Source organism: Phocoena phocoena, chromosome X (assembly GCF_963924675.1).
Source record: "Phocoena phocoena chromosome X, mPhoPho1.1, whole genome shotgun sequence".
Lineage (NCBI taxonomy): Eukaryota > Metazoa > Chordata > Mammalia > Artiodactyla > Phocoenidae > Phocoena > Phocoena phocoena.
The window spans coordinates 90,463,668-90,607,846 of NC_089240.1; the positions used below are offsets into that span (position 1 = coordinate 90,463,668).

Here is a 144,179-nt window from a genome sequence, read left to right on the forward strand (position 1 = left end):
TCTGAAAAGTCCAGCTTAGAAGTATGCTCCTGGGTAACATGTGCAAGAGGTTATACCAGTATAACTTACTTCTTGTCCTTTAAACTATATTTAAAATTGGAGTTAATCCTAAGTGAGCAGTATATCAAAGGAATAGATGTTTGTCCTGAGTATAGTTAGATGATATCCTCAGAGCAGGCCTGACAAATATTCTGGAAGCCAAGTCACTGGTAGAATATTAAAATTTTCTTTATTTAAAAAAATACTGAAAAAAGTAAAAATCAGCCCAAATCACACTTGAAAAATTTTATAAAGCAAGTCCCCTTTCAGCCTATCCAATCCCACCTCTAAAAGGTTTACAGTTTGGTATGTGTACTTCCCAGCTTTTTCCTAAGTTTATTCAGAAATATCTATATATACATATACCATATATACACAAATGCTTTTGTTTATAAAAAAGTATTATATATATATACATATATATATGTGTGTGTGTGTGTACATATATGTATACACACACACATATATATATAACTTTTTAACTTATTACAAAATCCTGGACATCATACAGGTCAGAATGCATTAATAGATATATCCCATTATTTTAATGCCTGTATAGTATTCCACTAAATGGATGTGCCATAATTTATCCATTCTCATACTGATGGACATTTAGGTTATAACCAGTATTTGTATGTGTGTGTGACTTTATTAAAATATAATTCAGGTAAGATAAAATTCACCCATTTAAAGTGTACAATTCATGATTTGTAGTATATTCAGAGTTGTACAATCATCACAATTTTAGAACATTTTCATCAAGTTCTAAAGAAACTCCATACACTTCAGCTATTACCTGAAGCCCTAAGCAACCACTAATCTACTTTCTGTCTCTGTATATTTAGAATCATATAATATATAGCCTTTTGGAGTGGCTTCTTTCATTTAGCATGCTTTCAAGGTTCTTCCATGTTGTAGCATATATCAGAAGTGTTCCCTCCTCTTCTACTTTTTGGAAGAGTTTGTGAAGAACTTGTATTAATTCTTCTTTAATGTTTGTGAGAATTAATCTAAGAATCCATTTGAGCCTATGCTTTTCTTTATGGGTATTTTAAAAAATTACTAATTAACCACTTTACTTGTTACAGGTTATCTTCAGATTTTCTTTGTCCCCCCCCCCCCAACAATTGGTTTCAGTAGTTCATGTATTTTTAGGAATTTTTGTATTTCAAGTAAGTTACCTAATTTATCGGCATAAAATTGTTCATGGTGTTCCTTCATAATTTTTGTTTTAAATTTTTATAAGGTTGGTAGCAATGTTCCCACCTTCATTTCTGATCCTAGTAATTTGAGTCTCCTTTATTTCCTGGTCAACCTACTGAAAGGTTTATCACTTTTGTTGGTCTTTATACAGAACCAACTTTTGGTTTTGTTGACTTTTTATTCTCTCTATATTTATCTATCTCTTATTTCCTTCCTTCTGCTTTTTCTAGTTAGTTTCCTTCTCTTTTTCCAGTGTCTTAAGGTGTAAAGTGAGGTTATTGATATGTTATCTTTCTTCTTTTAAATTACAGGCATTTGTACTTACACATTTCTCTCTAAGCACTGCTTTAGGTGTATCCCAGAAGTTTTGGCATTTTGTGTGTTCATTTTCACTCATCTCAAATTAATCTTGTAATTCCTTCTTTAACCCACTGGTCATTTAGAAGTGTGTCTAATTCATATTTGTGTTTCCCAACTTTCTGTTACTGATTTCTAACTTCATTCCATGTGGTCAGAGAACATACTTTGCATGGTTTTAATCCACTTTAATTTATTGCGGTTTGTTTTATGGTATGTGATATGGTCTATCCTGGAGATGTTTCATGTGCACTTGAAAAGAATGTGTATTCTGCTCTTGTTAGGTGAAGTGTTCCATAAGTCTCTTTAAGGTCTAGTTGATTTATAGCATTGTTCAAGTCTTCTATTCCCTTGTTCATCTTCTGTATAGATCTTATTGAAAATGGGGTACTTAATTCCCCAACTCTTATTGTATACTTTTTTTTTTTTTTTTTTTTTTGTGGTAAGCCGGCCTCTCACTGTTGTGGCCTCTCCCGTTGCGGAGCACAGGCTCCGGACGCGCAGGCTCAGCGGCCATGGCTCACGGGCCCAGCCGCTCCGCGGCATGTGGGATCTTCCCGGACAAGGGCACGAACCCGCGTTCCCTGCATCAGCAGGCGGACTCTCAACCACTGCGCCACCAGGGAAGCCCTGTATACTTTTATATTTCTCCATTCATTTCAGTTTTTTTTTTTTTTTGCGGTACGTGGGCCCCTCACTGCTGTGGCCTCTCCCGTTTTGGAGCACAGGCTCTGGATGCGCAGGCTCAGCGGCCATGGCTCATGGGCCCAGCTGCTCTGTGGCATGTGGGATCCTTCTGGACCAGGGCACGAACCCGTGTCCCCTGCATTGGCAGGCGGACTCTCAACCACTGCGCCACCAGGGAAGCCACATTTCAGTTTTTGATTCATGTATTTTGGTACTCTGTTGTTAGGTTAATATGTGTTTCTAATTGTTATATCTTTCTGATGGATTGACTTTTATCAATATAAGATGTCACTCTTTATCTATAGTGACATTTTTTGTTTTAAAGTCCATTTTAAATAGACTTTAGATAATAGTATAGCCACTCCAGCTTTCTTATAGTTGCCATTTGCCTGATATTTCTCTCTATCCTCTAACCTTCAGTCTGTATCCTTGAATCTAAAGTGTGAATCCAATAAAAAGCATAGAGGTAAGTCTTGTTTTTTTTTCCAGTTTGATGATCTCTGCCTTTTGATTGGATTGTTTAATCCATTCATATTTATTATTAACATAGGTGGACTTACAACTGCCATTTTACTGTTTCTTTTCTATATGTCTCAAGCTTCTGTTTCTCCATTCTTTTTTGTTTGTTTGTTTTTTGTGGTACGTGGGCCTCTCACTGTTGTGGCCTCTCCTGCTGTGGAGCACAGGCTCCAGATGCGCAGGCTCAGCGGCCATGGCTCATGGGCCCAGCCGCTCCGTGGCATGTGGGACCTTCTCAGACCGGGGCACGAACCCGTGTCCCCTGCATCGGCAGGCAGACTCTCAACCACTGCACCACCAGGGAAGCCCTCCATTCCTCTTTTTGCTTTCTTTTGCTTTGAATGTTTTCTAATAAAACATTTAAACGTCTTTAATATTTTCACTATATATTTTTAGTTATTTCTTTAGTGGTTGCTCTAGGGTTTACCATACACATCTTAACTTAATTGGCTTCAGCTATATACTAACTAAATTCCAATGAGATATAAAAACCTTATTGCTATATAAACCTATTCCTTTTCTCACTTTTTGTGGTATTATTGTTATTATTTCTATATTACAAACCCAACAATACATCATTATAATTATTACTTAATATAATTTTATGTCTTTTAAAGAAGCTGAGAAAAGAAAGAACAAGTATATATTTACAACTTTTTAATATTAACCTTATTTCCCATTTCTTATTTTCTTCATTTGTTCCTATGGATTTGAGTTACCATTTTAGAGTCATTTCTTTAATCCAATACAGCTTTGTTTCCACCCACTTCCTTTGTCTTGTTATTGGTAAATATATTACAGTTTTATATGTTATAGATCCAACAATGCAACTATATACATACTGTCTTATAAAATAGCTTTTTAAATCAATTAAGAAAGGAAAAATGTATTTTGACTGTCTTTTATAATTACATAATTACCTTTACCCATGCTAATTTTTTGGATGTGCAGATTCAAATTACCGTCTGAGGTCACTTGCTTTCCACCTGAAGAACTTCCTTTAATATTTCCTGTAAGTCAGGCCTGACAGCAACATAGTCTCTCAGTTTTTGACTATGTGGGAATGTCTTTATTTCATCTTCATTTTTGAAAAACAGCTTTATTGAATATAGGATTCTATATTGACAGTCTTTTTCTTTCAGCACTTTGAATATGTTTTCCCACTGCCACCTCCATTGCTTCTGATGAGAAGTCATCTATTACTCTTATTGAGGTTCCCTTGTAAGTGGCTTCAGTTGTCTCATGTTGCTTTCAAAAGTTTCTCTTTGTCTTTGGGTTTTAGCATTCTTATTATGGTATGTTTGTTGATTTCTTCTTATTTATCCTAATTGGGGTTCATTGAGATTTCTCAGATGTGTAGATAATGTTTCTCATCAAATTTGGGATTTTACAGCCATTATTTATTGGAATATTTTTTCTGCTCCTTTCTTTCTCTGATATTCCCATTACAAGTATGTTGGAGTGCTTAATGGTTCTTTACCCCATTAAATTTTCATTATTTTTTCTTTCTGATCTTCAACCTGGATACAGTTATCCCATTAAACATCACAACCCAATGAGGTAAGTAGTATTATTATCGTCATTTTTATAGATGAGAAAACTGAGGCTCAGATTAAGTGACTTGCCAAGGTCACAGAGTGGTAAGTATGGCTGTGAAGTTCAAACAGGTCTGACTCCAAAGTTTGTACTACTTCCTCTATATCATATCATCTTTCTATTCTCCAGCAACTACAAACAAACAACTGGGGGATGTGGGGTAGGCTGCCTCTCTTCTAGAGAGCTCTTTATTTCTACCCCTCTTTAGTATTCTTTGCTAGTATGTTCCTCTTCTAAAATTAATATATCTAATCCCTAACATGTAATAGATAATGATTCAATGTTTATTGCTTTTAATTCAATCATTACTCAATGGTAGCTAGCTTAAATGACTATGAGAACATTGTTTTGATCTAAATTCTTTCATTAGAAAAAATATAAAGCTATTTGAAGACAGTGATAACTTAATAGGGAAATGTCCATTAAATATGTTGACTAACTTATGAAAACTACCTACTGTTACTGCTGATAGGTCTCATTCAAGAGCATTTGCTGATGTTTAGGCCTGGAGTCTTGGTCATTTATTTACTAGGAAAATAAATTTAGGGACAAATGGGCTCTAGAAATAAATATTTCAACACTTAATTAGTTTTTTAGTTTTGTATATATAGAAGCCAGTCTTGAAAGAATGTTATCTCTAGGGACAAATATTTAAGACCTCATATAAATTATAATGATTAAAAAAAAAACCCTTGGAAGTAATCCACTGTAATTTATCCTGAGAAAATGATACTCTTTATTCCCTATCCTCCATACTCATTATATTGTCTATCCCAGAGAGTGTTTGATTATAGAAAATGTTTTCTACCAATTCTTTCCAAAAGCTGAAAGGGATTTTAATTCAGTTTTCTCTCCCTCAGTTAGCTTCTCTTCTTCAATTCCAAATAAATTGCTATCTATATACAAATCCTAGATCTTAGATTCTGATGCAAGAAAGACCTCCTGGGACTCACAATCTTTATGTCTTCTAGCTGCCACTGATTTCTGTAGTATTATCTGTAGTAGATGATATTAGAGAAGCAGCCTGGAGATCTGACTGCTGCTTTTTGTTCTTTCCAAATTCTATCACCAATATTTTCCCACGTAGTTTATATCCATTTACTAGACGCAATGCTTGCCATGCTATTTCTGTATCTAAAAGAGAAAGAAAAAACATCAGTTTATATGTGGCTTAATCGATTTTATTCCAAGTCTAGTTTATGTTGTTTTGCCTTGGAGTTCAGTGTAGGCTATAAGGCCACGTAATTATTTGATTTTATTGGGTTTTCTACAATCTCAAATTTGTAATAACTCAGCAAGATTAAACTAATGGCTAAGAATAACAACAATAAAATCTTAAAATGGATGTTTGAGAGCTTCTCCTAATTCAATGATATAGGTAAAGAAACAAGGATACAGACAGTGTGTTAAAGAGGGTTAAGCTATAACTAATAATACACAAACCTCTATCTTAGATAACAGATTATAGGTACTGTAAGAATGAAATCATTTTCAAAATGGGGAAGACAAATAAAAGAAGTTACCATGGTATTGAGGACATTTTGCTACTTTTTCCTTTTGATCAGAGAGTGGTTGTAGGAGCCCTCATTAGGATAAGTAAGTTTAAGAATGCTTGCAGGCATATGGAAGCTTGAGGTGTAAGAGTATATAGCATACAGCAGGAGGATTTGATTTATGGGTCTCACAGCCTGGATGTGGGAAATTAGGAAGGAATGGAATTACTGCCTAGAGTCTGTGAAATCGTAAGTGGACAAGCAATGTTTTTAGATTGAACCAATTTATGTCTCATATATGTATGCACTACAAATTTTCAAATGCATGTATAATTACTAAAATGGCTATTTATTTAGAAGTACTTAGTGTATAAAGCCTTTTTATTACATATCTTTTCAATTAATAGATCATATTAGGTGGGGGTGCATGAAGTAATTTTATAAGTTTAAAAAGGGTTCTCACACTTGAAAAGACTAAAAATCACTAGCGCTGAGGATCCACAAACCTTCAGTGAGATAGGAAAGATGGTACAATGCTGTATGAAAAGAATGCAGGGGAGTTTGGCACTGCTCATGTGTAAAAGCACTTCCCTTTAAATAGATTACTAGGCTGTATATAAATGATGATACTTTAGGGATAATAAAAGGCACAGCTCCTACCCAGCCTCCACCAAAAAAAGAAAGTCTGGTCTGTCATAGGAACTGAAATTCCTATACAGGTATAACTTTTTAACTGCACTTTGCTTTATTATGCTTTGCAGATATTGCAGTTTTTTCCCTCAAATTTAAGGTTTCTAGCAACCTTGCACTGTCAGATGATGGCTAGCATTTTTTACCAAGAAAGTATTTTTAAGTTAAGGTATGTACATTGTTTTTTTAGATAAAATGCTACTGCACACTTAATAGACTACAGTATAGTACAAACATAACTTTTACATGTGCTAGGAAACCAAAATATTCATGTGACTTGCTTCACTGGGATATTCACTTTATTGCAGTGGTCTGGAACCGAATCTGTAATATCTCTGAGATATGCCTGTATTATTTCTCCCTTTGGCTTAGGATACTGAAATCATGTATTAAGATGCAAACAACAGTTAAAAGAATATATCACCTACTAGTTAATTATGAATTACTAATGAATTAACATAATATAGCATATCATCTTGCAGTCTCTTAGTCCTAAAGGAATAGGACATAATGCAAGTACGAGTGTTCTGATCAGAATACCAATATATTAATAATTAACATAATTATAACTTGGACTAGAAATACTATTTTCAGCAAAGGGAAAGTAAATTTTGATGGCGTGAGTAGGAAGTGCCAAAACTGAGGAAAAGTGAGGACAAAGGTGTAAAGTGGTCGTGCACTGTCAAAGGAGGAGAGGAAGCACAGAAGGGAAAGTAGAGAAAAATTAAAAACATGTTTTCCTTAGTTCTCTTCCCTTCCTCCCATGTGCTTGGCCAAGCACATACTTCTCATGTGCTGTAGAGATATCAAAGCGCTATATCTAAACAAGAGAGGGGATAAGTAGTCACTAATGAACTTATGCTACAACTGAGCAATTATCCAGATGAAGCTACTTACTGGGAAAAGTGATAAAAGCCTGCCCCCTCATTCGTCCAGTCATCATTCGGAATTGAATTGGAGGTCCTTTCTTCTCCTGGAACCGAGCGAATAATGAGACAAGATCTCTTTCGGTCACCCGAGGGCTAAGGTTCTTCAGGTATAACACCTAATATAAACCAAGGATCACCAGAAATAACACATTAGGGAGGTAAGGCAACTATTTAATTGTGGTAGGAATTAGTTAGTTTCAGATAAAGATGGTGGATTGAACACATGCATCTAATTTCAATCCCTCCAGAAAACTCTCCAAAAACTATAGAGACTTTTTTTTAATACAAACTGACAAGGTAAGGAAGAACAAGGAAAGGAGGCAATAGCAACAATATTCTGGAAGCTGGAAAATAACTGAACGAGTGTACTCAAGAAAGCTGAATCTTAAACCAGCAGTGGGGAAAGCCAGGAACTAATCCAATCTATACCTAAGAATCCTCAAACATTTTAGGAACTGATATATTCAGGTGTCTCTGGAAATGGATGTAAAGAGCTGGGGTTAAGATAAGGTGGGTAGGTTGAAAACTCTTTAAAAATAGGTTAGATCTTTAAACACCTCCCCTATAATATGCTACTGGGTAAGGACCACTCCCAATCTTGGTGAATACTGGAGGTTCATTCTCTGAACACAGGGAGAGCTAGATACAGTTGAGGATGAGAATACTGTTCCTAAAAACTAGGAGATTAAGAGAAATAATGCATTCTGAATGATGAAGATACCCCAAACACTTCCTCCCATTAGGCTCCCACAATGCTGGTGGTACCCTCCTATGCAAGAGTTCTGAAGTCTTCTCTGGAGAATCTGATTACCCCAAGAAGAAAGATCTAAAAATGCTGATTTTGGATGTGGAATTTCTCCAAGCAATGGATGAGCCAGATGACTTTAAGTGAAGCTCAAAGTCAATAAGGATCACTCATTTGCTCAGAGCTTCCAATCTGTTTTTGGCCCCTACTCATAAATATGAGCACAGATTATCAGGCATCTGAGAAAAACCTCTAATGTGAAAGAGAACAGAGCAAACAAAGAAATGAAAGCAAATGGGAGAAAACAGAAACTATGCAAGGACAAAAAAAAAAAACACTTCAAAAAGCCATCACTAATACCCTCAGAGAAATAAGAGAAAATATTCCATCTATTACGAATGGGATGCTATAAAAAAAAGAAATATTCAAGAAAACAAAAAAGAGCTCTTAAGTGTGATTGAACTTAGTTCTTATTGGCTTAAAATAGATCGTTATAAGATGTTTTGGGTAAGTTCCATTGTAATTATAAAGAAAATACCTATAGAGGATACACAAAAGAAAATGAGAAAGGAAAAAAGCACTTCACTACCAAAAATTCACTGAAATACAAAGGAGGACCTCAAGAAAGAAAAAGAGCAACAAAAGAGCTACAATACAGAAAACAACTAATAAATGGCAATAGTAAGTCCTCCCTATCAATAATTACTTTGCCTATAAATGGATTAAACTCCCTAATCAAAGACATAGAGTGGCTGAACAAATAAAAACCAAGATCTGACTATGTGCTGTCTGCAAGAAACTCACTTTAGATTTAAGGCCATACATAGGCTGAAAATGAAAGGATAGAAAAATAAATTCCATGCAAGTTGTAACCAAAAAAGAGCAGGGTTGGCCATGCTTATATAAGATAAAATAGACTTTAAGTCAAAAACTTTCAAAGGAAACAAAAAAGGATATTATATAACGATAAAAAGGTCAATTTCACCAGGAAGATATAACTACTACAAATATATATACATCCAACATCAGAGCACCTAAATATATGAAGCAAACATTGAGAAAACTGAAGGAAGAAACAGAAAGCAACACAATATTACTAGGAGATTTCAATACCTCACTTTCAATAGCAGAAGAAAAACTAGAAAATTCACAAATTTGTGGAAACTAAACAAAAATACTCTAGAACAACTAATGGGTCAAAGAAGAAATCAAAAGGGAAATTAGAAAATACCTTGAGACAAATGAATATGAAACCATAATATACCAAAATTTATTGGATGCAGCAAGATCAATGCTAAGAGGAAATGTTATAGCATTAAGTGCCTAAATTAAAAGAGGAGAAAGCTCTCAAATAACTTAACTCTATACTTCAAGGAACCAGAAAAAACAGAATAAACTAAGCTCAAAGTTATCAGAGGGAAATAATAAAGATTAGAACAGAAATAAATGAAATAGAGATTAGAAAAATCATAGAAAAAAATCAACCAAACTAAGAGCTGTTTTTTAAAAAGATCAACAAAATTGACTACTTTTAGTTGGGCTAAGAGAAAAAAGAAGACTCAAATAAAATTAGCTGTGAAAGAGGAGTCATTACAATGGATGCCACAGAAATAAAAAAGAATTATGAGAGACTACTCTGATAATTATATGCCAACAAATTGGATAACCTAAAAAAAAGGATAAATTCCTAGAAACATAAAACCTACCAAGACAAAATCATGAAGAAATAGAAAATCTGAATAGATATATAACTAGTAATAAAATTGATTCAGTAATCAACAAAGAAAAGCTCAGGACCAGATGGCTTCACAGGTGAATTCTACCTAATATTTAAAGAAGAATTAATACCAATCCTCCTCAGACACTTTCAAAAAACTGAAGAGGAGGAAACACTCCCAAACTAATTTTATGAGGCTATCATTACCCTGACCAAAAGCAGAAAAAGACATTACAAGAAAAGAAAACTACAGGCCAATATCCCTGATGAATACAGATGCAAAAATCCTTAACAGAAAACTAGTAAACTGAATTCAAAAGCACATTTAAAGGATCACACGTCATGACCAAATGGGATTTATCCCTGTGATGCAAGGATGGTTCAACATATGAAAATCAGTCAATAAGATACAACACATTAACAGAATGAAGGATAAAAATCACAAATCATCTCAAAGGACATCAATGGACAGATATTCCAGACAGAAAATCAATAAGGCAACAAAATGACACAACAGAACAGACTTAATTGATATTTTCAGGACATTGCATCCAAAAGAAACAAAAACAAAAACCACCAAATCAAACAAAACAACAACAACAACCAGAATACACATTCTTTTCAAGTGCACACTGGAACATTCTCTAGGACAGACCACATACTAGGACACAAAACAAGCCTCAACAAATTTAAGAGGCCAGGGATTATTTCAAGCATCTTTTCTGACCACAACAGCATGAAACTAGAAATCAACCACAGAAAGAGAAACGAGAAAAAAAATGATTACATGGAGATGAAACATGCTACTAAAAAAGCAATAGGTCAAAAACAATGAAATCGAAGAGGAAGTTAAAAAATACCTTGAGACAAATGACAATGAAAACACAACCATACAAAATCTATGGAATGCAGCAAAAGCAGTCCAAAGAGGGAACTTCGTAGTGATAAATCCCTTCCTCAAAAACAAGAAAAATCTTAAATAAACAACCTAACCTACCACCTGAAAGAATTAGAAAAAGAAGAACAAACAAAACCTAAAGTCAGCAGAAGGAAGGAAATAATAAAGATCAGGGAGGAAATAAATAAAATAGATATCAAAAAACAAGAGAAAAAATCAATAAGCCAAGAGCTGTTTTTTTGAAAATGTAAACAAAACTGACAAACCTCTGGTCAGGCTCAATGAGAAAAGAGAGAGAACCCAAATAAATGAGGAGAAATCACAACTGATACTGCAGAAATACAAAAAAACCATAAGAGAATACTATAAACAATTATATGCCAACAGACTGGACAACCTAGAAGAAACGGACAAGTTTCTAGAAACATACAGTCCACCAAACCTGAATCAAAAATAAATAGATAGTTTGAACAGACCAATCACTAGAAGTGAAATAGAATCTGTAATTTAAAAAAACTCCCTGCAAAAAGAAGTCCAGGACTGGTTGTCTTCACTGGGGAATTCTACCAAACACACAAAGAAGAACTTATATCAATCCTTCTCAAACTCTTCCAAAAGACTGAAGAGTAGGGAACACTACCAAAGTCATTCTATGAAGAAACCATCATCCTGATACCAAATCCAGACAAAGATACTACCATAAAAGAAAATTACAGGCCAATATCTTTGATGAATATAGATGCAAAAAATTCTCAACAAAATATTAGCAAACCAAATCCAACAACACATAAAAAGGATCATACACCATGATCAAGTTGGATTCATCTCAGGGTCACAAGGATGGTTCAACATATGCAAATTAATCAATGTGATACACCACATCAACAAAAGAAAAGACAAAAAACACACGATCATCTCAACAGATGCAGAAAAAGCATTTGATAAAATTCAACATCCATTCATGATAAAAACTCTTATCAAAGTGGGTACAGAGCGAACATATCTCAACATAAGAAAAGCTATTTATGACAAACCCACAGTCAACATAATACTTAACAGTGAAAAGCCTTCCTACTAAAATCTGGAACAAGACAATGATGACCACTTTCACCACTTCTATTCAACATAGGACTGGAAGTCCTAGCCACAGAAATCAGACAGTAAAAAGAAATAAAAGGTATCAAAATTGGAAGGGAAGAGGTAAAACTGTCATTATATGCAGATGACATTATACTATATATAGAAAACCCTAAAGACTCCATACAAAAACTACTAGAACTGATAAGCAAATTCAGCAAGGTAGCAGGATACAAGATTAACATATAGAAATCTGTTGAATTTCTTTATACTAACAATGAAATATCAGAAAGGGAAAGTTTAAAAAAACCCTTTAAAAATTACATCATCAACATCACTAATCATTAGAGAAATGCAAATCAAAACTACAATGACTTATCAACTCACACCAGTCAGAATGGCCATCATCAAAAAATCTACAAACAATAAATGCTGGAGAGGGTGTGGAGAAAAGGGAACACTCTTGCACTGTTGGTGGGAATGTAAACTGATACAGCCACTAGGGAGAACAGTATGGAGGTTCCTTAAAAAACTAAAAACAGAACTGCTGTATGACCCAGCAATCCCATTATTGAGCATATATCCTGAGAAAACCATAATTCAAAAAGAGTCATGTACTACAATGTTCACTGCAGCACTATTTACAATAGCCAGGACATGGAAGCAACCTAAGTGTCCATCAACAGATGAATGGATAAAGAAGATGTGGCACATATACACAATGGAATATTAGCCATAAAAAGAAACTAAATTGAGCTATTTGTAGTGAGGTGGATGGACCTAGAGTCTGTCATACAGAGTGAAGTAAGTCAGAAAGAGAAAAACAAATACCGTATGCTAACACATATATATGGAATCTAAAAAAAAAAGGTTCTGATGAATCTAGGGGCAGGACAGGAATAAAGACACAGATGTAGAGAATGGACTTGAGGACACAGGGAGGGGGAAGGGTAAGCTGGGATGAAGTGAAACAGTGGCATGGACATATATACACTACCAAATGTAAAACAGATAGCTAGTGGGAAGCAGCTGCATAGCACAGGGAGATCAGCTCAGTGCTTTGTGACCACCAGAGGGGTGGGATAGGGAGGGTGGGAGGGAGATGCAAGAGGGAGGGGATATGGGGATATATGTATACACATAGCTGATTCACTTTGTTATAAAGCAGAAACTAACACAACATTGTAAAGCAATTATACTCCAATAAAGATGTTTTAAAGAAAAAAAAAAGACGAGCCAGCAGTTTCTTCTTATGGATCTCATTAAAGGGGACACAGTGGCCTTAACAACATCCTGACAGTGGTTATGACCATGAGACATAGAAAGTTAGTAGAATTACATGTTAGTTAATAAACAGTTCCTTTGTAAAAAGAAAAAAAAAAGGATAAAGCTACAGATAAACAAGGTCCTACTGTATAGCAAATATCCTATCCCACTGTATTTGATATCCTGTGATAAACCATAATGGAAAAAAGTATGAAAAAGGATGTGTGTGTGTGTGTGTGTGTGTGTATATATATATATATATATATATATATATATGTCACTTTGCTGTACAGCAGTATTTAACACAACATTGTAACTCAACTTTACTTCAATAATAAATAAATAAATAAAAATAAATAAAAATTGCATCAAAAAAATCAAATACTTAGGAATAAACCTGACCTCAGATATTTCAAACTATGCTGAGATCTATAAAACACTGATAAAGGAAACAGAAGATGATTTCAAGGAATGTAAAGATATACCACGCTCTTGGATTGGAAGAATTAATATTGTTAAAATGGCCATACTACCTCAAGCAATCTACAGATTTAATGTGATCCCTATCAAATTACCCATGCCATTTTCCACAGACTAGAACAAATAATTCTAAAATTTATAAGAAACTATAAAAGACCCAGAATTGACAAAGCAATCCTGAGGAAAAAGAACAAAGCAGGAGGCATAACCCTCCCGGCCTTCAGACAATTACAAAGCTACAGTAATCAAAACTGCGTGGTGGGCTTCCCTGGTGGCGCAGTGGTTGAGAGTCCGCCTGCCGATGCAGGGGACACGGGTTCGTGCCCCGGTCCGGGAAGATCCCACATGCCGTGGAGCGGCTGGGCCCGTGAGCCATGGCCGCTGAGCCTGCGCGTCCGGAGCCTGTGCTCCGCAACGGGAGAGGCCACAACAGTGAGAGGCCTGCATACCGCAAAAAAAAAAAAAAAAAACAAAAACCTGTGTGGTACTGGCACAAAAACAGACATATAGATTAATATAACAGAACAGAGAGCCCAGAAATAAACACACACATCTACAATCAATTAATCTTTGACAAAGGAGGCAAGAATATACCATGGAGAAAAGACAGTCTCTTCAGCAAGTGGTGTTGGGAAAGCTGGATAACTGCATGTAAATCAATAAAGTTAGAAAACTGCCTCATGCCATACACAAAAATAAACTCAAAATGGCTTAAAGACATGTAAGGCAGGATACCATAAAACACCTAAAAGAGAACACAGGCAAAACATTCTCTGACATAAATCATACCAATGTTTTCTTAGGTCAGTCTCCCAAGGCAATAGCAATAAAAGCAAAAATAAACAAATGGGACCTAATCAAACTTATCAGCTTTCACACAGCAAAGGAAACCATGAACAAAACTAAAAGACAACCTATGTACTGGGAGAAAATATTTGCAAATGATGCAATTGACAAGGGCTTCTTTTCAAAATATACACACAGCTCATAAAACTCAGTAACAAAGAAACAAACAACCTAATCAAAAATAGGCAGAAGACCTAAATAGACATTTCACCAAAGAAGACATACAGATGACCAATAAGCACATGAAAAGATGCTCAACATCGCTAATTATTGGAGAAATGCAAATCAAAACTAAAATGATGTATCACTTCACACCAGTTGGGATGGCCATCATCAAAAAGTCTACAAATAATAAATGCTGCAGAGGGTGTGGAGAAAAGGAAACCCTCTTACTCTGTTGGTGGGAATGTATGTTGGTGTAACCACTATGGAGAACAGTATGGAGGTTCCTTAAAAAACTAAAAACAGAGTTGCCATATGATCCAGCAATCCCATTCCAGGGCATATATCTGGAGAAAACTCTAATTTAAAAAGATATATGCACCTCAGTGTTCATAACAGCACTATTTACAATAGCCAAGAAATGGAAGCAACCTAAATATACATCAACAGATTAATGGAAAAAGATGTGGTATATATATACAATGGAATACTACCTAGCCACAAAACAGAATGAAATAATGACATTTGCTGCAACATGGACGGACCTAGAGATTGTTATACTAAGTGAAGAAAGTCAAAGACAAATATCATATGACATCACTTATATGTGGAATCTAAAATATGATAAAAATGAACTTATTTACAGAACAGAAATAGACTCACAGACATAGAAAACAAACTTATGGTTACCAAAGAGGAAAGGCAGGGAGGAGGGATAAACTAGGAGTTTGGGATTAGCAGATAGAAACTACTATATATAAAATAGATAAACAGCAAGATCCTACTGTATAGCACAGGGAACTATATTCAATAACTTGTAATAAACTATAATGAAAATAATCTGAAAAATTATATACAGTAAGTCCCCTACATATGAATGAGTTCCATTTCAAGAGTGTGTTCTAAGTCCAACAAAGTTAGCCTAGGTACCCAACTAACACAATTGGCTATTTAGTACTGTACTGTAATAGGTTTATAATACTTTTCACACAAATAATACATAAAAAACAAGCACAAAAAATTAAGAAAACATTGTATACCTTACAGTACAGTACCTTGAAAAGTACAGTAGTACAGTACAACAGCTGGTATACAGAGGCTGGCATCGAGTGAACAGGCAAGAAGAGTTACTGACTGGAGGAGGGAGGGGAGGTGGGAGATGGTAGAGCTGAAGGATCATCAGCAACAGGAGATGGAGGGCGAGCTGCAATTTCACTCACGCCTGACGTTGATGGCACAGGTTCTGGTTCCTTGCTGGATTCAATTCTATCTACCCTCTTAAAAAAAATGATCTAGTGATGTCTGGGTAGTAGCTCTTTTCTTCTCATCATAGATGACACGGTAGCACTGGATTGCATTCTGAACGGCTGCTGCAACCTTTGTGTACCTTTCTACGTTTGGGTCCTATGCCTCAAAAACTAACAGTGCCTCCTTAAATAAAGAAAATCCCCTTACCATTTCCTGCATCGTGAATCTTTTCGGTTCTTCAGTTACCTCTTCCTCTTGTCTCTCTTCATCCTTTCTCTGGGCCTCCAATTCCACCAGGTCTTCATTAGTAAGCTCCTCATGCTGCACAGCAAGGAGTTCAGTGAAGTCGTCCTCTGGCAGATCTAGCTCCAGCTGCTCGTTGAGGGTCACTACATTGCTGAAGGCCTCTTTGGACTCCTCATCCACCTTCTCAAATCCACGAAAACCGTGAACAAACTGTGGGCCAAGGTTCTTCCAAACCCCATTCATGGTGATGGCCATAACCTCACGCCAAGCAGAGTTAATGTTTTTTATGGCCTTGTAGATGTCACAGTCCTTCCAAAATTGTCGCCAAGTTGTTCCGATTCGTCACTCACCTTTACTGCCTGATGAAAAGTGTGATGTAAATAATATTTCTTGTAGGTTGCTATAACTCCCTGGTTCATAGGTTCGATGAGCGATGTAGTATTCAGTGGCATATGCACTACTGTACTTTGATGTTGGGATGAAAGTCGTCCATGAATGGGGGTTGGCTTGGAGCATTGTTGAGCAGCAAAAGAATGTTGAATGGAACATCCTCCTCCAAGCAATATTTCTCTACCTCCGGGACAAATTGGTGGAAAAACCAGTCCTGGAAAATGGCTGTGTAACCCAGGCTTTGGGGTTACTCTTCCACACAATAGGAAGAGAGCCCTTGGCTATGTTTTAAGGGCTCTTGGGTTCTCTGAATGATAAACTAAGCGAGGCTTCGGCTTCATATTGCTGGAAGCACTGCCACCAAACAACAGAGATAGCCTATCCTTTGCTGCTTTATAGCCTGGCATCAACTTTTCTTCCTTACTGATGTAACTTCGGTCTGGCTTCCTCTTCCAGTACAGTCCTGACTCACCCACATTAAAAACCTGCTCGGGTAAATACGTAGCTTTATCGATAATTTCTCAAAACATTTCAGGAGATTCCCAGGCAGCTACTGTTATCTGCACTCATTGCCTCGCTACTTACTTTTATGTTGTGAAGGTTGGCTCTAGCCTTGAACTGATGAAACCAGCCATGGCTGGCATTAAAAGATGCGCCCTTGGATTCTTCGCCGTGTTTCTTCTTCAAGTCTTCATAAAGGCTTTTAGCTTTCTCTTAAATCAGCATTAAGTTGAGTGGGACTCGACACAGATGCTGATCCTGCATCCACACACTGAGAAGTTTCTCCATCTCCTCCATCACTTTTCCACACTTCTTTGATACTATTTTTGACATCATTGGCACAGGAGACTTCACATGTTACATGATCTTGTCCTTGTTCTCCAAAATCATGCTGATGGTTGAAAGATTCATGTTATAAGAACGAGTGACATCTACCATTGTTTTGCCTCACTCCACTCTCTCAGTTATTTTCACTTTTGTTTCCATTGTTATCACCTGGCACTTCTTAGCAGTACCAGCTACATCACCACTGCTTTTATGCTTGCTTCCAGACATCCTGGGCTTAAAATAAAGATACTGTACTACTGTACTCTATACACTACTGTAAAGTACACAAAAGCACAATCACTTGTAGAGGATGCATGCATGTGACAATGTACGCCAGACATGTGAACTAACTTACGTGACTGGACATGTGAACACAGGTTCGCATCTCTGAAAGTTCACAACTTGAAGGTTTGTATGTAGGGGACTAACTGTATACGTGTGTGTGTGTGTGTGTGTGTGTGTATAAAAAACTGAATCACTTTGCTGTACACCAGAAACTAACACAACATTGTAAATTATACTTCAATAAAAAAAAAAAAAACAGAAACATTTAAAAAAAATTGAAAGACACAAATAAATGGAAAGACATTGCATATTCATGGATTAGAAATATTAATATTGTTGAAATGTACATACTACTCATAGTGATCTACAGATTCAATGCAATTGTTATCAAAATCCCAGTGACAGGGACTTCTCTGGTGGTGCAGTGGCTAAGAATCCGCCCGCCAATGCAAGGGACATGGGTTCGATCACTGGTCTGGGACGATCCCACATGTTGCGGAGCGACAAGCCTGTGTGCCTCAACTACTGAGCCTGCACTCTAGAGCCCTTGCACCACAACTACTGAAGCCCGAGCACCTAGAGCCCACGCTCTGCAACAAGAGAAGCCACCACAATGAGAAGCCTGCACACCGCAACAAAGAGTAGCCCCTGCTCGCCACGACTAGAGAAAGCCCGTGCACAGCAAAGAAGACCCAACACAGCCCAAAAAAAAAAAAAAACCAATTACAAATTTTATGGAAATAAAAGAAGTCCTAAAATTCATATGGAACCACAAGAGACCCCAAATCAACAGAGCAATCTTGAGGAAGAAGAACAAAGTAGGATGTGTCACATATCCTGATTTCAAACCACAGTAATCAAAACAGTAAGGTACTAGCATAAAAATAAACAGACATATTGACCAATGGAATAGAATAGAGGGCCTAGAAATAAACCACACATTTATCATAAACTGATCTTAGACAAGGAGGGCAAGAATACACAATGGGGAAAAGATAGTCTTTTTAATAAATGGTGTTTGGAAAACTGGATATCCAGTACAAAAGAATGAAATTAGATGCTTCTCTTATACCCTATACAAAACCCAACTCAAAAGGAAGTAAAGACTTAAAAATAAGACATGAAACTCTAAAACTCCTAGAAGAAAACATAGAAAAATCTTGACCCTGGCCTTGGCAATAATTTCTTAGATATGCTGTGAAAAGCACAAGCAACAAAAGCAAAAACAGACAAGTGTCATTACATCAATTCAAACCAATAAGCACAGCAAAAGAAACAATCAGCAAAGTTAAAAAGCAACCTACAGAATGGGAGAAAGTATTTTCAAATCATGTATCTAATGAAGGGTTAATATCTAAAATATATAAGGGATTCCTGAAACTCAAAAGCAAAAAAAAAAAAAAAAAAAGATGTGTTGGTAAGGATGTGGAAAAATTTTAACCCTTGTACACTGTTGGTGGAAATGTAAATTTGTACAACCACAATGGAAAACAGTTGGAAGATCATTAAAAAATTAAAAATAGAACCCACATAATCCAGCAATCCCAATTCTGGCTATATATCTAAAAGAACTGGAATCAGAATCTGGAAGAAGTATCTGCATTCCCATGTTCACTGCACCATTGTTCACAATAGCAAAGACATGGAAACAACCTAAATGTCTATTGACAGATGAATGGATAAAAAGAAAATGTGGTGTATAAATACAACAAGGTATTACCCAGCCTTAAAAACGAATAAAATCTTGTCATTTGCTACAACGTAGGTGAACTTGGAAGACATGCTAAATGAAATAAACCAGAAATAGAAGAACAAATACTACATGACCCACATATATCATGAATCTAAAATAGTCAAACTCATAGAAGCAGAGAATAGAATCGTGTTTACCAGGGGCTAGGAGGAAGGGTAATTGAGGAGGTGTTCATCAAAGGGTATATAGTTTCACTTATACAAGATGAGTAAGTCCTACAGATCTACTGTACAGCAGAGTATATATAGTTAACAATACTGTATTGGATACTTAAAAATTTGTTAAAAGGATAGATCTTATGTTAAATATTCTTATCAAAAGAAAAAATGGAGGGAGGAAATTCCTGGAGGTGATGGTTAAGTTTAGGGCATTGTACTGGTGATGGTTTCATGTTGTATATTTATCTTCAAACCCACCAAGATGCATACATTAAATATGTACAGCTTTTTTTGTATGTCAAACATACTTCAATTGAAGAAAAACTTAACCAAGGAAGTGAAGGACTTGTACATTGAAAATCACAAAACACTGCTCAAAGAAATTAAAGACAACACAAATAAACTCAAAGATGTCCCATGTTCATGCACTAGAAGACAATATTATTAAAATGTTCACACTATCCAAAGTGGTCTACAGATTTAATGCAATTCGTATCAAAACCCCAATGTTATTTTTTGTAGAAATAGAAAAACAATCCTAAAATTCATAAGGAACCAGAAGAGACCCCCAAATAGCCAGAGCAATCTTGAGAAGTAAGAACAAAACTGGGGAGGCCTCACACTTCTCAATTTCAAAATATATTACAAATCTACAATAATCAAAACAGTATGATACTGGCATAAAGACAGACATGTAGACTAATGGAACAGAATAGAGAGCCCAGAAATAAACCCACACATATACAGTCAACTGATTAATAAGGGGGGCAAGAATACACAATGGGGAAAGGATAGTCCCTTCAACCAATGGTGTTGGGAAAAGTTGATATCCACATGCAAAAGTATAAAATTGGCCTCTTATTTATATCATACACGAAAATCAACTCAAAGTGGATTAAAGATTTAAACATAAGACCTGAAACTCTAAAATTCCAGAAGACAATATAGGGGAAAATCCTCATGACACTGGCCTTGGCAATGATTTCTTAGGTATTACAGCAGAAACACAGGCAACAAAAGCAAAAATAAAGTGGGACTACATCACTAAAACACTTCTGCACAGCAACGGAAACAGTCAGTAAAGTGAAAAGGCAACCTACGGAATGGGAGAAATATTTGGAAACCATATATCTGATTAGAGGTTAATATCTAAAATATATAAGGAATTACCACAACTCACAGCAGAAGACAACTTGAAAAAAATGGGCAAAAGACCTAAACAGGCATTTCTTCAAAGAACACATACAGAAAATAAATGTTGATGAGAATGTGGATAAACTGGAACCCTTGTGCACTTTTGGTACGAATGGAAAATGGTGCAGTTCCTACAGAGAACAGTATGGAGGTTCCTCAAAAAATTAAAAATAGAACTACCATATGATCCAAGAATCCCAGTTCTGGTTACTTATTCAAATAATTAAAATCAGAATCTTGAAGAGATATCAGAACTCACATGTTTACTGTAGCACTATTCACAACAGCCAAGAGGTGGAAGCAACCTAAATGTCCACCACAGATGAATGAATAAAAAAGTGTGGTATATACATACAGTGGAATATGATTTAGCTAGAAAAAAGGAAGGAAATCTTGTCATATGCTACAACATGGATGAACTTTGAGGGCACTATGCTAAGTGAAATAAGCCAGTCACAGAAGAACAAATACTACAAAATTTCACTTATATATGGTATCTACAGTAGTCAAAGTCATTGAAGCAGAAAGTAGAATGGTAGTTTCCAGGGCCTCGGAGGATGAGGAAATAGGGAGTTGCTGTTCAGTGGGTATAAATTTCAGTCATGCAAGATGAAAAGTTCTAGAGATCTGCTGTACAACACTATGCCTACAGTTTACAATACTGTAATGTACACTTGAAATTTTGTTAAAGGTAGATCTCAGGTTATGTGCATTTTATTGCACTGGAGGAGGAAAAAAGAGACACATTGGCTAGCATAAGTTATATGCTTTATAGCTTAAAAAAAACTTGAGAAAAATTCGGACAGGAGCAGCAAAAGCAAAGAGCTAGAAAACAGAGCCTGCTTAAATGACTTACCATTGAAACATGAGTAAATATATTAGACATTGCAATAAGCAGTAGACTCTTTATGTCTCAAAGCCTTTGAAGCTGGATGTTCACATATTTAGCATTTAACCACACTCATATCTTAAAGGCAAGGGCATAGAATAACTGACTTGTGATTCACTTAAGTAATTTCAGGTGATGCAGAGTTTTGGCTCTGAAATACTCATTATGAAAGCATCACCAAATTAAATAACCAGAGAAAGGGAGAGGTATGTGAAACATACTGCAAGTTTCTCACCAAGTAGGAAAGATCCATACTAAGATTATTCCCTTTGATATGAACATTTTTTAAAAAATCAAGAGGACTTCTGTTCAAGGTGGCTCGGTCTCTTCTTGCTTGGATGCATCTTCTCTGTTCCAAAAATATACACACATACATGCATACATACATACATACACATGGGTATGTATGTATGTATATGTCCACAACATATATATATATATATATATATATTCATATATACAAAGATACACACAAAGATACAGCTAGGCCCAAAAACAAGATAAATATTTCTGTGAAAGAGAAAAACAGAAACTCCAAGTGATAACAGAGGATGAAGCTCTTCCTGGTATCCCTCTGCAACAAACAGTGTTGTCTTGTATTTTTTGAACTTTATATATATGGTATTATACTGTATGCATTTTCTGCAGCTACCTGTTTAAATTTTTAAAAAATACTTCATTTTTTAGAACAGTTTTAGAATTATAGAAAAACTGAGTAGTACAAAGAGTTCCCATACACCCCACACCCAATATCTCCTATAATTAACATCTTACATTACTATGGTACGTTTCTTTAAATAAATTAATTAATATTGATACATTATTATTAACTAAAGTCCATAGTTTATTTAGATTTCCTTAGTTTTTCCCTAATGTCCTTTTTCTGTTCCAGGATCCCATCCAGGATATCACAGTACATTTAGTTTTCATATGTCTTTAGTCTCCTCTTGGCTGTGGCAGTTTCTCAGGCTTTTCTTGTTTTTAAAGATCTTGACATTTTTGAGGAGTACTGGTTGGGTATTTTGTAGGATGCTCCACTACTAGAATTTTTTTTTAATTTATTTTTTGGCTGTGCTGTGTCTTCATTGCTGCACGTGGGCTTTCTCTAGTTGTGGTGAGGGGGAGGCTATTCTTCGTTGTGGTGCATGGGCTTCTCATTGTGGCAGCTTCTCTCATTGCAAAGCAGAGGCTCTAGGCATGCGGGCTTCAGTAGTTGCAGCACTTGGGCTCAGTAGTTGTGGCACGCAGGCCCTAGAGCATGCAGGCTTCAGTAGTTGCAGCGCATGGGCTCAGGAGTTGTGGCGCATGAGCTCTACAGAGCGTGGGCTTCAGCAGTTGTGGCATGTGGGCTCAGTGATTGCAGCTTGTGGGCTCTAGAGCGCGGGCTCAGTAGTTGTGGCGCACGGGCTTAGTTGCTCCGTGGTACGTGGGATCTTCCTGGACCAGGGATCAAACCAGTGTTCCCTGTATTGGCAGGTGGATTCTTAACTGCTGGACCACCAGGGAAGTCCCCACTACTAGAATTTTTCTGATGTTTTCCTATGGTTATATTGTGGTTATGGATTACTAGGAGGAAGACTACAGAGAAAAAGTACAATTTTGATCACATCATATCAAACACACATACTATCAACATGATTTATGATTGATCTTCGCTTCAATCACCTGAGGCAGTGTTTGCTGGGTTTCTACACTGCAACATTACTTTTTTTTTTTTTCTGTATTTCCATACTGTACTCTTTGGAAAGAAGTCGCTAAGAGTAGCTCAAAACTAAGAAGTCAGGAGTTATGCTTCCCTTCCTTGAGGTGGAGCATCTACACAAACTATTTAGAATTCTTCTTCATGGGATAATTGTCTCCTCTCCCCCATTTATTGATTCATTCAGTCACTTTATTATTAGTATTGACTCATAGATATTCTATACTTTGGGTTATAATCCAATACTAATTTAGTGTGTTGTACATTCCCTGTTTTTGTTTGTTTGATAAACTATTTTTCTTCCAATTTTAAATAATTGTTCTTCCTGGATACAGAATTCTAGGTGGGTGTTTCTTTCATCACTTTAAATATTTTACTCTACTCTCTTCTTGCTTGCATAGTTTCTGATGAGAAATCCAGTATAATTATTATCTTTGTTCTTCTATAGGTAGAGAGTTTTTCTCTGGTCATTTTCAAGGTTTTTTCTTGGTCTTCAGAGTTTTCTGTGTTTGAACATGATATGCTTAGGTGTGTTTGTTTGGTATTTATCCTACTTTGTGTTCTTTGCTTGGATTCTGAATCTGTGGTCTGGTGTCTGTCATTAATTTTGGGAAATTCTCAGCCATTCTTACTTCAAATATTTCTTCTGCTCCTTTCTTTTTCTTCTGCTCCTTTCTTCTTCTGCTATTCCAATAATGTGTATGTTACACCTTTTGAAATTGTCCTTGGATATTCTGTTACTTTTTTTGTGTGTGTGTGGTACGCGGGCCTCTCACTGTTGTGGCCTCTCCCATTGCAGAGCACAGGCTCCGGACGCGCAGGCTCAGTGGCCATGGCTCACGGGCCCAGCCGCTCCACGGCATGTGGGATCTTCCCAGACCGGGGCACGAACCCGTGTCCCCTGCATTGGCAGGCGGACTCTCAACCACTGTGCCAGCAGGGTAGCCCCTGTTACATTTTTAAAGTCTTTTTTTAATCTCTTCATTTCAGTTTGGGAGGATTCTATTGACGTAACTTGAAGCTTACTAATTCTTTCCTTGGCTGTATGCAGTCTGCTCATGAGCCTATCAAAGGCATTATTTCTTTTTCTTTTTTTTGGCCATGCCGCATGGCTTGCAGGAATCTCAGTTCACTGACCAGGGATTGAACCTGGGCCATGGCAATGAAAGCCCAGAATCCCAACCACTAGGCCACCAGGGAACTCCCAAAGGCATCATTTCTGTTATAGTGTTTTTGATTTCTTGCATCTTTCTAGAGTTTCTATCTCTCTGCTTACATTATCCATTTGTTCTTACATGTTGTATACTATTTCTAACAGACTCTTTATCATATTAATTATAGTTATTTTAAATTCCATATATATGATCATTCAAAAACCTATGTTGTATCTCAGTTTGGTTCTGATGCTTGTTTTGTCTCTTGAGACTGTGGTTTTTCTTTTAGCATGCCTTATCATTTCTTTTTTGCTGAAAACCAGACACAATGCATAACATAATAGAAACTGAGATAAACAAGTCATTAATGTGAAGTTTTATGTTAATCTGGCTAGAAGCTGGGCTGTGTTTAATGTTTACTCTAGCTGTAGGTGTCAGAGGTTTTTCAATTTCCTCTAACGTCCTTGTTTTTGTCTCCCTTGTTTTCTTTGGGTTTCCCTAAAAACGTCTTAAGAGTCTGGGTCTTTCGACTGTAATCCACAGTCAACGTACTGAAGCCCTGCTGATGTGGTAGTAAGGTGTGGGGTATGGGAAAACATTCTGCAATCCTATAATTAAGTTTCAGTCTTTTATTGTGCCCACGTACCCAGCCTGTAACCTTCACAAGTATTTCACAGCTTTTATTCTCTTTCTCGTAGATGAGACAGTAAGGCTAGAGGAGCCTGGAGTTGGATAATTTCCCTTCTCCCACACTAGAGAAGGCTTTGGTAAAGTTGTTTTACTTGCTGGATAGCTCTTTGTTAAATAGAAGATCTGGATGTATTTCAAGTTGATTACTTTTCCTGTCACCATGCCAGGAGCAGGAGATTTTTCTTGGCTCTTCACACTGAGAACCCAGTGGAGTTCCTGAAGGTAAAAGTCATGAAAATGTGGGGAACCCCACAGACTGTGGCCCCCAGGTGTTTGTTACTCAAACACTAATCTACACTCTGCTTCCTGCAATTTGTCAAAGTTACCACTTAAGTGTTCCTACCAGTTTATGGCTCTAGTGCTTTCTGCTCCTGATAAGCAGATCTGGGCTGTCACTCTTTGTAATTGCCTGTCTCTCCAGATTTCAGGGTTGCAGTTTGCTCTCTGATGTCAAATCCCCGATGGGTCCAAGAAAAGTCATTGATTTTTAGTTTGTTCAGCTGTTCTTCCTGTTCTACGAGAGCAGTGATGACTTCTAAGCACTTTACATGTTGGCACTGAAACCCAAAGTCTGCAACAAACTTTTTTCATTCAATATTGTTTGAGTTTTGTCCATGTTGATACCTGTAGTTCTATTTCATTCATTTTTTCTTCTGTATAGTATTCTATTTTATGAATATACCATGCTTTATCTATTCTCCTGCTTATGAACATGTATGTTGTTCATAAACAATGCTACTATGAGCATCCTCATAACATCTAATGTGCGTGTCTAAGAGTTCCCCTAGGATAGATACCAAGAAGTGGGATTACTGACTTACAGTGTATGAGCATCTTTCATTTTACTAGATATTGCCACAATGTTCTTGAAAGTGGCTGTACTCATTTATATTCACCCAGCGGTATATTAAGAGTTCTTACTGTTCCATACATTCACCAATACTTGGCACAGTCAGGCCTTTAAATGTATGCCAACATCCTGGGTGTTAAATGGTATCTCATTGTAGTTTATTTTGCATTTCTTTGATTACTAGTGAGACTTTATAAGTTAATTGTCCATTCATGTTTTCTCCCCTGTGAGTTGCCTGTTCATATCTTCTGGCCATTTTTATTGGGTTGTTTCTCTTTTTCTTATTGATTTGTAGGGAAAGATTTCCTTAAAATGTCTCAAAAAGCACAAACCATCAAGTAAAATACTGATGATTTAATTACGTTACAATGAAAGACTTCTGCTTAACAAAAGAAATCAGAAACAATGTTAAAAATATAAGCTACTCACCAGGTGCAGCAAGGGTTTGTATCCAGAATTTTAAAATAAAATCTATAAATAATATCGAAAACTAAATAATCAAAGTCTATAAATAACATTAAAAACTAAATAATCAAATAATGGGCAAAGAAACAGAACAGGCAATTCATAGAAGGTTCCTGAAAGACTAATGAATGTATAAATACATGCATAACTTCATTGGAAATCAGGAACATGCAAATTAAAACCATGAGATACCTTTCAAACACATTAGACTGGCAAAAATAAAAAGTCAAAAACTTTAAAGTCTTAGCAAAGACGTAAAAGAGATTTCTTAAACCCTGCTCATGGAGGTGAAGATACACATACCCTATATCACAGGAATTCCACTCCTAGATATGTAATATAGAACAGTGATTCTTAAAATGTTGCTCTCAGACCAGCAACATCATCAGTATCTCCTGGGAAACTGGAAATGCAAATTCTCAGGCCCTACTCCAGATGTATAGAACAAAAAATTCTGAGGGCGGAACCCAGCAATCTGTGTTTTAACAAGTCTTCCAGGTGATTCCGCTGCACACTAACACTTGAGAATCACTGCAATAGAGCAATATTCTTCTGGCCTTTTTGACTGAGATCTATAGGAAGAAATGCATTTTATATTCTGGCCCACATACATATCACACACACACATATTAAACAAAAGCTTCAAGAAACAATAATCATCCTTACTACTCTATGGAATGCACTTTGATATTTTCTATTCTATTTCATTTCTTTAAAAAAATTGCTGGTTGTGACCCACTAATAGTAAATTAAAATTTGAAAACCTGTCCTAGAGAAACTCCTGTACATATGCAACAGGAGATATGTACAATAATGTTTGCTGCAGAACTGTCTATAACAGAAAAAAATGAAAAGAAAAAATCTTCAGGAGAATGGATAAATGAATTATAGTATCTTTCTACAACGGAACACTACATAGTTCCTTATACCTTTAGAAATAAATTTCAAAAACATGTATATTGAGTCAAAAAAGCAAGTTGTAGAAGGGTATGTAGAGTATGATATCACCTATATTTTTAAAAAATATGTAAAACTATGTGTTGTTTATGAATATATAGATATATAGTAAAAATATAAAAACACGGATGGGAACAATAAATAGCAAATACAGGATCGTGGTTACCACTGGAAAGGAGAGAGAGGAATGGGATTGGGGAGGGATACATGAAAGTCTTCAGGCGTCTCCATAAGGCCTTATTTTTTTTTAATTAGGCATATATGGAAACTGTTAAGAATTGATAGAGAATTCCCTGGCGATCCAGTGGTTAGGACTCTGCGCTCTCACTGCCAAGGGCCTGGGTTCAAGCCCTGGTCAGGGAACTAAAATCCCACAAGCTGCATGGCATGGCCAAGAAAAAAAAAGGCAAGAATTGATAAAGATGGCTGGCTTGGTACAAAGGTTTTTGCTATATTATTCTCTGTAACTTTTTATAATGAGTAATATTTCATAATAAAAAATCAATAAAAATCAAGCTACCCTTGAACATCAAGAATATATTAGAAATGCAATCATTCAAAGGAAACTGCTTTAATATTCCTTACCTACGATGCCTTTGTAAAAATTCAGGAACAGCCAGAAGCTAACATTATTTTTTTAGTTTTGTTTTTTAAATTAGACACAATCAAGTATATACTCCAGGGGCTTGTGTTGCTTCGTTGAGTGACATGATAATGAAATTTTCAATTCTGTATGTAACACATACCATGAATGTGAAATAATGATATGATCAACAAGACGAGGATTATTTACAACTTTTCTTAGATATTTGCCAATTCCTCAAGGCTTAGAGGCCCTGTGCTTTCGCTTTGCTGCTTAGCTATCAGCAACTTAAGTCATATGTCATATAAAAGCCAGGTGGAGCATTCTGAAGAGAAAACTCATGAGGTAATAGTAAACCCTACTCACAACCAGGCACCATGGCTACCAGATATGGTGGTACTATGAATACTACTTGATTTATTAGTAGCCTAGGAAATTAGAGGTCACTTTTTTTCAGTTGAGGGTTTCTAGTGGGTATGGACTAGAGTCTGATCAAGATTTCTTTAAAATTCTAAGAGTAGCTTAAGACCTTAGAAAACCACAAAGAACATCATAAGGAAATATGTTACTTATATAGTCAGAGCTACTTATATAGCAGAGAATGAATAGTCAAGGTCAAGGAAAAACACAATCACTGTGCCTATGTCATGATTCTTTGGTATAATCAAAGCTAATATAAAAGTATTACTTTAGGTAGAAGTAAATAAAAAAACCCATTTTGTTTTCTTGGTTTGGCCTATACCTTGTTTGGCTCCCCTGGATTATATGAAGAAAACATAGGAATTTTTCGGATCTCTTCCTCTGACAAACGATTTCTCTGGATCTCATCTTCTGGGACAAATTCTATTGGCTGCGTCAGCTTCTTAGGCCCCGTCCAACACTGCTCAGGTGAATTATCAATAACTTTTGCCACATGGAGACTGGGACCTTTACCCTGTGCTGCCTGTTTTCCCTTGTCCTGGAGTAATGACGGGTTCTCAGCTGTGCCACTATCTCCCACTGATGTAGCTGAGACCAGTGAGTGGGAAGCAAAGGGTTCACCTCTCATTAGTTGGAACTCTTCAAGACGTTTTTTCATTATCATCTCTTGGTAAAAATTTTCCAGGTTGTTCATGGGATCACCTTTGTTCTTCTTTTGGGATTCATCTGGATCAAGACAAAGAGATAGGGAAGTTCTACAAAGCCTACCAATACAACCTTTGACAAATTAATAAAAATTAAAATTTGAATCTCAGATAATGAAACTCTACTGGGGCAGGTGTTTACAACCTGTGAAAAATGACAATAATATATAGCTATGTTATTACAGTGCATCTTGGGCAAGGCCGGGCTTATGGTAAGGCAAGTGAGGCACCTGGGGTACAAAATTTGAGGTGCTCACTCTCAGGGTCATGCAAGTACATGCATCTAACTGATAAAGACATTTGAAAAATGTTAGTATGGCATTATCACACTTCACAAAATTAATACTAACTCCTTAGCATTATCTACTACTGAGTTCATATTCAAATGGCCCTGATTTTCTCAAAGATATCTTTTTACACTTGGTTTAGGATCTAAACCAGCCATTGGCTGTTATATCTTTTAAGCCTCATTAAAAAAACAAACAAACAGTGCCCCTTCTTTCCCACCCCTCCAACCTGTCTCTTCCCCCATCCCATTGATTTATTAGAGAAACCACATCATTTGTTCACAGAACAAATGAATTTGACTGGCTGCTCCTCATATTATTTAACTTGTTCCTCAATCCCCTCTATTTCTTACAAACTGGCAGTTAAAACTAGAGCTATGCTTTCAATGTGGCCACTAGCCACGAGTCTATTTAAATTAATTTTTAAAATGTCAGTTCCTCTGTTAAATTAGGAATATCAAATGCTCAACAAGCACATGTGGCTAGTGGATACCATACTGGGCAGAATAAAGACCATTTACATCATTGTAGAAAGGTGCATTGGATAGTGCTGATTTAGATTTGGGTTCAATATTTTTAGGCAAGAATCCTCCATATATTATATAGATGTGTATTTCCTATTACATCATGTCATAAGGCACATAATGTTTAGTGGTCCCCTTTCTAGTGATGCTAAAATTGATCAGTGGATTCAGGTGGTATTAGTCTGATCTTTCCATTATGAAGTTTTCCCATTCACATTTCACCTAAGGGGTTTTGCATCTATTGATGACCATTGCCTAAATCCATTAATTTATTAAGAGTTGTAAAATGGGGCTCCCCTAATTCTATTATTTATTTTGTACTTATTATTTCTATTATTTCTTCTGTATTTATTATCTGGAATTCTATAATGGACTTACCGTCATCAACTATGTGGTTTCCCTACGTACAGTTCATATAGCAAAAGCAGGATAAATGCTTGATTTGCTTCCCATTATTTACCAACTATAAAAGTAATGGGTTGGTACTTTTTTTTTTTTGGCTGTATGTGGGCCTCTCATTGCTGTGGCCTCTCTCGCCGCAGAGCACAGGCTTCGGACGCGCAGGCCCAGCGGCCACGGCTCACGGGCCCAGCCGCTCCGCAGCACCCGGGATCCTCCCGGACCAGGGCACGAACCCGCGCGTGCCCCCTGCATTGGCAGGCGGACTCCCAACCACTGTGCCACCAGGGAAGCCCAAGTTGGTACTTTAAAAGTGTTAAAAATGATTCTTTTTAGTATAATTGTGAGACCTGTATTTTCATATATTTGATGTGTTTCAATTAAATGTAGTCATTCTTTTTAGTGGTCAAATTATCCCACTCAGGACTAGTGAAAGTCCCTTAAAATTGGCTCCTGTATTGCTTTCCAGTTTTCTGGCACAGCAAGATGTCTTAAGCTCATCTTGCATATTTCCTGACTCAAAGCTGGAATATTTCTCTAAGGACCGCTGGCTCCTGTTAGTGGGAAATAAATGTTTAGAAACCACAATACGTTGCTAGTTCTGTTCATAAATGTTGAGTTGTTGTTGCTTCTAGGCCTTTTCAGTGAACAAAGGTAGGAAAATTTTTACAAAAAATAAATCATAAATTCATACTGGTATTTCCACTTCAAATTTAAGATTACAAGGTTTTAACTCAAACTCCTTGATTTTTGACTTGTATCTCTTTTCACATGTGCTTAAGATATTGGCTCCTAATGATATTAACAAAATTATTTATTAGCTTTTTCCTACGATATATAGAACTTTTAAATGTCGGTAACAATACTAATATGGTTATCAACAATACTAATATGACTATCAACAACAAAACTACTTAATACAGTTTTATAATTCTTTGCAGTTACTTTTGACCTTAAAATATATCCCATTCGGAATATACAAATACTGTTTTGAAGTCATTTTAAATAATTATTTTCTCTATATGGTTATGCTACCAACTTTATTCATAGTTAGGCTCATTTGCTTCAGGCTGTTTACAAATGTTAAGGATTGATCTTTTTTCCCTTTTGATTAAATTTTTAAACTATGCAAAACATTTACATGGGTCTAAAGTGAAAACTGTGTTATACAGTACCTTCACAGAAGTCTCACTTCCACCTCTGTCCCCTTCATCCCACTCCTTTCCTTCTCCATAAGTAATAATTTTATTAGGTTTTATATTTATGGTTCCATTGTTTATTTTTTGAAATACAAGCAAATAGGCACAAACACACCACACATATTTATGTGTGTGTGTGTGTGTATATATATATATATATATATATATATATATATATATATATATAAAAAATTCATTACACCCCCTGTCCGACATAAAAGGTAACTTACTTCCCTGTCCTACAATTTACTTTTTTGCACTTAGCAATATATCCTGGTGATAATTCCATATTAATGTATAGAGCTCTTCCCTTTCCTTCTTATAGCTGCATAGTACTTCATTGTGTGGATGTACAACAGTTTATTCAACTACTCCCTTACTGATGCACCTTGGTGTTGTTTCCAGTCTTTTCTGCTATTGTGAATAATGCCCTGACAAACAGCCTTCTGCATACAGGATTTTGTATTTTCTCAGTATATCTTTGAAATAGATTCCAAGAAGTGGCACTGCTGAGATAAAAGGCAAATGTGTATGTAATTTTTCTATACATTGCTAAATTCCACTCTGTAGGAATTGTACTATTCTGCATTTCCACCAGCAAGGTATAAGAATATTTATGGAAGTATTTCTTAAGACTCAAAAAGCATTAACCATTAAGGAATATATCGACAAATTCAACTACATTAAAATTAAAAGCTTCTGTTCATCAAAATATCCTAAACACAAAACTCACGGAATGGAAAAAGATATTTGCTATACAAATAACTGATAAAGAACACAATCATTAGGAAAATGGGCAAAAGACAGAAAAAGGTGCCTCACAAAAGAGGAAATACACTGGCTAATAAATATATGCAAAAGTGCTCAATATTAGAATTCAGGGAAATACTAATTAAGCAGGGAATACCATACTGGCAAACAATAAAAAAGAATACCAATACCACATGTCAGTGAGGCTGTAGAGCAAATGGAGCCCCCATACATTGCTGGTAGGAATGTGCAGCCACAGTGCAAATCACCATGACATTACCTACTAATGCTGAATATATGCTCATAATATGACCCATCAATTCCACTCTTACATATATACCCTAGAATAATTTGGGCATAGTGCACCAGAATACAATAATAAGAATATTTAGATCAGTACTATTTATAAGAGGCCTGAAACTAGCAAAAATATAAGTATCCACCTAAGAAGAATCAATTATAAAATTGTAGTAAGTTTATATAATGAAATCCTATATTACAACAAAAGTGAACAAATTTTGGTTACATATGACCAAGTGGATGAATATACTAATGTATATACTCAAAAATATTTATTCGGTGACTATTATGATCCAGGTAGTATTCTAGGTTCTTGGGACACATTAATAAAACAAAGATCCCTATCTTCAAAGAACTAAGTAAATTATATGGTATGCTAGAAGGTTATGAGTGCTATGAAAAAGTACAGCAGCATAAGGGATAACTGGAAGGGCTAGAAGGTGGTGGTAGTGTTGGTTGCAATTTTACTGTTGGTCTGAGTAGGTCTCATTGAGAAGGTGACATTTGAGAGAAGCCTTACAGAAAGTGAAGTAATCTATCATATATTGGAGTGAGGGTTCCAAGGTGGGAGTATGCTTCAAAAAAATTTTAAAGTCTGAAATCAAAGTATTTCTCTGACCATAATGGAATCACATTAGAGATATACTGCTAGAAGAAATCTGGGAAAATATAAATATCTGGAAATTAAACAACACACTTCTAAATAATCCATAGGTCAAAGAACTTCCATAGGAAATTTTAAAATACTCTGAACTAAATGAAAATGAAAACACAACATAATATTTATGGATACAGATTAAACAATGTACAGAGGAGTTTCCGGGAAGATGGCAGCAGAGTAAGACGCGGAGATCACTTTCCTCCCCACAGATACACCAGAAATACATCTACACGTGGAACAACTCCTACAGAACACCTACTGAACGCTGGCAGAAGACCTCACACCTCCCAAAAGGCAAGAAACCCCCCACATACCTGGGTAGGGTAAAAGAGAAAAGAAAAAAGACAAAAGGATAGGGACGGGACCTGCACCAGTGGGAGGGAGCCATGAAGGAGGAAAGGTTCCCACACACTAGGAAGCCCCTTCGCAGGTGGAGACTGCAGGTGGCGGAGCGGTGAAGCTTCGGAGCCGCGGAGGAGAGCGCAGCAACAGGGGTGCGGAGGGCAAAGCGGGGAGATTCCCGCACAGAGGATCAGGGCCGACCGGCACTCACCAGCCCGAGAGGCTTGTCTACTCACCCGCCGGGGCAGGCGGGGCTGGGAGCTGAGGCTCGGGAGAGGACTGGGGTTGGCGGAATGAACACAGCCTGAAGGGGTTGGTGCACCACGGCTAGCCGGGAGGGAGTCCAGGGAAAGGTCTGGACCTGCCGAAGAGGCAAGAGACTTTTTCTTCCCTCTTTGTTTCCTGGTGCGCAAGGAGAGGCGATTAAGAGTGCTGCTTAAAGGAGCTCCAGAGACGGGCATGAGCCGTGGCTAAAAGCGCGGACCCCAGAGACGGGCATGAGACGCTAAGGCTGCTGGTGCCGCCACCAAGAAGCCTGTGTGCGAGCACAGGTCACTATCCACACCCCACTTCTGGGGAGCCTGTGCAGCCCGCCACTGCCAGGGTCCCGGGATCCCGGGACAACCTCCCCGGGAGAACACACGGCGGGCCTCAGGCAGGTGCAACATCACGCCAGCCTCTGCAGCCGCAGGCTCGCCCCGCATCTGTGCCCCTCCCTCCCCCCCGGCCTGAGTGAGCCACAGCCCCTGAATCAGCGGCTCCTTTAACCCCGTCCTGTCTGAGCGAAGAACAGTCGCCCTCCGGCGACCTACACGCAGAGGCGGGGCCAAATCCAAAGCTGAGCCCCTCGGAGCTGTGAGAACAAAGAAGAGAAAGGGAAATCTCTCCCAGCAGCCTCAGAAGCAGAGGATTAAAGCTCCACAATCAACTTGATGTACCCTGCATCTGTGGAATACATGAATAGACAACAAATCATCCCAAATTGAGGAGGTGGACGTTCAGAGCAAGATTTATGATTTTTTCCCCTTTTCCTCTTTTTGTGAGTGTGTATGTGTATGCTTCTGTGTGAGATTTTGTCTTGTATAGCTTTGCTTCCACCATTTGTCCTAGGGTTCTATCCGTCCGTTTTTTTTCTTACTAATTATTTTTTTATTTTAATGACTTTATTATATTTTATCTTACTTTATTTTATTTTACTTTATCTTCTTTCTTTCTTCTTTTCCTTCCTTCCCTTCCTTCCTTCCTTCCTCCCTCCCTTCTTTTTCTTTCTTTCTTTCTTTTTTCTTCTTCTTCTTCTACTGATGCTTTCTTTCTACTTTTTCTCCCTTTTATTCTGAGCCGTGTGGATGAAAGGCTCTTGGTGCTGCAGCCAGGAGTCAGTGCTGTGCCTCTGAGGTGGGAGAGCCAAATTCAGGACCCTGGTCCACAAGAGACCTCCCAGCTCCACATAATATCAAACGGCGAAAACCTCCCAGAGATCTCCAACTCAACACCAGCACCCAGCTTCACTCAGTGACCAGCAAGCTACAGTGCTGGACATCCTATCCCAAACAACTAGCAAGACAGGAACACAACCTCACCCGTTATCAGAGAGGCTGCCTAAAATCATAATAAGTCCACAGACACCCCAAAACACACACCCAGGCGTGGACCTGCCCACCAGAAAGACAAGATCCAGCCTCATCCACCAGAACACAGGCACTAGTCCCCTCCACCAGGAAGCCTACACAACCCACTGAACCAACCTTAGCCACTGGGGACAGACACCAAAAACAACGGGAACTACGAACCTGTAGCCTGCAAAAAGCAGACCCCAAACACAGTAAGATAGGCAAAATGAGAAGACAGAAAAACACGCAGCAGATGAAGGAGCAAGATAAAAACCCACCAGACCTAACAAATGAAGAGGAAATAGGCAGTCTACCTGAAAAAGAATTCAGAATAATGATAGTAAAGATGATCCAAAATCTTGGAAACAGAAGAGACAAAATGCAAGAAACATTTAACAAGGACCTAGAAGAACTAAAGATGAAACAAACAACGATGAACAACACAATAAATGAAATTAAAAATATTCTAGATGGGATCAATAGCAGAATAACTGAGGCAGAAGAACGGATAAGTGACCTGGAAGATAAAATAGTGGAAATAACTACTGCAGAGCAGAATAAAGAAAAAAGAATGAAAAGAACTGAGGACAGTCTCAGAGACCTTTGGGACAACATTAAACGCATCAACATTTGAATTATAGGGGTTCCAGAAGAAGAAGAGAAAAAGAAAGGGACTGAGAAAATATTAGAAGAGATTATAGTTGAAAACTTCCCTAATATGGGAAAGGAAATAGTTAATCAAGTCCAGGAAGCACAGAGAGTCCCATACAGGATAAATCCAAGGAGAAATACGCCAAGACACGTATTAATCAAACTGTCAAAAATTAAATACAAAGAAAACATATTAAAAGCAGCAAGAGAAAAATAACACACAAGGGAACCCCCATAAGGTTAACAGCTGATCTTTCAGCAGAAACTCTGCAAGCCAGAAGGGACTGGCGGGACATATTTAAAGTGACGAAAGAGAAAAACCTGCAACCAAGATTACTCTACCCAGCAAGGATCTCATTCAGATTTGATGGAGAAATTAAAACCTTTACAGACAAGCAAAAGCTGAGAGAGTTCAGCACCACCAAACCAGCTTTACAACAACTGCTAAAGGAACTTCTCTAGGCAAGAAACACAAGAGAAGGAAAAGACCTACAATAACGAACCCAAAACAATTAAGAAAATGGGAATAGGAACATACATATCAATAATTACCTTAAATGTAAATGGACTAAATGCTCTCACCAAAAGACACAGATTGGCTGAATGGATACAAAAACAAGACCCATATATATGCTGTCTACAAGAGACCCACTTCAGACCTAGAGACACATACAGACTGAAAGTAAGGGGATGGAAAAAGATATTTCATGCAAATGGAAACCAAAAGAAAGCTGGAGTAGCAATTCTCATATCAGACAAAATAGACTTTAAAATAAAGAATCTTAGAAGAGACAAAGAAGGACACTACATAATGATCAAGGGATCGATCCAAGAAGAAGACATAAAAATTGTAAACATTTATGCACCCAACATAGGAGCACCTCAATACATAAGGCAAATACTAACAGCCATAAAAGGGGAAATCGACAGTAACACATTTATAGTAGGGGACTTTAACACCCCACTTTCACCAATGGACAGATCATCCAAAATGAAAATAAATAAGGAAACACAAGCGTTAAATGATACATTAAACGAGACGGACTTAATTGATATTTATAGGACTTTCCATCCAAAAACAACAGAATACACATTTATCTCAAGTGCTCATGGAACATTCCCCAGGATAGATCGTATCTTGGGTCACAAATCAAGCCTTGGTAAATTTAAGAAAATTGAAATTGTATCAAGTATCTTTTCCAACCACAACACTATGAGACTAGGTATCAATTACAGGAACTGATCTGTAAAAAATACAAACACATGGAGGCTAAACAATACACTACTTAATAACGAAGTGATCACTGAAGAAATCAAAGAGGAAATCAAAAAATACCTAGAAACAAATGACAATGGAGACATGACGACTCAAAAATCTATGGGATGCAGCAAAAGCAGTTGTAAGAAGGAAGTTTATAGCAATACCATCCTACCTTAAGAAACAGGAAACATCTCGAATAAACAACCTAACCTTGCACCTAAAGCAATTAGAGAGAGAAGGACAAAAAAACCCCTAAATTAGCAGAAGGAAAGAAATCATAAAAATCAGATCAGAAATAAGTGAAAAAGAAATGAAGGAAACAATAGCAAAGATCAATAAAACTAAAAGCTGGTTCTTTGAGAAGATAAACAAAATTGACAAACAATTAGCCAGACTCATCAAGAAAAAAAGGGAGAACACTGAAATCAATAGAATTAGAAATGAAAAAGGAGAAGTAACAAGTGACACTGCAGAAATACAAAAGATCATGAGAGATTAAAACAAGCAACTCTATGCCAATAAAATGGACAACCTGGAAGAAATGGACAAATTCTTAGAAATGCACAACCTGCCAAGACTGAATCAGGAAGAAACAGAAAATATGAACAGATCAATCACAAGCACTGAAATTGAAACTGTGATTAAAAATCTTCCAACAAACAAAAGCCCAGGACCAGATGGCTTCACAGGCGAATTCTGTCAAACATTTAGAGAAGAGCTAACACCTATCCTTCTCAAACTCTTCCAAAATATAGCAGAGGGAGGAACACTCCCAAACTCATTCTACGAGGCCACCATCATGTTTGATACCAAAACCAGACAATGATGTCACAAAGAAAGAAAACTACAGGCCAATATCACTGATGAACATAGATGAAAAAATCCTCAACAAAATACTAGCAAACAGAATCCAACAGCACATTAAAAAGATCACACACCATGATCAAGTGGGGTTTATTCCAGGAATGCAAGGATTCTTTAACATACGCAAATCAATCAATGTAATAAATCATATTAACAAATTGAAGGAGAAAAACCATATGATCATCTCAATAGATGCAGAGAAAGCTTTCAACAAAATTCAACACCCATTTATGATAAAAACCCTGCAGAAAGTAGGCATAGAGGGAACTTTCCTCAACATAATAAAGGCCATATATGAGACACCCACAGCCAACATCGTCCTCAATGGTGAAAATCTGAAAGCATTTCCACTAAGATCAGGAACAAGACAAGGTTGCCCACTCTCACCACTCTTATTCAACATAATTTTGGAAGTTTCAGCCACAGCAATCAGAGAAGAAAAGGAAATAAAGGGAATCCAAAATGGAAAAGAAGAAGTAAAGCTGTCACTGTTTGCAGATGACATGATACTATATACATAGAGGATCCTAAAGATGCTACCAGAAAACTACTAGAGCTAATCAATGAATTTGGTAAAGTTCAGGATACAAAATTGATGCACAGAAATCTCTGGCATTCCTATACACTAATGATGAAATACCTGAAAGTGAAATCAAGAAAACACTCCCATTTACCACTACAACAAAAAGAATAAAATATCTAGGGATAAACCTACCTAAGGAGACTAAAGACCTGTATGCAGAAAATTATAAGACACTGATGAAAGAAATTTAAGATGATACAAACAGATGGAGAGATATACCATGTTCTTGGATTGGAAGAATCAACATTCTGAAAATGACTCTCCTACCCAAAGCAATCTACACATTCAATGCAATCCCTATCCAACTACCACTGGCATTTTTCACAGAACTAGAACAAAAATTTCACAATTTGTATGGAAACACAAAAGACCCCGAATAGCCAAAGCAATCTTGAGAACAAAAAACAGAGCTGGAGGAATCAGGCTCCCTGACTTCAGACTATACTACAAAGCTACAGTAATCAAGACAGTATGGTACTGGCACAAAAACAGAAAGATAGCTCAATGGAACAGGATAGAAAGCCCAGAGATAAACCCACGCACATATGGTCACCTTATCTTTGATAAAGGAGGCAGGAATGTACAGTGGAAAAGGACAGCCTCTTCATTAAATGGTGCTGGGAAAACTGGACAGATACATGTAAAAGCATGAGATCAGATCACTCCCTAACACCATACACAAAAATAAGCTCAAAATGGATTAAAGACCTAAATGTAAGGCCAGAAACTATCAAACTCTTAGAGGAAAACATAGGCAGAACACTCTATGACATGAATCACAGCAAGATCCTTTTTGACCCACCTCCTAGAGAAATGGAAATAAAAACAAACAAATGGGACCTAATGAAACCTTCAAAGCTTTTGCACAGCAAAGGTAACCATAAACAAGACCAAAAGACAACCCTCAGAATGGGAGAAAATATTTGCAAATGAAGCAACTGACAAAGGATTAATCTCCAAAATTTATAAACAGCTCATGCAGCTCAATAACAAAAAAAAAAACAGCCCAATCCAAAAGTGGGCAGAAGACCTAAACAGACATTTCTCCAAAGAAGATACACAGACTGCCAACAAACACATGAAAGAATGCTCAACATCATTAATCATTAGAGAAATGCAAATCAAAACTACAATGAGATATCATCTCACACCAGTCAGAATGGCCATCACCAAAAAATCTAGAAACAATAAATGCTGGAGAGGGTGTGGAGGAAAGGGAACCCTCTTGCACTGTTGGTGGGAATGTAAATTGATACAGCCACTATGGAGAACAGTATGGAGGTTCCTTAAAAAACTACACATAGAACTACCATATGACCCAGCAATCCCACTACTGGGCATATATCCTGAGAAAACCAAAATTCAAAAAGAGTCATGTACCAAAATGTTCATTGCAGCTCTATTTACAATAGCCCGGAGATGGAAATAACCTAAGTGTCCATCATTGGATGAATGGATAAAGAAGATGTGGCACATATATACAATGGAATATTATTCAGCCATAAAAAGAAACGAAATTGAGCTATTTGTAATGAGGTGGATAGACCTAGAGTCTGTCATACAGAGTGAAGTAAGTCAGAAAGAGAGACAAATACCGTATGCTAACACATATATATGGAATTTTAAAAAATGTCATGAAGAACCTAGGGGTAAGACAGGAATAAAGGCACAGACCTACTAGAGAATGGACTTGAGGATACGCAGAGGGGGAAGGGTACGCTGTGACAAAGCGAGAGAGAGGCATGGATATATATACACTACCAAACGTAAGGTAGATAGCTAGTGGGAAGCAGCCGCATAGCATAGGGAGATCAGCTCGGTGCTTTGTGACCGCCTGGAGGGGTGGGATAGGGAGGGTGGGAGGGAGGGAGATGCAAGAGGGAAGAGATATGGGAACATATGTATATGTATAACTGATTCACTTTGTTATAAAGCAGAAACTAACACACCATTGTAAAGCAATTATACTCCAATAAAGATGTAAAAAAATATAAATAAAAAAAAAATGCATCATGCACTCTGTGCGTGATGTTGTCACTGGCAAAAAAACAAAAACAAAAAACAAACAAACAAAAAACAATGTACAAAGCTTTAAACACCTATATCAGTAAAGAATGTTTTCAAATCTATAATCTGAGCTTCCAACTTAGGAAACTAGAAAAAGAGCGAACTAAATACAAAGGAGTAGGAAGGAAATAATAAAGATTAGGGAATCAGTGCAACACAAAACATTAAAAGTAGAGAAAAATCAATGCAACCAAAAGCTGGTTCTTTGAAAAGATTAACAAAATGGCAAACCCTTAGCTAGACCAACCAAGAAAATAAGAGAGAAGACAAAAATGACTAAAGTCAATAATTAAAAGGGAGGCATCATTACTGACCCTATAGAAATGGAAATGATTAAAAGGGAACATTAATTATAACTTTAGGCCAACAAATGAGAAAGCTTAGATGAATGAACAAATTCAAAGGAAGATATAAATTAACAAAGCAGTCTCAAGAAGAACAGCTGAAAAACCTATAAGATATACAGGCTGAATTAGTAATCAACGAACTGCTCACAAAGAAAAGTCCAGGTCCAGATGGTTTCATTTGTGAATTCTATCAAATATTTAAGACATAATATCGACCCTGCAAAAACACTTTCAGAAAATAAAGGAGGGAATATTTTCCAACTTATTCTACTATGTCACTATTACACCGAAACCAAAGCTAAGGAAAGACATCACAAGAAAAGGAAACCACAGACCAATATCCCTCATGAAAACAGACACAAAAATCCTTAACAAAATATTAGCAAGCTTAATCCAGCAACATATAAAAATGATTATCACGATACACTTATAAGTGGATTTATCCCAGGAATGAAAGATTGTTTTCACATCTAAAAATCAATTAGTAAAATATGTCATGTTAACAGATTAAAACTTTAAACCACACGCTCACTACAGTAGGTGCAGAAAAAGTAGTACACAAAATCCAACACCCATTCATGATTTTCAAAAAATCCTCAAATAATTAGGAATAGAAGGGAACCTCCTCAACGTGCACATGGTAGGCACCAAAGATGCCTGCATCCTACACCCTAGGATCTGTGAAAATGTCTCATGGTAAAAGGAACTCTGCAGATGTGATTAAGTCACTGATTATGCAGGTGATCCCAATGTAATTTACAAGGGTCCTTATAAGAAGGAGGAAGAAGAGTCAGAAACAGTAGGAGAGGTAGGATGGAAGCAGAGGTTGGAGTAATGTGAGGAAGGGGCCATTAACCAAGCAATGCAGGTGGATTCCAGAAGCTGGAAAAGGCTCTCCTAGAGAACCCCAGAAGGAATGCAGCCCTGTAGACATCTTGATTTTAGGACTTTTGACCTCTAGAACTGTAAGAGAAAAATTCTGTGTTGCTTTAAGCCATTAAATTTATGGTAATTACAGTACCCATAAGAAAGTAATATACTGCTAAAGAGCATGCACAAAAACCCTAGAGGTAAGATCATAGTTAATGGTTAAAAACTGAATGTTTTCCCCCTTAGACTGGGAACCAGATAGCAAAGGAAAAAATAACTGTCTTTATTCATAGGCAACATGATTGTCTATGTAGAAAATCCTAAGGTATGCACTGAACTACTATAACTAATAAAAGAGTTTAGTCACAGAATACAAGATGGATATACAACTGTATTCCTATATATTTACATGTAACAATCAGAAAATGAAATAAGAAAAATTCCATTCATAATATCCTCAAAATGAATAAAATATTTAGAACTTAGTAAAAGAAGTATATATAATCTGAAAAATTCAAAACATTGCTGAAATAAATTATAGAAAATCAAAATAAAGGAAGATGCATTCCATATTCATGGATTAGAATATTCAATATTATTAAAACAGCAATTTCCCCAAATTGAATTACAGATTCAACACAATCTGTATAAAATTCCAGCAGGCTTTTTTTGTAAAAAAGTTGACAAGCTGCTTCTAAAATTTACATGGAAATACAAAGGACCTAGAATAACCAAAGCAATTTTGAGAAAAAGGAACAAAATTGGAGGAGTTACACTATCTGATTTCGAAACTTACTATAAAGGTAAAGAGATTCAGAGCATAAGGATAGGCATATATACAGTGTACGCATATAGATCAATGGAATCAACATGAGTGTCCAGAAATAAACACTAACATTTGTGATCAACTGATTTTTCTACAAAAGTGCCAAGAAAATTCAATGGGGAAATAATAATCTTTACAATTAACAATGCTGGGACAATTGGACATCCACATACAAAAATATGAATTTTGATTCCTTATCTCACACAGAAAAATTAACTCAAAATTAATAATAAATGTAATTGTAAAGGCTGAAACTATTCTAGAAGAAAACATAGGAGAATATCTTTCTGACCTTGAATTAAGCAAAGATTTCTTAGATATGATACCAAAAGCACAAGTCATAAAAGAACAAATTAATAAATTGAACTTTATTAAAATTAAAAACTTTTGTGCTTCAAAAACCACCATTAAGAAAACAAAAAGAAACAGACTGGAAGAAAATAATTGCAAAGCATATATCTTGTAAAGGACTTGTATTCAGAATACATAAAGAACACTTACCACTCAATACTAAGAAAACAAACCACCCAATCAAAAACTGGGTAAAAGATTTGAATAGACATTTCATCAAAAAGACATATGAATGGCTCATAAACACTTGAGAAAGTATTAAGATTATTTGTTACTACAGAAATTTAAATTAAAACTACAATCAGATAACAGTACACACCCACAAGAATAGCTGAATAAAAAAATATGCAATAGTAAGTGTTAGCAAGGATGTAGAGAAGTAGGAACGCTCATACATCACTGATGAGAAAGTAAAATGGTGCCTCCATTTTACTTGGAAAACAGTTGGAAACACTGGAAAACAGTTTGGCAGTTCCTCAAAAGTTTATACAGAGTTACTGTATGACCCAGAAATTCTATTCACTCAAGAGAAATGAAAACATATCCACACAAAAACCTGGACATGAATGTTTACAGCATTGTTCATAATAGCCCCAAAGTGGAAACAACCCAGTGTCATCAAGTGGTAAAGGGATAAACAAAATGTGGTATATCTATACAACGGAAAACTATTTAGCAACAAAAAGGAATGAATTGCTGATACATGCTACAACGTGAGCAAACTTCAAAAACATCATGCTACCTGAAAGAAGCAAAATTTCAAAGATCATATAAGATTCTATTTATATGAAATATCTAGAAATGACAAATTTGTAGAGACAAAGGTTTAGGGTAGACATGGGAGTAATTTACCACAAATGGGTTCAAGGGAATTTGCAGAGTCATGGAAAAGTCCTAAAATTGGATGTAGTAATGATTGCGTAATTCAATAAATTTAGTAAAATGCACCTAATTGAACACAGTAGGTGTATTTCATTATATGTAAATTATATACCTAATAAAGCTGTTTAAAAATTAAGAAAAAAACCTATTCAGTTTCACAAAATGTTAGAATAGAAAACAGAAAATATACATTAAAGAACAATTAAATGAATGAAAATATATACCATATTTACATTCCAAGATTTGAAGATTCATACTATAAACAAGTCAATTGTCCTTAACTGATTTCCTTGATGGAATCTCAATCAAAATCCCATAAGAGGGCTTCCCTGGTGGCGCAGTGGTTGAGAGTCCGCCTGCTGATGCAGGGGACCCGGGTTCGTGCCCCGGTCCGGGAAGATCCCACATGCCGCGGAGCGGCTGGGCCCGTGAGCCATGGTCACTGAGCCTGCGCATCCAGAGCCTATGCTCCGCAACGGGAGAGGCCACAACAGTGAGAGGCCCGCGTACAGCAAAAAAAAATATGATATATATATATCATATGAGAGAGAGACTATATGTTGTGTGTGTGTGTGTGTGTGTGTGTGTGTGTGTGTGTGTGTGTGTGTGTATGTAGAACTTGACAAGCTGATTCTAAAATTTGGAAAAGCAAAGTGCCAAAAGTAGATAAAACTCTTTTGAAGAAGAACAAGGTGGAAGGAATTGTTCTTCTGCTGTACCAGGTATCAAGACATTAATACTGATATTGTAGTGATATTGATTCTGTAATAGCTAAAAAGATCAAAGGAACGAAAGTACCCAGAAGAACATCCATGCATATATGAATACCTGATATATGACAGAGCTAGACATACAATAACAGTGCGTGGACAACATTTTCAATATATGGTATTGGGATAGACGGTTATCTATATGAAAAAAAAGAAACTGGAATCCTTACTTCATATTATACACATAAATCAATCAATTTAATGACTTAAATGTAAAAGGAAAAAAATCATAAAGCTTTTAGAATAAAGGACAATATTTTCCTGAGTTCATGTAGGGGAGGATTTATTAATCAAAGTACAAAATGCACTAAGGCGAAAGGAAAAATTAATAAACTTTATTACATAAAAATGAAGAACTTTTGGGCTTCCCTGGTGGTGCAGTGGTTGAGAGTCCGCCTGCCGATGCAGGGGACACGGGTTCGTGCCCCGGTCTGGGAAGATCCCACATGCCGCGGAGCGGCTGGGCCTGTGAGCCATGGCCGCAGAGCCTGCGCGTCCAGAGCCTGTGCTCCGCAACGGGAGAGGCCACAACAGTGAGAGGCCCGTGTACCGGGAGAAAAAAAAAAAAAAAGAAGAACTTTTATTCATGAAAAGAAAGCATAAAGGCAGTGAAATGATAAGCCAAAGAATGGGAATAGACAATTTCAACACATATAACCAACAAAGAGCAAGTATCCACAATGATAAAGAACTTTTTAAAATTTATACGAAATGCATGTAAGATTAGAGATGAAGTTTGGAGATAGACTATTCATGACATATAATCACAGCACTTTTCTACCTCCCTCTTCTCTGTAGCAGTACTGAAGGTAAGTAGTTATCATTGAGATCTGCCATATCTACCATAGGGCTTTGGGGCTGAACTACTGCTTTGATGCATACCTAGAGTGACCTCTGAAACAAGACTGCATCTGGACACAGATAAAAACAGATGGAAAGACATTCATGCAGGAAACAGACATTTCCACATTTGCTAAAAGGGCAAAAGAATTGAACGGCCACTTCACAAAGGAGGCTATCCAAATGGTCAATAAATGTCTGAGAAGGTTTCCAACCTCATCAAGAAAATGAAATTAAAATCACAATGAAACAAACAACATAGACCTGGACTCCTGAAAAATATCAATGTTCTGAAAATCAGACACACAGATATGTGCAGGTGCACGCACACACGCAGGCACACACACACACATGCAGAATCAACAGAACTATTCTAAAGCAAAGTAAATGCAATGTGTGATGCCTGATTGCATCCTGGATTTAAAATTGAGAAATCTAATTACAAACTCTATGTTAGATAATATTAGTGTGATAATATTAAATATCTTAAGATCATAATACTGTGATAATATAGGAGACATTTTGTATTCTTAGGAGATACATAATCAAGTATTTAGGAGTAAAACTTCTTAATGTCTCTTACTTTCAAACAGTTTAGTGATAAACCACGCACACACACAAACACACACACACACACCATTCTCATGTAGATGAAAAGAGATGTAAAGCAAATGTTGCAAAATGTCAACAGTTGTTGAATGTCGGTGAGGGGTATGGATGTACTATTCTTTCAATTTTTCTCCATGTTTGAAATTTTAAAAATAGAAGGCATGGAAAATAACACTTTACTAAAGACTAAGAAAATAAAAAGCAATATAAATGAATGCTAATTATTAAGAAAGGGAAGAAAGAATACAATGAAATATAAGCAAATACCCATCAGATTAGAGTCTGACAATACGCAGCATGGACAAGGATGTGGAGCAACCTGAACCTTCACACATGGTTGGTGGAATTTTAACTTGGGACAATCCCTTTAATAGATGTAAAGAGAGTTTACATCTATTAAAGCTGAAGATGTGTGAACTCTTCACCCCTCAATTCCACTCCTAGACCCTGAGAAACTCCTGCACATGTGTCCCAGGATACATGTACAAGAATGATCACAGTAGCAGCACTGATACTTATACCCACACAAATGGAAACAACTCACGTGTCCAACCACAGTAGAATGGATAAAGGTTGGTATGTTCAGATAAAGGAATACTATACTGCTATGAAGAGGAATGAACTATGGCTACACATTTCAATATGAATAAATCTCACAAATATAATGTTAAGTAGAAAGAAAGACCCAATAGAATACATATTGTAAAATTCATTGGTATAGTGCTTAAAAACTGGTAAAACTGAACATGGTTTAGTGCTGTACGTATGGGTGGTAAAAATACAAAGAAATACATAGAAATTACTATCACAAGTCTGGACACTGGTTATATCTGATGGGCAGGGGGTTGTGATATCATTTTTTTCATAGTTACAAGTTTTTTATTTAACTATAGTTGATTTACAATATTGTGTTAGTTTCAGGTATATAGCTTCAGATTCTTTTTCATTATTGGTTATTACAAGATATTGAATATAGTTCCCTGTGCTATATAGTAAATCCTTGTTGTTATATATAGTGGTGTGTACAAGTCTATATCCAGCAAAAATTATCCCTCAAAAGTGTAGGAGAAATAAAGATTTTCTCAGACAAACAAAAACAACTTACTCTGCAAGAAATGTTAAAAGAAGTTCTTTGGGGAGAAGGAATATAATATAGGGGCAAAACTTAGATCTACATAAAGAAAGGAAGAGTATTAAATAAGGAATAATATAAGGCAAAATCAAATATTATTTTTTCATTTTCTTAGTTGATCTAAACAATAAGTGTTCAAAATAATAATAGTAACAATGCGTTGTGTGATTATAGCATGGGGTAAGTAAAATTAACAGGGATTGTGATTTCTGAAGGGCATATGGCGACTCTTGGAGTATTAGCAATGTTTTATTTATTGATCTGACTGAACATATGTTTTAAGTACTCTTTGTCATGATCCTTTTCATTATTCCTTCCAAATTTATGTTCACCCAGGATGTCAGAATGTAATCTTATTTAGAAATAGAGTATTTGCATATATAATTAGGTAAGATGAGGTCATACTGGATTAGAGTGGGCCCTAAATCCAATGACTGGTGTCCTTTTAAGAAGACCATGTGAAGACACAGAGACACAGACACACAGGGAGAATATCATATGATGATAGGAGCAGAGACTGGAGTGAAACATCTATAAGCCAAGGACTGCCAGCAACCACTACAAGCTAGGAGAGAGGCATGGAACAGATTCATCCTCACAGCCTTGCCAACACCTTGATTTGAACTAGCCTCCAGAACTGTGAAAGAATAAATTTCTGTTGCTTTAAGCCATCCAGTTTATGGTTTTTTGTTACAGCAGCCCTGGGAAACTAATACCTAAAACTGTAGAAGTGGTTTTGGAATTGGGTAATGGATAGAGGCTAGAAGAATTTGAGGTGCTTGATAGCAAAAGACTAGTTACCTTGAAGAGACCATTGGTAGAAATATGAATATTTTTTTCTTGAGTTTTTTTTTAACATCTTTATTGGAGTATAATTGCTTTACAGTGGTGTGTTAGTTTCTGCTGTATAACAAAGTGAATCAGCTATATGTATACATATATCCCCATATCTCCTCCCTCTTGCGTCTCCCTCCCACCCTCCCTATCCCACCCCTCTAGGTGGTCACAAAGCACCGAGCTGATCTCCCTGTGGTATGTGACTGCTTCCCACTAGCTATCTATTTTACATTCGGTAGTGTATATATGTCCATGCCACTCTCTTACTTCGTCCCAGCTTAACTTTCCCCCTCCCAGAAATATGAATGTTAATAGTAGTTCTGGTGACTGCTCAGAAGGAAGTCAAGAGGACAGTAGAGAAAGCTTCTATCATCTCAGAGAATACATATATCATCATGAACAAAATGCTGGTAGAGATATGAACATTAAAAGTGCTTCTGGTGAGGCCTTAGAAGGAAATGATGAACATGTTATTAGACACTGTAAGAAAGGCAATCTTTATCATAAAGTGGCAGAAACTTGGCTGAATTGAGTTCTGCTGTTGGGTCGAAAGTGTAACTTATAAATGATGAACTTGGATTATTTAGCTGAGGATTTCCAAGCAAAGTGTGAAAGATGTAGCCGGGTTTCTCACTGATGCTTATAATAAAATGAGAGAGGAGAGAGTTAAATTGAGTAAATATCTGCTTAAAAAGGAATCAGCACTTGATGATCTGGAGAATTCTCAGCCTACCTAGACAGCATGCTCTGGAAAAAGGGCCAATGGTGTGGCTGGACAAACTTTCACTGAAGAGATTAGGTGTGTGACGCATGGATCAAATCAACCATCTCAGAAGCCAGGAATAGACAAGGGGTTATCCAGAAAGGATCTGTGAAGAGCCCTCATATCTAACCGTGTGGATCTCTTGACATACACAAGAGACTGACAAGGTTTTTAAGGATTTTATACCAGCAGAAACAGTGCCAGCCTGATGTAAAAGTGACAGAGACAGGGTAAAATGAAGGAAGGTAAAATGAAGTCACAAGTGCAAAAGCCAGAGAGGGTGGGGCTGCAGCTGCCCTGGTAGGCTAAGATGGTAGGGCTGTCCCAGAGGACCCAGAGAGCAAGGCTATCCCTGGCGTCAGAAGACAGAGCGTTGAAGCCAGAGCATTACTCTTAGGTCTTGAAATCTAATGGAATTTGCCCTGCTGGGCTGCTAACTCGCTTTAGAACAGTAACCCCTTTATTCCTTCCTTTTTGCCCTTTCAGAATGGGAATGCCTACCCTATGCTTGTCTCATCATTGTATTTTGGAAGCAGACAACTTGTCTAGTTTCATAGGTCTCTGGACAGAAAGGAATTTTGCCGTAGGATGGAACATACTCAAGAGTCTCATCTCATTTAGATGATTTAGATAATGAGATTTTGGACTTTTTGAGTTGATATTTAGATGAGATTTGGGACTTAGACTTGATGCTGAAATAGGTTAAGACTTTGGGGGATGTTGTGATGAGGTGAATGTATTTTGCACGTGAGACAGATATGAATTTGTGGAGGCCACAGGGCTGACTATACTGGGTTGAATAGTGTACCCTCAAAATTCATGTCCATCCAGCACCTCAATATGTGACTTTATTTGGAAATAGGGGGTTGGCAGACGTAATTAGTTAAGATGAGGTCATACTGCATTAGGATGGATCCTAAATTCAAAGACTAGTGCCCTTAATAAGAAGGCTATGTGAAGACATAGAAACATAGACACACAAGGAAACTGTCATGCAATGACAGAGGCAAGAACTGGAATGATGCATCTGCAACACCAAGGAATGCTGGCAATCACCAGAAGCTAGAAGAGACAAGGAACTATCCTCCTCTAGAACCTTCGGAAAGAACGTGGCCTTGCCAACAACTTGATTTCAGACTTCTAGCTACCGTGAAAGGATCAATTTCTGTTGTTCTAAACCACTAGATTTGTAGTTATTTGTTATGGCAGCACTAGAAAAATAATACAGTGATTTTAGAAAAGTCTTCCAAGAAATTTTATTTTTTTTTATTTTTTATTTTTTTTTCTTTTGTTTGTTTTTGCGGTACGCGGGCCTCTCACTGTTGTGGCCTCACCCGCTGCAGAGCACAAGCTCCGGATGCGCAGGCTCAGCGGCCATAGCTCACGAGCCTAACCGCTCCGCGGCATGTGGGATCTTCCCGGACCGGGGCACGAACCCGTGTCCCCTGCCTCGGCAGGCGGACTCTCAACCACTGCGCCACCAGGGAAGCCCGAAATTTTATTTTATATAGAGAAGGAAAAATTATTGATACACACAATATCCATGAATCTCAAAAATATTATGCTGAGTTAAAGAAGCCTTACACAAAGAATATATAGTGTATGGTTTTGGTTATCTGAAGTTCTAGAACAGGCAAAACTAATCTATAGCATAAAAAAATCAAAACACTAGTTGCCTCTAGGAGAGTGGGATGGGAATTACTGAGAAGTATGGTGGAACTTTCTGGGGTGAGGGTAATCTTCTATGTGTTAATAAGGGTTAGGTTACACAAATGCAGTGGTGTGTTGAACATGGCCCAATGATTGTGTGCATCACTTCCCGACTCCATGTTCAGTGATAACACATTGGTAGCTTGAAACTGGCCATGGTGGGAATGTGTACATCACGAAAACTGGCAAATGATACATATAAGAGTCTCTTTTTCTGGAGAGCTGGCTGTTAAACATTTACCAACACATCACTACAAAGATGTATACACTGGTTAAAAGTCAGCAAATGAATACTTAAGATGTGTGCATTTCATTGCATGGAAATTTTATATCAAAAGAAAAAAATGTAAATATGTAATTCTAGTCAACAATATGTATACTGACATATTTAGGGGGACATATATTTACATTGGCAATCTATTTAAAATACATCAATAAAGTAAGATGGTTTGATAGATGGATAAAGGGATAGACAGATGTGATAAATAAGTAAAATATTAATGTTATAATCTAGTCAGTTATCACTGGGTGTTTGTGATAAAATTCTTTCAAATTTTCTGTGTTTAAAATTTTTCATTAAATATTGGAAAAATATTTTCCCATTTGGATATCAAAAATATTAACATATGTAGTTTAATCCTATCTTTTTTAGGGCTTCAATTTTTATACTTCATTTTTAAACCAATTGCTACTCGTTATGGTATATAGTGAAGGCAGAGAATCTAAACGTACTGTTTGCTCAAGTAGCAAAACAACTGAAGGGCATTTTTTGTTTTTGTCATTTTTTAAAGATAGTTCATGGTAGGAGTACATACACCATGGACACTGGCAAATGGTACAAATCATGTTAAAATCTTGAAAGGAAAGAAGTAATACTGGGGATAACTGACTAAGGTCCCTGGGGAGATAAGAGGGGTAGGATCCAGCACAAAGGAATAAAGATTAACCTTAGGCAGAAAGGATGTCCCTAGCACTGAGTTGAGACTGAAGAAAATTATAGCTAAGATATGTAAGTTATCAGAAAGTCAGGCAGAAAGTGGATGAAGGTTCTTACTGATGGCATTGTTTTCTTTGAAATAGGAAAGAAGACTATCTGCTAAAAATAGTGAAACAGTAGGATAGGAAAGAGTAATGAAGATCTAAAATAGCATTTATAAGGAATGAAATAGCTGACCAGGGACTAGGAGGTAGATTGCTGAAGAAAGAAGGCTCTAGACAATACCAGCAATGAGGAATTTGTAGAGAAACTAATCAACGAAGTTATACTATTTTTCTCTAGTAGTGCTCAAAAGCCATGAATAAATAAATAAATAAAGAAGGCAATTAGTTGGATTGATTCTGGGTAGAGGATTTGCTGGGTGGGTATGATACGCAGACAAGGAAGCAAGGAGAATGATTCAGTGGCAAGAACTTGGGTAAATAATGGATGATGGAGTCTAAGTGAGATGTGGAAGGAAGAGGAGACAGGAAGGGGATGACAGATTGGGAAAAAATTTAAAGGTCAAGGAACTGGAGATTTCAACAGGGTTGAAGAAATGGTAAAATGAGTGTAAGAGAGTTGTGAGAGTCAGAAGGATAAGAGAAAGGTTGTGGTTAAGAGTAGTATACTGGAGTTTAAGATTTCAGAGGAAGTATATTTCCAGAGATAATATATGTTGTTTTCCCACTGATTTAAGTTTAGAAAATGGGATATGTATTACACACACACACACACACACACACACACACACACACACACAAAGTTATCTCAAGATATAGTAAAATCACACTTAAAAAGGCAAAAAATCTTTTCAAACCACATATATAAATGCCATGATCAAGAGCACAGACTTTTATGTAAGAACAGACCTAGATTTAAGTCCTAGCATGGTTATTTAACAACTGACCTTGAGAAAGTCACTTATCCCCTCAGGAGCTCAATTTCATTATCTGTAATACAGCCACTACCTTATAGGGCTAAGGCTGAAATGAGTTAATGTGCAAAATGCTTAGCATAAGGAGTAGCACAAATAAGCCCCCTATTAGGAATTGTTTCCAGGTAAGATTAAGTAAGTACACTTTTGCCTCTCCCACTGAATAGAGCTATAAAACCTAGAGAGACTGCATGGAGTACATGAAGACAATGAAAACTACAAAGCAGCAGTTGGAATAGGTAAGAAACTTAGAATTTGAAATAACAAAGAACTCATGCCCAGACACAACATAATCAAATTGCTGAAAAGTAAACAGGGTAAAAAACAAGTAGAAGAATAAAGAGAAAACGTTTAAAAACACATACATTTATGGTTAATTGATTTTCTAAAAAAGTACCAAGACAGTTTAATTGGGAAACGATCATCTTCTCAATGAAAAGTGGCAGGACTATTGGATATCCATGTGCAAAGAGATGAATGTAACCCTAACCTTACACCATATGTGTAATTCAGAAATTAATTCAAAATGGTTCATAGACCTAAATGTATGAGGAGCTAAAACTATAAATCTTCTAGAAGAACACATATGAGGAAAATCTTTGTGATCTTGGGTTAGAAAGAAATCTTAGTTACAAGACCAAAAGCAGAAGTCATAAAAAAACTTAGACTTCACCAAAATCACAAACTCTCAAGCTTCAGAAAATGCTGTTAAGAAAGGGGACGTCAGTGAAAATGACAGAGTTAAGAACCTCTTGGGGTTTCCCTGGTGGCACAGTGGTTAAGAATCCGCCTGCCAATGCGGGGACACGGGTTCAAGCCCTGGTCCGGGAAGATCCCACATGCCGCAGAGCGACAAAGCCCGTGTGCCACAACTGCTGAGCCTGTGCTCTAAAGCCCACGAGCCACAACTACTGAGCCCACGTGTCACAACTACTGAAGCCCACACACCTAGAGCCCATGCTCCACAATAAGAGAAGTCACCGAAATAAGAAGCCCGCACACTGCAATGAAGAGTAGCCCCCCTTGCTGCAACTAGAGAAAGCCTGCACGCAGCCACAAAGACCCAGCACAGCCAAAAAAATAAAAAAGAACCTCTTAAATTTCTCTTGCCATAAAAGCAATGAGAACACTGGCAGAAATGTCAGAATCAACTTTTTCAGAACTCTGAAAATTAACCAATCTTGGAAACATTTATTGAAAAAACATAGCTGAATATCAGTAAGAATAATAAGTTTAAAAAAAAAAAGAATAATAAGTTTTGTGGCATTTTAACTTGCCTTTTTCTCATCCCTTTCTCTCATGTCGGTAGTAACCTTGAAGACCAACAACCCCAAATCACAGTGAAACCGGCAGCCTGGCAACCGCTGAAGAAGAAAGAACAGAGTTGGAGTTCCTTTAAAGCCCCATTCCCAGAGAACTGTCATTACTTGATCTGTCTAGTGGTTCCCTGGAAGATCACACAAGCAACATTCTCTTTATCTGACTCAGCTCAAAATTCATCCAGTGCTAACAGCCTTTTTCCCGAGAACTTCTGTCAAAAACAATCAGAGGCAGTTGTTGAATTTTCTGGCTAGCTGAGGTAGTGTAGCTGAGACAAACAATAGGCTAACCAAAAAGCTTAGAAGGAAATCCTAGGGAATAAAATGTCCTTAGGGGGCTCTGAAAAGCTCCGGCATATTTCTAGGAATCTAGAAGGCCATACATGTGCACAGGACTGTCCACATGGCCAGAGCTTTGTGTGTGCTCAGGAAAGACCTGAAAAATCCGTAAGCTCTCACCACTGACTAATATTGAGTTTCTGCGCAAGCAGGGAGTAAAGGCTACAATGGAGTTATCAGCTGCTTAGCTGACTGTTGAAGATGTCTTCAGCTTACATACAAAGTCCATTGGTACTGGGAAATCCCTCAGTACTGGGAAAAGTACTAGTTCTAGACATAATTAAAACATTGTGTTAAGTTAAAGAAGGCCATATATTATATGATTCCATTTATATGAAATGTCCAGAATAGGCAAATCCATAGGGACAGACAGTAGACCAGTGGCTGCCTGGGCTGGAAGTAGAAACAGTGACTGAGAACAATCTCTGGGGTGATGAAAATGTTCTAAAATTAGACTGTGGTAATGGTCGAACAACTCTGTTAAATTTACTACAAACCACTGAATTGTACATTTAAAATGAGTTTTATGGTATGTAAAATACATCTCAATAAATAAGTGAAAAAAAAAAGGACCCACCTACATTCTTTAAGAAACTCGCTTTTTTCAAAATATGAAACTCACTTTCAAATATAACAATATAGATAGTATAAAAGTAAAATGGAGAGAAAGCAATTCTGGAATGTTGGAGTAAGGACCTCTGAAAATCTGCTGCTCCATAAAAGCAAAAAGAACACCGGCAAAAGTTGTCAAAATCAAACTTCTGATAAGTCTGGAAATTAAGTAAAGGCCTGCAACAATATGAGGAACAGCTATTCAAGAAAAACAGCTGAGTAGTAGTCAGAATAGTAAGATTTGTGGCACTTTAACTTCCATAATCCCATTTCCCTCTCTCCAGTTTTTCAGTAGCCACTATGATAGTTGTGAAAAACAGCAGCCTAACTGACACTAGAGGAAGCAGAGCAGTTCTGGTGCTCCCCAAAAGCACCATCCTCAGAGAACTGTCACTGTTTGACTTTCCTAGCACCTCAATGAAAAGCTACACTCTGAGGGTTTGTCTTTGACTTGGTTCATATCTCACTCTGTGGAACAGCCCATCCCTAGATCATGTCAAAACCAATCAGTGGGGCTTGTTTAACACTGCAGCTGCTTGAGATGGCATTATCAGTTGGAGCTAACAAGAGGCTGACAAAAAAAATACTTAAAAGGAAACATAAGGAATACGAAACATAGGGAAATCACACTTCCTGCTTTCAAAATATACTACAAAGCTATGGCAACTAAAACAGTATGGTAGTGGTAGTGGCTTAAAGACAGATGTATGAACCAGTGGGAAAGAATAGACAGCCGAGAAATAAACTACACATGTATGGTCAACTGATCTTTGACAAGGGTGCCAGGAATACACAATGGGGAAAGGATAGTCCCTTCAACAAATGGTGAAAAGTGGATATCCTTGTGCAAAAAAGTGAAACTGGACCCTTATCTTATGCCATTCACAAAACTCAATTCAAAATGGATTGGGCTTCCCCGGTGGTGCAGTGGTTAAGAGTCCGCCTGATGATGCAGGGGACACGGGTTCGTGCCCCGGTCCGGGAAGATCCCACGTGCCGCGGAGTGGCTGGGCCCGTGAGCCATGCCACTGAGCCTGCGCATCCGGAGCCTGTGCTCCGCAACGGGAGAGGCCACAACAGTGAGAGGCCCACGTACCACAAAAACAAAACAAAACAAAACAAAATGGATTAAAGACTTAAAAATAAGACCTGAAACTCTAAAACTCCTAGATGAAAACACAGGGGAAAAGCCTCTTGACATTGGTATTGGCAATGATTTATTGGATATAACCTCCAAAACACAGGTAACGAAAGCAAAAACAGAGAAGTGGGACTACGTCAAACTAAAAAGCTTTAGCATAGCAAAAGAAAAAATTAACAGAGTAAAAAGGCAACTTATAGAATGGGAGAAAATACAGCTGACTCTTTAACAACACCAGTTTGAACTGCACAGGTTCACTTAATGCAGATTTTTTTTTCACTAAATACATACTATAGTACTACAAGACCTGTGGTTGAATGAATCTGTAGATGTGGAACCATGGATATGGAGGGCTGAATATAAAGTTATACATGGATTTTTGACTGCTCGAAGGGTCAGTGCCCCTAAGCCCTGTGTTATTCAAGCGTCGACTGTATTTGCAAACCACATATCTGATAAGAGGTTAATATCCAAAGCATATAGGAAACACCTACAACTCAATGGCATAAAAATAAAACCTGACTAAAAAATGGGCAAAGTATTTGAATAGACACTTCTTCACAGAAGATATATGAATGGCCGATAGGTATATGAAAAGGTGCTCAACATCACTAATCATCAGGCAAATGCAAATCAAAACCACAATGAGATATCATCTCACACCTGTAAGGATGGCTATCGTCAAAAAGGTAAGAGATAACAAGCGTTGGTGAGGATCTGGAAAACTGGAACCTTTGTACACTTTGGGTGGGAATGTAAAATAGTATGACTGCTATGGAAAACAGTATGAAGGTTCCACAAAAGATTAAAAATAGAAATACCATATGATAAAGCCATCCCCTTTTGAGTATTTATCCAAAAGAATTGAAATCACAAATATCAAAGCCAAGAGTATAATGGTTGTTGCCAGGGGAAAGGGGAAAATGGGGAGTTACTATTCAATGGTTATAAAGTTTCAATAATATGAGATGACTTAAGTTCCAAAGATCTGCTGTACAACATTATGCCTATAGTTAACAATACTGCATTGTACACTTAAAAGTTTGTTAAGAGGGTAGATCTCATGTTGTATTCTTACCACAATTTAAAAAAAAAGAAAGAAAAATAGGGAATGAGATATCCATAGGGGGCTTTGAAATGTTCAGACATATTCCTGGGACTCTAGAAGGTAAGGTACACGTGCAGGGCTATGCATATGCCAAGGAAAGTGAGGGCCTGAGAAGTCACTAATCTCTCACTTATGACTGATCTTGAGGCTCTGCATAAGCAGGAAGTGAAGTTGAAGACCGAGTTGCAAACTGCCCGCCTGAGCACTGAAGGAGTGACCCAATACACACAGACACACACACACACACAGATACACACAGACACACACACACACACACACACACACACACAGCGCCTTGGTAAAGGCTGGTAGAGTTCTTGATTCAAGACATTTAAGAAAAACTCTCCAATCATTAGTGGGCCACTATGCTAATTGGACAGAGACTTCAGTGGCTTTACATGACAAAGAATTCAAAATTGACAGAATTGGTCCAGGAACATCACTAAACAAACAAATAGCAACAACAACAAACACTGGGTGGGGAGGGGTTGACTGATTTTCAGAGTTGTCACATAATATCATTTTAAATGTCTAATTTTCAACAAAAAAAATTATAAGACTGTAATGGACCGAATATTTGTGTCCCCCCAAAATTCGTATCTTGAATCCCTACACCTCAGTGTGATGATAAAAGGAGATGGGGATGTCTGAGTAGTAATTAGGATTAGATGAGGTCCTGAGAGTGAAACCCTCAGGAATGGGATTAATGCCTTTATAAGAGTCATCAGAGCTTGGTTCCTCTCTCTGCTCTCTACCATGTGAGGATCCAACAAGAATTCAGCAGTCTGCAACCCAGAAGAGGGCTCTCATCAGAACCTGTTCATGCTGGAACCCTGATCTTAGATTTCCAGCCTCTAGAACTGTGAGAAATAAATATCTGTTGTTTATAAGTCACCCAGTTTATGGTACTTTGTTATAGCAGCCTGAGATGACTAAGACAAAGACACTGAGAAAAACAAAACGAAACCCCCCAAAACCAAGAAAGTATGGTCCATACACAGGAAAAAAGAAAGAGTTGATAGAAACTCCCCTGAGGAAGCACATTGGGCTTCTCAGGAAAAAACTTTAGATCAGTTATCATAAGTTATTCAAACAATTATAGGAAATCATTTTATAAAGAAATAAAAGAATATTTCAGAATATCTTACCAAACAGAGAATAAAAATAAAGATAGAAGTTATAATAAAGAATCAAATAGAAATTTTCAAGTTGAACGGTACTGTAACTGAAATGAAAAATACACTAAAGGGGCTCAACAGGAGATCTGAGTTGACAGAAGAAAGAACCATCAAACCTGAAGATATGTCAACTACCTCATCTGACGAAGATTACTAAATTTGAGGAGCAGAAAGAAAAAAGCATGAAGAAAAAATAATAGAGCCTTGGGGACCTATGGGAGACCAGCAAGCATACCAACACATGCATAATGGAGTCTCAGAAGAAGAAGAAGGGGTAAAAAGAATATTTGAAGAGTTAATGGCTGAAAGCTTCCCCAAATTGATGAAAAACATTAATCCATACATCATAGAACCTCAACAGACTCCAAGTAGGATAAACACGAAGACACCTACATGGAGTATGTCCAAAGAGACACTAAGACAAGTAGTCAAACTGTCAAAAGCAAAAGATGAAAAACGGATCTTGAAAGCAGTGAGAAAAAAGAGGTTCACCATGGACAAGGGGTCCTGAGATTATTAGTTGACTTCTCAATAGAAATTACAAGGGGCCAAAAGGCAGTGAGATGACATATTTTATCTGCTAAAAGAAAAAGATTGCCAACCAAAAATTCAATGTCCAGCAAAAAACTATAGTTTAAAACTAAAGGAGAAATTAAAACATCCCAAGATAAACATAAACTGACAGAGTTCACCAGTAGAAGATCTGCCCTATGAGAAAAACTATAGGGAGTCCTTCAGACGGAAATAAATGGACACTAAACAGTAACTCAAATTCACACACAGACACTAGTAAATTTGACTACATAGGTAAACATTAAAGACAGTATAAACATTTTTGTCCTTGTAACTCTTGTTCCATCTGGCTTAAAAGATAACTGTGTAAAGCAATAATTATAAAACTCTGTTGGTGGGCTTAAAATCTAGAAAGATGTCATTTGTATGACAATAATAATACAAAGGAGGAAGGAGAGAACAGAGCTAAAAAGGAACAAAAAATTAAGAAATTAAGTTGGCACTTTAATACAAATTTGTTTAAGCTAAGGTGTTAATTATAATTCCCAGGGCAATTACTAAAAGAGTAACAGAAAGTAACAGAAGCAACAAGTTAATTAAAATGACATACTGTAAAAACTTATTTAATGTGAAGGAATAAACTGAATAATAGAGGAACAAAAGATACAAGACATACGGAAAATAAATCGCAAAATGGCAGATGTAAATCCTACCTTAACAACAGACTCCACTTAAATGCATTAAATATAAATTAACACTCTACATAATTGGAAGAATGGATTAAAAAATGATTTAAAAAAGAAAACATGATCTATTTGCTGTCTACAGGAGACACACTTTTTTTTGGTTTGTTTTGTTTAAAAAAAAAAAGGTTGAAAGTAAAAGGATGGAAAAAGATATTCCATGCAAAAAAGAATCAAAGTAGAACAGGGTACAAGAAATTTGAGTCTCCCTTTTTTCCTTGGTAAGTCTAGCTAAAGGACTGTGAATTCTGTTGATCTTTCCACAGAACCAACTTTTGGTTTTCTTGATTTTCTCTATTTTTTAATTCTTTTTTTCATTCATTTTTGCTCTAATCTTTATTATTTCCTTCCTTAAGCTTGATGTGGGTTTAGTTTGCTCCTCTTTTTGTAGTTTTGTTTTCATTAAACTTTATTTTTTTAGAGAAGCTGTAGGTTCACAGCAAAATTGAGGGGAAGTTACAGAGATTTCCCACATGCTCCCCTGCCCCCACACATGCTCAGCCTCCCTCATTATCAGTATCTCTCACCTGAGTGGGACATTTGTTATAAATGATGAACCTACACTGACACATCATAATCACCCCAAGTCTATAGTTACATTACCATTTACTCTTGGTATTGTATATTCTGTGGGTTTGGACAAAGTTTTGTAGTTTCTTAAGGTGGAAGTTTTGATTATAAATTTGAGACTTTTCTCCTTTATTAATATGGGCATTTACAGCTTTAGATAGCCCCTTAAGTACTGCTTCTACTGCATTCCTTAAGTTTTGTTATTTTTTTTCATTCATCTCAAAGTATTTTCTAATGTCCCTTTTAACTTCTTTTTGATTCCTTGGTTATTCAGTAGAGTGTTGTATAATTTCCACATATTTGTAAATTTCCTAAACGTCCTTCTATTATTGATTTCTAATTTCATTCCACTGTAAATAGAAGTGGTGAGAGTAGACATCTTTGTCTTATTCCTGGTATTGGAAGGAAGATTTCAGTCTTTCACCATTAACTATGATGTTAATTATTAACACAAATATATGGTCAACTGACTTCTGACAAAAATGTAAAGGCAAGTAAATGAAGAAAGAATACTCTTTTCAACAATTGGTACTGGAATAATTGGACATTCATAAGCAAAAAAATGAACTTTAACATAAACCTCACACCTTATGTAAAAAGTAAGTCAAAGTGGATCATAGATCTAAATGTAAAATATACAACCATAAAACTGTTAGAAGAAAATAAAGGAATAGGGCTTCCCTGGTGGCGCCGTGGTTAAGAATCTGCCTGCCAATGCAGGGGACACGGGTTCAAGCCCTGGTCCGGGAAGATCCCACATGCTGCAGAGCAACTAAGCCCGTGTACCACAACTACTGAGCCCACGCTCTAGAGCCCGTGAGCCACAACTACCACGTGCTGCAACTACTGAAGTCTGCATGCCTAGAGCCCGTGCTCTGCAACAAGAGAAGCCACCACGATGAGAAGCCCGCGCACTGCAACGAAGAGTAGCCACTGCTCGCCGCAACTAGAGGAAGCCCATGTGCAGCAACGAAGACCCAATGCAGCCAAAAATTTAAAATAAAAATAAAAAATAAGGTTTAAAAAAAAGAGAAAGTAAAGGAATAAATCCTTTTTCATAATCTGGTATTAGACAGAGTTCTTAGACATAAAAAAAGCACAATCCATGAAAGAAAAAATGCGTAAACTGGACTGTATAAAAATTTAAAATATTTGCATTAATGCAAAAAAATTTGTACACTGAAAACTACAATATGTTGCTGAAAGAAATTAAAGATACAAATAAATGAAATAAATGCAAAGACATTCCGTGTTCATGGACTGAAGACTTAATATTGTTAAGATGTCAGTACTGCCCAAAGTGATCTACAAATTCAAAGCAATCCTATCAAAATACCAATGACGTTTTTTGCAGAAATAGAAAAATCCAGGAATTCCCTGGTGGTCCAGTGGTTAAGACTTAGTGCTTTCACTGCTGTGGGCCTGGGTTGGATCCTTGGTCGGGGAACTAAGATCCCACAAGCTGCCCGGCATGGCCGAAAAAAAAAAAGAAAAAAGAAAAAGAAAAATCCATCCTAAAATTCATATGGAATCTCAAGGGTCCCAAACAGCTAAAACAATCTTGAAAAAGAAGAGCAAAGTTGGAGGTCTTACACTTCCTGATTTCAAAGCTTACTACAAATCTACAGTAGTTAAAACAGTGTGGTACTGGCATAAAGACAGACATACATACCAATGGAATAGAATGGAGAGCCTAGAAATACACTTTTTCATTTACAGTCAAATGATTTTCAGAGAGTATGCTAGGACCATTCAATGGGGAAAGGCAGTCGTTTCAACAAGTAGTACTGGAAAAACTGGATATCAAACATGCAAAAATGAACTTGGACCCTTTATATCATAAACAAAGTTAACTCAAAATGGATCAAAGACCTAAACATAAGAGCTAAAACTATAAAACTCTCTGAAGATAATATAGGAAAAAAGGTTTATGACATTAGATTTGACAGTGATTTACTGGATATAACACCAGAAGCACAGGGAACGAAAAAAAATTGACAAATTGGACTTCATCAAAAATAAAAACTTTTGTGCGTCAAAGGACACTATCAACAGACTAAGAAGGCAACCCACAGAATCGGAGAAAATATTTGCAAATCATATATCTGATAAGGGAGTAATATCCAGAATATATAAAGAACTGCAACTCAACAACAAACAAACAACTCATCTAAAAAATGGGCAAAAGACACCCTTGTACATTGCTGGTATGAATTTAAAATGGTATAGCCTCTATAAACAGTATGGTGGTTCCTCAAAGGATTAAACATAGAATTACCATATGATCCAGCAATTTCACTTCTGTGTATATATTCAAAAGAATTGAAGGTAGGGACTGGAACAGATAGTTGTATATCCAGGTTCACAGCAACATTATTCACAATAGCCAAAAGGTAGAAGCAACACAAGGGTCTATTGACAGATGAATGGATAAACAAAATGTGGTAGATACATACAATGAAATAGTATTTAGCCTTACAAAGGAAGGAAATTCTGACACATGCTACAACATAGATGACCTTGAAGACATTATGCTAAGTGAAATAAGCCAGACACAAAAAGACACTGTTATGATTCCACTTACATGAGGTACCTAGAGTATTCAAATTCATAGAGACAGAAAGCAGAATGGGGGTTGGCAGGAGATGAGGGAAAGGGAGAATGGGGAGTTAGTGCTTAATGGGTAAAAAGTTTCCATTTGGGAAGATGAAAAAGTTCTGGAGATGGATGGTTACAATTGTTGCAGAACAATGTGAATATACTTAATACACTTAAAAAATAGTTAAAATGGTCAGTTTTATGTTAGGTATATTTTACCACAATAAAAGAAAGTTTGCTCTGCAAAAGACACTGTTAAGAGAATGAAAAGGCAAGCTACACACTGAGATAAAATATTTGCAAATCATATATCCAACAGAGAATTGTGTTTAGAATACATAAACAACTCTCAAGAGTCATCAGGAAAAAATTAACAACTCAGTTAAAAAACAGCAAAAGATTTGAACTGACACTTTAGCAACAGGATATAAGGATGGCAAATAAGCATATGAAAAGATGTTCAACATCGTTAGCCATTAAGGAAATGCAAATTAAAACTACAATGAGATAAGACTTTACAGCTATTAGAATAACTAAAATAAATACCAACAATACCAAATGCTGACAGAGATGTAGAGCAACTGGAACTCTCATACATTGCTGGTGAAAATGCAAAATGGTTCAGCCACTCTGGAAAATGGTTTGGCAGTTTCTTATAAAGTTAAACAAACACTTACCATATGACCCAGTAATCCCACTCCTAGATATTTACCTTAGAGAAATAAAAATTTTATGTTCACACAAAAGCCTGTACAAGAATATTCATATCAGTATTATTCATAATCACCACAACCTGGAAACAGCCCAAATGCACTTGAATGGGTGAATGGATAGACAAACTTTGGAACATTCATACAATGGAATGCTACTCGGCAAAATGAATGATAACACAACAACTTGGATGAATCTCAAAGGCACTATGCTGAGTGAAAGAAGTCACTCTCAAAAGATTACATATTGTATGATTCCATTCATATGACGTTCTCTAAAAGACAAATCACAGTGATGGAGAATAGATCAGTGATTGCCAGGGATTATGGGTGGAGTTGGGAGTGACTATCAATGGATAGTATGAGGAAGTTTGAGGGCCACAGAGCTGTTCTCTATCCTGATTGTGGTGGTGGTTACATGAATCTATGTGATTTACATGATTTACAATTCACAGAATTGGACACATAGCCCCCCCCCCAATAAACAGGCAATTTTAAGTTCATTTCAAAAATAAAATATTAGCTATTATATCATCATCAATAGTTATACGTTACTGATTAATAAGAGTATTCAGAATTAGTTACAAAATAGGATCTAAAATTCATTAAGGTCATTTTATGTCTGGTATAATAACTTAAAGGTATAGAGAAAAATATCAACAACACTAAATGTAAAAGCTTTATTACAACTTCTACTAACTCCTCTCTTTAATATTCTGTATCAGGATAATATGCTCCCTGTGGATCATGTCCTATAAACATTGTCATATACTGAATATGGAATTAAATAAGAACTCAACTTAGAAGTCTGGGACCCTAGGTTACATTCCTAAATCTAACACTGTAAGAAAACTCTCGACTTGCCTTTTGTGCCTAATTTTATCTTCCTCTTCATTGAGGTCATGTACTTGTCTGCACTTGTCTTTTTGTGGTATGCTGTGAAGGTGTAAAGCAAGGAGTTTCAAAGATAGGAAACAGAACAGATTCATATACCACCCACCCACCCCAAATACCAGGTACTGCTTTAAGTGATTCACATGTATTAACTCTCTTAATTCTCCTAACAACCCTAAAACATAGCTACTATTAATATTCTCATTAATATTCTCATGAAGAAAATGAAGCATAGAGCGGTAACTTGCCAACATCTTATAGCTAGTAAGCGGGGGGAGCCAGGATGTTCCCAGCAGTCTGCCTCCAGAGCCCATGTTCTTAATCAGTATGCTATAATGTCTCTCCACCAAAGGCTGTTTGTTCATTCTTTCTTTCCTTCCTTCACCACTGCTCTTCCATGTCTATGGTCTCTCTGTCTCTAACAAATCATTCATTCATTCTGTTGGCTTTACCTATGGTCTAAGCATAGATGAGCCCCAATTCTATGGATCTAGTTGTGCCCTCTCCCCTGAGCTTCACTGCTGCATTTCCAACAGCCTCCTCGATATCTGCATTTGATGATCCTGCGGTCTCACAAATTTAACACGTTTAAAATCAAACTCATCATCTTTCCTCAAAATTTCCCCATAAAGGCTTCCTTAATTTTGCCGACTGTTAAATTACACAGCGTTGAAGCACCTGGGCTATCTTTGACACATTTCTCTCCACTGACCTTCATTCTCAGTCAACAAGTTTTACCAATTCTTCTTTTGTAATGTCTCTTATAATCATACCTACTTCTCTTTCCAATTCCATTGCCATCATCCTAGTCAGCTCTTCCTGCTGAAATGACTGTAATGCCTCCTAAATTGTTCTCCCTGCTTCCAGTTTTCCCTTTCGTGCATCCTACTTACTGGCCACTAGATTAATCACTTTCAAATACTGCTTTTATCGTGTTACCCCTGGCTCAAAGACCTTTAACCATATCCAAAATGACTAACTGAATAACGAACTCTGTATAGGTCTATACTACCTGCCAAATAAAGTTCAAAAATTTTAGCTTCCTTTCTAACCTTGTCTCTCACAACAACTCCAAACATGCCATAGTGCTGGCGACAACTGCTGCTAGTGAAATGCCTTTCCCTCTCCTGAAGACTTGGTGGTATTATAAGAACATTTAAATTTTACCTCTTCTGAGAGGCCATGTTCAGTAATGCCAGTCAATGCACAGTGGCCTTTTCCTCCTCTGAACTCCTACAGCCCTTAACAACTGTATCTAGCATTGTTACTAAATGTTATATGTTTCTCTCTCCAACCAGCAATTGGCACAAAGTCAGGAACCATTTCTTAAACTTCTGCATACCTTCCACAGTGCCTAGCAAAACTTACCTGTTAAACCCATTCTTTCTGGTTAAGACACACACCATTTATCTATATATTTTGTGCTAGTTTATAGTTCTACCTAAAGACCCTTCACAATCTAGCCTCACCTACCTTTCCAGCGTCATCTCCTGTCAGTCCTCACTGTGTCCTATACTTCCTGCCACACTGAACTTTTCACTGTTCCCTAGACACACCAGGTTCTTTCACAATCCTATTCCTACTCACCCACTATCTGTAGTGCCCTCTCCCCACTATTTACCTGACAAGTGCCTGTTGATCAGTCAAGACTTGGTACAAATGTCAACTCCTGACTCCCCCAATTAGACTTAGATGTTCTATCCCTGTGTCCCCTCAGCATTTTATTCACGTCTCTACAATAGCAATTTTCATGTTGTACTGCAACTAACTAGGTACATATTTGTCTCTCTCAAGGGACTATACATTCCTCAAGAGTAGCAATAGTTCATCTTTCCCCTACTCCCTTCACTAACTCTTCATAGTTAATGCCCTGATGTTAAATCTTCCTGTCAGTGAAAGAACATATCAAGTCAGTGGCGATCACATACCTTGGTAATAAAGAGCCTTGAGGAAGGAGTGACGATCAGCTCCCTGAAATAAAGAATTTTCTATTTCCATTTCTCGCCGGGTCAGCTGTTTGCTCTTTGCAAATCTCTGTGGCAGGCAAAGGATGCGCTGACGCTCTGAGATTCTTTCCTCAATATCTCGAAGACGGTTCTGTATCGCTTCAGGGGTTGCCCTAAGTCTCGCCCTCTGAAATAAGAGAAATGAGATGGCATATATCACAGAGGACACACCCTAAAAGTGACAATCTGATGCCTTAAACAAGAAAGAAAATGATCAGGGCCCAGAAATGGTCATTTACAGACATGTTAGCTAAGAAGTCAAGGAGCAGGAATACCCCGCGCTCCAGTGGTTGGGACTCTGCACTTTCACTGCCGAGGGCACGGGTTCAACATCTGGTCAGGGAAATGAGATCTCACAAGCCACGTGGCACAGCCAAAAATAAATAAATAAAATTTTAAAAAAAAATCCCATTTGTTTAGGGGAAAAAAAGTCAAGAAGCAGGGGCTTCCCTGGTGGCGCAGTGACTGAGAGTCTGCCTGCCGATGCAGGGGACACAGGTTTGTGCCCCGGTCTGGGAAGATCCCACATGCCCACGGAGCGGCTGGGCCCGTGAGCCATGGCCGCTGAGCCTGCACGTCTGGAGCCTGTGCTCCGCAACGGGAGAAGCCACAACAGTGAGAGGCCCACGTACCGCAAAAAAAAAAAAAAGTCAAGGAGCAGCTTCTCTTTTACCAAGGCCCCTATCCTAAAAACCAAAAAAGATTCAGACACAAAGCTCAGTGTTGTGAGAACTAAAAATGAAAAGGTTCTCAGTACCAAAATGAAAAGATCTTACTTTTTGTTCTCCAGAAAAAATTTGCCCCACTCACCTTTTCACCTGAAACATGGCTCTTCCAAATCAAGATTTCTGTCTCACTAAGCCCTAGTTCCCTGAGAGAAGCAGTCTCCTGGTCCTTCTCATGCAGTGTCTGGAACTGGGACAAAGTCATAGTCCCAGCTGCTTCCTTCCCAAAGGGCTTGTACATAGTACCAGGAGCAAAGCTCTCTTTCTTAGATACACATCTGCAAAACAAGCAGGAAGAGAGTAAGAACATCTTCAAGTTACCACAATTCACAGAAATGGGGCTCGCCATCAAGAGGTACAATGAAACTCAGTGGCAATTTCTCTCTCACATACTATTTCTAGGCTGAAGCACCACTGTAATGATATGGAACTCCACCAATAATCCAGGACTAATGACTGAATCAAATATTTATTTATTGGGTATCTACTACGCATCAGAGACTGTGCCAGGTACTGAGGATTAAACAGTAAAAAAGATAAAAACAATTTCTGCTTTTGTGGAAGAACTGTAGAAGAGAGGCAAGTAAACAGGCAATGATAATACTGGATTATAAGTGCTATGTATATTAAAGGAAGATACAGGAAACGTACTTAGCCCAGATGGAGTGGGATATGAGAGGCTTCCTAGAGGAAGAGACACAGAAGTAAAACCCTGCCTAATAAGTAGAAGTTTGCCAAGGAAAGTGGGCTGGGAGAGGAGTGTTACATCCAGACTTTAAGAGGCATCTGTCACCTGGAGGTGAGGGTCTATGATAGTCTGTTTGCAAAACCAATACCTACTCCTCAATGGAGACACTGGTATCAAGTTGATGCTGAAGGAGGCTTTTCAGCTGCCTCTCCCCTTCTGTTTCCAGCTCCTCCAGGACATGCTCATCACTCTTCACACAGCTATTTACCCTGGAATAGATACAAGAATATATGTGGAAAGCAGAAGAGACAGTTAATCTCAAAATATATTCTTTATCTATCTTATCTACCATTAGTGATCCCATTTGTTCAAAGACACTTCTCTATTTGTTGTCCTTTATCATTCATTCCACAAACATTAACTAAATACCTGCTTACACACAATGAATGCACTGTGCTAGGTACTGATGGAGTCAAAGATATTCAAGACAGAGTCTTTATCATCAAAAAACTTGCAATTTATTTAGGGAAAGGTAACAGATACGTATGTGTTGAGTGCATGTGCGGGGCAGAGGGGAAGAGGGGGAGAGAGAGGGAGAGGGAGGGAGGGAGGGAGAGAGAGGGAGAGGGAAAAGGACAGGGAGAGAGAGAGGGACAGAGGGAGAGAGAGAGGAAGAAAGATTTTATATCTTCTTTATGAAGCATATGCCAAATCAGTAGTTCACAGAAGAAAGATAATTGGGAGGCAAGGTAGTAAATGAAGACTTGGGAAAGGTAATTCTTACACTGGCATTTGAAGGATTGAGTATGATGAAGGAAAGAACAGGGAGAACGAGTATGAAGAGACAGAAATATGTTCTGGGGGATAATAAGAAGTTCAATTTAGCTGGCATTCATGTATGGGAGCCTTGGGAGATCATGTCAGAAGGGTAATTAGACTCAGATTGTGAATGGCCTTAAATACACCAACTAAGAGGTCTGGACCTTAATGTACACGTAGTAGAAAGCAATTTATTAGGTAGTTAAGTGACATGGTACAAGCGATGGTTTAGGAAAATGAATGTGGTTATAATAAGCCTTATGGAATAGTATGGAATAGTAAGAAAGAAACCAGAAGAACTAGTTAGGAAACTATAATTTATCAAGCATAAGGTGATGAAAGTACAAACTGGAGTGGTAATAGAAATTGAAAGGAAGGGTTAGATGAGAACGGCCTTTTGAAGGTAGGGGTAAGGGAGAAGTGAAAGATAACCCTGAATTTCAAGCTGTGTAACTGAGAAATGGGACCAATGAACTAAAGAGGAAGTTCCAGATGGACTAAATGGTTTGGGAAAGGGAAGTCATTATTGTGTTAGCCGTGTTGAGTCAACTACCTATTACAATTGAAATACCAACATGAAGTATCAGGAATGCTCGCTCCAAAGACATACTGAGTCTGAGGTGACAATGTGATACTGGCTAAAAGGAAAGTGATAGCAGAACTGTAGCATAGATAAGAGTCTGAGGCTGCATACGGAAATCTTTAGTCATCTGTGTTGTCAGGATCTGGAGCTGCGAGAGAGGAGAAGATTACCAAAGAAGGGAGTATAGAAACAAAGATCAAGGGGGTCATAACATTTTATAGCTTAAGCACTACTGTGTAGAAATCTAGGTAATGCTAATATGAGCTAACTAACCCTAAATAATGAAAAACTCTGAGTGTAAAGAAATAGCAGGACCATTTAAGTGTGCAACAAATGATTACAAAAGACAAAAACAAAGTGAGTTAATCCCATGAGGAAAATAAATATTAAATACCTTTCTTAAAAAATAGCCCTTTACTACTGGGGTTATGATGAGACGTAAAAGATGTATCTCCCATAATTATAAGCAAGATTCCCATACTTTAGACAGACTTATACCAACTTTGGGAAATTTTAAAGTATCCATAGGCCCAGGGTTTTCAAAAATTCCTTTTCAGTATCTTAATCGTTACTTATTGTTTAGAATTCTGAAAGTTCCTGCTAAGTTTAAAGTGGCTTTGAAATGAATAAACCATAGCAAAATACATCAGTACACATGAATTTCAAAAAGAAATGTGGAGTGAAAAAAAGCAAGTCACAGAAAAATTCATGTAATATGTGTCTGCGTAGAGTTGAAAATTGGATAACACTAGCAACACTTTGTTTAGATATAAATTCGTATGTGATAAAACTATTTAAAAAGAAAAAAGCAAGGGAATGATTAACGCAGAATGCTGGCTAGTGATCCCCTCAGGGATGGAAGAGAAGCACTCAGGGAAGGGCACACAAGGGACTTCTGATACTGTTCTATGAATACTGTATCGATGATACTGCTGTTATCAAATGATACAGCATCCATGCTACTGATACTGGTAATGTTCTGTTTCTAAAGCTTGTAGTGAGTACGAGTCTATTATTATTCCTTAACCTGTATATATACATTATTTTGCATGTATGAAAGATATCATAAACATTTTTTAAAAGTCATTTTGAGGCAAGGAAAATCAGAAACTTTTTTGAAAAAGATGCAGACACTGACAGTGCAGGAGACCATTATACCAGTAAGAATTTAAATGCACCGCTCTATTCCAGAGTGATTATTCTACTTGCAGAATGAATACAAAACTAATTTAATGAGGATCCTTTAAAAAGGCTTTGTGTACTGTCAATAATTGTAAGCTCAGGCTTTCAACAAAGACCAGCCACGTTAAAGCTGCCATTTCCTGCAGAACCAGTAGGGGGAACCGCTCGCAGCGGTGCCTTTCTTTTCTCACAGTACGTGGAACCGGTTTGGCACCCTGCTTCTAAATTTGTAACAACAAAGTATCACTTGCTTACTTTAAGACCTGAAAATGCTACATGGTCTCTGAGCCCGAGAAAGTCCTCTTTAACACACAAACACTGCGAATAAACGGGCCCACCCTGGGCCCCTTTCTGAGAATGGGGTGGAGGTAGGGCGGGACAGGGAGGAGCTGGCCCGCGTTTCTCCGGCGCAGGCCGGTTTCATCAAGCGGCCAAGACCCTTGTACCTGGGTGGGTCCGTCTGAAATAGGAAGGAGTCACAGCATCCGTCCCGGGGCCGGCGCCGTTGCCTAGGTGCCTGTGCCGGGAGGACATGCCTACGGGGACCGGCAGCAGCGGCAGCCCTTCCTGAACTTCGCCCTACAGGCCTGTCCAGCCCGTCTCCCCTTTTCCCTCCTCCTTTGTCTTCCCGCTTACACGAAACCGCGTCCCCAGAACGTGACATAACCCCAAACCCAAAGTAACAAAAGCCACTTGAAGAGTTAAAAGATAGAACAGACCTCCCTTCGCCGTCTGCTCTCAGACAAGCCCTTACCTCTTCATGTTTCCACAGGCCCCTAGCTCTAACTTGGGTAAATAGGCCGCGGACTTCGAGTCCCAGAACTCTGCGCGGCCGACTCTAAGGGGATTGTGGTGGAGCGCAGGGCTCTGGGAATTGTAGTCTCGCGTAGCTAGGAACCCAGAGTACGTACTGAGCAACCGGTATATTGTGAATTGTTCAAGTATTTCTCTTGGATTTCTTGTATAGGTTAAAGGTAACATCCAAAATATCCAGCTCATAAGCCTAGGCGTCGCCTTTGACTTCTTGACTCTCTCATCCAGTATCACCAAATCCTGGCCCCTCTAATTTCCCTCGAATGTGTCCCTATCAACCCTGCTTCTGCTTTCAAGGACTTCTTATCCTGCATCCCACCTACCTGCTGTTTCCAGTCGAGCCTCTGGTTTCATCCTCTGCAGTGTTACCAGAGTGATCAGACTCAAGTTTGACCACATCACTAGCACAAATGGTTCTCCTCTGTCTCTAACAGAGGCTAAGACATTGTACTTCCTATCCTGAGAATCAGAAACCCACGTGTGTTCGGGCCCATGAATGTTTTTATTGATAATTACAATGAATCAAGAGAGTGGTAGAACACAGTGGTTAAGAGAATGGGCTCCTAGTTCCCGGAAATGGAAATACAAATGTCCTTAAGTACATGAAAAGAAAGATGTTTAATCTCACAAGTGACATGTAAATTTCAAAGTACACTGACTATAAAATACCTGATGTGTACTCCTCAAAACTGTCAAGGTCATCAAAAACATGGAAAGTCTGAGCATCTGTCACAAAAGAATCAAAGGAGACATGATGACCAAATGTAATGTGGGATCCTGGGACAGAAAAGGGCCCTAGGTAAAAAAATACAGAAATATCAATAAATTATGCACTTTAGTTAATAATCTATCTATCATTATCATTATCACATCTATCATTAGCTGTGACAAATATACCAGAGTTATTTAAGATGTTAACACTAAATAAAACTGAGTGGAGGAATACAGAACTCTGTACTATGCAACTTTTCTGTGAATCTAAAACTTCTCTTAAAAAATAAAGTTTATTTTCTAAAAGTACATTAAAATAACATTTTTCACCCACCAGATTAGTAAAGATCCACAAGTTTGAGAACACACTTGTTTTGTTGAGATTGAGGGGAAACAGGCATTCTCAGTACACTGCTGGTAGAAACATAAATTGGTACCTCTGTGGAAGGCAACTTGAGGATACAATTTAAATCATAAATGCACAATTTAAAGCAAGAATTCAACTTATCCTCAATACTATGTATCCTCAAGAAATTAATTTTATGTGTACATATCTAATTATAGGCTATACAATTTTATAAACTATATATATTATAAAATTTTGTATATATATAAAATTAGTCATGCAACCTTGTTTATAATAACAAAATACTGGAAACAACTTAAATATCCATGAATGTTATACATCCATTCAATGGAAAACTATGCAGCAGTACCAAAGATGACAAAGTTCTCTATGGACTGCTACTGAACAATCTCTAAAATATATTTAGTGCAAAAGCAAGGTACAGCACGATGTGTATAGTATTCTTCCATTTTAGTTTTTAAAAAAGAAGGAATATATGTATGTGTTTGCTTGTATAGGCAATAAAATACCTCTGAGAAAACATAAGACAGTGATAAGTAAATGATTCCGGGTTAAGGGAACTGGATGGTGAGGGATAAAACTTTTCACTTTATCTCCTTGAATTTTGAACCACATGATTATATTACCTAGTCAATATATTTTTTAATTAAAGAGAACCCTTCTTATATCACAAAGAGCCAAAGAAGAAAAGGATCATGGGTTTGGGGGGGGTCACACTGCTTGGATTCTCAGTTCCCACAGTTATTGACAATATAACATAGTAGGCAACCTGGACTTGAACTTTTGTTTGGCAAGTTACAAGACTATGTAAGTTTCATTAAGCTTCTTTAACTGGTCTAGGCCAGTTTCCTCATCTGTAAAATGGGAATAATTCTTCAGAATAGGGTGACTATAAAGTACTACACAAAAGAATGTTTTTTGTTTTTTGTTTTTTTTTGCGGTACGCGGGCCTCTCGCTGCTGTGGCCTCTCCCGTTGCGGAGCATGGGCTCCGGACGCGCAGGCTCAGCGGCCATGGCTCACGGGCCCTGCCGCTCCGCGGCATGTGGGATCCTCCCGGACCAGGGCACGAACCCATGTCCCCTGCATCGGCAGGCGGACTCTCAACCACTGCGCCACCAGGGAAGCCCAAAAGAATGGTTTTAAAATCACTTGCAGCGTGGTCATCTATGAGCAAATATTCCAAGTTTATCCAGTAGGTTCAGACTTATTTAAACTGTCTGTATTGCCACACTCAAGTTAGAGGATAAGACCAAACAGCAGCTACTGGAAGACATCATACTTCCCATCCTGAGAATTTCTAACAGATGAGAATGTCATGGAAAGTACTAGAGTTACCCAAGCCCTAGCATATGCAAATGACTGTGCTCTTGAAGCACCCAGGTGAATGAATGCAGCTCTAACATGCACCATTTTGTGGTTTTGGCACAGAACAGGGATGGAATCTAAGCAAAAACAAAGTGTGGGTCATAACATAACCTGCATTAAGTAAATCCTATATGGCGGTGGGCTGAATTCTGCTGCTCAACCAAACTGTCCAATTGACACATTGATCAACAAGCAAATGGAAGAATACACCAAAGTTGCTAGTGTGTCTGTCCCCTGGGAAGGTGGCAAAGGGTGGAACAGATTACTACACTGACCACCACACCAGACTTGTATACAGCTTCCTATAAAACATACATTCTATTGGTACTGAAGTGATACACACTACATTACAAATCCACTAGGTGGGATGAGTGGAGAATGAATGGCTAAAAAGACATACATGGAGTGGAATTACAACTACAAAGCAAGGTCATAAGGAAGTACTCTATGTACCTGTGTATAACTGTAGCCAGTCCGAGTGGTAGGTACCAAGGGACAAATATTCAGAAAATTGTGCTAGAAGGAAAACCAGGCTATTTCTAGCTCTGCCAAATTTATTACCTGTGGAATAACAGCTATTCCATTTCCCCACAGCATCCTCTCCCCACTTCAAAAGGATATCAGACAGTATATTAAAAGCTTTGAGATTTCTAGATGTTATTCATGGGCACAGAGATCTTAGCACGAGGTAATTTCACAATTTCACCCCCAGAAGAGTTTATGACAAACTGAAAAATATGCCTCATGTGTCTTTCTGACAATTTAACAAGGTTAGTTTAATTAAGCCAGAAGTTCCTCCTTAACATAGACATATTTTCAGGCTTTGTCCTTTTTAGGTGCTTTGTTCACAGCACACTTCTGATGAATACATTATGAAGCAATTATAATTTCCAGATATGAAAGAAGATGCTAAAACCAAAAATCTTCTCTTGAAGAGGGATAGCATCACTCATCTAATATTAAGAGTAAACAACTGTGCATGTCTTTCAAATCCTCCAAATGAGATAGCATAAATGCTGTCTTTTTCAGAGGACAAAAAAAGTAGATAAGCACTGGGAAAGTGTCAGCATGACAAATTTAAGAATTCTCCTTCAGCTAATATCTTAGCTGGTCTTTAACAACGGCTGCGGGGGAGAGGGGTCTCAAGATTCCAGTACCTAACATAAACGTAGCCTTAAAATTACTTGCAAGAATAGGTTATTTCTGATCTTTTAATTAATATCTGTTCAACAATGCCATGTCTTTTAGACACATGTTAGAACTAGAGTCAGAGGGAACCTTAAAAACGATTTAGTCCAAGGCTCCAAACAGTACACTGAGATCTACCAGTAAACCCACAGTATTACTACATTGACCTGGAAGTCACTTGCCATTCACACGCCTCTTTTTTTTTTTTTTTTTAGCCTTTTTTTAAAACATCTTTATTGGAGTATAATTGCTTTACAATGGCGTGTTAGTTTCTGCTTTATAACAAAGTGAATCAGTTATACATATACATATGTCCCCATATCTCTTCCCTCTTGCATCTCTCTCCCTCCCACCCTCCCTATCCCACCCCTCTAGGTGGTCACAAAGCACCGAGCTGATCTCCCTGTGCTATGCAGCTTCTTCCCACTAGCTATCTATTTTATGTTTGGTAGTGTATATATGTCCATGCCGCTCTCTCACTTTGTCCCAGTTTACCCTTCCCCCTCCGCATATCCTCAAGTTCATTCTCTAGTAGGTCTGCGTCTTTATTCCCATCCTGCCCCTAGGTTCTTCATAACCATTTTTTTTTTAGATTCCATATATATGTGTTAGCATACGGTATTTGTTTTTCTCTTCCTGACTTACTTTACTCTGTATCACATGCCTCTTTTATGTCCTGGAAAAAAATATTAGAACTCCCAATGCAAAGTCAACAGGAGTACTGTAGTCTCCTCTTTCTTTATTTTACTGAGGAAGTTTACAGTAAGCAAGTACTGGTAGTGAAAAGACATAAAGGAATCAAAAAACTTGTGAGAAATGAAAACTAGTTTCTTCCAGTTGGGAAAATCTTCATATGGTCCAACTCTTTCATGTTATAGACAAAAGATAATGCTCCAAATGAAATTATCTGTGCAGTTAATTAAGCAGGGACAAGAATAAATCCAGTATTTCCTTCTATATACTATGTTCTCTTTACTGAATGTGGAACTTAACGTATTCACAGACTACAAGAGTTGAATTGCCAAAAACAATAGGGGAAATGTCTTTATCTAGGATAATAATATTGTATTCAAACATTAAAGATTACTCAAGATAATACTCAAAAGCTGTTTACCTACAGAAATCATCCATAAAATTAAATGGTCTCTGTAATTTTGAGAGGTAATGAAAACTTACCTGATTACAAGCTGCTACTTTGAGAAGTGTGGGTAGGAAAAAAAGAGGCCATGTAAGTTCTGATATTTGGTTTACTCATAAGGTGATGTAAATCACTAATACTCATTTCAAAAATATATTCTTTCCATAATATGTACCCTTCAGGATGTTCATGTTCAGTCAGTACAACAGAAATTCAGCTCAGGAATTACAGGCAATTAAGCTTTAGTCACTCAAAAACTTATAAGTAGTTTATTTTAGTGTTATACTTTTATTTTTCAGAGCTTTGCCTTTATTTATGACTTAGGTAAAACATGAAACACAAGAAATCAGACTGTTTCCAAGCTAAGAACAATGCTTTTTCTTGAAAAACAGATAAACAAATACACAAACCCCACGACTATAAATCATATGCTAAAACCAAGTAAAACATCAGATTATCTGGACATCAAAAATAAACCAATTGCCTGAACCGTACCCTTTTTAAAATAACCTAAATCAAGTCCCAAATCCATCCTAACTCTTCCTCCCTTCTCTGAATTTCTATAGCATACTTTCTGTACTTCATAACACACTTCCTTGTATTGTCTATACTGTTTTTTTATACAGACAGGCATTAAGTATATCTCAAAGTAGACAGTAAGTTCTTTTGAGGAGAGAAACTTTACAGTAGCTAACACTATACGTTGAACGTTAACAGGCACCCAGTCAAGACTGGTTGGCATCTATTTTTTGGCAAACATTTCTTTATGATCTGGTTGGAGTGAAAAGGACAATGCGTGCTGCTGGTAAGATATGCACACACAGAGTCAACATCAAATAGGCTGCTGTCTAGACAGAAGAGGTGATATAGTTTTGATTTGCTAATACTAAATGCCAAACTACAGTATCATTCCCAACAGCACAATATTTAAGTGGGGGAAAAATACATGCAGCCTTTATTGCCACCAAAGATTAAATATTAACTGTAAATACTACTCTAACAAACACCATCAAAATTTGTAGGTAATGTATAATCCAAAAACAGCATGCTGAAGATAGGGTCATTCAATCAAAAGCAATCCTGACATTGCATTCCTGCTCCCTGTAATGACGATGCTCGAAAACTTCTCTCTCTTCTACATTCCTTTGCAGCACGCCTATAAGGGGAAAAGGCACACATCATTACTCAGAGGACAAAATATCCCAGGAACATAACTTACATTCTCCCTTCAACCTATGATTGACAAAACTTTACATGTCAATTTTTTTTTTCCATGCTATGCGCCTTGCAGGATCTTAGTTCCCCGACCAGGGATTGAACCCGTGCCCCCTGCAGTGGAAGTGCGGAGTCTTAACCACTGGATAGCCAGGGGAGTCCCATACATGTCAATTTTAATAGCTTTAAGTATTAGAAAATACAGAGGAAGAGAAAAACATGCCTCTGTCTGGTTGGAAACTATTGCACAAGACTGTTCTTGATTGGCTCTCCCTAGCTTTCAGGGAAGTAACAGTCTACCTGACATTTGTATTTTGTTGAAGAGAAGTGTTAACTGCTTTTTACTCATTACAGCCTAAAGGTGTCATACAGGATGGTCATGAAATTGAATGTGTGGATTTTGGTAGGTCTTTGCTGCCTATAAGCAAAGTAGTACACTGAATATTTTCACATTTCAGTTCCTTTCTAATGATTTATTTAACTTGGTGGTCCTTAATTTGCTCAGGGGCAGAACAACACAAAATACCATTAGTTTCACCATATAGAACAGTAACTTTCTGCAGTAAAAATAAGCTGTTGAAGTAAGTGTGATAATCTGAGTTTTTCTGTTAATGTGCACAAATAAATTTGGTCATTTGTTTTAGTATTCATTAATGCTCACTGGTTGATAAGCAATAACTGGTGCCAAAAATTTACGGAAAACTTTACAAGAGAAAAACTAAAAAATGTGGAACAATATACTTTAATTTTCTTCAGCCAATTGGAAAAGAACCAATGTTTTGCAGTTTTTGAAGTATAATACCTCATTCTATCTTATGACATATAGGCATTCCGTAAGATCACACCTTTTAAGAACAAGTGATTTAAATGATGGTTGTCTACTGAAAGGCTAGGAGAACAGTCTGGGAAAACACAACTCCTTTCTGTTGTAATAACTAACTGCAGGGACCAATTTTTTACCCCTGAATAACATTTTTCAATGTGACAGAAACACAAATGAGCACTACAGCAAACCATTAACTTGAGGCCAAAGGTGTCAACATAAGCACAAACTACTTAATTTGCTGATTGATACATATTAAATGCAAGAGTACTTTTATAAGCATTTTTAAAAATCAATGAAATGTCGAAAAACACAAGTCAGCATTATTAAGAGAGGCTTACCATAAATATTTTGTCATGGCTTCAAATTGAATTCTCAAGACTATCTCTGTATTAACATACTTTACGTTTTTCAGGAGTTTCATTCCTTTAAGGGCAGAAACTGCACCTAGGCACTTAACTGCCCAGAGTTCTGGTCCCATGATATGCGTCAGTGATTGTCCCTGCAGGCCTATTAAATTATACATCATACTAGAAGTAAAATGCTAGTAATAGTCAAAATTTGATGGGAACTATGCCATATACATTTGACATTATTAAAAAAGTAATTGTACTGAACAATATGAAAGTGAAATTAATAAAACAACTCCATTCACAGTAGCATAAAAAAGAATTAAAACACTCAGGAATAAACTTAGCAAATGAACTATAAGACTTGTACACTGGAAACTATAAATCATTGCTAAGAGAAACTAAAGAAGATCTAAAAAAATGAAGAGATATTCCATGTTCATGGATTGAAAGACTCAATACTGTTAAGATGTCAATTCTCCACAAATTGATCTACAAATTCAATGCAATGCCTATGAAAATTCCAGAAGGCTACTTTTGTAGATAGAGACAAGCTTTAAAATTTACATGGAAAGACAAAGGACCCAGAATAGCCAAAGCAATCTGAAAAAGAATAATAAATTGCAGGAATTACACCACCCAATTTTAAAACATACTACAAAGCTACAGTAATCGAGACAGCATGGTATTAGCATAGGATAGCCATAGAGATCAATGGAACAGAAATGAAGTCCACAAATAAAACCTTATATTTATGGTCAACTCATTTTTAACAAAGGTGCCAAGACAATACAATGGGAGGAAGCATAGTCTTTTTCAGCCAATAATACAGGGACAACTGCATATCCACATGTAACTGAAGTTGACCCCCTACCTCTAACTATGAACAAAAATCAACTCAAACCTCTGTAATAACCTATATGGGAAAGAATCTGAAAAAGAATAGATATATGTATATGTATAACTAAATCACTTTGCTGTACACCTGAAACTAACACAACATTGTAAATAAAGTATACTCCAATATAAAATAACAATTAAAAAAAATCTCTCAAACACTTAAAAATCCTCAAGAAAATTCTAGCAAACCAAATCCAATAACATATAAAAGGAACTAGAAACCAGGACCAAGTAGAATTTATTCCATAAACGTAAGGTTGAATCAATGTTTAAAAATGTGTCAGTGTAATCCACCATATCAACAAGTTAAAGAAGAAAAGTCATATGATTATATCAACTGATGTAGAAAAAGCATTTGACAAAATCCAGTACTCATTAATAATAAAAATTAATGATAAAAAAAGTCAGGAAAAGAGTGGAATTACCTCAAGTTGATAAAAAGCATCTACAAAAAAACCTATACCTAAAATTATACTTCCAGTGAAAGACTAAACTCAGAAGCAAGGCAAAGACGTTTGTTCTCACCACTCTTATTCAACATGGTCCTGAAGTTCTAACCAGTGTAATGTGAGAAAAAGACATAAATAGCATACAGATGGGGAAGGAAAAAACAAAATTGTCCCTTTTTGCAGATGATGTAACTACTTATGTAGAAAATCCCAAGGAATCAAAAACAAAACAAAACCCCAAAATACCAAACTCCTAGAAGTGAGTTCAGCAGGCATACAAGATCAACATATAAAATTGTGTTTTTATGTACTAAAAATGAACATGTGGAAACCAGAATTTAAAATGCAATATCATTTACAATCACTACAAATAAAATGAAATACTTAGGTATAAGTCTGACAAAACCAAAACATATACATGATGTGGATGCTGAAAATTACAAAATGCTGATGAAAGAACTCAAAGAAGACCTAAATAAATATTGAGACATACTATGTTTATGGATGAGAAGAATCAACACAGTAAAGATGTCAATTTTCCCCCAAGTTGATCTATAAATTTAATGTAATTCCTATCAAATCCCAGCAAATTTTCATGGAAATGCAAAGAAATTAAAATAGCTAAAACAACCCTGATGGAGAAAAATAAAATGGGAGAAATTACTCTCCAAGATATTAAGGCTTACTATACAGCTACATTGATTAAGAAAGTGTGGTATTGGTGGAGCGAAAGAAACATAGATCTACGGAATAGAGATCCCAGAAAACAATTTGATATCCATAGAGGAAAAAAAAGTTCATCTAAACCTCACATCTTATACAAAAATTAACTCAAAATGGATCACAGCCTTAAATATAAAATATAAAACAATAAAACTTGTAGGAAAAAACAGAGGAGAAAATTGGGGGTATATAGGACTACACAAAAAGTTCTTAGACTTCACACCAAAAGCATGATCCATAAAAGGAAAAATTGATAAACTGGACTTAATTTTAAAAACTTTTGTCCTGTGAACAACTCTGTTAAGAAGAGACAAGGTACAGAGTATGAGAAAATATATGCAAACCACATAGCTAGCAAAGGACTAGTATCTAGAATATATAATGAACTCTCAAAACAACAGTAAAAAAAAAAAATCTAATTAGAAAATGGACAAAAGGCAAGAACTGACATTTCATCAAAGAGGATATACTCATGACAAATAAGCACATGAAAAGATGTTCCACATCATTAGCCATTAGGAAAATGCAAATTAAAACTTCAGTGATCTCACTACACATCTAGCAGAATGGTTAAAATGAAAAAGAAAAGTGAAAATACCAAATGTTGAGGATGCAGACAAATTAGATTACTCATACATTGCTGGTGGGTATGTAAAATGGTACAGTCTCTCTGGAAAACAGTGTAACCGTTTTTAAAAATAAAACTAAAGACGCAACTACCCTATGACCTAGCAATTGCACTCTTGGGCATCTATCCAAGAGAAATGAAAACTTATGTTCACACAAGACTCTGTACATAAACATTCATAGAAGCTTTACTCATAAGTAGCCAAAAGCTGGAAACATCTAAGATGTACTACAACAGGTAAATGTGTAAACAGACTGTAGTACATCTAAACCATGGAAAACTACTCAGCAGCAAAAAGGATCAAACCACTGATACACATAGCAATTTAGATGAATCTCTGGAGAATTATGCTGAGTGAAAAAAAGCCAACCCCTAAAGGTTACATGCTATATGATGTCATCTTATATAGTATTTTGAAATGACAACATTTTAGAAAGGTAGAATAGATTAGTGGTTGCCAAGAATTAGGAGGCAGGGAGTAGGGGGGATATGGTGGGAGGGAGGTGGGTGTGGCAATAAAAGGGGAATATGAGGAATTCTTGTAGTAATGGAACTATTCTGTATTTTTACAATGGTTGTGGATATACAAACCTACACATGTGATAAAATTGTATATGATTAAACACACACACACACGCACACACACACACACACACACAAGTAAAACTGTAGAAATCTGAACAAGACAAATTTTATCAATGTTAATACCCCAGTTGCAATACAGTACTACAGTTTTGTAAGATGTTATCACTGGGGAGAACTAGGTAAATTATAAATAGGAACTCTATATTATTTCTTCAGGACCTATACTATTCCTTACACTAAATGTGAATCCACAATTACCTCAATAAAAATTTCAATTAGTATAAAAAACTAACCCACACAAATAAGGTTTTGATTCCCAATTTCTTCTAGAAGTGCCTGCTGAGTAGGCACATAATATGACCCCCAATTTATGTGAGGCAAGAGTTTTAACATTTATTCTCACTGCTTAATATGGTTGGCCATCGTTTCAGCTTCCAATATGGGTTTCCTCATTGTTGAATGCCTGCTAAGCCAAAGACAGATTTTAAGGTTTTAGTTACTGTAGAATATACTTCAGTATTAGGTTAGGCTGCTGTTTAAAAGCAACCCTGGGGCTTCCCTGGTGGCTGAGAGTCCACCTGCCGATGCAGGGGACACGGGTTCGTGCCCGGGTCTGGGAGGATCCCACATGCCGCAGAGCAGCTGGGCCCGTGAGCCACGGCCGCTGAGCCTGCGCGTCTGGAGCCTGTGCTCTGCAACGGGAGAGGCCACAGCAGTGAGAGGCCCATGTACACCCCCCCAAAAAAAAAGCAACCCTGAAATCTCAGAAGTTTAACCTAATTAAGGTTTATTTCTCATTCAAAAAGTGGAAGAAGGAGGTAGGAAGCGGGATAGAGGGGAAGGGAGGGAGGAAGAAAGGAACACAGGGAAGGAGGGGGAAAAAGAGAGAGAGAGAGAGAACACTGTCCTCCCACTTATCATAGGTACTTTTAAGAAGATTCCCAGGTTATTGAAACTAAAGTAACACTCAGAATAAATATACTTGAATTCTTACTGTCAACTGTGATCTGATGGGAAGAACAGTGTTTCTAGAAACATACAAAGCTTTCCACTCTGCCATGAGAATTCTCATCCTGATCTCACCACTGATACATTAAGGTGGTGTTGGGGGAGACCTTCAAGGTGGTGGAAGAGTAAGACGTGGAGATCACCTTCCTCCCCACAAATACATCAAACATACATCTACATGTGGAACAACGCCTACACAACACCTACTGAACATTGGCAGAAGACCGCAGACTTCCCAAAAGGCAAGAAAATTCCCACGTACCTGGCCATGTGGCTGACAGGGTCTTGGTGCTCTGGCCTGGTGTCAGGCCTGAGCCTATGAGGTGGGAGAGCCAAGTTCAGGACACTGGACCATCAGAGACCTCCTGGCCCCATGTAATATCAATCAGCAAGAGCTCTCCCAGAGAACTCCGCTTCAACGCTAAGACCCAGCTCCACCCAAGAGCCAGCAAGCTCCAGTGCTTGATGCCCCATGCCAAACAACTAGAAAAGGAGGAACACAGCCCCACCCATTAACAGAGAGGCTGCCTAAAATCATACTAAGTTCACAGATACCCTAAAACACACCACTGGACGCGTCCCTGCCCACCAGAAAGACAAGATCCAGCGTCATCCACCAGAACACAGGCACCAGTCCCCTCTACCAGGAAGCCTACACAACCCACTGAACCAACCTTACCCACTGGGGGCAGACACCAAAAACAACAGGAAATACTAACCTGCACCCTGAGAAACGGAGACCCCAAACACAGAAAGATAAGCAAAATGAGAAGACAGAGAAATATGCAGCAGATGAGGGAGCAAGGTAAAAACCCACCAGACCAAACAAATGAAGAGGAAATAGGCAGTCTACCTGAGAAAGAATTCAGAGTAATGACAGTAAAGATGATCCAAAATCTTGTAAAAAGAATGGAGAAAATACAAGAACATTTAACAAGGACCTAGAATAACTAAAGACCAAACAAACAAGGATGAACAGCACAATAAATGAAATTTAAAATTCTCTAGAAGGAATCAATAGCAGACTAACTGAGGCAGAAGAACAGATATGTGACCAGGAAGAAAAAGAGTGGAAATAACTACCACAGAGCAGAATAAAGAAAAAAGAATGAAAAAGAATTGAGGGCACTCTCTGAGACCTCTGGGACAACATTAAATGCACCACCATTCTAATTATAGGGGTCCCAGAAGAAGAAGAGAAATAGAAAGGGTCTGAGAAAGTATTTGAAGAGATTATAGTTGAAAACTTCCTTAATATGGGAAAGGAAATAATCAATCAAGTCCAGGAAGTGCAGAGAGTCCCATACAGGATAAATCCAAGGAGAAACACTCCAAGACACATATTATTCAAACCATCAAAAATTAAATACAAAGAAAAAATATTAAAAGCAGGAAGGGAAAAGCAACAAATAACATACAACGGAATCCCCATAAGGTTAACAGCTAAGCAGAAACTCTGCAAGCCAGAAGGGAGTGGCAGGATATATTTAAAGTGAAGAAAGGGAAAAACCCACAAGCAAGATTACTCTACACAGCAAGGATCTCATTCAGATTCGACGGAGAAATTAAAACCTTTACAGACAAGCAAAAGCTAAGAGAATTCGGCACCACCAAACCAGCTTTACAACAAATGCTAAAGGAACTCCTCTAGGCAGGAAACACAAGAGAAGGAAAAGACCTACAGTAACAAACCCAAAACAAGTGGGAAGTGGTAATAGGAACATACATATCGATAATTACCTTAAAAGTAAATGGATTAAATGCTCCAACCAGAAGACACAGACTGGCTGAATGGATATAACAAAACCCATATATATACTGTCTACAAGAGACCCACTTCAGACTTAGGGACACATACAGGCTGAAAGTGAGGGAATGGAAAGAGATATTCCATGCAAATGGAAATCGAAAGAAAGCTGGGGTAGCAATTCTCATATCAGACAAAATAGACTTTAAAATAAAGACTATAACAAGAGATAAAGAAGGACACTACATAATGATCAAGGGCTTGATCCAAGAAGAAGATAGAACAATTGTAAATATTTATGCACCCAGCATAGGAGCACCTCAACATATAAGGCAAATGCTAAGAGCCTTAAAAGGGGAAATCGACAGTAACACAATCATAGTAGGGGACTTTAACACCCCACTTTCACCAATGGACAGATCAACCAAAATGAAAATAAATAAGGAAACACAAACTTTAAATGACACAATAAACAGGGTGGACTTAACTGATATTTATAGCACATGCCATCCTAAAACAACAGAATATACTTTCTTCTAAAGTGCTCATGGAACATTCTCCAGGATAGAACATATCTTGGGTCACAAATCAAGCCTTAGAAAATTTAAGAAAATTGGAATCGTATCAAGTATCATTCTAACCACAATGCTATGAGACTACATATCAATGACAGGAAAAAAAAAGTAAAAAATACAAATCCATGGAGGCTAAACAATAAGCTACTAAATAGCCAAGAGATCACTGAAGAAATCAAAGAGGAAATCAAAAAATACCTAGAAACAAATGACAATGAAAACATGATGACACACAACCGATGGGATGCAGCAAAAGCAGTTCTAAGAAGGAAGTTTATAGCAATACAATCCTACCTCAAGAGACAAGAAACATCTCAAATAAGCAACCTAACCTTACATCTAAAGCAATTAGAGAAAGAAGAAAGAAAAAAACCCTAAAGTTAGCAGAAGGAAAGAAACCATAAAGATCAGATCAGAAATAAATGAAAAGGAAATGAAGGAAACAATAGCAAAGATCAATAAAACTAAAGCTGGTTCTCTGAGAAGATAAACAAAATTGATAAGTCATTAGCCAGACTCATCAAGGAAAAAAGGGAGAAGACTCAAATCAGTAGAATTAGAAATGAAAAAGGAGAAGTAACAGCTAACACTGCAGAAATACAAAGGACCATGAGAGATTACTACAAGCAACTCTATGCCAATAAAATGGACAACCTGGAAGAAATGGACAAACTGTTATAAAAGCACAACCTTCCGAGGCTGAACCAGGAAGAAATAGAAAATATAAAAAGACCAATCACAAGCACTGAAACTGAGACCGTGATTTAAAATATTCCAACAAACAAAAGCCCAGGATCAGATGGCTAAACAGGCAAATTCTATCAAATATTTAGAGAAGAGCTAACACCTATCCTTCTCAAACTCTTCCAAAATATACCAGAGGAAGGACCACTCCCAAACACATTCAACGAGGCCACCATCACCCTGATACCAAAACAAGACAAAGATGTCACAAAGAAAGAAAACTACAGGCCAATATCACTGATGAACACAGATGCAAAAATCCTCAACAAAATACTAGCAAACAGAATCCAGCAGCACATTGAAAGGATCATACACCATGATCAAGTGGGATTTATCCCAGGAATGCAAGGATTCTTCAATATATGCAAGTGAATCAATGTGATACACCATATTAACAAATTGAAGGGTAAAAACCATATGATAATCTCTATAGATGCAGAAAAAGCTTTCGACAAAATTCAACACCCATTCATGATAAAAGCTCTCCAGAAAGTAGGCATAGAGGGAACTTACCTCAACATAATAAAGGCCATATATGACAAACCCACAGCCCACATTGTTCTCAGTGGTGAAAAACTGAAACCATTTCCACTAAGATCAGGAACAAGACAAGGTTGCCCACTCTCACCACTCTTATTCAATATAGTTTTGGAAGTTTTAGCCACAACAATCAGAGAAGAAAAAGAAATAAAAGGAATCCAAATTGGAAAAGAAGAAGTAAAGCTGTCACTGTTTGCAGATGACATGATACTATAGAGAGAGAATCCTAAAGACGCTACTAGAAAACTACTAGAGCTAATCAATGAATTTGGTAAAGTAGCAGGATACAAAATTAATGCACTGAAATCTCTTGCATTCCTATATACTAATGATGAAAAATCTGAAAGAGAAATTAAGGAAACACTCCCATTTACCATTGCAACCAGAAGAATAAAATACCTAGGAATAAACTTACCTAAGGAGACAAAAGACCGGGATGCAGAAAACTATAAGACACTGATGAAAGAAATTAAAAATGATACAAACAGATGGAGAGATATACCATGCTTTTGGATTGGAAAAGCCAGCATTGTGAAAATGACTATACCACCCAAAGCAATATACAGATTCAATGCAATCCCTATCAAACTACCAATGGCATTTTTCACAGAACTAGAAGAAAAAAGTTTACAATTTGTATGGAAACACAGAAGACCCATAATAGCCAAAGCAATCTTGAGAAAGAAAAATGGAGCTGGAGGGAATCAGGCTCCTGGACTTCAGACTATACTACAAAGCTACAGTCATCAAGACAGTATGGTACTGGCACAGAAACAGAAATATAGATCAATGGGACAGGATAGAAAGCCCAGAGATAAACCCACGCACCTATGGTCACCTTATTTTTGATAAAGGAAGCAAGAATATACAATGGAGAAAAGACAGCCCCTTCAATAAGTGGTGCTGGGAAAACTGGACAGCTACATGTAAAAGAATGAATTTAGAACACTCCCTAGCACCATACACAAAAATAAACTCAAAATGGATTAAAGACCTAAATGTAAGGCCAGGCACTATGAAACTCTCAGAGAAAAACTTAGACAGAACACTCTATCACATAAATCACAGCAAGATCCTTTTTGACCCACCTCCTAGAGAAATGTAAATAAAAACAAAAACAAATGGGACCTAATGAAACTTCAACGCTTTTGCACAGCAAAGGAAACCATAAACAAGACGAAAAGACAACCCTCAGAATGGGAGAAAATAGTTGCAAATGAAGCCACTGACAAAGGATTAATCTCCAAAATATACAAGCAGCTCATGCAGCTCAATATCAAAAAAACAAACAACCCAACCCCAAAATGGGCAGAAGATCTAAATAGACATTTCTCCAAAGAAGATACACAGATTGCTAACAAACACATGAAAGGATGCTCAACATTAGTAATCATTAGGGAAACGCAAATCAAAACTACAATGATAAAAAAAAAAAAAACCACAATGAGGTATCACCTCACACCAGTCAGAATGGCCATCATCAAAAAGATCTACAAACAATAAACGCTGGAGAGGGTGTGGAGAAAAGGGAACCCTCTTGCACTGTTGGTGGGAATGTAAAGTGATACAGCCACTATGGAGAACGGTATAGAGGTTCCTTAAAAAACTAAAAATAGAACTACCATATGACCCAGCAATCCCACTACTGGGCATATACCTTGAGAAAACCATAATTTAAAAAGAGTCATGCACTCCAATGTTCACTGCAGCACTATTTACAATAGCCAGGACATGGAAGCAACCTAAATGTCCATCAACAGATGAATGGTAAAGAAGATGTGGCACATATATACAATGGAATATTACTCAGCCATAAAAAGAGGTGGATGGACCTAGAGTCTGTCATACAGAGTGAACTAAGTCAGAAAGAGAAAAACAAATACCGACATATACATATACCGCCAACACATATATATGGAATCTAAAAACGAAATGGTTCTGATGAACCTAGGGGCAGGACAGGAGTAAAGACCCAGACGTAGAGAATGGACTTGAGGACATGTGGAGGGGGAAGGGTAAGCTGGGACTAAGTGAGAGAGTGGCATGGACATATATACACTGCCAAATGTAAAATAGGTAGCTAGTGGGAAGCAGCTGCACAGCACAGGGAGATCAGCTCGTTGCTTTGTGGCCACCTAGAGGAGTGGGATGGGAAGGGTCGGAGGGAGATGCAAGAGGGAGAAGATATGGGGATATATGTATACATATAGCTGATTCACTTTGTTATACAGCAGAAACTAACACAACTTTGTAAAGCAATTTTACTCCAATAAAGATGTTTAAAAAAAAAGTTGGTGATGACAAGACACTCTTCTTGTATATAGCACTACCCTTCACACAAAATTAATTAAAAAATACATTTAAAGGAAAGGAATAAAAATAAAAGATGGTGAAGGTATCATGAGTTCTTGGAGAACTCAATAGTAGAATTATTGCATTTGAAGTCGTTCTCAGGCAGTCATCCTGTTGAAATGTTACTTACTGTTCAAGTCTCATTTCAAATTCTAGCTCTTCTAGGGAACCAACTAAAGATAGGTTTCTCTTTCTTTACTGCTCCCTACACATGCACTTTGAACCTTTTCGAGGCAGAGGTGCGTGCCACTGATGTTTACACCTCCTACGCTGATTAACACAGCACCTTGGCACATAGTAGGTGCTTTGTATTGAGAGTCACTACTCTCTGGTTTTGACTTGTATCTATAATAAGACTTTCCATTATACGGCACTTGAGTTTTCAAAATGTCTATGCATATTACCTCATTTGATTCCCACAATATCCTAGGATGAAGAGAATAACTAAAAACTCAAGAAGGTTCAGTGGCTTTCCAAAGGCCAAAAGTAATGAAAATTGACACTAGGATTCATATCTTCAGACTCCCATCTAAGAGCGCTTTTTCTGTTACAGTGCATCTGTTTGTCAAATGCTGGGAAATTTTTAAATAAAAAGTACTATCTGGCACCACATCATAACACTGTTTGTTGTCCCTTCAAACACTGAAGTGCTCAAAATAAGACAGGCCTATCTGAATCCCAACTGGGGAGATTTCATTGGTGAAATACTATCAGGCCACTTTATCTATGAGGTAGCCATAGAGCGTGGGCCCCAAAACTGCGTTATAGCAAGGCTTCAGTATATTTATAGTTTTTAGTCACTAACAGGAAGAAAACTGCTTTGGAGAAAAATCTGTATACCTCACAAACAATATAAATTCTGCTATTTGGGAGTGATTTAAATCATGTTACATATAATTCATCTGGGGAGACTCTCCAGCTTGAGGAAATTCACTTGGGCACAAAATGTACATAAGGAGGATTAGTGAGAAATCTAATTTTGCAGATGTATTGAGTGTATTTCAAATCTGGATTTACATATAGAAAGGAAGTTTGGGAAGAGGAGCTTTGAGAATGTTAACCATCACGCACTCTTTCCTAACAGAAGCTGAAGTCTTGATCATTTTTAATCTCAGTATCCTAATCTAACCTACAAGAAATTCTTTAGAATTAAGGAACAATGGTGTGACAATAAATCTATTTTGTCTGTAAAGAGGAGCAGAGATGAGCAGGTAGCTCATTAAACAATGGAAAGAAATGAAATACCTTTCAGTTAACTGCAATGGGAAGAAGCAAGTAAGTACCTGTCTCTGTTGAGCTTAACAGACCTTTAAAGTGAGTCTTTGTGTTGTTACCATATCTCATCTCTGACAGATCAAGAGCATTTGCCTCTCAAGTATCTAAAGTGGAACATTATACTCCAGAACATAAGAGATGACCTCATCGATCAACCAATGTCACCAAGATTTCCCAAAGAACTTCAGAAAAAGAAGAGGTAAAAGAAACCAGCTCAATCAGTAAATCAGATTCTATTCTAGAAGATGAACTAGGAAGAAGACACTTTGATTGGAATCCAAAGGCATCTTTTGGCATGTCGGCATTAGATACTCTTCGGGTATGAGAGGGCTGAAAGTAATTAATAAAAAAATTTTTTAAAGCATTTCTTATCTGGACCAAAGCTTCTTAAAAAACACAGCATGGTAACTATAGTTAATAATACTGTATTGCATACTTGAAGGTTGCTAAGAGAGTAGATCTTAAAAGTTCTCACTGCAAGAAAAACAATTTTTTTTTCTATCTATGTAAGGTGATGGATGTTGACTAGACTTATTGTGGTGATGGTTTGGCAATGTATACAAATATTGAATCATGCTGTGCACCTGAAACTAATATAATGCTATATGTCAAATATACCTCAATTTTTTTAAAAAAGATAACAACATGCCCGGCCCTGAAAAATCTAATTTAAAATAATCCCGCAAACAATAAATATTAACATTGGGTGAAAATGAAGTATGATTATGACATATCACAAAAATCTGCTTCTCTAAAATGATCCTGAAGGCGTTTTATGCAAGGTAGTAGAGTCACGCTAGACGACTAAGTATGTTTTATGCCAAAAGTAAATAAGGTGTTCACAGACCATTGCTAATAGAACTATATTGTAGAAATACCACAAAATTCCTTATGGCATTTTTAGTTACTCTGAAGATTCTTCTCCGTCTGCCATAAATAGCAGTCTAAATGCTGTGAGCAGCTATTAAATAATTATGGGGCTCTAACCCATAGGAGACTGCAATGATTATGGATGAAATACATTTTAGTCATGAAGCTTTGCGACACTTCATGAAAGAAACAAATGCCATGAAAATACTCAAGGAACTTTCAAATAACGACTTGCATAAGATTTTCCACTGCCCACCCCTTTATTATGGTGTTTGATAAATATTAACAGACATGACAAGGTTTGGTATATGAAGAAACAAAAAACGCCTACCCTTCAGTCCTACCTCCCTCCTCTAAAAGAAGTAGCTCCATATATTTAAAATGAATAATAAATTGGCTCAGATTGACTGCCAACTCTGTCATAAGTGGTCCCAGCAGAGCTGGAGTTGCTGCAGTTTCAATGACTGCCAACTGGGAAGACAGATGTGTGACTGCAGCATTGCCATCAAGCCAACCTCGAAATAATGCCGTAAATTTGTATAAAGAGAAAGACAAGAGAGGGAACTAGTATTTGACTATAGTCACTATTAACTCTCAATTAGCTATATTAATCATGAGGAAAAGAAGCAAAGAAAATGTTAAAAAATGGATAAGTATCAAATTTTAAAACTGGTCAATAGCAGCACATGTTCAGACACTCCCTTAATTCAATACCCTTAAACTTATCTCTTCCTAGTTTGGTTCCATCAGTCAGTTCTATGTGGGTTAGAGGAAGAAAGGGGCCTGGTTCTCTGCTTACTCATAGATATTGAAAAGTTGATTGGACAGTGTAATATTTTAACATATAAACTGTAGTGTATGATTTTCAAATCACTTTTAAAGATAAGCTGATTTTTAAGTTAAGTACATAGCATAACAGTTATGTTTTATAGCAGAAAAAAATTTGTACTGTCATTAAAGATATCAAATCATAAAAATATTTCCCAGAAACCTTCCAAGATAGAGATTTTGGCTTTAAAACCATTTTTATTTAAAACAAGCCTTACTGTTAGAGATTTCTCTTTAATTAAAAAAATTACATTATTTCTATTGTTAAAACAACACATGTATTAGTTTTTTTATAACTATTATTTGGATGTGAATAAAGAGACTCATTAAGAAGTTTAACCTTAAAACTTCTCAGTCTACAGACCGTTTCAGCAGACATGACCCCTTAATTATTAAAAAGTAAAATAAACCAACAACAAAAAAAACCTTCTCTTAGCATGATTAAATCCTGCCACTCTCCATTCCTTGATCATGTCTTTTCCTGATATGAAAAGGAAAGGTTCCTTGTGGGAACAGCAAAAAAGGAGCCCACGGTATCAAGAATCACCAGGCTTTTTTCCATTATCATGGCTTCCCCATCTAATTTGGGAACCTGTATGAGCTCTCATTGCCCCTCCAGCTCAACTCAAATTTTAGCAGAAAAGTAACTCCAAGTAATCATTACTCTCCATTGTCTTACCCTTTTTACCCTGTGTTGACTGAAACTTTACTCAGACACCTAGAACTTACATCCTACTCAAGTACTACCATTATCATACTTTGAAAACCCATGTCCTCTACTGTTAGGTAAATGATTAAGATTTGTTTTTATATCCAGTGATGCCTACATTAGAATTGTTTTAAGAGCATACCAGTAGAAAGAATACTGTTCTGATAATTAGGAAATTTAGATTCTGGTCCTAACTCTGCCACTAATTAACTGTGTGTTCTTGGGGAAGTCATTTAACTTCTCTGAACCACAGTTTCTTCATTTACATAATAAAGTAAGTTCTTTGTAGCACTAACAACCTTAATTTTATTAGTAGGAAAACAACTGGCTGAGAGCCTTGAGATTTCATTTATGACAAAGAGGATCTCAGCCAAGAGAAAAAAATCACTATAATCTTTCTTTACCTAATTACATTTTGACACCCCCCCAACTCTATCCAAGAAGCATTGCTCATTGTAGGAAAATATGCAACAGAGAGGAATACAACTGAGTCAAACTTTGTATGATCTCATTCCTCAGTGTTTTCTAGCCACTGACATTCTCCCACATCTCAGCTGTTCTTAACAACTTCTCTAGGTAAGTGGTTTTCAATGATAATCTATGCGGAACTGCTTTCTCTAGACTCATTTAATAGCTACCTTTTGAACCATATGACCATCCTTGTCCTTCTCCTTACCCCGCGCCTCCTATATACAGTAAACTCTGACAACCAGTTCTGCTGCTGTCATTTACTGAGCACCAACCATGAGCCAGGCACTGCTCAAGGAAAGTTCAATTTTGCTTCCTTTAATCCTTACAAAAGCCCTAAAAGGTAAATATTAGCCCTCATTTTTAAAATAAGGATACAGACTCAGAGAGATAAAGTAACAGTTGAGCTCACACAACTATTAAGTAGTAATACCTTGACTTGAATCCATATCTGTCTGACTCAGAAACCTCTCCCTCTCAGGTAATTAATACTAAAGCAATATAGAATTTAACTTCCCTCTGATGATTCAAAACACAGTTTAGAAAGCAACAGAACACAGAAAAGAAAGAAGTAAAGATGGATGATGATGATATAGGTATGTTTGGAAGGGAAAGAAGCAAAAGAAGTTCATGGTTGATGACCTCTATTAATGTAGAGAATGAGGAATCTATAAAGCCAAACAAGATTTGTATTATTTTCATACTACATCTTTAAAAGTAGTAACTCTGATTGGCTAACTAGCCCCCATTTGTCTCAATTACTGAGGTCTCAATATATTCCATATTTAGGCAAAAGCCTATAAAAATCACTTTCCACCAATTTTTATTTTAAATCTATTAAAAAGTTGAGAGAATAGTAAAAGTCACAAACTTATATACCCTTTTACTGGATTAACCCACTGTTACCATTTTGCCACAAATCGCTCCATCTTTTTCTCTCCACAAATGATTTCGGTTGAACCACTTGAAACAGAACTAGAGATATGACACTTCTCTAAATAACGTAGCATGCAGCTTCTAAGAATAAAAATATTTTCCTACATAACCACAGTAAGACATATAAGAAAATAAAAAACTCCTTAATATTTAATGTGTAGTCCAAATTCAATTTCCCCAATTGTTCTAAATAATGTCTTCTTGGCTTTAATCCAGTATCTAATCAAACTTAATATGGTAGACTTGATTGTTATATTTCTTTTAATCTACAAAATCCTCTCAATTTTTTCGTTTTGAGTTTTTTGGTTTCCCATGACTGATTTTTCAAGAGTCCAAGCCAATTATCTTTCAGAATGTCTCACGCATAGACTGATTATTTTCTTGTGACTTGATTCAGTTAAACATTTTTGGTAAGAACACTACATTTTCTTCCAGAATGTCTCACACATAAAATGTCTGATTATTTTCTTATTATTAGACTCAGGTTAAACATTTTTAAAAAGAATACTACATATGGAATATTGTGCACTTCTCATGTCAGATCAAGAGGCAAACAATGTCATTATCCCACTATTGGTGATATTAGATTTGATCACTTGATTGAAGTGGTACTTGTCAGCACTGTTGCAAAGGTACATTTGCTCCTTTGTAATTTTTAAGTAATGTGTAGAGTAATATTTTTGAGACTATGCAAATATCCTGTTCCCCAACAATTTTAAATTCAATGGTTTTAGCATCCCTTGATGACCCTTGCCTGAATCATTCAATCATTGAGCTGGGGCTACAACATGGTGGCTTTCTCATTAAATTGTACAATTAAAATGAATGTATATAAATTAAATTAAAATGAGGTATATAAATTATACCTAAATAAAATTTTAAAAATAATTCAGTAACTTGCAATTTATATTTGGTTCATTTCCTGCTAGTATATTTTTTCTGCCAAGAAATGACTGACAGTTGAAACATTTTATAAATGAGGCCGAGTACTCAAGATCAGGGAAAGCTTAATAAATGTATTCTGTTGAAAGTGTTTTTAATGGTGGTTCTCTAATCCTATCATTCCTTCTATAATTATTAGCTGCCATGGGTCTATAAAGACTTTTCCCTGTACCTTCCATTTCTCTCTCTCTGTCTCTCTCTCTCTGTCTCTTTTTTTTTTGGAGTATCACTGTGGACTCATGAGTTTTTCTCCCTCCATGTGTTATAATCCATCACTGTCATTATTCTTTTTGATGTTGAAACCTGATTTGGCCAGCAGAAGCCCATTAAAGCACAATCTTGTATCCTGATATAATCTCATAAGTCGTTGAACAATCTTTGTTTTCTGGCATGAAAAGTGCCAAACTCACCCTGTACTTCCCCTGCCTGAGACCTGAGATCAGATATTTCTCCAAGGTTCCTTTTAATCGTAATGTTATTTAGAAACCAAGATCTAGGTGTTAGATGTGCTCACTGCTATCAGGATGTGTCATTGCTTCTTGGCCCCTTCCATGTACAGAAAAAGGAAATAGGAATTCATACTGATGTTTGCAATTCAAATTTATAATAAAAATATGAAAGGAAGAAAACTATATCTCTTTTATCTTTCAATGAAAATCTTGGTTTCTATTATCAATATACTCGTGCATTTGCTTTCTACTGTAATATATATAATGGTAGTAATATTATTCCACATGCATATATAATACATAGTATAATTCTGAAACTAACGATAAACTTACTAAGATAGCTTAAGATTTCTTTGCAGTTCTTTTTATCATTAAGATTACATCCTACCAAGGATGCATCATCAAGAACACTATGTACAAAAGTTATCTGAGCTGCACGTTTATGTTATAGATTAGTTACACAGGTTTATTTGTTTTCATTTCGTATTCAATTTTAGCATTTGTCTTTCTTCCCATTATTTTTGGCTTAATTTAAATTTTTGAGTATTTAAACTTTTATATGGTCCAGAAGTCAAAATTGTATAAATAACAGAAGTACTGTTTCTATTCCTATCTCCTCCACCTCATTCCTAAACATCCCCTATTGTCATCAGTTTCTAGTTTATCCTTCCTGTGTTTCATTTTATAAAAATAAGCAATTACGGTTCTTCAGAATTAATATAGACATACCATGTGTTAAATAATACCCCTACAACTGAGCTCTTATTTGAGTGTGGTCATGGTGCACAAAACCTGACTTGTATCACATTTTCTACTTACAGATAACTTGGGGTACAAATAAACTCCCACCTGAAGTCTGATGAATCCATTGTAGAAAGTCCATATGAGCATTCAGAATTTTGCAGATCTGCTGGAGCTAAAAACACACACAGGATTTTTAGATTATGATTTTTCTGATATGGTAAATTAAAAAAACATAAAAAATTGAAATTAGGAAGTTATTTTCATTTCTTCTGGTAAGAAATTGACTGAGAATGTGCTAAATATTAATTGCATGGTTTTTTTTGCTATTTTATATTTGTAATGTTCATTACATCTATATATTAGTTCAATCTATTTTGTAACTGTCAAGAATTCAACTTCTATAATTCAATAAAACACTGACTTCTATAGTACAAAAATAAGTAAAGACATTAAGAGACATTTGACAGGACAAGAAATTCATATAATATTTTTTAAAATATTTAAAAAGGTAATCAACTTTTTAATTGAGGTATAACTGACATATGTAACATTATATTAGTTTCAGGTGTATACAGTAATGATTTGATATTCATATGTATTGTGAAATGATCACCACATTAAGTCTAGTTAACATCCACCATACAGTTACAAAAAAAATTTTTTTTGTGATGAGGACTTTTCCAATCTATTCTTTTATCAATTTTCAAATATATAATACAGTATTATTATTAACTATAGCCACCATGACTTATTTATTTTATAACTAGAAGTTTGTACTTTTTGACCCCCTTCAGCCATTTTGCCCACCACCTACCTCCAGCCGCTGGCAACCACCAATCTGTTCTGTGTATCTATGAGCTTGGTTTAGTTTTAGTTTTTGTTCTCAAATTCCATATGCAAGTGAGATCACATGGTATTTGTCTTTCTCTATCTGACTTATTTTACTTTGCATAATGCCCTCAAGGTCCATCCATGTTGTCACAAGTGGCAAGATTTCCAAATAGCAATTTTTAATAAATGGTAATACTCATTTGTCAAGTGTGTGTGGAAAATAGGTACATTCATATACAGCCTATGGTAATATAAATTGACCCAGCCCTTCAAAATGTAAATTTTTGCAATATATACCAAAGTCTTAAAACATTCATACCTTTTAACTCAGTATATTCTACTTCTAGAAATCTATCCAGAGGAAATAATGAAACCTAAACACACAACTGGTCATTACAGGTTAATTTCACAGTGGTAAAAATTTGAAACAATATCTCCATCAATAAAAAATGATGAAATATATTATGGTAAAGTCATCTCTAATGAAATGTTATAGAGTCATTAAAACCATATTTTCAAAGAATGGTTAAAATTTTGGGAAAATACTATGAAAGAATATTAAATGAAGACAGAATCCAAAACTTTATGTAGGTATGTTTCCGAAGCTATTTAAAAGAAAATAAGTATTTTTACCAGCATAGCAAAAACACTTGGAAGAAATACACTAATATATTAGCATAGTACTGGTAACACAGGTGTTTTACTTTTCTTTACAGATTTCCGTATTTCCCGAGCTTAATACATGGGATAAGCATATGCATTAACTTTGTAACAAAAATACTAATCCTTTTAAAAATGTTAGAACACTTTTGACAAATACTCTGGCAAAGTCCAGGACAATACTGAAAACAAGAAGAAATGAAAATGTTACCACACTCAAACAGTATGTAATAAAAACAGCAAATTTAGTGTATCTTAATATAACAAACAGAAAAATAATTTGTAGTAGGAACAATGAATTTTTATAAAAATATGAGGCTGAATATCATATACCATAATATGAACTTGCTTAATAAAAATTTTAGAAATTAGGTGATCTTTCCTATCTCCCCTCAAAAATGGTGAAAATAAACAGGTAAGTCTCATCATCGTGAATACTGTTGAACATACTTGGTATTTTTCTACCCTGGTGTATGGTCCACAATAACAAAGCTCTGTTGATCTGGTTACATTTAATTATCTACAAGAATATTATTGTTCAACACATGTTTTCTCTGCTTCCTGTCCAATGATTTATGCTATCTGAGAAAAGAGATGAATTGTTGCTGATCTCTTGCTTCTTTTGTCCTGCTATCAAGAAGCAATTATCCTTTAATTCACTCATCTTAAACATCTCAATCACTCTTGCCAGTAAAAACAAAAAACAAAAGACTCAAATCATTTACTCCCCACTACTAAAATAAAATAAAACAATACAAGGCTAAGCAGAGAAAAAGGATAAGGATGGGATTACAGTCTCCTTTTACTTACTCTGTTCAGAACACTCATTTTATATTAATTCAACACAGAGAGATTAGACATCAGCTCTGCTTCATGTCTAAGTATGCATGTATTTATCTATGCATCAAAGTTCTATGACAACAAAACAATTTTGAATTTTAGAATCACAATGGTGATCTAATCTTTCACTAAAAAGAAAACCTATATTGTCAACTCCTGCATCTGCATGAACACAGGAAGATGGTAGCATGTATTACCCCAGACTAATTTATATTTGTAATTATTCAATTTTAGATTCACCCAAAGTAGGGAATGGCATAATTTTTATAGCTGGAGGAAACTTCAAGGTCATTTAGTCCACTCTTGACATTCTGCAAAAGGAGCTAAGACCCAGAGAGATTAAGTGACTTGAATAAAATTCTAGTGCTTTCTCAACTATACCATGCTCTCTTTCTAATTAAAAAAGCTAGTAATATGTATATAGATAAAGAACTGTCTATGTATAATTGACAAAGAGCTCACTAAAGAATAATTACTACTTACAGATAGGTCATTCATCCTCGCCTATCCAGCTCCTGGCTCCACTCCTAATTATAATCAACTGATAGAAAGTACAATGGAAGCTCCCACGAGGGGAGATTCCTCTTACCGTAACTGCCATGGGGTGGGAGAGGGGAAAAGGAAGACTCCATTTAGCAGCTAAGACAATAGGGAAAGGTTGAGGAAATAAGCTCTTTAATTAGAGTATAGAAAAAGGAAAATAAACCAGTCCTTCCTTACCTCCAAATTAACTCAAAAATCTCAACTCTCTAATTGGAGCCTCGGCTGTATTTTCTCATGTTACAATAAATTTACATTATGAGTTAACTAGGATTCCACAAGGTGGGTGGAAACCTAATAAGCATACTTAACAAATATCTATGGAAAAATATATTTTTAAGTCTTATAGTTGACTTATCAAACTTTTGAGATATATCCTAATTATAAGTTAAGGATTGCCTGGATATACCTAACAGACTCAAACATGTATATACATACAGATATATGTATATATACACACTTACAGTTATATGAATATATAGATTAATATGTAAAAGGAAGGATAATCTAGCTAACGAGTAAGTGAATAGAAAAATAAGAACAAGGACAGGGCTTCCCTGGTGGCGCAGTGGTTGGGAGTCCACCTGCCGATGCAGGGGACATGGGTTCGTGCCCCGGTACGGGCAGATCCCACGTGCTGCGGAGCGGCTGGGCCCGTGAGCCATGGCCGCTGAGCCTGCGTGTCCGGAGCCTGTGCTCCACAACGGGAGAGGCCACAGCAGTGAGAGGCCCACGTACCGCAAAAAAAAAAAAAAAAAAAAAAAAAAAAAAAAGAACAAGGACATACTTATAGGAAGAACAGAGAGAAAACTCTGAAAATTTTGGGAGAACAGTAATTTTTTTTTGCCCTTCTGGGAATAACCACAAAAAACTTACAAGCTTTTCTGCTCCTAAACATTTCCTGCCCCACTAACTACACCCAGAAGCTTCATATCTCTGGAGGCAGGTAAGGAGCACTACAGTGGACAGGAGAAGGTAACTAGCTAAAGGAACGACAGAATGCTAATTTCACACTAAATTCTGGTTGCCTAAATAGATAAAGCAGTTAACACACCGGGCCAGTAGTGTCAGCAGGACTTCCAAATGTATTCAGGTACTCAATAATGTCCTTGAGATCTTGGGCCGTTCGTTTCAGCTGAGCATATACATCTTCTGCTAACTGGTAACTGAAAAGGTAGGTAAAATAAAGGGATTAACCAGAAATGTTTTCTCCACTATGCACTGTTACTGACATACAAAGAATGATACCACCAACTGGATTTGCCCCAGTTCCCCTACCTTCTCATTTTAATGGATGTAGCATTCATGACCATATTCTAAAAAGACTCCATAGGTGAAGGCTTTTATCCATCTTGTCATTTTTACAGTCACCTATTTACCCTCTTTTTAGGTATCAGAATAAACCCATAGGTCACTTAGATATGTAAGAAGTTATTTGGTGTTTGGCAATATTTAGTAAATGCTGAGATGTCTTCAACAATTTTGTATACATAAATTTTCAAAGTAAAACCTTATACAAATATCCTCCATCATCCAACAAAAGATATTTTAAGAAATGAGATTCACAATAATCAAAGGCAGACAAATCTGCTAAGTTCACAACAAATTGATTAGTTGGCTAAATTCTCAAGATTTCCACACCAACTATTTGTGCATGCACACACACACACACACACACACACACACACACACACACACACACACTCTTAACCTAGTCAATGAATATGTTTATAAGAATTAAAGTGACCAGAGGATTTTTCAATCTTAACGTCTATAAATATTAAATAATTCAATTAGATTTATTGATAACCATCTACTGCTTTTCTGTCCCAAAGTACTTATAGGTAATTGGTTGCCTAGATTGTTGAAGATTCTAGTAAAGATTCCAACACAATGTAAATCTGACTACGTAAAAGCAATTGGAAAGAACCTAATGTTTCAATTATTTCTTCAACCTACAGTTAGGATCTCATGGCTGAAAATGTAAATCTATGTTTCCCCCCAAAAATGATAGAATGCATAGAATAGTCAATGCAAAGGAAAGAAATATTCACAAAGGCTGAAATACAAAAGCAGAAACAGAACTAGGGTCCATACAGATTAGCTGTACTTACCACGTTTAATGCACCTACAAAAAAGCTAACTTGCAAGGTTTTAAAAAATAAGCTCAGTCTTGACTCACTAATAAGACATTGATAAAATGAGTCAGATTTAACCTCAATCTAGTTTATGTAGCCATTCATACAAGTTCTCCTAACAGCATTTTATAATTTGGCCTGATTAACAAATCTCAGGTCCAAAGAGATAAAGTTACCGTGGGAACATTGGCAATATATTGACCAAAGGTGAAGACTGAATCACACACAAATAAAATATATCAAGCCCAAGACATTGACAAAATCATTCAACGTTTAAAAGCCATGCAGTTTGCCCCCAGATTAACTAATTGCCTTTTAAATAGGAAATGGATTTATCACTGAAGCAACTGAAGGAACATTAGGTTTAAAAGAGTCGGTATAAATAGGAGATCATAAATATTCCACAATATCATGACACCACATATATAAAATTGGTATTTCTGATTTAAGAACAAATTTGACAAATATAAAAACTTTATATAAGTGGTCATGTATAAGCTTGAGATTAATAACATTGTACAAAATGCTATAAAACAAAATTGCCAGAATGATTACTTCATTTTCAAGCAGCCTGAAAAGATAATAGTCAAATAAGGTGATAAATGGCAACTACCAGAACTTGCACTTTTCTACCAATTATTTTATTCCCTGCCTTTCAATACCATTTTTTCCCTTTTTTGGTAGCTAAGTCCTGCCCCATTCCTCAATCTTTATTCAGTTGCTTACATCCTCTCACGCTCCTCATCTGTATGCTGCAGACAAACAGACCCACTCTCGTCCTTTACAGACTCCTCTAAAGGGGTCAAGAGATCTTCTAGTTCTTTCTGCTGTGACAGGATAAAATACAATTCTTGCTCCAGCCTGAAAAAAATAACAAGTCAATAGAAGGGCTGATGAAAGGAATGTGGAGTGACAAAATAAATGTCAATAAACTATAACAAGGAAAAACAACTGGACAAAGAAATAGATCTTTAATCTTTCAACCTAGGGAATCTAAGATTCTACCTTTTCTGATCCTGTTTCACCTTTTGCACTTCTCCATGTAAAGCAATAATCTATAAAGGAAAATAAGAATACAATAGTGTAAATATTTGAATTTACGTTGTAATTTTAAAGTAGTATTTTTTTTCTCATATACACTTCAAGTATGAAAGAGTTCCTAATTCAGGGCACTTATTACCTACAGAAAATATTTTTAAGTTTATCACCAATATTGGAAGGAAAAATTAACCACTAAACACAGGTCTATTCTCCTGTGTTCATCTGAAAGTACTTGTACAATGCAGGTAGATTAATGAGAATATCTTCTTACCGTCTCACCATTCTCAATCAATGTATAGTCCCAAGCATTGACCTGGGTGACCTGGTGAAGAAAGTGTTTCTCTTGATCCTCTAACTCAAGGCTCCATTTGTTTACCAGACCACTCAGCTGACCATATGTCATCACAGGAGTTATGATTTCACTAAAAAAAAAAAGGATACAGGATGATCATATGATCATACTTTCAAAAGTATGATCAGATTCTTTTATACTTTAGTACAACATATGAGGACTTAAAGAAGAAAACAGCACATGAGGAGTTTCTCAGACCTGCTCCCCAACAAAACCACCATAACTGGTAAAGATTATTTTAAAAACAACCATTCAAACTCTCTGGAAATTATCTTAATGGAATACAGCAAATAACGATTTATTAAGGTATCTACTAAATTTCAGTAAGAACAGCTAAAGTCTGTGCCACAAACTGCTCCCTTCCTTCTCCCTCAACTCAGCATGATGTAAGCTCCATTCTGCATTTATGTGGCCAAAGAGATGGGATTCCCTCTCCCCTCAGCTCTTAGTCAAAGTGATCCACTCCCCACCTAAGCAGTATCCATGGCACAGTAGGCAGCTGATCTTCCACCCTCCACTGGGCAGAACTAAGGGGAACTCTGATTCCCCTACCAGGTAGTATCAAATAGGCTGAACAGATACCTTATTTTCCATCAAGGGACTGGCGGAACCAGGCAGTGCTCTGATTCCCTGCTGGGGCAGTGTCGGGAGGGCTGGGTGGAGAGGTGATCATCAATTCCCAGCCCAGCAGAGGCAGGCAGTGTTCCAATTACCCCACCAGGGCATTGTTGGTGAGGTCCAGTGATAAGCTGAACCTAAATCCCCACCCAGCAGCAACAAGACTTAATAAGGCAGAGTGAGACAGTGTTAGTTACCATGAGGCTTCACCCCTTGTCTTCAGTGTCAGTGGCGGCCAATGGAGACCTGAACCTGTATACCCACCTGGCATCATTGAGACTGAGCAAGGTAATGCAACTCGGGCTAATAAGGACTCCACCTCCCACCACCCCTATGTCAGCAAGGCTAAGTGGAGAGCTTAACCTCTATATCCACTGGAAAAATTAAGACTGACTGAGGCAGGGCAAAACAGGGCCAGCACTCTGTGCCCCTTCTCCCAGAGCCTCAGTCAGCACTCTTGTCCCCCGTCTCCCAGAGCCTATGTCAGTGGGACCCAGTAGTGAGCTAAGCTTCCATACCAACCCACCATCAATGAGGCTGAATGAAGTGATATGAGGCAGAGTAGTTGACATCTTGCTTCCCCCCTCCGCCTGTGTCAGTGGGGCCCAATAGGAAGCTGAAATTCTGCAGCAACTAAGCAATATGAGTTAGTCCCCCGCTTCCTCTTGTTCTGGGAGCCCTGGGGCCCAGATGGGAGTTGAGCTTATAACCCCACTAGAGGCAATGAAGTAGTACGATGCAATGCCCCCACTTTCATGGGGAATGAGTCAGCAGGGCGGAGGGGGAACTGAACTTCCACACCTTTCATCTGCACTGAGGCAGTGTGAGTCACTGCACCACTTTGGCTGAGGTGGTGTGGGCAGGGTCCAGTGGGAAGCTGAACATACAAACGTACCCAACTCTTGCAGTACACCTTAACAAAAGGATTCCCTAACTAACAAAGATTTAAATAGGACCAAGATCTCCTAACATAATAGATAAAATGTACAGGATACAATCGAAAATTACCCATCATATCAAGAACCAGGAAAACGACAACTCAAAAGAGAAGAAAACAACCTAGAGATCCCAACATTGAGAGGTATCTGATGTTGGAATTATCTGAAAGGAATTTTAAAGCAACCATCAAAAAAATGTTCCGACAAGCAATTATGAAGTCTGGGGAAACAAATGAAAAAAAAGAAAACCTCAGCAAAGAAATATAAGTTATGAAAAACAATCAGATGGAAATTAAAGAAAAGAAAAATAACTGAAATAAATGCTCACTTGAAGGGTTTGATACTAGAGTAGAGATGACAGAGAATAGAATCAGTGAACTTGAGGATAAATTAATAGAACTTACAGAACAGCAGAGAGAGAATAGAGACAAAAAATGAAAAAAAATCTCAAGGAACTGGAGGATGGTAATAAGAGGTAACATACTTATCATCAGAGAATTATGCAAAGACAAAAAAAGACAGAATGAGATTTAAAAAGTATTCTGAAAAATAAAGGTTGAAAAATTCCCAAAGTTGTCAAAAGATATAAACCTAAAGACTCAAGAAGCTGAGCAAATCCCAAAGAGAATAATTCAAAGAAATCTATACTAAGACATATAATACTTAAATTTCTGAAAACTAAAAATAAAGAAAAAAATCTTGAAAGCAGCCAGAGAGAAACAACACATCACTTAAAATGCAACCCTAATTTGAATGACAGGAGATTTCTCATCTTAAACCATAGAGGCTAGAAGCAAGTGTCACAACATTTTTCAAGTACTGAAGAAAAAAACTGTTGACCACAACTGCTATATCTGGTGAAAATGTCCTTGAGAAATGAAGGGAATATAAAGATATTTTTATGCAAAGCAAACTAAAGAGAATTTGTTGCTGTCGAAACTACCCTTGAATATTGGCGAAATAGAAAGGAACTGAAAACAGAAGGCGGCATGGAATTTCATAAAGGAAAGAAGAACAGCTAAATGGATGGAAAAGGGTAAATATAATAGGCTATTCTACCCTCGCGAGTTTTGTAAATCATATTTGATGGTTGAAGCAAAAAAGTATAACACCATGGAATGTGGTGTTCAAAGTACATAGAGGAAATACCTGAGACGACTATACTTAAAAGGTAAGAAGCATAAAGGGAACTAAACGGAAGTAAGGTTTCTACACTTTACCCAAAGTGGTAAAATGTCATTATGGCTAGATGGTTGTAAGTTACGTATGTATATTGCAACACCTAGAGCACGCAGTAAGAAAACTATACAAAGCAATATACTCAGAAGCACTGTAAACAGAACAAGCTGGAAACCTAAAAAATGTCTGAATAACCCACAGGAAGTTTAAAAAAAGAGAAATAGAAAACAAAAAACAGAGGTAACAAAAAACAACAACAACAAAATAATAAAATGGCAGACTTAAGCCCTAACACATCAATAATTACCTTAAATGTAGATGTGCTAAATATACCAACTAACAGAGAGAGATTGGCAGAATGGATAAAAATTATGATCCATCAATATGCTGTCTATGAGAAACTCACTTCAAATACAAGAACACATGTTGAAAGCAAAAGGATGGAAAAAGATATACATGCAAGATTAATTGTTAAAAATAAATGGCTATATTAATATCAGATAAAGTTGATTTGAGAGCAAAGAAAACTACCAGAATCAAAGAGGAACATTACATAGTAATAAAGGAATTAAAGCACCAGGAAAGCTAATGATCCTGAATATGTACCAACCAAACAGCAGGACCCCAAAATACATGAAGCAAAACTGATTGATAGGGCTAAAGAGAAAAATAGTCAAATCCACAATTACAGTTGGGAAATTCAAAAAGCCACTTTCCACAACTGAAAAGAAGCACTCGAGCAGCAAGGATACAGATCTGAAAATACAGTGAAGCAACAGAATCTAATTGACATATATAGAACACTCTACCCAAGAGCAGAAAACAATTTTTAGGTGCTCATGGAACACTGACCAAGAAAGACCATATCCCCTCTCGTAAAACAAATCTGAACAAATATATCAGAACTGAAATCATACAGAGCATGCTCTCTAATCATAATGGACTCAAATTAGAAATCAATATAAAAATAAAAAACAAGAAAATATCCAAACACTTGGATATTAACACACTTCTAAATAATCTATGAGTCAAAGAGGAATTCACAAGGGAAATTTTTTAAGTACATAGAACTGGATGAAAATGAAAATACAACATTATAGAAGATGCAGTACAAAGCTAACACAGTGCTAAGAAGGATATTTATAGCACTAAATGCTTTACATTACAAAAGGGGAAATGTCTCAAATCAATAATCTAAGTTCATACCTCAAGAAAAAAGAGCAAAATAAAACCAATGCAATCAGAAGGCAAAAATTCATAAAGAGTAGACGTCAATGAAATTGAAAATGAAAATAATAGAGAATAATCAGTGAAATAAAGGCTACTCCTTTGGGAAAAGATGAATAAAATTTATAAAAGAAAGCTACAAATCACCAATATCAGAAATGAAACAGGGGAGTATGCCTATAGCTATTAAAAGGACAGAAAGGAAATATGTACAACTTTACACTCATAAATTCCACAATTTAGAAGAAACAGACCAATTCCTTGAAAACCACATACTACTAAAACTCTTGGAAGATGAAACATAACCTGAATAGTCCTAGAACCACTAAAGAAATTGATTTATAATTTAAAAGCTCCTTAAAAAGGGGTTTCACTGGAGAATTCTGCCAAACTTTTAGTGAATTAACACAAATTTTACAAAATTTCTTCTATAAAATAGAAGAGAAGGGAATACTTCCCAGATCATCTTATAAGGCTAGTAACATTCAGATATCAAAACCAAGGACAGAATTTAAAAAAGAAAGAAAACAAAACTACGGACCAATATCTCTCATGAACTTGGATATGAAAGCCCACAAACAAAATACTAGTAAACTGAATCCAAAAATGTATTAAAAAATTATACATCATGACCAAGTGGGATCTATTCCACGTATGCAAGGATGGTTCAACATTTGAAAATCATTGACTATATTTCACCATATCATGAAGCTAAAGAACAAAAATCTTAAAAGATCCTATCAATTGAGGCAGAAAAAGCATTTGACACAAATACGTCCAATTGATTTTTGACAAAGGTGAAAGAGCCATTCGATGGAAGAAAATAGCCTTTCAACAAATGTTGCTGAAAAAACTGGACATCCATAGACCCCCCACCCAAAAAAAAGAATCTCAATCTAAAACACACACCTTATACAAAAATTAACTCAGAAGAGATCACAACCTTAAATATAAAATGTAAAACTATAAAACTTTTAGAAAAAAATTAGAAAATCTTTGGGACCTAGGGTTAGGCAAAGAGTTCTTAAACTTGACACTAAAAGCACAATTCATTAAAGGAAAAATTGATAAATCAGACCTCATCAATTAAGTTTTGTTTGGTGAAATACTCTTTAAAAGATGAAAAGACAAATTACAGAGTTAGAAAAAATGTTTGTAAACCACATATCTGACAAAGGGCAGGTATCTAGAATACATAAAACTCTCAAAACTCAGTCAAAAAACAAATTCAAGTAGAAAATGGACAAAAGATATGAAAAGACACTTCACAAATGAAAACATGCAGATGGCAGATAAACACATGAAAAGATGTTCAACATCATTAGTCATCAGGGGAATGCAAATTAAAACCACAGTGAGATACCACTTCATATCTATTAGAAGGGCTAAAGTAAAAAATAGTGACAACACCAAATCCTGGCAACAATGTGGACAAGGTGGATCTCTCATACATTGCTGCTGGGCAGGTAAAATGGTACAGCCACTCTGGAAAAGACTTACAGCGGTTTCCTAAAAAAATAAACTTGCAACTACCATATCACCCAGCAACTGTACACCTGGGCATTTACCCCAGAGAAATGAGACTTAGGTTCACCAAAAACCTGTACATAAATGTTCATAGCAGCTTTATTCATAATAGTCCCCAACTGGAAACAACCTAGATGTCCATCAATGGGTGAATGGTTAAACAAATGATGGCACATCTATAATACCATGGAATACTACTCAGAAATAAAAAAGAACAAGCTATTGATGCACATGACAACTTTATCTCAAGGCATTATGCTTAGTGGGAAAAACAGTCCCCAAAGGTCACACGCTGTATGATTCCATTTGTATGACATTTCTTTAAATGTCAAGGTTATAGAAATGGAGAACAGAGAAATTGTTGCCCAGGTTCAGGGAAAGGAGAAGCGGGTAGCGAGTGTGGATATAAAAGGGCAACAGGAGGGATCCTTGCTGTGATGGAACTGTTCTATATCTTGACTATATCAATGTCAGTATCCTGAATGTGATATTGTACTATAGTATCGCAAGATATTATTATTAGGGAAAACTAGGTTAAGTACACACAGAATTTTTTGTATTATTTCTTAGAAGTAAATGTGAATCTACAGTTAACTCAAAATAAAAAGTTTAATTAGATGCAGATGTACAGAACGGACTTGAGGACACAGTGGGGGAAGGGTAAGCTGGGACGAAGTGAGAGAGTGGCATGGACGTATATACACTACCAAATGTAAAATAAATAGCTAGTGGGAAGCAGCTGCATAGCACAGGGAGATCACCTCGGTGCTTTGTGACCACCTAGAGTGGTGGGATAGGGAGGGTCGGAGGGAGGCTCAAGAGGGAGGGGATATGGGGCTATATGTATATATATAGCTGATTCACTTTGTTGTTCAGCAGAAACTAACACAACACTGCAAAGCAATTATACTCCAATAAAGTTGTAAAGAAAAAAAACCCCAAATACTTAGAGATGAACATGGCATAAACTGTAAGAATACAGGCTCTAGAGCTTGACTACCTGAATTTTAATCCTGGCTCAACCATTACCAAGTGTGTGACCAGAGGTGAATTATAAAATCTTTATGTGCTCCAGTCTACTCATCTATAAAATGAGAACAAAAATAGTACCTACCTCATAAGGTTATTGTGAGGATTAAATGGTATGATGCTGTAAAGCACTGTCAGATTTCTAAACATATAGTAATTGCACAATAAATGTTATCTATTATTAGCAATAGTAATAATTGTATTATAATGGTATTCAGAAGACAATGGTATCCTTTTCGTTGTTCAACTTCCTAAGCAACAGAAATCCTTTCCCTAACTGCTCCTCGACTCTGAGTCATTTACCTAACATTCAAACACTATTCTAAAGATGTACAAGCAAACTATGCCTTCTATATGACAAAGAAAATGAGACTCACACGAATTTTCAAATAGGCTTACCTAATGGTCAAAGTAAAAGGTTTAGGAATCATGCCAAATGGAACAGTGTTATTCACGCCAGTTGATGTCAGTGGTTTCAGATTCATGGTAAAGCTACTGGTGGTGCTGGTGCTGGTGCTGGTGGTGGTGACCGTGGTAGTGGTGATGGTTGACGTTGTAGCTGGAAAATAAAGTGTATAATGTTAGTAATAAGTAAGAAAATTTTAAATTCAGTCCTTGATTATTCAGGATGAAAAACTATAGAAGTATTTTTTAATGTGAATTTGAACTCCAAGTTGTATGATTTTAACTCAATGTTGCTATAATATATGGCAGGCCAGGTATTTGGATTAAGCTTCTTGCTAACAACTTAAAATCCTGGATAAATGTATAGAAAAATACATTTTATAACCTAACCAGACCCATAACCATTAAAGAAATCGAATCAATCCTCAAAACTCTTCCCATGAAGAAAACTCCAGACCCAGATGACCTCACCGGTGAGTTCTGCTAAACTTGCAAGGAAAGAATAATTGCAATCTTACACAAAATCTCTGTACATCTATAGCTTTGCATACTTATGTGAATATATCTGTGTAATTAATTTCTAGAAATGAAATTGCTAGATCAAAGGGTCAGCATGCTCTAAATTGTAATATAACTTTCCAATTCCCCTACCAAAAAGACTTTGCCAATTTACATTCCTATCAATAGGGGAGACTGCCTGTTTCTCTACACCGTAGCCCATAGTAGGCATACATCTTAGCCAGTATTATAGTTAAAAGCCTCTCAAAGTTTTGTCTACAGCCCAGACCTCTCTTCTATGTGTCTTTTCTATTACACCCTTACTAAAATGCCCTGTCTTCTGTACATGAAATTCTCAGCACACATCATGGCCGAGCTCAGATTCTTCCTTCACCATGTTTACTGTCCACTTCTCTTCTACTCATGGTTATCTCTTGGTTTTCTGAACTTCTATAGCACTTTTGGCTCTTCCTTACACAGTGAGCACTTAACAAACAATGCACAGAAAATTGTGGCTGGTGGAGACTGGAAGTGTTTTCTTCTTTTTGGTTCTCTGTATTTTCAAATGTTCTTATAATTAATAAATGCTGCTTCTGTAACAAGAAATTTGTTATAAAAATATATTATAACATGTATACAATTATTTGTTTGTTTTACGTTAGCCTTGTTTTCCCAATTAGCAATACTTTCAGGTTAACTGCCACCCTAGATAAATACATATATCATGGTGACTGCCAACATGCACTGCCTATTCTTAGGGAAACTGGCCTACTCTGTTCCTGCTGAGGGATCAGGCTCAGACACCCATTCTTTATTTCAGTAACTCTGTCCTTTGATCCTAGTTCACAGTTGACAAGGGTGGGCATCTGAAGTATAGGAAGCCATCCCATATGCTACTGGCAGCCTATAAGAGGGTCTGACACAAAAAGCTCTAGCCAAACAGGGATAAGGTAGGTCAGAATCTCATTTTCGAAAATTTAGAACTGTGGAAAGAATCAGACAGTAGGTAAAAATACGGAAATATTTCCAGAAATATGGAAAGAATCAGACTTTAAGCAGAAATTTGGAAATATTTCCAAGTATGTAGAAAGAATCAGACAACAGGCAAAGGGAGCTGAAAGGACTGACAGAGGAAAAACATAAAGTAGAATTAAAGAGTCATGAGCAAGTCAAAATTAAGAATATAAAGCAGAAAAAGAGGTAAAGAAACCAAAAGGAAGTTAAAAAAAGAAAAAAACAGGCAAAAGGAAAATAGCTGAATTATGTTTATGCAATATTAGATCCAGGAGGTCCCTAAAGCTGACTTTAGAACAACTTCTAAATTCTACATTCCTTGAAGTTCATTGCCACGATAATACCTGTATTAGATTTCCATAAGATTTCATTTCCCTTTTGGCCACAAGGATCCTTACAATAATTCCCCCATTCTTTTGGTTAGCTTTTGTGAAAGTGGAATGAGCACCACAAGAGAAGACCATGCCCAGTCACAAAGGATCCCCGGGGTCACTATCACTCAGGACACTGGAGAGGTTAAAGATTGGATCCCACGTTCCATTCTTTACAGCCATGCGGTCACCACGCTCTTCATCTGAGAATAAAAAGTCTTATTTGAAAAGAATTCCCTCCCCAGAAATGCTGAAAATTAATGACATTATCAAGACCCCCCCCTTTATTGATTAATTCATTCTAACATTGTGTAACTTCTATATTCAAGGCAAAAAACCCCAGAAAGACAATTAAGAAAAAAACAAGTCCTTGTTGTAAGGAGCTTATCTTCGCCCAAAGAAGATTTTTTTTTTTAAGTCAGAATTTCCTGACATGGACAGATGTCCAAAGCTAATGTATACTTAAGAGAAAACAGCAAATTCTATGATTATGTCTGTGTGTATCCCATTTTTGTAAAACAAATAAATTTAATGTATGTTTGTAAGCATTTGGAAAAAAGCCTGTTAAGACAAGCACCAAACTGTTTTCTCTAGAGGGTGTGATATATATATATATATATATATATATATATATATGCATGTGTGTATGGTTTTTATAATTTTTAAAAAAGCAACTACCATCACTACCACTAAAGAAAGAGGTTAACAGACAAATGAACAGCTCTCCAAAGATGCTGTGCGATACCTTCAGGAAATTAATACCTGTCAGTCTAAACACAAAGGAATCTTGAGTCATAAAAAAATGGTATGATTATTTTAAACTGTTTATATAGTATTTATCTTTGTTCCTTATTTTCATGGTATTTTTAAAAGGTATAAATTAGCTCTGGCATAGTAGGCAATATTCAAATAACAATAATATTTCAATTAATACCAAAAGAAGCAATGGTTTTGAGAACGAAGGTTCTATCACAGTCTGATTTTGCAAGTTACAACTTTGGTCTAAACTAAATACAGTCAACTCTATGTTATCTGTGTACTAAAAGGGAAGCACTGTTCTACAAATAACAGAAAATAATTGCATACCAAATTTGGATTTACATTTAAATAAATCTCATTCTGATGATCTTAAAAATCATTACATAAAACAGTGAGACCATCCTTTAAAAGATCCTACTATCCAATTTTCCTATCTTGTCTCTGATCAACAACTATGTATCTTACTCCATGCTAGGAATGGACATCATTACTTTCATAGACTAATGCAAAAGATGAGATTTATAACAAGCAAGCTTCTCTTAAAACTTGCTGGTTATACCTAGGGCAGAGAATAATCTCAGATGGCTATAAATTTACAAATACAGATACCCGAAAGCTGTCCTACAGGGCTAATTTGTGAGATGAAGAATCTGAGCAAGTAAATATACTTGGGGGGAAGGAAAGGTGAGTAGGGGAAAAAATCAACAGTGGGTTGGGGGTATTGATTTGAGACATATCTGATGGGGAGGTGGGCAAGTACATAAGGCAGTGGTGGATGGAATGGGCTAGTAGCAAAGGTACCAGTTTGCAGGAAGGAATCTTAAGACTCAGATAGGTAGGGGGTGAGTTATGGCAGAGTCACCAAAAAGCCTGCAAATTCGTATTTCAGTGACTCCGCCCACGACTGAAAGAATCAATTTTTTGTTCAGCATTTTATAAGGGAAACTATGTGTTATATTTCTTGCAAATATGGTTACTTATAAAATTCTCAAGCCATGCCCTTCATAATGCTCATAGGTTGGCCAGTTAGCCGAGTACACAGTAGAAATTCAGTTAAGTGTTGGTCAGGCAAAAGATGGTTTACATCTCTGTTTAGGAATAATTATTTTAAACTTAACAGGGACTGACTTTTAGTTTATGACAGGTTTGAATAAAGATTCATTTCAGCCCTAAATAAACTTTTAAAAGTCAGAACAAACAAGACTTCCCTAAAGTGGAGTCTGACTTAAATGGTAGGTTTAAGTAATAACTGACCTCTAACCACCCAGCTCACAACAGCTAAAAGGCAATGGATAACCAAGTTTTCTTTAATTTACAACCCAACTAGTGCCTAACTGGCAGAAACAAATTTAGGATAGGTCCACAGAAACTCCTGTAATCAGCTTAAGGAGAGGATCAACTTTAATACAGATCAAACCTTAAATTAACTTTTAGAGAATAAAACTCTATGAATCCCAATGTACTGGGTCACTTTAAATAGTATGATCAATAATAAGAATTTTTAAGTTTCAGAGTTGACAAGAGTTTGATAGCAGCTTTGATTATAGTCATCTCAAAGAAGTAAGCTCATTGACATCAACTGTCTCATTCTACCGTTTGGCAATTGTCAATACTGATGTACCTTTTGGATATGCTGGTGAGATGATCAAAACCTTCTTAGTCCTAGAAGCTAAGGAATACAACCTACTTACTGCTTTTGTTATGCAGTACATTTCCAGTGAGCATTCAAACACAACCCAGTAGTTCTAAAAATCTTACTAGATGCAACAGCAGCTGCTCCACCTGCTCCAGGGAAATTTAATCCAAACCCCAATGCTGTACCACCAAGCATTCCAGCCAAAGTTGTAGAGGCACCAACTGCAGAGAACAACATAATATTACCTATTACTCTTTTAATCAAAAACAGTGAATGAAGAATTTCTATAGGGTATTTTTCATCTGAGTCCTTTAGTAACTTTGGCTAAGCCTCAAAAACCTACAGTCAATCCATTTATATGAAAAGTCCAGAAAAGGCATAGATAGAGACAGAAAACAGATTAGTAGTTGTCTCGGGCTGAGAGATCTTACTGGGATGATAGAAATGTTCTAAAACTGCACTATGGTGAGAGTTACACAATTCGGTAAATTGATTAAAAATCACTGAACTATACACTTACATTAATTTTATGACATGTAGATTATATCTCATTAAAGTTGATTTTAAAAACACTGTGGTCAAGGTTTCTTTTCATTTTGTAGGCAAGGACATCAAAGACAGGAAAGAAAAAAGAAACCTGTCAAAAGTCAGAAGTCGGACTTACCCAGTGGCACAGTGGTTAAGAATCCACCTGCCAATGCAGGGGACACACGTTCAAGCCCTGGTTCGGGAAGATCCCACATGCCGTGGAGCAACTAGGCCCGTGCGCCACAACTACGGAGCCTGAGCTCTAGAGCCCGCGAGCCACAACTACTGAGCCCACACGCTGCAACTACTGAAGCCTGCGCACCTAGAGCCCATGCTCCCCAACAAGAGAAACCACCGCAATGAGAAGCCCACGCACCGCAACAAAGAGTAGCCCCCGCTTGCCGCAACTAGAGAAAGCCTGCACGCAGCAACAAAGACTAAGTGCAGCCCAAAATTAATTAATTAATTAATTAATTAATTTTTTAAAAAAGGTCAGAAGTCAAGTCTTTGATTGGCAATGGAATTCATTCAATAATTTTAATTCCCAACCTCAGACATGGTCATATTCACAAAATCTATTATACTTGAGAAGAATATTGCTTACATATATCAAAAGGTTTCCAGAATCTCAGTCATGTCTCAGGAATGGAACTGTATCTACTTGGAAGAAAATACAATTCAGGTGGCAACCTGCAATTTCAACTAATGTTCCACCTACGCCAACTGCACAAGGCAATGGGGGATGGCGGCCGCCATTTTTCAGGCTCAACTAGGCATCAGCAATTCCTGGCAAGTTTTATTCCCAGAAATGGTGACAGGTTTGCTATAACAGGGCTTTGGGAGGGCCATATTACTGCTAGGATTACAATAACAAACTCTAATGATGAACATCATGGCACTGTGAAGATGCCGCAAAAGCACAAGCAGCTTATATGGACCTGTAAGAAAGAATTGCCTAAGATATATACAAAAGTCAGTATTCTCACCATTTGTTATTACTCTACTAATGGAAGAGGTGTAGCAAAGAAGTTGGGGTTACAAGATAATTAACGCCCCACTTCTCAGCTCAAAGCATCCAGATGTTCATCTTTAAGGGGAGAGAACCGGAGACATCACACAGTGTCATTAAAGCTCAAAACTACAGCTGGTCCTTTTGTCATGTAACACTTCTGATAAGTAAAATATAAGGACTGCAAACCTGGTCTATATAGAAGAATAAAATACAGCAAGGCTTCAACATTTATTTCCCATTTTATCTTATTCACATGGACAATAAGACTTCTTGCCTTCAGACATACTTGGCGAAACTTCCACTCTTCCCATTCGCTTCAAAACATTACACTGTTAATGAATTATATGCTTAAAATCATCACTTTAAGCTGTAATAATCATGTTAATATAAAATTCATAGTGAAAGCCATGATAATCAGGTTTTTAGCATAGCTACTATTGATATCAACAGTTACAAACGGGATCAAGCATAATGATAATTTATGAGACGTCGGAGATCCATAGCTTATACTGGCAAATTGAGTTAAGTGGCCTGATGCGAAATAATAGTATTTTCTTTGCAACCAGTAACTTACATGAGAGCCCAGTAGCAGCAGTGGAGGTAGAAACATTTGAAAATGAGGTAAACAGCATTGTGCTTGAACTAGTAGCGGTAGCAACAGTAGATGCTGGAACCAACCCTAAATTAAAGTAACAAGCAGAAAAATATGTCAATAAAAATAAGTTTTAATAAGTAAAACACCATTATAACAAACTTCACTTATATGGAGAAATAACAACAAAGCAAGGAAAATCAAGTACCCTGATATTTAATAAATCTGACATAGTAAAATCCCGATTTAAAAAATAGTTCATCAGTACTGCTTAGTACAGCCAGCCTTCTAGCACCATCATAAGAAAGAAACTCTACTAAAAAAGTAAGCAACCTAACAGGGGGGTCCACTTCCAAATTTGTGACATAAGAAGTCCTAGGGACCCATTCCCCAGTGAAGCAACCATAACCGGTAAAAAATATTTTTTTTTAAAAATTGAAATCTCTGGAAATTGTCCTGAAGGTACAGCAAATAAAGAAACATTTATTCAAGAAAATCTGCTAAAATTCAGTAATACAGGTGAGAGTCTACAGCATATGAATCATAACCCACGCTCTTCCCTCCATCCCCTTGCTCCCCTTGAGAGAAGCTACACTCCAGGCAGGAGTCGCCAAGAAGACTGGACTCCCTCTTCCCTCAGCTCCCAACCAAGGAATACAGTATCTCATTAGGAGGGGAAGCAGCCAGCATTCCTCATCACCCCTGACACACAGTTAAAGGATTGAAATTCCTGGTGAGTACAGCCAAGAGCTGAGGGGATCCTTTCCTCCAGTAAGCCCCCACTCATAGGGCAGAGGGTCTACACCAGGCACAGTAGGCTTGCAATGCTGGAGCCCCATCAATCACCCTGACTGCCCTGCCCCAGCTTACCTGTAGGGCTGAGGTTGCATGCCGGAAGAGAGAAGCAAGAAGATCAGAAGCAACGGTCACTGCCCAGCACCCAAAGCACTGGTTCGAAGATTTTACCCAGGGATAAAGGTAGCCCATAAGAACAGAAAGCTATGTCTAGAAGAACTGACTTTATTTGAAACAGAGTATGAGGAAGTTCAAGCCAAAGGACTCTCTCGAAAAAAAATAGAGATTTTGGTGGTAAGCAATTAAGAGGAAGTAAGCTTCATGAGAGCAACATTTAGGCTGCAGGCCAGCCAGTTTAGCAGAGATAACCAGGGAAAGAGAAGGCTGAAAAGAGCCCTCCTGAGGATCAGAAAAATTAAGTACTGATACATGAATGAATCTTGAAAACATTTTGCTAAATGAAAGAAGCCAGACACAGAAGGCCACATATTGTATGATCCCATTTATATGAAATGTCCAGAAGAGGTAAATCCATAGACAGAAAGTATATTAGTGGTTACCAGGAGCTGGAAAGAGAAGGTAATGGGAGGTGACTGCTAATGGTTACAGGGTTTCTTTTTGCAGTGATGAGAATCTTCTTGAATTACATAGTGGTGATAGTTGCACACTCTGTGAATATGTTTAAAAGAAACACTGGATTGTACAGTTTAAAAGCATGACTTTTAAGATATACGAATTATACCTCAATTATGCTGTTATTTTAAAAATACATGATCATCTCAATAGAAGCAGAAAAAGCATCTGAGAAAATCCAACACTTTTTCACGATGAAAACACTCAACAAACTAGAAAGAGACTAGCCGGGAGGGAGTTCGGGGAAAAGCCTGCACCGGCCGAAGAGGCAAGAGACTTTTTCTTCCCTCTTTGTTTCCTGGTGCGCGAGGAGAGGGGTTTAAGAGCGCTGCTTAAAGGAACTCCAGAGACGGGCGCGAGCCGCGGCTAAAAGCGCGAACCCCAGAGACGGGCGCGAGCCGCGGCTGAGGGCGCGAGCCCCCGAGACGGGCGCGAGCCGCGGCGGGAAGCGCGAGCCCCAGAGACGGGCGGGAGACGCTGGGGCTGCTGCTGCCGCCACCAGGGGGGCTGTGTGCGAGCACAGGTCATTCTCCGCGCCCCTCTTCCGCGGAGTCTGTGCAGGCCGCCACTGCCAGGTTCCCGGGATCCAGGGACAACTTCCCCGGGAGTACGCACGGCGGGTCTCAGGCTGCCGCAGCGTCACGCTGCCTCTGCTGCCGCAGGCCCGCCCCGCACGCAGTGCCCCGCCTTCCCCCATCCCCCAACCCCCGGCCTGAGTGAGCCGGAGGCCCCGAATCAGCGGCTCCTTTAACCCCGTCCTGTCTGAGCAAAAAAACAGACGCCCTCCAGCGATCTGCGCGCAGGGGCAGGGCCGGGTACAAAGCTGAGCTCCTGTGAGCTGTGAGAGCAGGGAGGAGAGGGGGAGGTCTCTCCCGGCAGCCGCGGAGGCGGCGGATTGAAGCTCCACAATCAACTTGATGTGCCCTGCATTGTGGAATACCTGAATAGACAGGGAGTGATCCCAAATTGAAGAGGGGGAATTTAGGAGCGAGATCGGTGATTTTTTTTTCCCTTTTCCTCTTTTTGTGAATGTGTGCGTGTATGCTTCTGTGTGAGATCTTGTCTGTATACTCTTGCTTCCACCATTTGTCCTAGGGCTCTATCCGTCCATGGTTTTTTTTTTTTAAAAAAAAAAAAATTTTTTTTTAATAATTAATTTTAATTGTAATAACTTTATTGAACTTTACCTTCGTTCTTTCTTTCTTTCTTTCCTTCCCTCCTTCCCTCCTTTAGACAGCAAATCACCCCAGGTTGAGGGGGTGGTCTCTGGGAGCAGGATTTATGATTTTTCCCCCTTTGCCTCTCTTTGTGAACGTGTATGTGTATGCTTCTGTGTAAGATTTTCTCTGTATAGCTTTGCTTCCAACAGTTGTCCTAGGGCTCTATCCGTCCATGGTTTTTTTAAAAAAAATTTTTTTTTTCTTAATAATTAATTTTAATTGTAATAACTTTATTGTACTTTACCTTCGTTCTTTCTTTCTTTCTTTCCTTCCTTCCTTCCCTCCTTTAGACAACAAATCACCCCAAATTGAGGAGGTGGTCTCTGGGAGCAGGATTTATGATTTTTCCCCCTTTGCCTCTCTTTGTGAACGTGTATGTGTATGCTTCTGTGTAAGATTTTCTCTGTATAGCTTTGCTTCCAACATTTGTCCTAGGGCTCTATCCGTCCATGTTTTTTTTTAAAAAAAAATTTTTTTTTTTCTTAATAATTAATTTTAATTGTAATAACTTTATTGTACTTTACCTTCGTTCTTTCTTTCTTTCTTTCCTTCCTTCCTTCCCTCCTTTAGACAACAAATCACCCCAAATTGAGGAGGTGGTCTCTGGGAGCAGGATTTATGATTTTTCCCCCTTTGCCTCTCTTTGTGAACGTGTATGTGTATGCTTCTGTGTAAGATTTTCTCTGTATAGCTTTGCTTCCAACATTTGTCCTAGGGCTCTATCCGTCCATGGTTTTTTTTTAAAAAAAAATTTTTTTTTTCTTAATAATTAATTTTAATTGTAATAACTTTATTGTACTTTACCTTCGTTCTTTCTTTCTTTCCTTCCTTCCTTCCCTCCTTTAGACAGCGAATCACCCCAGGTTGAGGAGGTGGTCTCTGGGAGCAGGATTTATGATTTTTCCCCCTTTGCCTCTCTTTGTGAACACGTATGTGTATGCTTCTGTGTAAGATTTTCTCTGTATAGCTTTGTTTCCAACATTTGTCCTAGGGTTCTATCTGTTCTTTTTTTTTTTTTTTTCTTTCTAAATATTTTTTAGTACAATAACTATATTATACTTTATTTTATTTTTACTGTATCTTCTTTCTTTCTGTCTTTTTTCCTTCTTTCCCTCCTTCCTTCCTCCCTTCCTCCCTCCCTCCCTCCCTCCTTTCTTTCCTTCTTTGCTTCTTTCTTCCTTCCTTCCTTTCCTCCTTTCCTCCTTTCCTTCTTTCTTTCCTCAAACTTCTACTAATTCTCTCTACATTTTCTCCTTCTTTCCCTCCTTCCTTCCTTCCCCCCTCCCTCCCTTTCTTTCCTTCTTTGCTTCTTTCTTCCTTCCTTCCTTTCCTCCTTTCCTTCTCTCTTTCCTCAAACTTCTACTAATTCTCTCTACATTTTCTCCTTCTTTCCCTCCTTCTTTCCTTCCTTCCTCCCTCCCTCCCTCCCTCCCTCCTTTCTTTCCTTCTTTGCTTCTTTCTTCCTTCCTTCCTTTCCTCCTTTCCCTCTTTCTTTCCTCATACTTCTACTAATTCTCTCTACATTTTCTCCTTCTTTCCCTCCTTCCTTCCTTCCTTCCTCCCTCCCTCCCTCCTTTCTTTCCTTCTTTGCTTCTTTCTTCCTTCCTTCCTTTCCTCCTTTCCTTCTTTCTTTCCTCATACTTCTAATAATTCTCTCTACTTTTCCTCCCTTTTATTCTGAGCCGTGTGGATGAAAGGCTCTTGGTGCTCCAGCCCAGGAGGCAGGGCTCTGCCTCTGAGGTAGGAGAGCCAACTTCAGGACACTGATCAACAAGAGACCTCCCAGCTCCACATAATATTAAACGGTGGAAATCTCCCAGAGACCTCCATCTTAACACCAGCACCCAGCTTCACTCAATGACCAGCAAGCCACAGTGCTGGACAACCTATGCCAAACAACTAGCAAAACAGGAACACAACCCCACCCATTAGCAGAGAGGCTGCCGAAAATCATAACAAGGCCACAGACACCCCAAAACACACCACCAGACGTGAACCTGCCCACTAGAGAGACAAGATCCAGCCTCATCCAGCACAACACAGGCACTAGTCCCCTCCACCAGGAAGCCTACACAACCCGCTGAAACAACCTTAGCCACTGGAGACAGACATCAAAAACAACGGGAACTACGAACGTGCATCCTGCAAAAAGGAGACCCCAAACACAGTAAGATAAGCAAAATGAGAAGACAGAAAAACACACAGCAGATGAAGGAGCAAGATAAAAACCCAACAGACCTAACAAATGAAGAGGAAATAGGCAATCTACCTGAAAAAGAATTCAGAATAATGATAGTAAGGATGATCCAAAATCTTGGAAGTAGAATGGACAAAATGCAAGAAACAGTTAACAAGGACCTACAAGAACTACAGATGAAACAAGCAACGATGAACAACGCAATAAATGAAATTAAAAGTACTCTAGATAGGATCAATAGCAGAATAACTGAGGCAGAAGAACGGATAAGTGACCTGGAAGATAAAGTAGTGGAAATAACTACTGCAGAGCAGAATAAAGAAAAAAGAATGAAAAGAACTGAGGACAGTCTCAGAGAGCTCTGGGACAACATTAAACGCACCAACATTCGAATTATAGGGGTTCCAGAAGAAGAAGAAAAAAAGAAAGGGACTGAGAAAATATTTGAAGAGATTATAGTTGAAAACTTCCCTAATATGGGAAAGGAAATAGTTAATCAAGTCCAGGAAGCACAGAGAGTCCCATACAGGATAAATCCAAGGAGAAATACGCCAAGACACATATTAATCAAACTATCAAAAATTAAATACAAAGAAAGCATATTAAAAGCAGCAAGGGATAAACAACAAATAACACACAAGGGAATCCCCATAAGGTTAACAGCTGATTTCTCAGCAGAAACCCTACAAGCCAGAAGGGAGTGGCAGGACATACTGAAAGTGATGAAGGAGAAAAACCTGCAACCAAGACTACTCTACCCAGCAAGGATCTCATTCAGATTTGATGGAGAAATTAAAACCTTTACAGACAAGCAAAAGCTGAGAGAGTTCAGCACCACCAAACCAGCTTTACAACAAATGCTAAAGGAACTTCTCTAGATAAGAAATGCAAAAGAAGGAAACAACCTATAATAACGAACCCAAAACAATATAGAAAATGGGAATAGGAACATACATATCGATAATTACCTTAAATGTAAATGGACTAAATGCTCCCACCAAAAGACACAGATTGGCTGAATGGATACAAAAACAAGACCCTTATATATGCTGTCTACAAGAGACCCACCTCAGACCTAGAGACACATACAGACTGAAAGTAAGGGGATGGAAAAAGATATTCCATGCAAATGGAAACCAAAAGAAAGCTGGAGTAGCAATTCTCATATCAGACAAAATAGACTTTAAAATAAGGACTATTAAAAGGGATAAAGAAGGACACTACATAATGATCAAGGGATCGATCCAAGAAGAAGATATAACAATTGTAAATATTTATGCACCCAACATAGGAGCACCTCAATATGTAAGGCAAATACTAACAGCCATAAAAGGGGAAATTGACAGTAACACATTCATAGTAGGGGACTTTAACACCCCACTTTCACCCATGGACAGATCATCCAAAATGAAAATAAATAAGGAAACACAAGCTTTCAATGATACATTAAACAAGATGGACTTAATTGATATTTATAGGACACTCCATCCAAAAACAACAGAATACACATTTTTCTCAAGTGCTCATGGAACATTCTCCATGATAGATCATATCTTGGGTCACAAATCAAGCCTTGGTAAATTTAAGAAAATTGAAATTGTATCAAGTATCTTTTCTGACCACAACGCCATGAGACTAGATATCAATTACAGGAAAAGATCTGTAAAATATACAAACACATGGAGGCTAAACAATACACTACTTAATAATGAAGTGATCACTGAAGAAATCAAAGAGGAAATAAAAAAATACCTAGAAACAAATGACAATGGAGACACAACGACCCAAAACCTATGGGATGCAGCAAAAGCAGTTCTAAGGGGGAAGTTTATAGCAATACAAGCCCACCTTAAGAAGCAGGAAACATCTCGAATAAACAACCTAACCTTGCACCTCAAGCAATTAGAGAAAGAACAAAAAAACCCCAAAGCTAGCAGAAGGAAAGAAATCATAAAAATCAGATCAGAAATAAATGAAAAAGAAATGAAGGAAACAATAGCAAAGATCAATAAAACTAAAAGCTGGTTCTTTGAGAAGATAAACAAAATAGATAAACCACTAGCCAGACTCATCAAGAAAAAAAGGGAGAAGACTCAAATCAATAGAATTAGAAATGAAAAAGGAGAAGTAACAACTGACACTGCAGAAATAAAAAAAATCATGAGAGATTACTACAAGCAACTCTATGCCAATAAAATGGACAATCTGGAAGAAATGGACAAATTCTTAGAAATGCACAACCTGCCAAGACTGAATCAGGAAGAAATAGAAAATATGAACAGACCAATCACAAGCACTGAAATTGAAACTGTGATTAAAAACCTTCCAACAAACAAAAGCCCAGGACCAGATGGCTTCACAGGTGAATTCTATCAAACGTTTAGAGAAGAGCTAACACCTATCCTTCTCAAACTCTTCCAAAATATAGCAGAGGGAGGAACACTCCCAAATTCCTTCTACGAAGCCACCATCACCTTGATACCAAAACCAGACAAGGATGTCACAAAGAAAGAAAACTACAGGCCAATATCACTGATGAACATAGATGCAAAAATCCTCAACAAAATACTAGCAAACAGAATCCAACAGCACATTAAAAGGATCATACACCATGATCAAGTGGGGTTTATTCCAGGAATGCAAGGATTCTTCAATATACGCAAATCTATCAATGTGATAAACCATATTAACAAACTGAAGGAGAAAAACCATATGATCATCTCAATAGATGCAGAGAAAGCTTTCGACAAAATTCAACACCCATTTATGATAAAAACCCTCCAGAAAGTAGGTATAGAGGGAACTTTCCTAAACATAATAAAAGCCATATATGACAAGCCCACAGCAAACATCATCCTCAATGGTGAAAAACTGAAAGCATTTCCACTAAGATCAGGAACAAGACAAGGTTGCCCACTCTCACCACTCTTATTCAACATAGTTTTGGAAGTTTTAGCCACAGCAATCAGAGAAGAAAAGGAAATAAAAGGAATCCAAATCGGAAAAGAAGAAGTAAAGCTGTCACTGTTTGCAGATGACATCATACTATACATAGAGAATCCTAAAGATGCTACCAGAAAACTACTAGAGCTAATCAATGAATTTGGTAAAGTAGCAGGATACAAAATTAATGCACAGAAATCTCTGGCATTCCTATATACTAATGATGAAAAATCTGAAAGTGAAATCAAGAAAACACTCCCATTTACCATTGCAACAAAAAGAATAAAATATCTAGGAATAAACCTACCTAAGGATACGAAAGACCTGTATGCAGAAAATTATAAGACACTGATGAAAGAAATTAAAGATGATACAAATAGATGGAGAGATATACCATGTTCTTGGATGGGAAGAATCAACATTGTGAAAATGACTCTACTACCCAAAGCAATCTATAGATTCAATGCAATCCCTATCAAACTACCACTGGCATTTTTCACAGAACTAGAACAAAAAATTTCGCAATTTGTATGGAAACACAAAAGACCCCGAATAGCCAAAGCAATCTTGAGAACGAAAAAAGGAGCTGGAGGAATCAGGCTCCCTGACTTCAGACTATACTACAAAGCTACAGTCATCAAGACAGTATGGTACTGGCACAAAAACAGAAAGATAGATCAGTGGAACAGGATAGAAAGCCCAGAGATAAACCCATGCACATATGGACACCTTATCTTTGATAAAGGAGGCAGGAATGTACAGTGGAGAAAGGACAGCCTCTTCAATAAATGGTGCTGGGAAAACTGGACAGGTACATGTGAAAGTATGAGATTAGATCACTCCCTAACACCATACACAAAAATAAGCTCAAAATGGATTAAAGACCTAAATGTAAGGCCAGAAACTATCAAACTCTTAGAGGAAAACATAGGAAGAACACTCTATGACATAAATCACAGCAAGATCCTTTCTGACCCACCTCCTAGAGTAATGGAAATAAAAACAAAAATAAACAAATGGGACCTAATGAAACTTCAAAGCTTTTGCACAGCAAAGGAAACCATAATCAAGACTAAAAGACAACCCTCAGAATGGGAGAAAACATTTGCAAATGAAGCAACTGACAAAGGATTAATCTCCAAAATTTACAAGCAGCTCATGCAGCTCAATAACAAAAAAACAAACAACCCCATCCAAAAATGGGCAGAAGACCTAAACAGACATTTCTCCAAAGAAGATATACAGAATGCCAACAAACACATGAAAGAATGCTCAACATCATTAATCATTAGAGAAATGCAAATCAAAACTACAATGAGATATCATCTCACACCAGTCAGAATGGCCATCATCAAAAAATCTAGAAACAATAAATGCTGGAGAGGGTGTGGAGAAAAGGGGACACTTTTGCACTGCTGGTGGGAATGTGAATTGGTTCAGCCACTATGGAGAACAGTATGGAGGTTCCTTAAAAAACTACAAATAGAATTACCATATGACCCAGCAATCCCACTACTGGGCATATACCCTGAGAAAACCAAAATTCAAAAAGAGTCATGTACCAAAATGTTCATTGCAGCTCTATTTACAATAGCCCGGAGATGGAAAGAACCTAAGCGCCCATCATCGGACGAATGGATAAAGAAGATGTGGCACATATACACAATGGAATATTACTCAGCCTTAAAAAGAAATGAAATTGAGTTATTTGTAATGAGATGGATAGACCTAGAGTCTGTCATACAGAGTGAAGTTAGTCAGAAAGACAAAGACAAATACCATATGCTAACACATATATATGGAATTTAAGGGGAAAAAATGTCATGAAGAACCTAGGGATAAGACAGGAATAGAGGCGCAGACCTACTGGAGAACGGACTTGAGGATATGGGGAGGGGGAAGGGTGAGTTTTGACAGGGCGAGAAAGAGTCATGGACATATACACACTAACAAACGTAGTAAGGTAGATAGCTAGGGGGAAGCAGCCGCAAGGCACAGGGATATTAGCTCGGGGCTTTGGGACAGCCTGGAGGGGTGGGAGGGGGAGAGTGGGAGGGAGGGAGACGCAAGAGGGAAGACACATGGGAGCACATGTATATGTATAGCTGATTCACTTTGTTATAAATCAGAAACTAACACACTATTGTAAAGCAATTATACCCCAATAAAGATGTTAAAAAAAATAAAATAAAATAAAGTATCTAGATACTGTTGGAAAAAAAAAAAAAAAAAAAAAGATGGTATGGTAGACAGAAAAATGGTCCCCAAAGATGCCCACATCCTAATACCCAGAGTCTGTGAACGTATTACCTTACTTGACAAGAGACTTTACAAATGAAGTGAAGGTTAAGTAACTTGGAAGAGGGAGATTATCCTGGATTATCCAGGTAAGCAAAATCTAAGGACATGAATCCTTAAAAGTAGAGATCCTTTCCAGGCTGTGGTCAGAAGGAGATGGTGACTACAAAAGAATAGTCAGGGGATTTCTGTGGCGGTCCAGTGGGTAAGACTGTGCTTCCACTGCAGGGGGCACAGGTTTGATCCCTGGTAGAGAAACAAAGATCCCGCGTGCTTCGCAGTGAAGTCAAAAAAAAAAAAAAAAAAAAGAATGGTCATAAAGATGCAAAGTTGTTGATACAAACGGCCATCTAACACTTGAAATCATACTCAATGTCATTAGTCATTAGGGAATTGCAAATCAAAACCACAACGAGATACTACTTCATATCGACTAGGATGGCAATAACCAAAAAGACATAATATCAAGTGTTAGCAAGGATATGGAGAAATTGTAAACCTCAGGCAATGCTAATGGGAATGTAAAATAGTGTAATCTCTTTGGAAAACTGTATGGCACTTCCTCAAAGTGTTCAACATAAAGTTACCACATGACCCAGTAATTCCACTCCTAGGTATACAAACAAAAGAAATGATAACATATATCCACACTAAAATATGTACATGAATGTTCACAGCAGCATTATTCATAACAGAAAAAGATGAAAGGAAACAACCCAAATGAATATCAACTGATGAATGGATGAATAAAATGTGGTATATTAATACAATGGAATTTTATTTGGCCATAAAAAAGAAGCGTTGATTCATGCTAAAACATGGATGAGCCTTGAAAACATGCTAAGTAAAAGAAGCTAATCACGAAATACCGCATATTGTATGATTCTATTTATATGGAATGTCCGGAACAGAGCAATCTATAGAGACAGAAAGCAGATTCATGGTTGCCAGAACTGGGATAAGAAGAGAATGGGCAGCGACTGTTAATGGGTATGACGTTTCTTCGGTGGGTGATGAAAATGTTCTAAAATTGACTTCAGTAATGGCTGCACAACTCTGTGACTATCCTAAAAACCAATTAATTGTGCACTTTAAATGGGTAAATTGTGTGGTATGTGAATTATACAATAATAAATCTGTGAGAAAAAATAATAAATAGAAGTCTGGAATAAAGTTTCAGAAAACAGAGTACCTGGACTCTTCTTGAAAATTTAAAATAAAATCTATAAAAGAAATAAAGCTAGAGAAATTAAGTACATAAAGACACAAATAAGCTTAATTGGTTAATTGAAAACAAAGTTTATCTCTTCATCCTCACTATAGATCATTGCACACGGCACATGATAGTAAGTACTCAATAAATATTTATGCTGAATCGAGCCAACCTTTTCCAATACATAATTTTCCAATACATAATTACAGATATTCTTCTTCCTTTTCAAAAGGAAAAAGTGCTTAATAAGTAACTGCATTTGAATCTATTGATACCTGTATCCAACTGTTGAACAATTCATGACAATATATGATGTAAGACTCTGCTATCCAAAACATCTAGGGCCACCGGGGGTTTGGGGACAGGGGGGAGATGCTAGGAAGGAACCGGGACCATTACCACATACCTCCAACTATTTAAAATATGTATCATGGAATATCCCTATGTTTCATTTAAGAGAAGCACCACATGTATACTTTTAAAGAAATAACCAATTATAGGGCTTCCCTGGTGGCGCAGTGGTTGAGAGTCCGCCTGCCGATGAAGGGGACACGGGTTCGTGCCCCGGTCCGGGAAGATCCCACATGCCGCGGAGCGGCTGGGCCCGTGAGTCATGGCCGCTGAGCCTGTGCATGCGGAGCCTGTGCTCCGCAACGGGAGAGGTCACAACAGTGAGAGGCCCGCGTACCGCAAAAAAAAAAAAAAAAAAAAAAAAAAAAAAGAAATAACCAATTATAGCAAAGGTGTTTTAATATTTCTAATTCAATACCTACCAGTGAGGCTAAATTTTTATCATGGGTTTAATGGCTGCTTTAATTTCTTCATTCAAAATTGCCTATTCATGTCATCTGCCCATTTTCTCATTGGAGTATTGTCTTCTTATTATTGATTTTTAATAAAAGTATTATATATATATATATTGAGGCTATTTAGTCAAATGTTGCAAATATTTCCTAATCCCAGTTTGTCATTTGCTTTTTTGATTTTGTTTTTATTTTTTATGTAGTCAAATCTTTCCATTGTTTTCTCCTTTATGGTTTATGTCTCCATATCATGTTTCAAAATTCCCTCAAACGTATAAAAGGTGTTCAACTTCACTTTTAGGAGAAAATCACACATTATAACTACCTTGAGAACAATTTCACCTAACAGATGGGAAGAAATAAAAAAACTGGTAACACACTCTGTTTAAGGACACTGTGAAGAAATGGGCAGCCTCCGAGATTTCTAATGGGAGTGTAAACTGGTATAACCCCTATGCAAAATAAGTGGCCAATGTTGTAAAAATTACAAATGCATCTATCTTTTGAACCAGTAATACTTCTTTTAGAAATTTATCCACAAAGATATACTTATACACCTGCAAAATGACATGTAAAATAAGATCCATTGCACCACTGTTTATATTAGCAAAAGAGGAAACAATCCAAACGTCCACCAGCAAAGGGTTAGATAAATTATAGCACATCCAGACCATGGAATTCTATGATGCTATAAAAAATACTGAGGAAGCTCTCCATATACTGATTGATGTGAAAAGAGCTACAAAATGTTTAAAATAAGTGTATTAAGTTTTACGTTTAAAAAGCAAGGTACCGAATAATGTGCAGAGTATACTCTCATTTATATTATTTTCTAAAAAGCAGAGGGCTAAGAATATATATTTTTATTTGCTAGCAAATCCATGAAGAAACTCTGGAAGGATACATACAATTACAGTGGTTAGCTGACTAGAGGGGGTGGGGAAGGGGTAAGGGAGTAATACAGGGTAGATGGGGGCAGTATACTTATTTATACTATTTTTATAGTCTTAATTTTAAATCATTTGACAGACTATATTATATATTTTAAAATTATACTTAAATAAATGGTCCTCTCCCTAACCCAAGAAATATTATTTACACATTTTCATATTCACCTATGCTTTTTAAATATTTATGGTTTCATTTTCTACCTTTAATTCACCTAGTATTTCTTTCAGTTAACCTTTTTAAGCAAAACATAATCCCCTTCCCCCAAATCACCTGGCTAGCCAGCTATTGCAATTCATTTGTTCACTACTCCATCCTCTCTCCCCAGATTGGAAATGTCATCTTCATAAGCCCAGGTTTGTTTCTGTACTTTAAAATTTTTCACTGATTTTTCCTTCTATCCCTGTTCCACAAGAGTTCCAATTATTGAAGCACTAGAATTCATTTATTTTTTATACTGAATATTTTAAACTTATAGTCAGAGAACAAACTTACAATATATTTTCATATATTTTTCTACAAGTACACTATCATTACTTTTCTTAAAAAACAAGACATGCCTAGTCTCATGCATTTATCCCCTTCATTTAAACTCTAGAACCTTGTCAAGTCCCTCCTTCCTTTCCTTCCCTCAAAGATTCCCATTGTGGTTTTATAAGAATTATGTTCAACGTGTTGGTTAATTTAGAACTAAATGACATTCCTGTACTATTGAGTGTGTGTATTCTTCATTTATTCATGTCTTCTTTTATATTCCTCAGTAAAACTGTATGGTTATCTTCATATAGGTCATGCATATTTTTAAAGTTCATTCTTAGGCATTTCATACCTTTGGTTGAAATTGTTAATGGGAACTTCCTCCATTATATTTCCCAATTACTATTGTTTAAACATGGGAAAGTGACTGTTTTTTGCATTATTTATTTTGTAACTGACTGTATTACTGAAATCTCTTCGCTAGCGCTAATTAAATTTACACTCGAGTTATGCCCATATTTTAAAGTCTTGATCATCTGTCTCAGATACTGGCATAATTTCAGGGGCCTGACCTTAAATCACATACCCAGAGGTAACTAAGGAAACAAATGCCATTTAATATGATGTGCTTTTAAGCTAAAGGAGCCTTACTCTTAAATAAGGAAGGGTTTAAAAGACAAAGTCTCATTTTCCTAATCATAGGGCTAGAACAGGGTTTTTCAACATGGCACTACTGACAGCTTGGGCCGATAATAATGGACAATGGAGGACTGTCCCATGCTGGGATTTAAGACATGCATATTTGGTCTTTGTACCCTTTCTTGGACAACGACCCTAAAACCCTTGTAATTTCCTAAGTGAGGAGAGAGATAGAAGCATCTTCTGTTATAATATTTGGGTTTTGTCCCCAGTTTCAGAAATAGCTCCAAGAGCAATAAAGGTGAAAGGAGCCTCTGCAAGTCCCTTTCAACCACACCTGATTTATGTCAAAGAGGTGAACTTTAGAAAGCCCCTAAGGCTGAGAGGCTGGTTACCAGAGGAACCAACCAAGTGATTAGAGGGTTGGGGCTTTTAGCCTAACCCTCTGACATCTCAGGAGAGGAGAGGAGCTGGAGATTGAGTTCAATCACCAGAGGCCAAAGATTTCATCAATCATGACTACATAATGGAAGCTCCATCAAAACCCTAAATGAAGGGCTTTGGAGAGCTTCTGGGTTGGTGAACACACGGAGGTGCTAGGAGGGTGACGTGCCTGGAGAGGACATGGAAGATCTGGGCTGCGCCCCCATACTTTGCCTTACGCATCTTTTCTATTTGGCTGTTCCTAAGTTGTATCACTTATAGTGAACCAGAAATTTTAGGTCAAGTGTTTCCCAGAGTTCTGTGAGCTGTTCTAGCAAATCATCCAACTCGAGGAGGGAAGGGTCACAGGCACCCCCAGTTTGTAGTCAGTTGGTCAGAAGTACAGGTGACAACCTGGGACTTGCAATTGATATCCGAAGTGGGGGACATTCTTGAGGAACTGAGCCCTTACCCTGTGGGGTCTGTGCTACCTCCAGGTGGTGAGCATCATAGCTGAATTGTAGGACACCCATTTGGTGTCTGGAGAGTTGGAGAATTGGTTGGTGTGGGAAGAACCCCCATATATTTGGTGTCAAAAGGTTGTGTGTTGAGGACAACAAAATTTTCCTTTATGTGCACTGCAAAGTATTTAGCAGCATCCCTGGGCTCTACCCACTAGATGCCAGTAACACTCACCCAGTCTGGACAACCAAAAATGTCTCCAGATACTGCCAAATATCCCCTGGGAGAAGGGGCAAAAATCGCCTCCAGTTGAGAACCACTGGACAAGAGGAAGGGTTCAATACCATAATTTTCTCCATCTAGTGCTATAAGGCTAACAAAATCAGCCTTAATTCCTTCACGTTTAAGAACAGAGGAAAATGTCAACTAGCTTAATGAATTGTTAGCCATAGAAGATAGGAATTTTTTTTTAACAGAATGGGGGAAGGTGGCCATACACTACAAGATAGTAGGGCTTGCTACAATAACGAAATGGTGATACTAGGGGAAGAAAGGACAGATCAATAGAACAAAATAGGAAGTCCAGAAGCAGAACCAAGCATGTATAATAATTTGGTGTATGAGGAAGGCAGCATCTCAAATCAATAGGGAAAAAATGGCCATTTAATGAAATACTATGGTTTAATTCACTAATCATTTAGAAAAAAGATTCCTAAAAATATAATGGAATTCTATAAATGTTCAAGTAATCAATAGGAAGGCAGGAAATTCCTAAAAATACAAACCATAAAAGAACAAAAAGAATTAAGAATCTTAAGGTGAAAAAGGTCTATATAAATAAGTCCAGAGAGAGAAACTCCGAAGAATGAGAGATTTGACAACATAAAAATTTACATCTTAAGGATTTCCATTTCCAGGAAAATGTATTTGCCCTATTCCTCCCACTACGTATGGCTTGAACCCCTGGACATTATATATAAAATGAACAAGAAAACCCTGAAAGGTGGCGAGAAGGCAAATCAACTAGGGATCTTGAGACCCAAGGAACATTATGGTAATGAATTCCATAGGTTTTCTTTCTGCCTCGTATTTCCCAGGCTCGGAGTTGAATAGGTTGGCCAGCCAGAAATGACAATGGGTATAGAAAAACAAAACCAAACCCAACAAAAACCTGCTCTCTAGACAAAAGACAAGAATGGGGCAGACCAACAAGACAGAAAACTTTTAGACAATAACCAAACATCACAGAAAAAAGTGTGGTCCCGCTCCCTACCTATTCCAGAGAACAGCAAGTGAGGAACTTAAACTTCCACCATTGTGAGGCTATAACAAGGTGCCCCAGTACCCCAGCCAGGATGATATCAGAGAAGGTCAAGTAGGGAGCCAGGATGTTACCTCTGCCAGCAGTTAATGAACCATGTCCTCACAGTGTCAGTGGAAACCACATCAGGAGCAGGAACTCCCACTCCTGCCCAGCAGTAACTAGGAGACCCTTGCCTTGGGTAGCAATGGAGACGGACTGGGGAAAATGAAGTTCTACTCCCACCTTACAGTAACCCAGCGAAACCCTTCTGTCTCATGCCAGAGCAATGCCAAATAAAGCCAGCTAAAGCAAAAGTCTTGAATCTGATTCAGAGTCTCATAACATAATAAGAAAATGTCCAGGTTTCAATTAAAAATCACTCTTCCTACCAAGAACCAGAAAGATCTCAAATGGAATTTAAAAAGACAATACCAAGATGATAGAAATGTTAGAATTATTTGACAAATATTTCAAAGCATCCATGATAAAAGTGCATCAAAAAGAAATTATGAACACACTTGAAACACAAGAAAAAATACCCTTAGCAAAAAAAAGAAAAAGAAAAGAAATGAAAATCTCTACAAAGAAATAGAAGATATAAAGAAGAGCCAAGTGGAAATTTGAGATAACCAGATAACCAATAACCAAAATGCAAAGCTGAAGCCAAGCAAAAGGACTCAGCAGCAGAACAGAGGGGATGGAGACAAGAATCAATGAACTCGATGACAGAATGATAGGAATCTACACCAAGACACTTAATAATTAAATTTCTGAAAACTAAAGACAAGGAAGAAATATTGAAAACAGCAAGAGAAAAATGTCATCTGACCTACGGAGGAAAAATTATTTGAATGACAAATAGTTACACAAATTGACATCCATACCATGGAATACTATGCAGCAATAAAACAAACAACTGACACACACGACAATCTGGATGATCTAAAGGGAAGTACACTGAGTGAAAAAAGCCATTCCCCAAAGATTACATACTGTATGATTCCATCCATATAACGTTTTTGAAATGTCAAAATTACAGTAATGGAGAGCAGATTAATAGTTGCCAGGGTTAAATAGAGTGTGGGAGCAGAAGAGAAGTAGATGTTGCTATGAAAGGGCAAAATGAGGAATCCTAGTGGTGAGAGAACTATTCTATATCTTGATTACCAATATCAACATCCTGGTTGCAATATTGTACTATAGTTTCGCAAGATGTTACCACAAGGAGAAAATGGCCAAAGGGTATGTGGGATCTCTTTATTTTTTCTTACAACTGCATGAGAATCTACAATTATGTCAAAATAAAAAGCTTAATTTAAAAATTTAAAACCTTTTAATATCTATAAAACTAAGTAAAGTAAAATCGAAACAAACTGGGGAAAATACTTCTTTTTGGGGGAGAGGGGAATTACATCTTTATTTTCACTAACATCTAGTAAAAAACAAACAAACAAACAAAAGGGATAATATCCAACGTATTTAACACTGCGGGGAAATGTATACTTTCATAAAAACAACAAAGATAGCCAACGTTTATTGAATACCTATTATATACATGTCAGACAAGGTTCTAAGCACTTTACTTATTTATATTCACTTACCTACCTAATCCTCACAACAACCCTACAAGGTAAAACGCTGAGCACTTATTGATGAGCGAACCAAGCATTGAGAGGTTAGAGTAACTTGTCCAAGGTCAGAGAACTAGTAAACAACAGAGCCAAAGTTCAAACACTTATTTCCTGGTTGTTTTTTTATTGATAACAGATATGTATTATTTGTAATATCAAAAATTCATTTGTACACAATTAAAATAATGCCCCCCAAGGTAGTGACCAAATATTCTAGCATCAAAATGATTTTAATGCTCCACTTCATCTCTTTGTGTCCTACAATGCCATACCAACCAATCAAAATTGGTTACATTATCACTACTAAATACAAATTATAAATAAGTTGCTTATTATCTATAATTTTTTACATATTTTACCTTTTTGGTTGTTTCCAAAAGCTCTGAAACCATTACTATGAATATGTAATTCAATAAAATATACCATAAAGTAATATGTATACAATATCTCACTCAGTGTATTTCTCAAGCTCTAAAATATCTGAGGCATCTACAGTAAAACCAAGCTTATGTGGCTTATAAACCAGTACTTTTTATTAACTGCATTTTGGTTTAGAAAGACCCTAAATGTCTTCTCATTAATGTTCAGTATAGGTTAAATGCATTTTACTGAATCCAACTTATTTAGAAACTGGTAACCCATGCATGTAAAATGTCTCTACTAGCCAAAATATTTTACCATTCCCCAACTATGCCATATAACTCACTTGTTATTACATTACTAATATTCTCTAAAATTTTATACTACTCCAAAAATATTCTTTCCTGTTTTATCGTACCTCCTGATAAATTTCATTTCGGAAGTTTTATTTTAAAAAAGGAAAACAGAAACATATCAACAGATTGTGAAAAAAAATACTTGGTAAACACAAGCATTAAACAGTTGAACAAAACATTTCAGTGTAACGCTATTATTACTAGTGGCCAATTTGTCTAGACTATTCATTCTCATAAGGTTGTAACTTTTCCCCCAAACAAACATTCCTTGGTTCTAAACCTAAAAATGCAAAACCAGAAGGAGCAGTTTAGATTAAATTTCTATCGCATTCATCAATAACACTAACCTCCAACAAGAGAAGTCAGTCATATTCGGATGAATCAATCAAATAAGAATCTCAAAATCAATCTTGAATACTGTGCTTCTCCATTAGAGAGCAGAGTTCAAACCTTACCAGTGGACTGCCCACCACAGTTGAAAGGAGTAACTGATTGTGTAGCAGTCGTTCCACTAGACGTCCGAGTAGCAGGAGTGAGGGGTAATCCTGCAAATGCTGTTGGTTGAGAGGCGTTCCCCATCAAGACAATATTGAAATTGGTGCACCCAGTCTGAGGTGCACTTCCACCAATGAACGAGAACCCTGTTGCAGACTGAGTGACAGAGCCGAAAGCAAAAGGAGTGGATGCTGTCCCCTGGTGTGATAGGGCACTGCTTGTTACAGCATTAGTACGGGTGCTGGCACCCAGCTCAGAAGCCCCTAGAATCACTGTAGGTTGTGTGAAAGCCCTGTTGCCCAAGTTTAATTTTATTGCATTTATTCTAAATAGAGAAAGGAAAAAAATCAATATAATAGTTCGCCACCACATTAAATGGCAGCTAGATAACAGAGCTCCTGTCAAATTAAGTTTTATAACATTTTATTCCATAGGTTATTTCATCTCAATACAGGAGGAAAGATAACCAGATATTATTACAAGAATACATGTACAGAGCTCCCTATTCGCTCATCCATAGATAAAGGTTTCCTAATTTGGTCTACTTTAAGGAGAACAAAAGTTTTAAAGGTTTTGATGGGGAAGGAGTAGCTGCGGAATTTTTATTTTCAGTACAGACAACAGAACTTACACTTCTTCTACCGGTCTGGCAGACTTTATTAAAAACATAATTTTTAGTTTTAGACACTGAATCACAAAGTCACGTGAGGCATACCTTTAATAGAGTTTCTAGAAAATTTTAAATGTATTTCATGACCCACGAAAAAAGTGCTTCAGTATTTAAATTACCTGTCCTAAGAAAGGTTATTTAACACTCAATTACAGGTTATTAGATAACTAACAGTATAGGGGAGAATTCCAGAGGGAATAGCTTTCATCAGGCTATCAGGTGTTACTGAAAGAAAGGGCTGGATCCAACTGAATTACATAGAAAGGCATTTTTTAAAATGCTCCCTTTAAAAATTCTGAGATGCAGGAGGGAAGAATGTATATCCAAGGTCATTAAAATGGTCAATAGACAAAGATCTCTCTAGAGAGAGACATTTAATAAGCAAGCAGTCTAATTTCAAGATGGTATATGTTCAAAACCCAGTGAGTACTCTTCCTATGGCTCACATAAAACGAAGGGATACCACAGATCAGAATTCAATGTGCCTTGTGTCTCAAATCAGAAATGACTTCAATTTATAGGACTACCTTGGGAATGAGTAGCATAATTCCTAATAATTGACTTCGAAATGCCACACCATCCCTTTACCCTTTCCATACTCCGAATTGAAAGTTTGTCTTTGAAAGATGATTACCTTTGTAGCCACTAAAAGAATCAAATGGTACTCTTCTTACCCTAAGGAAATCCAGCTCCTACCGGGATAGGAGTTGATGCAACTGGTGCTCCAAAGCTGAATCCTGTATTCTGCCTAGCTGGAGTTGTGTTACAGAGTGAGAACAGGCCAGTAGAAGATGAACTTCTAACTGGTTGGAATGGAGTCCCTAAGTTAAACCTCCTATACTAGGTGTAGAGAAAGTAAACTCTGTAGCTAAGTGGTTGTCTCTGCAGAGCCAGAAGTGAACCAACCGGTAGGGGCACCAGTTCCTCCAAAAATAAACCAGCTCCTGACTCCAAACCCTAAATGGGGGTAAGAGGGGAATGGAAGAAGAAAATTTTTAGAGATCTCAATGAGACTTCCAAGTCAAGACGGTAGATGGGAGCCACACTGGAATCACTCTCTTATACTCCAAACTCCAAGAAATACCAGTTCAAAAGCATTTACTAAAAACACTTTTTAATAAATACAGAGTTTTTTAAGAAAAAAGACAGGGTCTTCCCTGGAAGTCCAGTGGTTAAGACTCTCCACTTCCAGTGCAGGGGGCACGGGTTCCATCCCTGGTCGGGGAATTAAGATCCCACATGCCCCGCGGCATGGCCAAAAAAAAAAGAAAGAAGACAATTTTTCAGGTGCCAAACAGGGAATTCATATCTATGAGCAGAAGCTGAAGCTGCTTAGCCCAAGGGAGTGACTTGAATGAGATGTGTGCCCTAAAAGCTGGAAATACGCTAGATTGTGGGTAAATTTGAGGCCACAGGGTAAGGTCATAGGCTCCTCAATCAGCGGAAACCTAGTGGAGCTTATATCTGGAAATCTCTATAGGAGAATGAAAAAGGCAATGGAGACATGCAGGAACCCCAAGCTGGTACAGAAGATATACACAGATGGCTCAAATTCAATTTACCTTTGTGGTGTGGAAACTTCAAACTAAGATGGTAACATAAAAACACTAATTAGGAGCTGATGAAACTTTCAGGGCCCAGGCAGGTTGTCCATGACATCACTTATCAGAGATATCTCCACTTCCTAGGTCATCCATGATCCAAAACACCCCGAGAAAATTAACTCAAAGACAAGAACTACAAAATGTCTAAATAAGTAGTCTATAGACCTGAAAATTGAGGAAATTCTCATCTAAGGAATTGGAGGTGATAGAGCAATATGAATGGCACATTAAAATGTTTTATATGTTCAAAGAGCTCAAGAAAGAAATAGCATCCATAAAAACAAACAAGTGAATGTGAAAAAGAACCACGGAGAAATCCAAGAAACGGATACAGTATTAGAAATAAAAAGGCTCAAGGGATAGATTTAAATAGTAGACTAGACACAGTTGAAGAGGGAAAAAAATCATTGAACAGGAAGAGAGAACAGAAGAAAAGAATCTGCCAGAGCACAGGGCAGATAAAGTGATGGGAAAGAAGAGAGAAATTAAGAGATAAGGAGAAAATAAAAGAGAAGTTTCAGTGTATATCCAGAAGGAATGTTAGAAGGAAAAAAATAGAATGGCAGAGACATTATTCAGAGTTAATAAATGAGTTTGCTAGAACTGAAGAAAAATGAGTCCTCATACTTAAAGCCATCAAGTGCAATCAGGCAACTCCTCCCACCACCATACACACACACACACACACACACGCCCTTTATATTGAAACCCTAAAATATCAAGAATAGAGAAAAAAATCTGAAAGTTATCAGAGAGAAAAAATCATTTACCTAATAAGGAGTAACAACCAGGTTGACAGCAGGCTCTTCATTAGCAACAGTAAATGTTAGAAGAAGATGGAATAATATCTCTAAATATCCCTTAAAGTGTTAAGGGAAAATCACTGTGTACTTACCATTCTATCCCAGTCAAGATTTCTAAAACGGGATGCGACTAACAATCAGGTTTTACACAATAGCTCTGAAAGGCAATTCTAAGAAATCAGTATCAAAAATATTTCATCAAAGTTATGAGCCCCATTACTTTATACACCAGTAAAAAGGAAAAAAAAAACAAAAACAAAAAAACTAACACCAATCTGTTACAGTTCCTTATCATCACTTAATTTTTTTTTTACTTTTTGAAAGAGCTCCTTTCAATGTAGACACAGATTTTAATCAAACATGCATATATTAAGAAAAAATACTCAGAGTCCAATTTTCCACTCAAATTTCTAAAGTCTTCTGTGCCACCAGGAGCACTGTTGCTGCAGCAATTCTTAAAAGAACTCATAAGAGAACTAAAAGCCATTTTTGCTATGCTTTCAAGCCAGCTTTGCAAATATGTAGACAAGCCTCCTTTTGTCTCCCACTTCAGCATAATCAATAACTAAACCTGATTAACCATCTTTTGCGTTCGCTCCCCACAACCATTGGTTTCTAGGAGTTACAGATGATCCCCTATTATCTCTGGGATTTTCACCCAAGACACCCATTAGGCAGGTTTTGATCCTAGACATTTTGATATTAAATGTGCATATGGAAACAACTATGACATCACAACTGCCACCTAGCCAAAAGGGATTGTAAGATACCATCAACTGTTAAGACTCATTTCAATTGCAGAGATGTTAAAATATGGAAAACTGTATCTCTTAAAATTGGTAAACTACAGTATCCTGAGTAGTGTTTGTGTCATGGTTATAAGTGAACACCTCCCCAAGACTAACTCTGAAGGACAATATTTACCTAAATGTGTTAATATGACATGCTTATTTTTAAGTCATACACATCTTAGAACTTTTAAAATGTGAGCTCCAAAGGGTGATTTCAGTGGTATAATAACTCAGTCCTGGAAGGCACAGAAAGAAAGGCATTCTGGGCAGAATAAGAGCCCTTGCTGTATTTAGTCTTATATTCCCAAGGGTACCACACTCCTGAGGTTATAAGCATTATAAATTATATTATAATAATATTATATTATTATGTTATATAATTATATATTCCATATTTATGATATATAAGTATATGATAATATCACACATGTTGACAGAAAAAATACTGTTGCCAAACCATGGCTCTTATACTGTCATAGACATTGATACTTTCAGAATTAGGTAGTGTCATCAATGTCATATTGCAGGCCAAAGGAAAAACTTCTGGTAGCCATCAAAAGGTGGATCTTTTTCTTGTGCCCTTGCATTTGTGGACTTTCCATTCTTTTGAAAGTAATTTAAGAATTACCCTGTTATTAGAATTTCTCTGCTAAATGTAGCATGAACATTTAAATATTTTCTTCCTTAGAAAATTGAGAAATAAAACAAATGAAAATCACCTTGGGACTAAAAATGAATCTGTCATTAAGAATTTGGAATTAAAAATTCCCTTCCGTCTCATTTAGATCATATATCTGTCACATCCTTGTACTTTAAAAAATCTTTTTAATCTATTCTGCTTGACCAGTTTCTAACAAGGGTGTTTTAAATGTCTCTCATGGGCTCCCTGGTGGCACAGTGGTTAAGAATCCTCCTGCCAACGTGGGAGACACGGGTTCGAGCCCTAGTCCGGGAAGATCCCAGATGCTGCGGAGCAACTAAGCCCGTGCACCACAGCTACTGAGCCTGCGCTCTAGAGCCCATGAGCCACAACTACTGAGCCCACATGACACAACTACTGAAGCCCGCACACCTAGAGCCCGTGCTCTGCAACAAGAGAAGCCACTGCAAGGAAAAGCCCACGCACTGCAACGAAGAGTAGCCCCGGCTTGCTGCAGCTGGAAGAAAGCCTACACGCAGCAACGAAGACCCAACGCACCAAAAAAATAAACCTCGTTTCCAAAAAAAAAAAAAAAAAAGGTCTCTCATTATTAGAGATTATCAATTTCTGCTTATAATTCCATTGCTTTTTTGCTTTATATATTTCAGGACTATGCTGTTAGGGGCATAGATTCATGGTTGATACTCTCTTGGCAGATCTCCTTTCTTTCATCAGTGTGAAATATCTGTTTATTACTAAATTGCCTTAGATCACATTTTGTCTGACATTAATGTTGCTTCACCATTTTTCTTTTGGTTGCTATATGCCTAGTGTATCTTTTTCCTTCCCTTTGTTTTCAACCTTTCTCAGTCATTTTTAGCATGGTTTTTATGAATAGCAAAGCTGAAAATTTTAAAATAGAGTCTAAGGATCTCTTAATGAGTGAGTTTAATTTATTTACATTTATTATGACTACCGACACAACTGGATTCATATTTCTCCCACCTTATTTTGTCTTTTTTATTTGCCATGTTGCATTATCTTTTTTTTTTTTTTTTTTTTTTTTTTTTTTTTTTTTTTTTTTTTTTGCGGTACGCGGGCTTCTCACTGCTGTGGCCTCTCCAGTTGCGGAGCACAGGCTCCGGACGCGCAGGCTCAGCGGCCATGGCTCACGGGCCCAGCCGCTCCGCGGCATGTGGGATCCTCCCAGACCGGAGCACGAACCCGTGTCCCCTGCATCGGCAGGCGGACTCTCAACCACTGCGCCACCAGGGAAGCCCCTTGCATTATCTTTTATCTTTTTCTGCGTAATTGGACTGATGGAATTTTCTGTATTCCATCATTTTTCCCATACTTGGAAGGTACATATGCTAATTATATTTATTTGTATGAGTGTCTCTTGAATCCTTTAACACATTTAAATTTATGTTCTTCTAAGAAAGCCTGAAGTTAATCAGTATTCCATATCCTTTTTAAGAAATAAGACCTTAGCACACTTTAGCTTCTCTCTGCATATCACTACTTTAATAAAAATGGAAAACAAGTCTGTACTCCCTCTATGTGGCTATGAGTAGGAATATCTGTCTCTGTCATTGTTGAGTTCCTCTAGCCAACTTCTTTCTATTCCTCTTCAGAGTGCTCTCTCCTTATCCACACTGCCTGACTAGGAGCTTAAAGTTGACAAAACTACAGCTTTTTATGTTGAGCCCAGCTTACAGTTCCATCCTGGATGTCTTAATGCAAGCACACATGTTCAAAGAAAGAAGTACTAGATGGTGAAGGACTTGTGCAGAAAATTCACTAGGCCTAAAGAAATCATCGGAGCTCACTGAAAAGGCTCCTGGAACTGGGCAGATGATCCCTGCCTGGTAGTCCAATCTAAATGAGACAATTCAATCAGTGCTGCCACCTATCGGGCTGTGCTAATCACTTAAATGCATTAGAATCTGTTTCCTCACCTCTAAAATTCTGGCAGTTTCACTGAGTAACCAAAATGTTTTCTTAAAAATAAGTTTACAAAGGGTCCTCCACATATATTATCTTGTCTAATTTAATTTAATGTAAAGTGCTATATGAAAGCTTTCTAAAATATAATGCTGGGGTTGTCCTCACTGTCAGTGAAGGATCAGTCAATCAGGGGTATTTATGGGGCACTCTCTAAGCTGGCCCAGAGAGTGTACATAAATTGCATTTCAAATTACAATTCAAAAAAATTACTACACAACTATCTCATTTATCAGCATGCAAATTATCTTCTTTTTGTATTACCTATCGTCCTTTATAGGTCCTAGGAGTGTTCTGGTTAGTAGGAAACCTGACTGAGGATCAATAAATGATGGTAGGTCATTTCAGGACACACCATTTTACCACTTAAGTTCTTGAATCTCTTGAATAAAAGGGAAATGATAAAAGCACTTATCGAATCTGACATTCCTCATCTTTTAATTACCTACAACAAACCGTAAAGGTATTTTGATCTCCATTCTATAGTTGAAGAAACTAAGGCTCTAAGATACTAAATTACTTTCCCAAGGTCAAACAAATAGTAAGTGAAGGAACTGAACACAATACTTTCACTGTAACATTAGCTTAAGCAACACATATTAGGAAGATAAGTCTGCATCTCAAAGAGCAGAAACAAAATAAGTTCAAGCCTGGGTACCTATTATAGGTCATTTCAGCATAAATGTTTAGGGGCTTCTGTCTCACAAAGTATAAATGATTTTGGGGGAAATCACTCATGCCATTATTCCCCCACATTACTTTGAGAAATAACTGTCAAGAAGTGACTAGCATAGAAGTTCAGCCATGTAATGGATTAAAAAGTTTTTCTGCCTTCTTGGAAGCAAATCCACTTTGGAGACAACGTTCTCCCTAAAATGCCTAGTTACTAGATAACCATTCATGAATTCCACGTGAATGGTGAATTCCATTCACCATTCCACGAATTCAGTTCACCTTCTCAAGAACATCATGACTAAACAACCTGGCCTGAAAATTCATGCAATGTGATTAGTCCTGGTATAAAACCATTCCAATAAATAGTAACTTCTGATGATACATATGGTTCCTTAACATATTAATTATCGAACTAAGGAGAGAGGCAGAGAAGCAAAGGAAAAGTACCAAATCACTGAAGAAACCCCTTTTCCACCAAGAAAGCATTACAGAAATGGAACTAAAGAAGAAAGTAGAAAAACTGAAGCCTCAAAGTACAATAGGGTCCTTATTTGCACTGACAGTTATTGATGCCAACTCTGGAAGTAGAAACTGAGTTACCAATGTTTTATCCTAAATGTTTGAGTCCCCAGAGAGAAATGGATAGGGAAAGATGAAATTAGCACAGCCATTTTCAAGGAAATAGGAAGGGATCAAACCTCTAATGGTAATCATTTTATTTTATGCCAAAATAAAATATAGAGCTATGGAAAATTGTGCATTAGTTTTCAGTTCATATTAAACATCTTAAGCAATATAACTCACTGATTATCTTTCACATTAAGTGTTTTTCTCCCCCTTCGTACTCATACTATAACTTGTCAAGGCCATAATGTCAGAATCTTATTTTAAAGGCTAGAAAGGTTTTTTCAAATCCCAAAATTAAGACCAACTTTCCGAATATTACAAGTCTGACACTGCAGAGAAGACTGTACATTTCCATGAAGCAAGTCTTATTTTAGTGAATGCCTTTAGCAGTTACAACAGTGGAAAAGAAAAGACCAGGGATGAGACCACAGGGGAGGGTGGGCAGAAGGACTCAAGAGAGGGGAAATCTTGAAGGAGCTGAGAAGGATACAAGGCAGGGGAGGGGACTCAATAGAGGACGGAAGTGGAGGGCAGAGAAACCCAAAGAGAAGGCTTGGCTAAATGGAAAGGAGGCAGAGGGACCCAAAAGGGCAGCGGTGAAAGAACAGGATTAGGAGAGGGGAGATGAGAAAGAAGAGAGTACATCACTGGAGAGAACTAGTCTAAGAAATGAAAGAGGAATGGCATTCAAATGCAAAGTACAGCCTCAAGGCCTACTCACTTTTAGAAGAATCCTCCCTCAAAACCTTGGAGAAAAAGAGCAAAAAAAAAAAAAAAACCAACAAATGAAAAACTGGAAACTTCTGAAGCATACTAGTATTCATAAAAATCTTATACAAGCATGAAGTAATAGTAGTCATTTAAAGATTTCAAAAAAATATCATTTTACAAGGAAAAATAGATCTGGCTAATATAACTTAATTCAAGTTTATTTTTTAAAATAAATCTCACTTTTCTCAGGGCTTTACTCCACAAAAAAACTAGTCATCAAGTTTATTTTTCAAGGTATGCCTTTGAAAAATAAGCATAATTCTTATGTTTGTAATTTTTTTGTGTGGTAAAATATAATGTAAAATTTACCATTTTAACCATTTTAAGTGTACAATTCAGTGGCATTAAGTACATTCACAACATTGTTTAACCGTCACCACTCTCTATTCAATATTTACGAAACTTTTTCATCACCACAAACAGAAATTCTGCACCCATTGAACAATAACTTCCCATTGCCCACTCCCCCAGCCCCTCTATTTTACTTTTTGGTAACCTCTATTTCACTTTCTGTGACTATGAATTTGCCTAATTTAGGTACCTCTTTTAGAGGTATGATTTATATGAATATTTGTATGCTTGAAACAACCTAAATGTCCAACAATAGTGGAATGGAGATATTTTTAAGTGGCATAGTTATATGAGGGCTACTTTACAGCAATGAAAGCAATTTTTTTTTCTTTTCTTAATTTAGGTTTTATTACTCCTAAATGACTTTCTGTTTTAAGCTTTATTCCTGGATTGTGCAATAAGTCTACCGGGAGAAACCTATGAAAACTGTACATATTAAATGGCAAGATAGCATTTTTGAATATTTCTGTGTTACTGAAATAATTGTGTAAAAAATAAAAGTCACTTCACATTTTAGTATTTATGTGAGTTATATATGTGTTATTTCATTTTTTAAATTTTTTAAATTAATTTTT

General features: G+C 37.1%; 2 protein-coding genes across 2 annotated transcripts; both read right to left on the bottom strand.

Annotated features, from left to right (window-relative positions):
• Positions 1-5,368: 5,368 nt before the first annotated feature.
• On the bottom strand, positions 5,369-70,957 carry RBM41 (RNA binding motif protein 41). The gene is made up of 8 exons (XM_065900236.1): positions 70,740-70,957; positions 67,862-67,978; positions 67,107-67,299; positions 66,219-66,423; positions 64,261-64,332; positions 28,836-29,239; positions 7,482-7,629; positions 5,369-5,535 (listed from the first exon to the last, which is right to left on the bottom strand). Exons 1-8 carry the CDS (start codon positions 70,955-70,957, stop codon positions 5,369-5,371), a joined length of 1,524 nt encoding a protein of 507 aa, XP_065756308.1.
• A 5,984-nt stretch (positions 70,958-76,941) lies between these two features.
• Positions 76,942-115,191, bottom strand: NUP62CL (nucleoporin 62 C-terminal like). The gene is made up of 9 exons (XM_065900237.1): positions 115,167-115,191; positions 113,463-113,561; positions 109,057-109,216; positions 102,059-102,209; positions 101,752-101,801; positions 101,473-101,607; positions 99,663-99,774; positions 95,813-95,909; positions 76,942-77,033 (listed from the first exon to the last, which is right to left on the bottom strand). The coding sequence occupies exons 1-9, from the start codon at positions 115,189-115,191 to the stop codon at positions 76,942-76,944; spliced, it is 921 nt and encodes a 306-aa protein (XP_065756309.1).
• Positions 115,192-144,179: the final 28,988 nt, after the last annotated feature.

Excerpts from the sequence above, each read along its gene's own strand:
- RBM41 (XM_065900236.1), bottom strand. The coding sequence starts at position 70,957 with ATGTCACGTTCTGGGGACGCGGTTTCGTGTAAGCGGGAAGACAAAGGA. Across the intron at positions 29,240-64,260 it reads GATAAAATTAGGCACAAAAG|ATGAATCCCAAAAGAAGAAC; the intron begins GCAAGTCGAGAG and ends GTCTTGATCCAG. Across the intron at positions 7,630-28,835 it reads ATCCAGGGGAGCCAAACAAG|GTGTTATACCTGAAGAACCT; the intron begins GTATAGGCCAAA and ends GGTTTATATTAG.
- NUP62CL (XM_065900237.1), bottom strand. The coding sequence starts at position 115,191 with ATGGGAAGAGTGGAAGTTTCGCCAA. Across the intron at positions 101,802-102,058 it reads TGATTGAGAATGGTGAGACG|ATTATTGCTTTACATGGAGA; the intron begins GTAAGAAGATAT and ends TTTCCTTTATAG. Across the intron at positions 99,775-101,472 it reads GATGAGGAGCGTGAGAGGAT|TTACCAGTTAGCAGAAGATG; the intron begins GTAAGCAACTGA and ends CTACCTTTTCAG.